This window comes from Leptodactylus fuscus, chromosome 6 (assembly GCF_031893055.1).
Source record: "Leptodactylus fuscus isolate aLepFus1 chromosome 6, aLepFus1.hap2, whole genome shotgun sequence".
Taxonomy (NCBI): domain Eukaryota; kingdom Metazoa; phylum Chordata; class Amphibia; order Anura; family Leptodactylidae; genus Leptodactylus; species Leptodactylus fuscus.
In genome coordinates, this window is record NC_134270.1 from 40352202 (window position 1) to 40461879 (window position 109678).

The 109678-nt window shown below is 43.8% G+C and overlaps 1 protein-coding gene across 2 annotated transcripts; it reads left to right on the plus strand.

Moving 5' to 3' along the window:
* Positions 1 to 2238: 2238 nt before the first annotated feature.
* Positions 2239 to 81587, plus strand: ALG9 (ALG9 alpha-1,2-mannosyltransferase). Of its 2 annotated transcripts, none has more exons than XM_075279790.1 (15): positions 2239 to 2347; positions 3626 to 3764; positions 5242 to 5376; positions 5653 to 5723; positions 6324 to 6412; positions 7162 to 7297; positions 8568 to 8655; positions 9871 to 9976; positions 37334 to 37456; positions 39495 to 39652; positions 43766 to 43895; positions 44947 to 45094; positions 45820 to 45949; positions 63343 to 63470; positions 80034 to 81587. In XM_075279790.1, the coding sequence occupies exons 1-15, from the start codon at positions 2241 to 2243 to the stop codon at positions 80155 to 80157; spliced, it is 1812 nt and encodes a 603-aa protein (XP_075135891.1). In that variant the 5' UTR covers positions 2239 to 2240; the 3' UTR covers positions 80158 to 81587. The 2 variants fall into 2 exon arrangements, with proteins under 2 accessions (XP_075135891.1, XP_075135892.1); XM_075279791.1 differs by having other exon boundaries at positions 39498 to 39652.
* Positions 81588 to 109678: the final 28091 nt, after the last annotated feature.

Here is a 109678-nt window from a genome sequence, read left to right on the forward strand (position 1 = left end):
TCTTACGTACAAGAATTAACATTATGGAGTAAGATTATATTCACATGGCTGTGCCTGCACTTGGCCATGAAAAAACTCCATCTGAGGTGACACTGAAGGTACAGTACAGGCCATAGATGTCTACTGGTGCCCAATTACCCCTCCATATTACTCGCCCATTATATGAAGCCATATTACAATGCTGTACAGACCCCTGTATACTGTTATCAGCCTACTATAGTATGACAGCAGCATTTTATTAGAAGTACTACCCTGTATCTAGAGGATTCACTTTGGCTTTTTATTACCTCTTTACTTGGCGTTCCCGCTCATGGATATTATATTGTCTGGTTTTGTGGTCTGAGCTGAGACTTTATTGTGGCCATCTTTTATCTCTTTTCTGTGTTTAGAATCTGATATTAAAGTGTTCAGGGAATATCACAAAGAACATAAGACACAGACAAAATGAATTGTATGAAAACCAATTTTATTAAATGAACGCCAATTAAAATCATCCAGTGGAAAATAATAAAATCTCGGCTGTGGTCACACACTGCAGTTTTTGCCAAAACTAGAACTGAATCCCAAAGAAATGCTTTATGTTTTTTTGGATTCATTCTCATTCCCAGAGTTGGCATGCATGGTATATACCACATATATACTCATATGTTGGCCTATGTGCCCTGTGTGTGTGTGTGTGTGTGTATATATATACAGTATATATACAGTATATATATATATATATATATATATATATATATATATATATATATATTATGTGTGTGACATGTTCTAGGAGTACCTTTTGCCTGGATGCCTTCACTTCCATACGACCATCCACAATTGCTGGATCACCTTCTGTAAGGCCTGGTTCACACGGGCTAGTGCCCGCGTATTTTGGTCCTGATTTTGGCGTGGGAAGCGCGTCAGAACCAGGACCAAAATGTGGCTAGTCGTGACTTCCTGCTCTGGGCCTAGTCCGGAGGGATTGTCTTGACGCAGACAATTTCTGCCGCAGCATCCGCCTCAAGAAAGGGCAGCTCGCTTCTTTTTTCCGCAAGCGGGAACAAACCGCTAGCGGTCTACGTAGACTTTTAGTGTGAGGGGGTGGATTTTGAGGTGGATTCCATGCCAAAATCCGCCCCCCTTCTTGCCCCATGTGAACTAGCCCTAAGGGCTCACAGTGCCACCTACTGCAAAAATGTGCCACTACATGTGTCCTTAACTTACGTTGCTGACTGAAATGAATCACAGCAATTCTATGCAGGGAGGATTCGACGGCATGCAGGATATTAGCTGGCTCTCCAGGGAGTCTGGGAGGTCACCCCTACTATGAGGAACCTCTTGTATGTTGCAGAAGAGTTGGCAAGTATAAGGCCGGGTTCACACGGGTTTTTTTTTTTAACCGGAACCTGAGGTGGAGGCCGCCTCAGAATCCGAACCAAAAAACGGGTAGCCGCGACTGACTGGCGGTGCACTGCACTGGCATCCAGTCACACACTCCGGTCTGGATTAGGCCCAATGAATGGGCCTAGTCGGGAGCGCTGGGGACCGCCCCCAGTGCTGCCAGAGAACTCATTTGCCTACCGACAAAAACTGGATTATATACCGAACGACGGCGCGGAGAAGTCATCTAAAGGTAGGAGAAGAATAGCCTTTCCTAAGGCTATTCCTACGTGGTAGGCATTAAAAAATGAGTTTTAATGATAGGATCCCATAAGTAGGGACTTGGAACGTAACGGATAGCGGCGTCACATGACCTTTGCTGAGGCTGCTGACTGGCCTCAGTGGTCACATGTGGCGGGGACTTCTGTCAGAAGACAATAATGGATCAGTAAGATCAGACCGTGTTGGGAGGCACCGGAGGACCAGGGACAGGTGAATATGATTTTTTTTTTTTTTTTAATATTAAATCACCTTCCCTCTGTTTAAGAAACTAATATTTTTGCTCAGACAACCCTTTTAACTCTGCTACATCTGTATACTGACTATAATATAAGATAAGATGAATCCAGTATGACATGAGTAGAGTGATACACCCTGTATACAGCCTCACAGCTGCCTGCAGGTATACACCTGTATAATACCGGGCCACTATCTCCCTATTCCACCTGTCACCTGGCCTGCTCCACGTCACTGTGCACATTGCCTGACGTACGCATGCGCAGTAGGAAGCTAAAGCGCCAGCAGTAAATATGGCGTCTGCCTGTTCCCCAATGATTACCCGTATGCGGAAGTGAGTTTTCTTGCCCTCAGTAGCAATGGCGTCCAAGGGGGCTCGACATCGGTGGAAAGGGACCGGTGGAGAGAGGGAAGAAAATAGCGGAAAGCAGAAGGAGGAGGGCCGGGGGACGGAGCACAGAGCCGAGTGAGGGCTGCCTCTCGTATAACTGCATGTGTGCTGTGGAGAGAGTGTGTGTGTCTGGCAGTGGACATGTGATGTGGTGTAGCAGTGCATATGTGTACAGTGGGGGGTGCTGGTATCCTGGTATATAGGTGTGTGTCCATTCATTATTTCACATGCATAGAGTATTATAGGGAATACCTGGCCCTCAGAGCCTGGACAGTAGTGAATGCCTCATTGCATATGGGGAAGATACTGCATGTACATGTGACCTTATATCTGTATTCACAGCCATCTGTAATGTGCGGTAAATCTACCCCCTCTGCAGACCGCCCCCAAGGGTCAGCGGCCTATTATTGCAGTCACTAATGGGGGCTATGTATGTGGGTCTCCATGCACCCCTGCAGCCAGAAGTTATAAGGTTGAAGAAGGCAGACTTGGCCAGGTCAGCCTATTATCCTGCAATGTTATTCCAGATGCTAAATAAAGTTATGCACAGAAATATTGTATATACATTGTAGTAATTTTACCGCAGTTCACATACCGTTAAATGGGATGTGCGGCATAAAACGTCCCTATAGAATATCAGCATTTTTGGCTTTGAAAGATTCCTGATAAAAGTACTTAAATACTACGTATGACCCTGGCCTTCTAGGAGATAGGCCTCATGTTTATCATGGCTAGCACACGGACCCATTCATTTCTGTGGCCCCATACACACAACCATGTATTTTCATCCGGTGTACAGGGCAATGAGCAAAACTCGGGACAGCTCATATTTCTGTCCATTATGCGGACTGTGTTCACTTGCCTCAATGAATGGGGCTGCAGAAGCACGGCCGCTACATGATGTCATCCGTGTGCGGTTCAATCACTGCCTGGCGATACGCACACAGTCGTGTGATTGTTGCCTTCATAGAGTTTTCTGGGACTTATGGTCTGTCCTTAGAATCATGTTTCATACTGCAAGCTACTGCATTGGATGGGGAGCAGAAGCCACATTGCTCTTATTCAAGTTTTAGGTGCCGTGCTGAAGTTTCCCTGGGGCCTCCGCTATACAGTAGATGAGACTGCACCTCCATTCCTATTACTTGAATAGGAGCAGACTGTTTCCACTCCCTGTCCACTGCTTTAGCTTCTGGTTGCCAGAACAGCTGATCTGTGCCGGATCTGGGTATCTGGACTCTGCTAGGAGCTGCACTTGCATAAGCTGAACAGATGTGAATGGAATCTGATTTATTATGTGATGTCTGACTTCGATTTGGTCACTAATGGTCCCATCCTCTCCTGCTTATCTTCTAGATCAACATGTAGCAAGGCTGGACAAGTGTGGGCACCTGAAGGGGCGACTGCATTTAAATGCCTGATATCTGCCAGGTTTTGTGCAGCGCTGCTCAGTAACATCTCTGACTGTGACGAAACCTTCAACTACTGGGAACCTGTAAGTACCACATCAGCGAGTGGGGATGTCAGTGTGCAGCACACACTATTACACTCCCTGTAGGTCTCAGCCTGCACATCATATTCAGTCTTCCTTTCCTTTTCTGCAATGATCATTGTTGGACAGAGAGAAGTTTATTTCAAGGGATTTTATCATTCAAAATATGCATTTTTAAATAAAACCATGTTGGAATAGACTTTAGAAAGGATATTCTAGCCCTAACTTTTTTCTTCTTCTTGCAGCCTCCTCTTCACGGTATCAGTAGCAGCAACTCTCTTGAGCGAGATTGAAATCCTGTGGATGCGCTCAGTCCTAACCCACAGTGGCCATGTTGGGCCAAGGCCACAGCACATGCGCAGGATTTCGATCTCGCTGAAGAGCGTTGCTGCTACTGATGCAGCGAAGAGGCGGCTGACCTCAAATGGTTCACAACAAAAGCAGGAAAGGTCTAGGAGGTGGAATGAAGGCCAGGATCGTTATGACTCCCCCTGTGCTTCATTAGCATAATAGCTAAAAACTATGTAATTCAAAAATGGCTGCGAGCAGAAGAACAGAAAAGGTAGGGTTTATTTAAAAATGTTGGTTTATTGAAAAACACATATTTTGAATGATAGACTCCCTTTCAGTGATCAGGCAGATTGTTTTATGAGTACTTTTCCTTATCATTTAGAAGTGGTTCTGCTGGATTTCCCTGACTGCTGCCTATAGAATACCGAGATTTATGTCTTGCCAAGAAATGTATTATGTTATATACTCTCCTTACCTCACAGTCTGTGGAATGTATGGGATGCACTAGACAGAAACGCTGTTCTGTCAACATGGCGGCATAAGGAACAAACTGTTTTCTTTAAGATAAGATAAGATAATCCTTTAATAGTCCCACAATGGGGAAATTTCAGTGATACAGTTTCATAGATGGTACAGTAGTATATAACAAGAGAGAAACACATACAAGCTCATGGCAGATAGAGAAATCCTAGGAATCATAGCAACTAAAACAGAAACACATACACACTGCAGGATCATTTAGTTCTCTGTGCAGAGTGATGTTAATAATATAGCCGACTGTGGTTGGAGGACATGAGGAGGGGTCACAGCATGTAGATATAACAGGCAGAAACGTTTTTTTTGCAGAGGTGGGGGACATATGCAGCTATCATGATAACATGTGGCAGTTCCTTCAATAATTGACATTGATTTTGGGGCAACACAGTGGCTCATTGGTTAGCACTGCAGCCTTGCGGCGCTGGAGTCCTGAGTTCGAATCCCACCAGGAGCTACCTCTGCAAGGAGCTTGTATGTTCTCCCCGTGTTTGCGTGGATTTCCTCCCATTTTAGAAAGACATGCTAATGGGATAAAAAAAAATGTACATTGTGATCTCTATATGGGGCTCACAATCTACATTAAAAAATAAATAAATTTGACATTGATTTTTTATTAAATTAAATATATTTTTATAACTTTATCTCCTTTTAGACTCACTACCTCGTATATGGCAAAGGATTCCAGACATGGGAATATTCTCCAGCCTATGCAATACGCTCCTATGCGTACCTCTGGCTGCATGCTCTTCCTGCATGGTTCCATGCAAATATCCTCCAGACAAACAAGGTAAGCCTAAAGGGATTATCTAGGGAGAGAATAAGAAATGGTGTAAGAAGAGGTTAAAAACTAAATGGAAGCCGTACTCGCTTCACTGATACCCCGCTGCTTCTGTTCTGGAACTGGGTCCCTGCTGGTCTCTGCTTCCAGGTCCTATCCTTACACAAGAAGCACCTGCAGTGGGTCGTAGCTTTAACCTGTGTCTCTAGCATTTCTTGTGTACTTATTTATTTACTCATACTATACCTTTTGATGAAGAATAAGATTTATTGTTTTGTCTTGTAGGTTCTGGTCTTTTACTTCATACGCTGCTTTTTGGCTTTCTGTAGCTGTTTATGTGAACTTTATTTCTACAAGTAAGTATCCGATTTTATACATCCCAAATAACTGTCTGAACCCCAATGATCATTAGAAAATGAGACTCAAGACTCCCAGCAGTGGCAGTGGGGTCTGTAACATTAGGTCACTGAATTTTTTTTTTTTTACTTTGGCATGTAACAAAAAATATTTATTTCCAATCCCGCTCCTGCCCATGTCCTTTTCCAATTCGACCTCCAGGGGGTTCCAAGTCCTGACTAGAGATGAGCGAGTACTATTTGAAACGGCAGTTTCGAATAGCACGCTGCCATAGGAATGAATGGACGCAGTCGGGGCCGGCGTCCTGCCGCTTAATCCCCTACGTAGCGGTCGCTCCCATTCATTCCTATGGGAGCGTGCTATTCGAAACTGCCGTTTCGAATAGTACTCGCTCATCTCTAGTCCTGACGTTTTTTAGTGTCCGGATTTAATATGCAGCAAATGGAGGAGGAGCAGTAAAGGGATTTAGACTGTGTGGGGTAATTGTAATGTGTGGGGGTCAGTAAAGGGGGCGATGGAGTCCTTTGATCTATGTTTGAGGCCATCACAAAGCACCTATTTAGTTTTGTCATTTTAATCTATTTTCCATCTCTTTTAAGAGCTGTATGCAAAAGATTTGGACTCCATGTTGGGCGGCTGATGTTGGCCTTTCTTGTCCTCAGCACAGGAATGTTTTGCTCAGCTGCTGGTAGGTGCTTTTGTTACGTGGGATGGTAATCCTCTTCTGGCACTATTAATTTCTTTTAGGTACTTTTTATATTACACGTATTCAGTATCTTCTGCTAAAAAATGAAATCACCTTAAAGAGACCACGGTCCAAAAGTCTTTTGCTGCTGGATGGTATGCATAAACTTAAAGGGGTTGACTTCTGCGACTGTTTGTTGCTTGCAGATTGCTCCATTGACTTCTAGTAGAGGCTAATGGACAAGGTGCAGTCTCTGAGCACTTCTGCAGGGAGAGGTGGAGCTCTATGATGTTTTGTAAGGAGTGGAAATACTCGGCTGATCTGTGATAAATGTCTAATAGCTGGGGGCACAGCTACTGAGATCTTCCCATTCCACTGCAAGGAATGGATTGTTTCCGTCCGCCACATAGACCTGGAATGAAGTGGCAGCATGTATACTCGTCCACCACTTACTATTGAGTTTGTGCTTACACGGAGCAGCTAGTCTGAACTGCAGTGTAAAGCATGGGAATGTGACAGAGCAAGAGCTAAGACAGAAGGTGGATTTCAGGTCTCTCTCATAATTTTGGTTCTTTGGTCACCCTTTGATCAATTTGCCATATTAGATTATTTCCACTATTCCTATTGTAGTCTGTTACTTGTATTCTGACTATAAACCTTTTGATTCCTTTTATCAATGCTATTAAAATTCTGATATTGTTGTACATTGTTTGTTTAATGTCTTCAGTTTCTTCCTTGATCTCTTCCTGCAGCGTATCTCCCTAGCAGTTTCTGCATGTACACCACGCTGATCGCCATGACGGGCTGGTACATGGAGAAGGTCTCTGTGGCTGTCCTGGGTGTTGCCGCTGGGGCTATTTGGGGCTGGCCTTTTAGTGTTGTGCTCGGGTAAGAAACGCTATTTGAGTTTTAACAACATAATTCCACGTTCCCTATTTTTGTAAGCAGGGCTTACTATATTCAGCACATGCTTTTAGCAATCTACTGATGAAATTTACACATGGACATCCATATGGTTAGTACTACATTAATGTACTTTGATGTCTACATCAAAGCCTGTGTGAACGCACAATGGCCTTGTAGATCTTGGCTCAGCACTGCATACATTAGCGCCTCAGAAACCAACGTACTGAATTAAAGGGGTTGTTCAACTGCATAACATGTTTGGGTTTTTTTTGTTTTGTTTTTTTTTAGAAAAGGCTAGCCTGGGTACAAATTTATAATTTTTTTTTTTTCTTTGCAATCCATATGCTAGGCATATATGGATATGCACAAATCGCGGAAGTTGTTTTCTGCTCCCCTTTAAAATGCAAGAAATCCTTTGCACTGAATTTTTATTTTTGTTTGCTTTCTAAATACAAAATGAAGGAGCTTTCTAATTTTAATTTTAACTTCCCTTCCATTTTGCTGATGTAGAGTCTGTACAGTTTCTTCATATAGCTGGTTTTTATGCTGAATATGACATAAGCTGTGTAAAGTCTCTCTGCTCACCCCTTTCCTTGTCTGAGTGCTGGGGATAGTAACAGTCAGAGAGCGGAAGACGTATATAAGAGATTACAGTGTGGAGAGGGGAAAGCATCCAGGATTTCAGGAAGGCAAGATCATAGAAGCTGTACTGTAATGGGGATGGATAGAAGAGCACACACATCAATGTGAAGAGGGACAGAGAATCACACAAACTATGTATCAGTGTACAGAGAGAGAGTAGTAAACCTGGCAGATTCTTCTTGGTAGATGGGGAATGGTGCCTGTTGCACACTCCCCAGCATAAGTGTCCGTCAGAAGAAGAGACCGCTTATGGACAGAAGAAGGAGAAAACAATCCAGGAGTGAAGATGTGAGTACTTTTACATGGGAGCAGGGCTGCTTCTAGTGCCCAAAGGCAGCAGGGTAACAGTGTCTGACCCCCACCGATCAGCTACAGATGACCCATCCTAGGGGCTGTAAAACCCCTTAAAGACAGCAGCATCCTGGACACACAGACTTTACATCCAACAGGTGTTAAGTCTGAAGCTAAGAGAAGGTTGTAAATGAATGCCAGGCTCTAGAAATAAATAAGTGAGCTATGATCGCAGCCTAAGTGCAACTAGATGACCTACTAATATAGGTACTGTGTCTTCAAACCTGTTGTCATAAGGTATCTCGTGTTTCATCTCCAGGGTGCCCATCGCCTTCGATTTACTGTTTCTGAAACGCAAATGGAAGAGTTTTATTAATTGGTGTCTGGTGGCGCTAATTTTATTTCTGGTAGGTATAAACACTATGTGAGTATTTAAAGAGGACCAGGCGCCTCTCTCTCGGTTTTTTTTCACATTAGATGTCTATGTAAACGAATGATGTTTATTTTGCATTCTTTAAAAGGATGGGCTTAATGGATGGAAAAAAAATGACTTTCTTGGAGTCTAGGGGTATGTTCACACGGAGAAAAGGGTCGTGGAAACCTTTTCCGCCATGTGAACATTCCACGCGGCGAACCATGACGGGATGTTGATGAAGCATTGGCATTCTGTTATGGCTTCCTACTCCTGATTAGGCCCGAATGAATGGCTGAATCAGCTTTGGAATCCGCGGCAAGGTAGGTCATCTCACTTCTTTTTTCTGCTACTAGCTAGCGGGAAAAAAAGTGAGCAGCTCCCATTGAAGTCAATGGGAGCCATTTTTGCAAGCGGATTTTGAGGTGGATTCCACGTCAAAATCCGTCTGCAAAAAAACTCTGTGTGAACATACCCTAATTCACCTGATTATCAATTTATTCATAAACTTATGGTAGGAATGGCATAAGAACAAATTGCTGCACAATTGATATATGTCCAGATATAGTGTTACTCCTCTTGTATACCCTGTTCTATTTTGTTTAAGGGCCCCAATTTGTCATAACACCAGTTCTATACATTATTGCAACGTGCTAGCAAGTCTTAAAAGGCTGCAATTCACATCACAGCCACCGGGTGGCCACATATAGAACAAATGGGGATTAGATCTCAATAGTTGCAACTCTGCCTTATACATTTGAACATGGGTGAATAAGATATAATCAGTGGTGTAACTAGGAATGGCGGGACTCCCTTGGCGATCCTGAAAAGACTCCCTAGTATAATAATGGGGTTTGTGGGGTCCGTGGCCTCACTAAGTGATCCCGGCTTCTTCTCACAGCGGCCTCCGCAGAAGGGGAAGTGACAGCGGCCGTGAGCAGAAGCCATGATCAGTAAGTAAATAGGGCCTGTTACCTGCTGCAGTAACTCCAGCAGGTAATGGCCTATAAAAAACGCAGCGTTAGCGACTGTCGCTGGGCCCCCTAATGTCCCGGGCCCTGTGGCTACCGCTGCTACCCTGGTAGTTACGCCCCCTGGATATAATAATGATAATAAGTTTACTGACCCTCTTCTTTTCCCCTCTGTAAAATACTTTGTATTTGATTATTCTTTGTATAATGACTCCTTTCTCATTTTTTGTGTGTCACAGGCTCCATTGGTGGCGATTGACAGTTATTATTATGGAAAGCTTGTTATAGCCCCTCTAAATATTGTCCTGTATAATGTCTTCACACCTCATGGACCTGATTTGTACGGTATGTACCGGATGCTCGCGTGTCTATATCAGACTAGTAAAGCTCTGCTTACATCTCGTTTTTACCTTATGTCCCATGCAAAATATTTCTGCCCATCGAGGACCTTTCTCAAATGTTGCACATGGGCTAATAGATGTTTCCTTTTTCCTCGCCTATATTAGGCCTATTTTTTTGATTGAAATGACAAAGCAGCTTGCATAGAATAATGGGAAGAAAATTGTTCCCTGAAAAAATTGACCTTAAAGAAGGAAGGGTCTTCTTAAAGGGGTGGTCTTCAGACAAGGTTTCATTGTGTTGAGGATCTTTCTTAAGGATAGATCATCAGTCCCGGAAAACCCCTTTAATTTTTGTCATAATCACAAGTTCCTTATGCATTATACAATAAGTACATTGCGATGCGTCGTATCACAAGTGGAGCCGGCTCCGTCAGCTGTAGTGCTGTGGCAGCAATAACTCTGATCCAGGTATCTAACCCCTTAAATGTTCTGTCAGTAGCAATCACAACGCTCAGTAAGGTAACAACGGTTGAGTAAATGTAAGAGTTATGGCACATGGTGAACAATGCAGAGTTTAAAATTCGTGAAAGCAGGTGGGTTTCACCAGAACGTGGTGGTAAAATTTAGTCACATTTTAGGCACTCCAGAATGGTACGATTGAAAAGTTACACTGCTAGAAAAATAACAACTTTACAGCTTCCAGACTAATATTAAGAATAAAAAAAATCCTGCACTTTAAATATATTATAGAAAGTTGCAGCTTGGCTTCTGTAGCCATGTCCGTCCTTCTACATTTCAGAATAACGCTTATTTTATCACTTGCTGAAACGTTTTATGGTAAAGTACTTGGAAGAGATTTAAGATGCGTGTGCTGTTTGCCACCAGCAGAGGTCGCCATAGTACTGTGCGAAATTCAGTCCTGGACCGCACGTATCTTGTGCAGCACTTTTGTGTTACATCTTTGCTAGCAGAAAACATATTGAGGGCAATTCATCAAATCCTGTACAGCAGAATTCACATTTGTATTTTCACACCACTTGTTTCCTAGGACTCCTAGGTTTACAATGAGCAGTGGTTTCTATAAGTTAAGTACATCCGCAGGCAGTCGTTCTTTCTTCTAGTAACGTTATTGATAAAGATTTATTGAGACTCATTTTCAATGCTGATTTGAAATTTTCTGGATGAGTCACATTTAGATAATTGGGCAGTTCTTGGACCAAACAAAACTTCTGACATATTAAAAGTTTTATGTAACAGCTAGCACCTCTATAATATGGCGCTGACAAGCCATCGATGATCCATCACGAGTTACACCGACTCTGACTCTTGACAACTCTGTTACTAGTAATTAAAAATGAATAGATTTATATATTACCAGCTGCTACCCGCGACTTCGTCTGCGGTGATTGTACAAGTGTGTAAATCGAGTCGCGGGTGAAATTTTACGATCGGGTTTACACGGCCGTAAACGCGCACCTTAAATAGCGCGGCGCAAACACTCCCATAACGCGGCACTCGGCGTAAAAATAAGCACCAATTGAGCGTCGCGTTACGCCATGTGAATGGACCCGTACACGTGTATTTTCAGCAAATACATGGGCGTTTAGTGGGTGTGAAGAGGAGCAGGCAGTGCGCTGAATAATGCAATGCATTGCAATAGTAATGTATTGCAATGCATTGCCTAATATTGTGAGTGTATGCAGGCATAATGTTTAGTTTAGTTAGTAGAGTGGGGGATTTCAGAGGCAGGGATAGGTAATGTGTGTGTTGCACAGTATTGTTTTTTTATTTTGTTTTTTTTTTTATTGTAATGCTAATGAGGTTTGCAGGCTGTATCCAGCAGCTTGCAAAACAATACCGTTGTACACCAGCAGGGGGTGTCCTGAACAATGCAATGTATTGCAATCGTAATGTATTGCTATGTATTGCATAATCGTGCCAGTGCTATTGCAGGCTACATAGCATAGCCTGCAGCAGCCTGGGCACACTGAGCTGTGTGGGAGAGCTAGCGGCTGCTATAGGAACCTTCGCGGCGGCAGCCTAGCCCAGTGTAGGTGGCGGAGATGAGCAGGAGGATGCTTCCGCGCAGAGAGGGACAGACGGGAGCCGCAGGACAGGTAAGAGAAGGCGGTGGAGGATGCAAAGTTGGCAGGAACCGGAGACATGACGGGGGTAGCGCAGTGTATGCGCGATTGTGTAAGGGAAGGGCTATGGCGTACGTGAACTTACCACTGTCGAGCTGGTGGATGGATCGTGCAGAGGAAACAGCAGGGAGGTGATAGCGGCGTCGGGTACTGTTGCGGGCTGGAGGCAGGATTTCGTGTGCTGCGGCCTAAGGTGGAGGCGCAAAATGGTGGCGTGCTAGTAAGACGTTGTTTATGTGTGCAAAGTGCGCATGCTCCTGTGAAGCTAGTGGAGTAGTGTGGTGGGCGGTGCCACGGATCCTCCCGGCGGTGGGGGTCGACAAACATGGCTGGTCCAGAGAGTGACAGAGGTAGGCTCCTGCAGTATGGTGAAGGTGAGGGTGAAAGTGGGAAAGTATACACTCACCGGCCACTTTATTAGGTACACCTGTCCAACTGCTCGTTAACACTTAATTTCTAATCAGCCAATCACATGGCGGCAACTCAGTGCATTTAGGCATGTAGACATGGTCAAGACAATCTCCTGCAGTTCAAACCGAGCATCAGTATGGGGAAGAAAGGTGATTTGAGTGCCTTTGAACGTGGCATGGTTGTTGGTGCCAGAAGGGCTGGTCTGAGTATTTCAGAAACTGCTGATCTACTGGGATTTTCACGCACAACCATCTCTAGGGTTTACAGAGAATGGTCCGAAAAAGAAAAAACATCCAGTGAGCGGCAGTTCTGTGGGCGGAAATGCGTTGTTGATGCCAGAGGTCAGAGGAGAATGGCCAGACTGGTTCGAGCTGATAGAAAGGCAACAGTGACTCAAATAGCCACCCGTTACAACCAAGGTAGCCAGAAGAGCATCTCTGAACGCACAGTACATCGAACTTTGAGGCAGATGGGCTACAGCAGCAGAAGACCACACCGGGTGCCACTCCTTTCAGCTAAGAACAGGAAACTGAGGCTACAATTTGCACAAGCTCATCGAAATTGGACAATTGAAGATTGGAAAAACGTTGCCTGGTCTGATGAGTCTCGATTTCTGCTGCGACATTCGGATGGTAGGGTCAGAATTTGGCGTCAACAACATGAAAGCATGGATCCATCCTGCCTTGTATCAACGGTTCAGGCTGGTGGTGGTGGTGTCATGGTGTGGGGAATATTTTCTTGGCACTCTTTGGGCCCCTTGGTACCAATTGAGCATCGTTGCAACGCCAAAGCCTACCTGAGTATTGTTGCTGACCATGTCCATCCCTTTATGACCACAATGTACCCAACATCTGATGGCTACTTTCAGCAGGATAATGCGCCATGTCATAAAGCTGGAATCATCTCAGACTGGTTTCTTGAACATGACAATGAGTTCACTGTACTCCAATGGCCTCCACAGTCACCAGATCTCAATCCAATAGAGCATCTTTGGGATGTGGTGGAACGGGAGATTCGCATCATGGATGTGCAGCCGACAAATCTGCGGCAACTGTGTGATGCCATCATGTCAATATGGACCAAAATCTCTGAGCAATGCTTCCAGCACCTTGTTGAATCTATGCCACGAAGAATTGAGGCAGTTCTGAAGGCAAAAGGGGGTCCAACCCGTTACTAGCATGGTGTACCTAATAAAGTGGCCGGTGAGTGTATGTGAGTGTGTGGGGTTAGAGGCTAGGCTGTAGGGGGTAATGTGAAGTTTAGGGGCTTGCTATGGTCCAAAGTGTGTGAGATTGAAGAGATGGTGATGTCAGTTTGTTTTTTGTGGGGTTCGTGTGGAAAACGTAGGTGGGTTATTGTGTGCAAAAGTAGCCTATTGCGCAATCGTGTGTATTAACTATGTTTGTGGAAAATTTCAGCCAAATAGGTGGAGCGGGTTTTGCGTGATTGACCGCCAAACATCCGAACATCCAAAGTCACAAATCATAAACTCACAAACATTTCACATTTAGGATAAATATATTAAAAACAATGGAGACATTAATTAAAGTGGGCAAGGATCACCATTTCCACCATCTTTATTTATAATCATTGTAGCAGTTGTTGAGCATGCCCCCTTACATGTCATTCAAGGTGTATGGGGGAAATTTATGAAGACGGATGTCTTCTCTGTGCCGCTGTTGGTTAGAAATCCTGGTTTTCTTCAATATGCAAATGAGTTTTCTTGCAGCACTGGGGGCGATACCCAGCGCTCAAACAGCACTGGGGGCGTCCCCAATGCTCAAGAGAACTCTCCAGCACTGCCTCCATCTTCTTCTGGAACACCCTCTCCCTGTGTCTTTTTCCGTCTTGGGTTTCAATCTTCTAGGGCCACAAGAAAACAGCTGCTTACACAAGCTTACTGTGTAAGGGCGTTCCAGAAGAAGATGGAGGCGGCGCTGGAGAGTTCTCTTGCAGCATTGGGGGCGCCCCCAGTGCTGTTTGAACCAGGATTTCTGCCGAATGGCGCTGCGGAGAAGACATGTAAAGGTAGGAGAAGAATAGCCTTTCTTAAGGCTATTCCTACGTGTTAGGGACAAAAAAATGTCATTTTAATGATAGGATATCTTTTAAACAACAGCTACCCGTGGACCCCATAGACTATAAAGGTTCTGCCGGGTTTCTGGCCAAAAAATGCAGGACTTTTCTCTCTACATTTTTTTTTTTTAATTTTAAATTTTTTTTTTTTTCCCATATCAGTATGTCTTTTTGGAATATGGGATGGAAAACCATGCAAACACGGGGAAAACATACAAACTCCTCACAAATGGTTTTTTGCCCTTGGCGGGATTTGAACACCAGGACACAGCGCTGCAGTGCTAACCCCTGAGCCACCGTGTGGCCCCCCTCTCTGCGTTTTTTAAGCAGATTCAGGAAAGGAATCCTCTAATGGAGTACGAACGCTGGTGTGAATCCAGCCTTAGTAGTGTCTTAAGGCCTGAAGGTCTCTGGGATGTGGACTATGCAGCTCTGAATCCCTGGGTTATGTTTGCAGCGTTGATGGGGAAAAAAGTATAATTGGCCAAAAAAGGGGGCCATTACCCGATAATCTGTGATGAAGTCATTGCTGCCAAGGTAAAATCTAATATGAGGACCAGGGACAAATACAGTCAGAATTTAGCTGTAGAACTACAGGTCCCAGAACGGAAAGCAAAAATAATTCAGTCTAAGGGTGCATTCACACGGAGTAACATGCCGCGTGACCTGGCACGTATAAGCCGTGTGAGATTTTGAGCGCCATATATGCTCCCATTGATTTCAATGGGAGCCTGGATCGTATACGCCGCGTTATTTTGCAAAATAACGTGGCGTATACGAGACTAACTCCCATTGAAATCAATGGGAGCATATATGGCGCTCAAAATCTCACACGGCTTATACGTGCCAGGTCACGCAACATGTTACTCCGTGTGAATGCACCCTAAGGTGAGAATCGCTATATCCGCAGGAGACGGGTAGTCACATTACAAAGTGATATCAGGAAATCACTAGGAAGCAGAATAACTGGCACGATGGAATAGCGCTCCGGGTATGTGGAGAGGTCCGCCGGCCAGGCTGTACATTTGGCTAGTCAGCTGGTTGAGCTCCTGTGCGCCCTCACCTGGGCAGATAGACATGAGCTCAGAGTACGTGAGTGATGAGGGGCAGCAGGGTGCCTTGTGGGAACATGGTAGACTACAGCGTTTGTCGTCTGTTACCATGGAAACATGAACACAGAAAACAGACGGAATGAAGTATAGTTGCTCCATTTTTCATTTGAGCTCCAAAGGAATGATGAAACGGACAACAACCTTATGAGACTGCACCATAGATATATAATACACAGGACGTAACGTGCGTGTTATAAAAGCCAAATAAACCTAACATTTTGGTTCTTTTCTCTCTTTTCCTGTCATCGTCCTCATTGTATATCATTACTAGTCCTCTATGCCGGGTGCACTACACGGACGTAATATAGGCCCTATTACTGACAATCTGTTGTAACGTGTCAATAACAGGGCTACATGCCTTTAACCGTGACTCACCGTGAACTTTTCTGCTCCTATTTTTTTCCTCCTCTGTACAGACACCTTGCGTCAGCAGCTGACTGATCTGGTCCCCGGTGACGCATTGTGTCCGTCCACTAGAGCTGTGACACACGTAGGGAATAGCTCCTGATTACAGCCCCGTGCACACATAAAGGCCGCTTCTGCTTTTTCTTAATGAGCACACTGGGGGAGTCGGGGAACGTGTTTATGCTGAAATGTAAAATCCTGTCCTCCGTACATTGCAGACCGTCATCTGAAAACAGCTTTTAGCCAGGGCTTTGTTCACACTAATTGCACATTTATTGAAATCTTTCACCGTAAAATATTGTGCGTCGTGTCCACTGGTTAAACATTCACATTAAAAATGTTGTGTAATGTAATTTATGGGATGTTATAAAAAAATGTACGTAATAAGCTCGAGAATACGTAGACTGAAAAGAACACCGTGTAGAGGTTTAGTGGCTTTTTTTTTTTTATAGTTTTCATGAAAGGAAATGTAAATCAATATAAGAATATATCACTGGGGTTATATAGTGGGATATATTATAGTCAGTCACAGTGGGGGAGAAATGATAATGGATAGCTTGTAATTTTCTTGCATATTTATGTTTGTACCTTATATACACTTCATGGCTTAATGTTTGTAGCTAATATTAGGCCTTTATATCACTTCCCGAACACTGCATAGTCTTTGATGTGCTTTACACCACCCACTTGGCATTGATCTTAATGATCTAGGCTTGTGTATTGTTGCTTTACCATGCAAATGAACTTATACCTGTCAAACCAGAGACACTCATTTGTAGACTGTGTAGGGGTTATTGTACCTGCTTAGTACAAAGCAGTTTGTCATTGAAGAGAGACTTATTTTTTAGGCTGTACTTTATGGGGAAAAACATTATTGCAAAGGAACTCATGTAAGAAGACCAGAGAAATCCAGGGGTGTAGTTAAAGGCTCATGGGGCCCGGGGCAAAAGTTTAAGGGTAAGTTCACACAGGGTTTTTTGGTCCGGAACCTGAAGAGGAGGCCGCCTCAGGTTCCAGAGCAAAATACGGGTAACTGCGACTGGATGCCGGTGCACCTGCATCCAGTCGTGCACTCCGCTCCGGATTAGGGTCTAGTCAACAGAGAGTGGCTTCAAGCCGAATTGCAAGGTGAATCCGCATGAAAGAATGAGCATATCGCTTCTTTTTCTGGGAGCCGTTTATTCCGGCCTCAAAATCCTGACCAAAAAACCCAGTGTGAACTTACCCTAACTTAAGTTTCTATCCCTCTTACGCTAGGTTCACACTAGCGTTCGGGTCTCCGTTCTCAGCTTTCCGTCACTCTGAAAGCTGTCACAGTGGGTCCACCGCGAAACCGTTTTTTTTAAAATCAGACACCGAGTAATGCGTGTCTGATTTTTTAAAAAAACGGTTTCGCGGTGGAGAGCATAAAACGCTCACGGCCGGACATCTTTCAAACCCATTCAAATGAATGAGTTTGAAAGAGTCCTGCAGGTTTCCATCTCCTGCCTCTGTTTTGTGCAGGAAACGGAAACCTGCAGAACGGAGACCGGGCGCAGATGTGAACAAGCCCTTATAATGTCTTACATGGCCACCATACCGGTCTGTAACTTTTGGCTGCATCACACATCCCATCCAGGTCCCTCTCACCACACAACCACTGCCTGCTGTTTTGAATCGTATACATTCCTACTTTCCAGACAGAAGTATGTTTGTCTTCTTTTCTTCTCTTGGCTGTCCTGTCTCCTACTTTATGGTGCCACAGGAGCCGGGAGGAGAATGGAAGACATACATTGTGCCTCATGCCTTGTCAGTGATGTGTAGGGAGTTCAATGCAACAGGCAATGATAGTGTAATGAGGGAAGCCTATGCCCCCCCCCCCCCCCCCCCCCCCCCCCAGCTTAGGGGCCTGGTCAAACGCTAATAGAACTCTGTAAAAACTCATCTGCAGACATCACTGTATTGGAGTTCAGAGCAGGGTTTTTGGAGAGGGATGGGGATGGTTCTGTTTCTCATTGTACTGACATAGCTATGTATGGAGACTTTTCAGACATGCTTATGGGAGGAAACATGTAAATGAACTCATACCAGTCACACTAGAGACAAACTAGAGGGGTTTTACACTGGAGTGGCTTTATTACTATTATATCAGCAGGTCCCCATGAGCCCCAATGATTATTTTTGCATAGTATGTTGGGTTGCTGGAAATTTGTGCATACTGCCTCTCCAACTTCTACTCCAGCTCTATGTGACATCACCGACTCCACTCTGTTCCGGCTGCAGAGTCTATAGAGTAGAGCGTGGTCAGTGATGTCACCAAGATTCGGAGCATCAGCAAAGGTAATAATGGGGGCAGTGGGAAACTTGATTATGTTTTTGTATGGGGTTGGGTTCACACTGCGCAGGCATCTCTCTTGTGTGTTAACAACCATGAAACCTCAGGTTTTCAGTTTAGTGATCATTGGTGTATTAATGAAATGACGTAGTAACATACTATTAATTCTTCCACAGTTCTTCATAAAAAAAAGCCGCATGTGAACCCAGCCTTAAAGGGGTTTTGCCATTAAGGACACTTTTTTCCCCTATCTGCAACACAGGGTTATTTTGTCCGAGCAATGGGATTCCCCTAAAAATGAGGACAACGGGTATCAACAGTCTACCTAAAGCCTCCATGTGAATGGAGCACTTGTGTGACCAACGCTCTATTCATTTCTATGGGGCTGCAGGAGATTAAAGTCCCAGCAGACCCATTACAGTGAATGATGCACAGGTCATGCCAGCACACTAGCAGACCATTTACATGGAAGCTTTAGGGGGAATTTTGGTCCCCCATTAAGCTTTACCGGTAAGCCTTTTCTCCCTACACCATCCCTTTTAATTTGCGTTGTCTGTAAGTCCCCATACACACACTCTTCAGTGAGAATCATTTACACCACTTGTAAGCACCCCACCAATTCTGTGCTTTATTCTTCACCAAGCTTTATATTAGCTTATGTTGGACTCCAGTACCTAACAGATCTTCTAATACTCATACACCATATTTTTCAGACCATTAGATCGTTACATTTACGCTTAGACAACGGAAAATTAGAAAATGAATTGAGCCTTCTCTAGGGTTTAAAATGTCCTGCTGATATCTAGTAGTACCCTCTTCCTTTATTGGTGTAGGGTAGTGGAGGGTCTCATATTTGATTCAATTATGGTTTGGGATCATAGCCCCTTTCCTTGGTGGTCTTTAGTCAAAGAGATAATCTATAATTCCACTCCTTACCTGGTGGCCGGATGAATTACCCCCATCCCTGGACTCCAGTTATGTGACCTGCTGCACAGTACTCTCTATGATCAGGCAGGTGATGAGCTTTCTGCCCGATCGGTAAAGAGGTATCCTGTAAAGTGATGACATTTCACTTGGATATGTCATTACTTGACTGGTGAGGGTTTGGCCCTTACAGATACTGAGAAAGAAGGGGGCCACAGCAGTGTTCTCCTTCACCGTTTTTTCTGCACAATGGTGTACCGATCACCATCTATGCAGGAAGTGCAATGCATCCCCATTCTAATGATAAGGGACGACGCCATCATTCTCATGATTGGTGAGGGTCCCGGAGGTTGCACCTCCACCGATTATAGGGTAATGACATATTCCACAGAAGTGGGCAAGATGGTCTGGCGCTTGGCCCTGCAGAGTCTAGAGCATAAGACACATACAATAGATGACATGAGGTGGCACTAGTGTAAGTGTCAGCTACTACTCAGCTTATTCAGTAGCGGAAGGAACTTCTCATCATGGTCTGATAATAAATGATACTATTAGGAGGGGTGGGACGCAATTGCTGAAAAAATGGCAATAGGAAAAAATAATTGCAGGGCACTTACCCAGAGCGTATATAAAAATCCACAAGACTTTATTGATTCTTCAAAGTAACATTAACACGACATGGAGGAGGTATGCCTGGAAACAATGCAGCGACGATCGTTCCGTACCTTTAAGGTACTTTTTCAAGCAAGCCGTGGGAAAAATTGCAGCGTTTTACAGTAATAACAAAGTGGATGGGATTCATGCTGCGATTTCCAAAGCAGGTCCGGTTTTGGAAATCGCAGCATGTTAATTAGATCTATGGAAACTCCGGTGGCTTTCCTGTAGATGTAATGGTAAAAGTAAGTCCGTGGAGAAAAACTCTGTGAACTTTCTGTTCAAAGCTGATCAGCAACATAGACACCGCAGATGCCCGTAAACTACCGCACTCGCCCATAGAGTTCTATGGGTCAGTCCATGTAGTGCCGCAATTCACGGCTATTACGGACATGTCCTTTAAATTGCGGACCATGGTTGCGGCCCGGCCACACCACGAATAAAATATCCAGTGGTGTAAGAGGTTGCATTGAATATAATGTGTCCGCAATTGAAAACCCTCAATTGTGGACTTACATCACAGCTGTGTAACACCAACCTTAGGTGTTAGCTATTGCACCTGGTGTAATTTTGTAGAAATGAAGGACTGAATTAATAAGTGGTTTGTAAAGTGTTGTGGAATATGTTGGCGCGATATAAATAAAATTATTTTTATTATTATAGGAGGTCATGTAGAGGAGGTGAAAGTTTTGTTTAATGCAATGAATGAGACTTGAGACACTTAGATGTAAGTACGGTATTCTTCTGTATCCCCCTCCTCAGTAGCTCTCCCCTCTGTTCTGCCTCGCTCCCCTTCCCCCACCACTTCTCCGCGCTGTACCCTTTTTAAGTGGCATTGATTGCAGCAAATTGCCGTAGCTGGTAGCAGCTGTCACAACAGTGCGGTGATTAAGAGCAGCGCTTGTGATTTCCCGGCTGATTGCATCGATCACATAGAAGGGGAGCAGGGGGAGCGGATGTATGAAGGAAGGTGAACTCCCGCAGCCAGCATCAGCATGGCGCTATGGTTTGTCTCCTTAACTCTGTTTATGCCAGTACTTCTCAAGTGGGCATGGTGCGGCAGCCTGTTGTTCTTATTTACAGCAGACATTCCTATACAGGTGAACTGGGCCCAGTAGACGGCATAGTAAAGGGCTTGCTTTGTGTTGCGCTCATTGCAGTATAAGTTACGCCAGGTTCACACTAGCGTCAGTTTTTCTATTGTTGTGGACCAGAAGAACGGATAGGCGGAGCACTACAATAGTGGTTAAATATGGAACTATATATGGGGACGTTCACATTTGCACCTGCAGCTTGCCCACCGTGATTCCGCCGAAATTGCACAAAAACAGATTGGGGTTGGCTTGTATGCGGTCAGTTTAAAAACACATTCATTTCAATGGGCTTGTAAAGCAAGCCACCGTTTGCACCTGGAAACCGCTTTTTTTTTTTTGCACGGATTCAAACTCGGACATGCAGGACAGTGATATTGAACGCACACTGCGAGAGAGTCTCCAAAACAGATGTGAACTTAGCCATGGATTTCATGTTTCTGGTGTCTGTCCAGCCTTAATATCCAAGCCATTACCCATAGGTGATGGTTACCTGCTATGTATTTTCCGCAGATCTTGCTGCTTGGATGCTCTTTAGCTGTGCTGCATTATGGTAGAGCTGTTATCTGTGACTACAGTTTAGCTACAGTACCTATTGGGAGTCTGAAGTAGCCTGTCTCACTCATCTGCAGCTCTGCCTGTTCAGGTTGACACAAGTCTATCTGGTTTACTAGGAAGGAAGACCCCATGCACATAGATCCGATATGGGGCCAAGTTTGCTGCGGAATGCACTTGGATGACACTTGAACTGACACCCAAGTACATTCTGTGATGCACTTAGCTCTATGGGAACTTCTGATCCATTCTGTTCTGGTGACATCGTGCAGGATAGGACCTGCTTTATTGTCATCGGGACGGATCAGACCATTGGCCGCCCCCTTGGAGGAGTATTAAATGTCGCAATAGAATACGTGCAGAGATGATTTCCATTACAGCAAATGACTATAATGTTCAGATTACTGAACCACTGTTGAGAATAACCATTGTCATCAGAGGGCAGCTTGAGAGACTCTCGCTCTTCTGCCTCCCCTGCAGCTGCTCCGACTCTCACTGACGTCATTGACTCCCCTCTATTCAGGCCACCGGTCTATTGAGTAAAATGGATTCGGAGTGTCCTCAGGCAATGCAAGGGATTGAGATTTCTGACCTTCCCTACTTCCTTCTGTACGGCTAATAAATGGGGCATCGGCATGTATATTAGTAATAATGGCTGACCAATGCAGGGAATTCACTGGTTTTACTCCCCAAGTAACCCCTTTATGTTGTGAATATGTATAAGGCTTGTGTCTCACATACACTCTGTTGCTTATTCATTGCTATGTGACTATCAAAGAGAAATCGATTGAGTCACATAGCAGTTTGTTACAATTGACTGGACTGGGAACACACATGCACAACCGGCAATCCATTCAAATTGGGGAACTCTGTACTGGGTAGTAACCTCTAAACTATCCCCATGTGTGGAAACAAGTCCGAAAGAAAGGGAGATGATATAAGTTGTAATGGAGGTAATTTTGTTACTAGTGACTGTATATGTCACCCACTGCCTTCTGGTCCTCAGTTGTGTCATGTGACTGATACTCTTACTCTACAACTTGCACGTGAAGAAATCAGTATCGGTTCATTTATATGAGACCCTTTATGTGAGTCTTGTTGGAATAAATGGAGGAGCGGTCCACACACAACACGCTGCGTCTATTGTAGAATGTTATTGCAAGTCATGTGACACAGCTGAGGAGCAGATGGCATAGAATAACTCACATATACAGCCACTGCTTGGGAGATTACCCAAGATGTCTTCTTAAGGCCCAAGAATAAAAAAATTTTATGGGCAAAGAACTTGCAGAAGTAACGCAGCGGCACTTGTCAATTATTAGTATAAGCGTGTCCTCTTTATTCCGTCTCTCTGCTAAAAATACAATGGCAGGGAGAGGCATTTCAGCACAATAAAACAAAACCGGGTGATATAGTGACAGCTGTTTCATATAACCACACGTTTCATCCATATATAGATGCCATTGAAGTCTTCACTACACATCAGCGCCTTATACCTCACTTCTGTGCGGTGTCATCCGGTAATGTCATCTCATGAAGATACCACTGAGCGCTGAACGATATAGAGTGACACAACTGCGTCACGGCACATGGAGAGATGCGATGTCGCTGTCTGACAACCGTGGAGGTCACATTTAGACTCCTCTTTATTCAGTATAATATTATTGCGGTATAATAGCGCAGTGCTCTGTAGTCCTAAGAATAAGGCACTTGCATATAAAACTCATCTATCTCATAAAAGTAGGAATTTTAGAAAAATACATATAGAAACATAACAGTTTTATATATAATGGGCACATAATTTCTTTCGTTTAACCATAAGGGACCCAGGGCGCTCAATCTTATTATCCACCTGGCTTCTTGTCGCAATGATAGTTTGTCACTTTTCCTACATTGACATGTTCCAAACCTGCAGAACTGGCACTTCCTGGATCTCTTTGATGTTCTTGTCTTATATCAATTTGTGCACGACTTCTCATGACTTTATAGATTGCACATTCTCTTTAAATCTCTCATACATTTATACTAAAAAAAATTCTGTTATATATTTTTACTTATATAAAAACACTTATTATAGATTATATATTATTATTACTATTATTATGCTTATGAACTAAGAGATGAATCACTTAACTTCAAGGGTAACAAAGCGTAATACCCTTGTTTAATTAAAAATAATAAAAATCCCTTTGAGAACCATGTTATTCAACTATGTTTAGTTGGGGCTTGAAAAAAAATATATAGTAGTACTACCATGTCATGTTGCTTTATTACATTGGGTCTTTGGCAGAAAGTCCTATGTAAGGAGACAAGGAGAAAACTTTAAAGGGGTTTTCCAGGCAATAAAAACTTAAAAAAAAAAGAAAAGAAGGTATTTTAGTGCTATTAATGGGTTAATAATTGCACCAAAATATCTTTAGCAGTGTTTTGGGTGATTTTTGAGTTTCTGTGAGAGCTCCTGGCATCCTCTGCATTTGTTTACATGGGTAGCTTCCTGCTGTCAGCCTACAACTCCTATGATCCCGCCCTCACTCCCTCCCCCTCCCTCTCTCACACCCCGTCCCTGTTTCCCTAGATAGCCCACGGACAACTAGCCCTACCTACCCATCTAACTAGCTGAACCCACCGCATCATACTTACCTGTTGTCTGTGTCATGGAGATCAGTTTCTTCTGTGCTGCCGCTGCCTCCTTCTTCTGTGGACTTCTTGCACATGCGTAGTCGGCACTCTTCACTTCTGCCGGCAATTGTACAATAGGGTTAGAATCTCTGGCTCTATCGTGTAGGCCCCGGCAGAAACGAAGGAAGTGACGTTTTGTGACAGAAGACTAAAGACAGGTAAATATGATGGGGTCGGGTGAGGGACTATTGGTTTCTGGAAATAGCAAAACGGAACGTCACCGGATTATCATAAAGTGTGCCTGTGTATTCTCAGGGATATGGGTAAATATAGATTTTTTTTATTTTTTTTAAGGCGGGGGGAGGGGGGTTAGTTTAGTATTTAATTTTTGTTTTTTTCCCAGATAACCTCTCTAATAACACAACATGAAAACATTGGCCACCCTCGATAGCAGGAAATGTGATATTTACAGTAGTAGTTTGTGTACTGTGCAGTTGGACATTTATTTCAAACCAACTACATATTCCGAAAGGTTATATAGTAATCCATTATTCTAAAACTAAAATGTACCCTTTGTGCTGGATCTTTGTGGAGATGACTTCCCTCTGTAGCAGGGTAATGATCCACTACACACCAAGTTTTTGTATGAAAAGCTAAATGTTCTAGCTGTCATTGACTGCCCTTTACAGCCACTTGACATCATATCCTTGACATATTTAGGGTGGATTGACACTTGGTGTAACTTACGCTATGGACAAATATAGTTGAATATACAGTGGGGCAAAAAAGTATTTAGTCAGTCACCAATAGTGCAAGTTCCACCACTTTAAAAGATGAGAGGCGTCTGTAATTTACATCATAGGTAGACCTCAACTATGAGAGACAAAATGAGAAAACAAATCCAGAAAATCACATTGTCTGATTTTGTAAGAATTTATTTGCAAATTATGGAGGAAAATAAGTATTTGGTCACCTACAAACAATCAAGATTTCTGGCTCTCACAGACCTGTAACATCTTCTTTAAGAGTCTCCTCTTTCCTCCACTCATTACCTGTAGTAATGGCACCTGTTTAAACTTGTTATCAGTATAAAAAAACACCTGTGCACACCCTCAAACAGCCAGACTCCAAACTCCACTATGGTGAAGACCAAAGAGCTGTCAAAGGACACCAGAAACAAAACTGTAGCCCTGCACCAGGCTGGGAAGACGGAATCTGCAATAGGCAACCAGCTTGGATTGAAGAAATCAACTGTGGGAGCAATAATTAGAAAATGGAAGACATACAAGACCACTGATAATCTCCCTCGATCTGGGGCTCCACGCAAAATCTCACCCCGTGGGGTCAAAATGATCACAAGAACGGTGAGCAAAAATCCCAGAACCACGCGGTGGGACCTAGTGAATGAACTGCAGAGAGCTGGGACCAATGTTACAAAGCCTACCATCAGTAACACACTACGCCGCCAGGGACTCAGATCCTGCAGTGCCAGACGTGTCCCACTGCTTAAGCCAGTACATGTCCGGGCCCGTCTGAAGTTTGCTAGAGAGCATTTGGATGATCCAGAAGAGTATTGGGATAATGTCCTATGATCTGATGAAACCAAACTGGAACTGTTTGGTAGAAACACAACTTTTCGTGTTTGGAGGAAAAAGAATACTGAGTTGCATCCATCAAACACCATACCTACTGTAAAGCATGGGGGTGGAAACATCATGCTTTGGGGCTGTTTCTCTGCAAAGGGGCCAGGATGACTGATCCAGGTACATGAAAGAATGAATGGGGCCATGTATTGTGAGATTTTGAGTGCAAACCTCCTTCCATCAGCAAGGGCATTGAAGATGAAACGTGGCTGGGTCTTTCAACATGACAATGATCCAAAGCACACCGCCAGGGCAACGAAGGAGTGGCTTTGTAAGAAGCATTTCAAGGTCCTGGAGTGGCCTAGCCAGTCTCCAGATCTCAACCCTATAGAAAACCTTTGGAGGGAGTTGAAAGTCCGTGTTGCCAAGCGACAGCCCCAAAACATCACTGCTCTAGAGGAGATCTGCATGGAGGAATGGGCCAACAAACCAACAACAGTGTGTGCCAACCTTGTGAAGACTTACAGAAAACGTTTGAACTCTGTCATTGCCAACAAAGGGTATATAACAAAGTATTGAGATGAAATTTTGTTACTGACCAAATACTTATTTTCCACCATAATTTGCAAATAAATTCTTACAAAATCAGACAATGTGATTTTCTGGATTTGTTTTCTCATTTTGTCTCTCATAGTTGAGGTCTACCTATGATGTAAATTACAGACGCCTCTCCTCTTTTTAAGTGGTGGAACTTGCACTATTGGTGACTGACTAAATACTTTTTTGCCCCACTGTATCTTAAAAAGGACATTACATTTCACCATTTCTAACCGTGTCCAGCTCTATGCATCATTTAATAGCTGCAGCTCCACTAATAACCGTACAAAATTTTTAGTCCCCACCATCCCTGAGCAATAAGTGTTAGTTTTGGTGCTTCATATGTTATATAGACTCCGATACTGTCCATCACTTCCCTTTGACTGCTTCTGACGGACACCATCCACATGACGGTTCAGGCATGAAAACTAACTGCACTGATTGCTCAGGAATGGTGGGGACTACAGAAAAAATTTCCGGTTGTGCTGGAATCAGTGAAGCAGCAGCTATTAACAAATGCTAAGAACTGGAGTTGATCGCAATGCTGAAAAGTTCTCTTTAAATGTGGATTTGCAGGTCCATTGCATTGCTATTCCTATGATCATGGCAGAATGACATGGATTGGTGATGACTGTGTGGACTAGCATACAGAATAGTCGGATACATTCGGCCACCACCACCGTTATGTGCTCACGTCTGGTAATCTGTTAAATCATTGACTTTTTATTCCTGTAATATCATACAAATAATTCCCCTTTCTTTCAAGTGTAAAGCCATTACTTCTGCTTGTCCCATTAAGCCGTCGTTCACATCATTCACACTGGATATGTGACAGGTTTATCGTCGGAGCGCTCTCATAAAGTGTTTGTTTACTGATGGAATGTTAAGTGACTTGTCCATGTCTGACGCGTATTGTCACTCGCACGTCACACCGTCCGCTATTCCAGCAGGGATCGCCGTCTGCCGCCTCTTGTTTAAACAGTGACCCATCCTTTGTTCTTTACTATAAGGAATTCTTATTCTTGATTTCGCAAACAGGTCATTGTACGTTTACCTGCAGCCTCCAAATCAATATCCTCCATAGATCAATTATAGTTTCCGACTGAACATATGGAAGTAAATGTATAGTAAACAGTAAGGGTTCATTCACATTACGTGATTTGGTTATTACAATATTTGCTATGTCCTACCTGTTTGGATCAAACACGTCGCAATTGGACTTGGTGACTGTTACTCACCTCTCCTGGGTTCCGGCAAGGCGCATAGATGCAAGCATGACCCATGTGACTACTGAGGCTCAATCACAAGCCTCACGGTCCCTAATGTCAGGCAGAAGTGCCAAAGAGAACAAAGAACTGTGCCGGAGCCCAGGAGAGGTGAGTAACACTGTGTTTTATGTTTGATAACTTTCCCTGGACCTCCACTTATTATACTCCAGGTTCTGAAGAGACCCCAAACTATAATAACCGTTTCAGTTGTGCCGTGTTCGTCAAGCCAAGCCACCAGGGATCCTCACAAGGTTCGCCCAACGCGTATTTGTACTGTAAAAATGCCGTAGTGTAAAGGGGCATGGCATAAATAATCGCCATTAATCGTAATCCAAGTAAAATACCTGATCGATTTTGATTTAGGTCATAATCGCCAAGCCCTAGGTACAACACTTCACTGGTGACACTCCTACAAGATGGCTGCCTCAGTTCTTCAGTCTGGGAGGTCTCTTGGGATACTCCTGGTGCACAGCAATGGATGATAGATGGCCAAGGTGAATGACACTAGATGGTAGATTACGTAAGTACTGGTAAATTAATTTTTATTTTCCATAGCTGGACAATACATCTTGAGCCCTGGTCTCTTTTTCAAGACTATGTAACTAAAATTTGTAAAATAAACATTAAAAAATGGATGTACAGCTGTTTTTTGAAAGGCAGCTGTTGGCTAACAAACTATGGAAGCCCATAGGACATCTGGGACATGTACTGTGTGGGTAGTGGAGTTCCCCTGCACAGGTGGCTTAATCCAGTCCCCATTCCCATTTCAGAATCATTGAGGACCTAGAGGTTGGACCCAACATCAATGTGATGGCATAGCCTAGCAATATATAAAGGGGGATACCCCATTAACACCATAACTGCCGATGAGGGGTATATCAGTCATGGCAGGATGCTAGTTCCTACATCATGATGCATATCCATGTATCTGTAATAGAAATCTCATGGACACTGCCCTATGTCCCCAGGAAATTTGCACAGGAGCAGGCCATATCTGGACTCTGCCTGCAACTGCTCAGGGCTAGTTGCAGTCTTGACAGTTTGACCCCTTAGTTAATATGGTCAGTAGCCACCTTTGCAGTTAAATTGGTACTGTCATTACATCAGACTTTGCATAAGTGAACAGTACAAGTGATTGTAAGAAGCTTTGTAATACGTCTTATCAAAGAGAAATGTCTTTTTCACCTCCTATCAGGCTATTTCTCTTGTCCTACCGTCTGAAAAATCAACTTTCACTCTGAAATTCCCTGTTGTATCTGTTTTGAGACAAAAGTCTGGTCACATGACTCAGATGACTCAAGTATTAGATAACACTAGCTGGTACCCGCGACTTCGTCTGCGGTGATTGTAGCAGTGGGTATATACAGACGTGGGTAAGGTTTTCGTACTGTGTATAAGGTATGGGATATGAAATGTAAGTTTGTATCTTGTTTTTGCTGTAATTCAGAGAATACGTGAGACTTTTGTGTTGAAGTTACTTTGTATTTGAGCTGCTATATATACGGTGTTGTGAGAAACTTTACATAGTGACTTTGGGACTGAGGTATTTGAAGTTAACCCTTTCCCGCCGATGGCATTTTTTTGATTTTCGTTTTTGACTCCCCTCCTTCTAAACCCCATAACTTTTTTATTTCTCCGCTCCCAGAGCCATATGAGGTCTTAATTTTTCCTGGGACAAATTTTTCTTCATGATGCCACCATTATTTATTCTATATAATGTACTGGGAAGCAGGGAAAAAATTCAGAATGTGGTGGATCTGAAGAAAAAATGCATTTCTGCGACTTTCTTACGGGCTTTGGTTTTACGGCGTTCACTGTGCAACCAAAATGACATGTCCCCTGTATTCTGTGTTTCGTTACGATTCTGGGGATACCAAATTTATATGGTTTTATTTACATTTTGACCCCTTAAAAAAAAATCCAAAACTGTGTTAAAAAATTATTTTTTGAAAAGTCGCCATAATCCGACAGCCGTAACTTTTTTTATACATGCGTGTACGGGGATGTATAGGGCGTCTTTTTTTGCGGGAACGGGTGTACTTTGTAGTTCTACCATTTTTGGGAAATGTTATTGCTTTGATCACTTTTTATTCAAATTTTTAGCAGAATCAAAACAGTGAAAAAATGGCAGTTTGGCACTTTTGACCATTTTTACCGAACAGGAAAAATATTTGTATAGCTTTGTAGAGTGGGCGATTTAGGACGCGCGGATACCTAACATGTATGTATTTCACAGTTTTTAACTACTTTTATATGTGTTCTAGGGAAAGGGGGGTGATTTGAATTTTTAATCCTTTTTATTTATTGTTTTTATATTTTTTTTACTTTTTTTAAACTTTTTTTTTTGCATTTATTAGACCGCCTAGGGGTATTGACATGGGTGGGCGGTGTCGCGGATTGTCAGAGTGGTGGGGGCAAACATGGCTGCTCCGGAGCGTTAAAGAGAGCCTCCTGGAGAATCGTTAAGGTGAGGGGCAAAGTGGTAAAGTCTATGTATATGTGATTGTGTGGGGTTAGGGGCGAGGCTGTAGAGGGCAATATGAATTTTGTGGCTTGCTATGGTCCAAAGTGTGTGAGATTGCAGAGATGGTGGTGTGAGTTTGGGTTTTGTGGGGGTCCTGGCACAAACGTATGTGTGCTATTGTGACGAAAAGTAGCCTATTGCGCAATCCAGTGTAATAACTATGTTTGTGGAAAATTTCAGCCAAATCGGTGGAGCGGTTTTTGCGTGATTGACCGCCAAACATCCGAACATCTAAAGGGTCCTGGGAAAAACGTATGTGCGCTATTGTGACGAAAAGTAGCCTATTGCGCAATCGAGTGTAGGGACTATGTTTGTGGAAAATTTTAGCCAAATCGGTGGAGCGGTTTTTGCGTGATTGACCGCCAAACATCCGAACATCCAAAGGGTCCTGGGAAAAACGTATGTGAGCTATTGTGACGAAAAGTAGCCTATTGCGCCATTGATTGTAGGGACTATGTTTGTGGAAAATTTCAGCCAAATCGGGGTCCAAAGTGTGTGAGATTGCAGAGATAGTGGTGTGAGTTTGGGTTTTGTGGGGGTCCTGGGAAAAACGTATGTGCGATATTGTGACAAAAAGTAGCCTATTGTTTAATCGGGTGTATTAACTATGTTTGTGGAAAATTTCAGCCAAATCGGTGGAGCGGTTTTTGCGTGATTGAGGAACAAACATCCAAACATGCAAACATCCAAACACACAAACCCACAAACTCACAAACTTTCACATTTATAATATTAATAGGATAAGGTCCCACCATGGTGAAATTCAGTATGTCTGGGGTGGGAGTGATCATAAAGTGCAGGAAATAAGAGAAGAAATCTTGGCTTACGCTAGATTTGCACTAGCATTCGGCCTTCCTCAACCGGACCTGAAAATTAGAAACCCTATTTGCTTAAAAAGCAGTTACCTGCGGACCCCATAGACTAGAATGCTTGCAGGACTTTTCTCTGCACATTTTAAGTGGAATGGGAGACAGAGTCCCCAAATGGTTACCCAATGCTGGTGTGTCCGCAGCCTTAGGCAGGGTTTACACTACCGTCGGTGTCCGATGCTAATGTCCGCGCAAAATCTTGCACAGACGTTAGCATTGGACACTAGTTGTGTCCGTTACATTTTGCATTGATTTTAATGGGACATCATGTGCGTTCTTTACGGTCCGTGTCTGTCCTTAATTGTCCGTTCACAAAAATGTCCGATTTTTCAAGCAGACAGCAAAAACCTGTATTTTCCACGGACATTAGCATCGGACACTGTCTGACGGACACCGACACTAGTGTAAACGCTCCTTTAGACTGATTATATTGCAGAATATAACTCCGAAAAGGAAGAGATAGAAAGTCACTCCTCGTGTGCACCCACATTGCATCTTATCCCGAAAAGTCAAATTAAATGACAGATATTGAGGGCAGGGGCTGCCTTTGTCTGTCCCTCTGCAAACCACTACTCAATTGCTTGGGTACTGATTGGTTGGGAAGTATTACAAGTACAGCATTGTTTTCTTATTACCTTCCTTCACCCCCAAAAATAGATTATAAAAACGAACAAATTTAATGTACTCAAAAACAAAAACCAGTGCCACTAAAAATACAACTGCAGATTTGTGTGTGCCTTTTGCTGGACCATTGTTGTTTTAGGGCCCGAGCCCTCCGGAGCCTCCTGTCTATCAATTCATCATATCCTTTGAATATGCCATAAATGTCCGTGATGGGAATACCCATTCATGTAACTCTAAAAATCCCCAATCATAAGAAAATTCTTCAAAACCACATAAATTATTGTAATTAACTGCTTAAATGTTAGAATTCTCCATCCAGCTCTGGACGTCTCTCCCAAAGAGTATGGAGTAGTAGACGTACTTGCTGTTGTGTGCATTGTACATCTAGCCCAAAGTGAAATCTCCGCTCCAAATCTGTTGCGAGCGAAATGATCAGGTTGCGTTTCTCCTGTCGCTTATTGTCTCTGAAGAGTTGAAGTGATAGTTGAGAACCCTCAGGCGCTAAACGGCAGCATTGAAGTTAATGAAAACCTGCAGGCGTATAAATGGTACGTAATCCTGATCTACTCGTAGCCTTAAACGCGCTGCTTACTGTCTAGCTGAAATAAGTACACTTGACGTGTTCCATCACACTTGGAGTGTTTAATCATTGTGGTACAGGAGAAGTGCACGCAACATGGTGTGATTGGAAGAGCTTTCCTGGCATAGAAATTTCTCCAGTGTTGTCCTGATACTTCACTTTAGTTATTTCGGAAAGGTAGACAATGGCAGCTATCTTGTTCTTCTACGGCAGTCGCTTCCGTTGAGGATCATCCTTTATGACTTGGGAAAATTCACAGAGGCTTCTATTTTTACTGTCCATTTGCAATGGCATCCTTGGGTTCACGTTAAATCGACAATATTCCTAATATCTTATATATACTTTAAAGGGGTTGTCTGGGCAAAAAGTGTATTTTTTTTTTACATAGGTCGGGGGAGGTGAAAAAAAAAAATCCTATTCTCCTGTCTCCAGTGCCTTCCAGTGCGGTCTGGTCCTGCCGATTCATTGTTGTCCAGTCAGCAGCCTCCGCAAAGTACACATGATGTCATTTCCTGTGGCGTCCAGGGTCCCTTACTGAGGCCTCATCAGTCACGTATAGGGATCATTGGGAGAGGATTTGGCCGGTGAGGAATTTCACTTCAAGAAGACAATGGAGCACCGAGGACAATGGATCGGACCGCGCTGGGAGGACACTGGAGCACCGAGGACAGGTGAGGTTTTGGGTTTTTTTCCTGGACAACCTCTTTACGACCAGGGCTACACTGTGTGACTTTTCGCAGCGCTACAGATTCGACTTTATCTATTGAGCTACACCTGTAGTCCAAAGGACTTCAGTTGAGTTGTATGTTATCCTTTGGGCTACTGCTGTAGCTCAAGGGTTAAAATCAATTAGCAGAGCTACAAAAAGTCAGAGTGTAGCCCCGGCCAAAAAAAACTCAAAAATATCCAAATAGAAGAGCAGCAAATCAACAATTCTTGCATAAAAATCTTGGTTTATGTTGGCTCGTAAAAACCATCTTCATGGTTTTTATGAGAGCAGTGATACAAAAATAAGTTACAGCTGGTACATGAGTTGAAATAAAAAACTTTATACAAGAATTTTTGAGTTTCCGCTCTTCTATTTCACCATTTTTGAGTTTTGGTTATGTATGTCTATTTTACAGTACATTTTGGGAGCTCAGCGCCGATGGGATTCTCAAAGCTACGGCGTCCTGTATTATGGAAATAGATCAGACTTGAGAGTAGTGCCGACTGATTTCTACATTTGTTGGATTACTTATAGTTTATCATATGGATTGTCCAAATCTCCAAGCCTGGTGCCATGATGCTCACATGTTATCTTGCAGCAGGAGGCGCACCAAGCTTGTTTGTATGTGTGTGGGGAGGGGGCAGTAAGCTGCTGTTGGATACCTTTTGTGGCAGCTTTTCTCCCTAAAACCAAAGGATCGGGCATTATAAAATTTGATATGCCCCATTCTTCTTTGTCCCAATATAATCTGTTGGGGGCAGGGGGGAGTCAGTAAGGACCTATATGCCTAAAATAGTCAGTTAATCCTACTGAAATTGTCATGTTTGGTCAAATTTTCTCTTACTTGTATAGAAGCCTTTGAATCTTTTGACCGTCTATAGTGGATCATGTTGACCTAAAATGAATGTATCGCCAATTTTTTTAAAAAATTTTTTTGTTAAAACCAGATAGTGAAATATATCACTTGTACTAATCTGTATTTTTATTTTTAGCTTGTGATTTATTCTACTTTCTGTACATGATTATGGTGCTGCCATCTCATGATATGCTTTATGCATAGTTATAGCCATAGGTAGCAATAGTCTGGAGCCAACTCAGTGATATCTGTGGGAGAGTCTTCTACACATACTGTGTACAGGCAGGGGGAAGAGATAAGCTGTGACATTATCTATTAGTAGTAGATGCAAAGATGGGTCACTATGGGTGCTACTTACATAGGTGTTATCTTCTATTGTTATACTGTCTATGACGTAAATGAGATGACTGAAATTCACAACTTTCCGCCTATTTTTAGGCTTAGTGGACAAAGCGGAAACTGCAGGATATACCGTATTTTTCGGACTATAAGACGCACTTTTTTTCCCCAAAATTTGGGGGGAAAAGAAGGGTGCGTCTTATAGTCCGAATGTGGCGCCTGGCACCCGCTGTGATAGAGAGGCGGGTGCCGACGAAGGATAGATGCAGGTGCCGGGGCCTGAGACATCGCTGCGCTCCTTTGCCCTGCATGAAGCCAGCAGCGGCAGGGGCGATGCTACGGTATTCCGCTCCTCCGTCCCCCCGCCGCTGGCTTCATGCAGGGCAGGGCAGCGATGTCTCAGGCCCCGGCGTCTATCCCTCCCCGGCATCCGCCTCTCTAGTACAGCGGATGCCGGGTCTTAGTCTGGATTGGCGGCCCCTTCTCCCCTGGGGCCGGTCCCCACCGGCCCTATACCTGTAAAGTTGCAGGCCGGCTCCTGTGCGGCGATATCGCAAGAGCCGACCTGTTCGGGTGACAGCCGGGAGCCTAATGAGGCTCCCAGGCCTGTCACTGCTATATTAGTATTGCGGCTGGGTCTATGACCAGCCGTAATACTAATATACAGAATGTCCCATAGACGGCAATACAGTTGTATTGCCGTCTATGGGACTTGCAATCAAGTGACCGCAGGTTCAAGCCCCCGGGGGGGAATAAAATAGTAAAAAAAAAAAAAAAAGCTATAAAAATATGAAATAAAAGTTCTAAATCACTCCTTTCCCTAGAATATATATAACAGTAGAAAAAACACTCTATGCGTCCCCGTACAGCTGCAGAGTCACCTGTCAATGTGGCCTTGCAGCTGTTGCAAAACTACAACTCCCATATTTTTTTTTAAAAAAAAATATAGATAGCGACATAGCAAATGAAAAATAAATTCTTAGAAATTCATTACAAATATGTTTCACATAAAGGCTTGGTATAATAAATGGGCCATCGACTTTTTCCACAGTTCAACTTCTTCATATATAGCTTCCCATTACTTGGTATGTAATATTAAACGGGGCTATTAGGAAACGGAGCTTAACCTGCAAAAAACAAGCCCCACACATGACTAGGAAAGTAATGGCTTTTGAAAGGCAGAATGTAAAAGAAGAAAGTGGAAAATGGTCATGTCAAGAGGGGTTAATACGCTGTATATTTGGGTCTGCTCCTTATTAAAATATGTTTCTCCAGATGATGCTTTTGCATATTTTTCAAGACAATGGGGCAGATTTACTATTGGAAAGGTGCCAGAATTCTTGCTCAATTTGTCCCAAAAAACTGGCATCGATACATGTATCCAATGTATTCAAGTATAAGTAAACTTTCGGATAACTTTTTATTATCTGGTAGTATTTGTGTCATAAATAAATTTTGCAGTATACTTGATTAACAAATTTTGCACACTTTTCCCTTGTTTCTGTATTGATCTCACTGAATGTTACTGTGCATGGAGTAGGGAGCTGTGTAACATAAGGGAAAATAAGGGGAGGGTCTCTTCAAACAGTCATATCTCAGACATTATAAATTGTACAAACTTGATTTTGGTGTCAAAAGAAAGAGGAGATTGTCTTTTGAAAACATTACTTGGATTAGGATATTTATATGAAACTTTATGTAATACATATGATATAAAAATCCCAAACTCGACTGTTTTCAACCAATGATCTCTTCGGAGAGTGTCTTGTTCAAGAACTCCTCTCTCATATGACACCAAAATCAAGTTTGTACGTTTTATAATGCCTGAGATAGAACTGTTTGTAGTGACCCTCCCCTCCTATATTACATAGGCCCGGACTCCATACACAGTAACATTCAGTGAGAGGCAGGAACAGCTCTCAATACAGAAACAATGGTAAGAATGGAGGATTTCACATAAAGGAGCCAAAATCTGTTCATAAAGTATATTACAAAATGTATGAATGACACAAAATGCTGTTCAAAAATTTAGTTACGCTCTAACTGTTTAAGACACTTTCTATATCTTGTTTGACAAGGGGGTGGGATTTAGTAGAAATGGACAGGACTTCAGAGGCAACACTGTGCACCGAAATGTAGGCGCATTTTATCTCTGAAGGTAAGCAGGATAATAGGTGGTGTAAACTTAGTCTAGCCAGTCTATATACGCACCAGATATGGCACAGTTTAAGACTGTCTAGTTTAAGCTTGCCCTGTCTATTAAAGAAGTTTAGTAACTCTGCCCCCATTGAATGAAGGTGAGTATATAACATCACCACGTCAAATTTACGTATATGGAATACAACAGCGTCAGGTGACCAAACTCTCAGGTTACTGCAGAAATCTATTTGGTGACTAAATACTTTATTACAGGTATGTGTGTTTTTGGTTTTTTTGTTTGTGTTTTTTTTATTACTAGCCCCATTAAATTATTGTTGGCTAAAACTGCTGATTTTGGCAGGCTGGCCGACTGTCTGATGTGTCCGGGGTCTTCAGCCTGATTTGCCTTCAGACAGAGGCTAAAATTGTCCTTGGTAACTAACTGGTCGGCTTTGGGTAACAATTCCAGAGGAGACTGTTTGTAGGGAAATCTGGCAAAGTAGACCTGCTCGAGGGCACTTAAAGATTGACTGGAATGTCCATAAAAAGATGATGATCTCTGCATTGCTTCATTGGATTGTGGACACAAGAGAATATCTCAGCTCCTATTTAAAGAGGACCTTTCATCAGATTGGGCACTGACTGTAAAGCACTACGGTACCGGGACCGATAGCGCTTTACCTGGGGTACAGAGTGGGAAAGCCAAAAGTGTGCTGAATTCAGCGAACTGTCAGCTTTCCAGCAGTATATAGAAGTGCCCGTGCCCAATCTAATGAAAGGTCCTCTTTAAGGCCTCTACACAAAACTGTGAGGCATTTTGGACCTGGTGGATGTCCTTGAAATGATCCAGCTGGCTCCTATGTCGTTCCCTGGTTTTTCAGGAGGTTCGGTCTATTTTTTTTTTTATTTATTTTATTTAATATCATTTGCTTTAGTGAGCTGACCAGAAATTGTTCTTTTCCATTCAGGCACAGAACCTTGGCCCTTCTACTTCATCAATGGCTTCCTCAACTTCAACGTTGTCTTCATTATGGCTCTGTTTGCTTTGCCCTTGACGTGGCTGATGGAGCATCTGCTGCAGAAAATTAATAGTAAGGATTTGTTGATTTATCTTTGTATAAGGCTTAAAAAGGTTTCCAGGCTAATTTTTACTTTATTATTTTATTAGGCTGGAAGAAGTGGAAAAAACAAAAAACCTTACTTCCCTGTTCCCGATGCTCCTCTGTCCTGCTGCTCGGCTGTCTTCTATTGCGGAAGTCCTCGCTGGCTGTGACATTCTGTGTTCTGCTGAGGCCAATCAGTTGCCTAAGAATAAGACCCGAGGATGTCACAGGTAGGGACGTCCCATGTCCTTTGCTAAGGCCGCTGATTGGGACATCCACCAGAAGAAGACAATGGTGCAGCAGGATTGGATCACACTGGGAGACACCAGAGCATCGGGGACAGGTGATTTTTTTTTTTTTCCCTTCCCTAACCTAATTAAAAAAAATAAAAAAGTCTCAACAACCCCTAATTTTTTTTTTTTTTTAATAAATGAAACCTTTTCATTACACGCTGTTGTCATACAGTCAAGTAGTTTGTACATCCAAAGAGCAGGGCAACTATTTCTCATATATATAAACAATTAAACAGCCCAGTTTAAGCTTCTGCACTCTGACCCTGTTCTTAGTTGGTACTTTGTGGAGATTTTCAGTTTAGACATCTGCAGTCTCCAGCTGTAGTAAAAACTTCAATTCTTAGCTGAGTTATTATAGGTATCTTACTTTTGAGAGATTTCCCTTCATGACAACGCAGTACAGTCTTGCAAGAGGCTACTGCAATAAGATTTCACCAGACACCTAACCACTTAAAGTGGTGCCCTGAAGGGTATTTTTACATGGCGTGTTTTGTTTTTTGGGGTTTTTTTAAATACACCTACACACTGGGAACCTCCAGTGCAGATGTGACTGTAGCCCAATGCTAGGCTCACACTAGAGTTCAGGTCTGAATGGGGACCCAAAAGATGGAGACCCTGTCCGCTTAAAGAGTGGTTACCTGCAGAAACCTGTGGACCCCATAGACTATAATTGGGTCGGCCTGGTTTCCACTTGTTTTATACTGAAACCAGCGGAGAGAAATGTCCTGTTTGCAGGAATTTTCTTTCCCCCAATTCTAAGCAGAATTTGCGTCGAAGTGTGTTCGAGAGACAATTTGTGCTATTACAAGATAACACAATTGTGCTGCAATTGTAGAGTAACAACTACCCATGGCCATGTTATTTAGTTTTTTAGCCGTCTGCAAATGAGTCTTCAGAAAGCACAGGGGGCATTTCCTTTTGCTCAAAAAAGCACAGGGGGCGTCGCCTGTGTTGTCCAAAATCTCTCCAGCAACGCCTCTGTCGTCTTCTCCCGACCACGTCTTCAGCAGGCAGAGCTGACTGTGCTTGTCAGTTTGGCCGAATGAACACTCGTGTAAGAGGCCACAGGAAAATGAGCAGTTGACTCTTTCAGCTGATGACGCGGCAAAGAGGCAGTCGGGAGAGAAAGACAGAAGTGTCACTGAAGAGTCTTCAGACAGAACGGGGGACCCCCCCCGTGCTTTTTGATCAAAACGGAACGCCCCCTGTTCTTTCGGAAGACTCAAAATAACAGTGGAGCGGATCAGAATAAAGGTAAGAGAAGAATAGCCTTTCTTAAGGCTATTCCGACATGGTCTTAGTTCACAAAGGAATTCTAATGATAGACTCCCTTTAATGTTGTTCAACCCACTGATTTCAGTAGGACTGGACATCATATGTTGACCTCCCAACTCTCTCCCAGCGGTGGGAAAGAGAACGATTGGGCTGCTGAATTTCAACATGCCCTATTCTTTTGTTCTCTGGGTAGAAAAGCCAGAAGAGCAGAAGTTTGAATGCAGCTCTGAGTGAAAGCGGTCTGAAAGATGAGATGTAACACTATTTGTGTAGAATATGGAGATTTATTTGTCAAATGTGAACTTTTCATTCCAATATTAAAGGGACGTGTCTATTTTATTTGCATTTTCTACAAAAAAAATGAATGTTCTCTTTTTGCTTTAAGTGACTTTTAATTGCCAGAAAATGATCTGCCCCCATGTTGTATCCTGCTAACCACATCATTATCTTTGCTCTAGCAGTTCAGAATCTTGGTAGACCCTATTGGCTTACGTTGGCTCCAATGTATATTTGGATTTTGATATTCTTCACACGGCCACATAAAGAGGAGAGGTTTCTCTTTCCGATCTACCCACTCATCTGCTTGTGCGGGGCCGTAGCCCTCTCTGCTCTGCAGGTAATGGATACTTTTCTTATGTTTAGATGGAAGATATTATTAATCCAGGTTTCAGATACTGATCAGATATAGATGGACGATCCTGTGGATAGGCGATCAGTGTCCAAAAATATTCCCTGAGGCTAGAAAACCCCTTTAAACGAGGAAGATGTCAATGACTGGACATACAGTCATGGCCAAAAGTTTTGAGAATGATGCAAATATTAATTTTTACAAAGTCTACTGCTTCAGTTTTTCTAATGGCAATTTGCATATACTCCAGAATGTTATAAAGAGTGATCAGCTTAACAGCAATTACTTGCAAAGTCAATATTTGCCTAGAAAATGAACTTTATCCCCCAAAACACATTTCAACATCATTGCAGCCCTGCCTTAAAAGGACCAGCTAACATCGTTTCAGTGATTGCTCCATTAACACAGGTGTGGGTGTTGATGAGGACAGGGCTGGAGATCAATCTGTCATGATTAAGTAAGAATGACCCCACTGGACACTTTAAAAGGAGGCTGTTGCTTGGCATCATTGTTTCTCTTCTGTTAACCATGGTTATCTCTAAAGAAACACGTGCAGTCATCATTGCACTGCACAAAAATGGCCTAACAGGGAAGAGTATCGGAGCTAGAAAGATTGCACCTCAGTCAACAATCTATCGCATCATCAAGAACTTCAAGGAAAGATGGTTCCATTGTTGGCAAAAAGGCTCCAGGGCGCCCAAGAAAGATCAGCAAGCGCCAGGACCATCTCTTAAAAGTATCTCAGCTGCGGGATCGGGCTACCAGCAGTGCAGAGCTTGCTCAGGAATGGCAGCAGGCAGGTGTGAGTGCATCTGCACGCACTGTGAGGCGGAGACTCTTGGAGCAAGGCCTGGTCTCAAGGAGAGCAGCAAAGAAGCCACTTCTCTCCAGAAAAACATCAGGGACAGACTGATATTCTGCAAAAGGTACAGGGAGTGGACTGCTGAGGACTGGGGGAAAGTCATGTTCTCTGATGAATCCCCTTTTCAATTGTTTGGGACATCTGGAAAACAGCTTATTAGGAGAAGATGAGGTGAGCGCTACCACCAGTCTTTGCTCGTGCCAACTGTAAAGCATCCTGAAACCATTCATGTGTGGGGTTGCTTCTCAGCCAAGGGAATCGGCTCTCGCACAGTCTTGCCTAAAAACACAGCCATGAATAAAGAATGGTACCAGAATGTCCTCCAAGATCAACTTCTCCCAACCGTCCAAGAGCAGTTTGGCGATCAACAATGCCTTTTCCAGCATGATGGAGCACCTTGCCATAAAGCAAAGGTGATAACTAAATGGCTCAGGGAACAAAACATAGAGATTTTGGGTCCATGGCCTGGAAACTCCCCAGATCTTAATCCCATTGAGAACTTGTGGTCAATCATCAAGAGACGGGTGGACAAACAAAAACCTACAAATTCTGACAAAATGCAAGCATTGATTGTTCAAGAATGGACTGCTATCAGTCAGGATTTGGTCCAGAAGTTGATTGAGAGCATGCCAGGGAGAATTGCAGAGGTCCTGAAGAAGAAGGGTCAACACTGCAAATATTGACTTGCTGCATTAACTCATTCTAACTGTCAATATAAGCTTTTGTTACTCATAATATGATTGCAATTCTATTTCTGTATGTGATAAAAACATCTGACAAACACACAGAAAAACCAGAGGGCAGCAGATCATGTGAAAATATAAATATTTGTGTCATTCTCAAAACTTTTGGCCATGACTATATACCGATACTTATCAAACAGTGAATCCTTCTTTTGTGTCCTGGATGTATTTCTCCTATTGCCCCCTTAGCCATGTAGATAATGATCCTAGCATGAAGAGTAGACACAGTGGTTGGCTGTGTTCTTAAGACTCTTCATCCTAGGATAGCTTACGGATTGAGACAAATACTTGTATGTAGTGTCTATATCTCTGTACATCAGAAGACTATCTTAAAATTGAAGTCATTGTGGCGAATATGAAATGTTAGACGTGTACAAGCGCTGGATCAAAGAGGTTTCCAGAACAATAACCTTCCAGAATGAAACGTAAGACAATATTCTGCCTCCATCTGTATATTGCTTGTTGCTATTTTCTATTTGCCCAATGAAATTGCTGTAAATTTTCTGAACAGAAGAAGCGCTGAGCGGAACAATACGATGTCGCCGTTTTACAATGGAAAATGTCTGGCAATAACAGACCATTTCAGATACTCAATCATCTGTTATATTGTCAGGCTTTTGAGAGTCATAAAGAACTTTCCGATTGCGGACACTGAACATATCACTCATTCTGTGCCAGAAAATATACAATTTACTCCTTAAGCTTGAGTTGTTTTTTCTTAAAGGGACCTGTCACCTGTCAGGTTGAACATGGTGTCTGGTCTGTGGGCAGGTTGTTATACAACAGAAGGAGCTGAGCAGATTGATACATAGTTTGTGGGAAAATTTTCAGTATAAAGGGTGTTTTATTCATTTTGTTTCTGTGCTTAAGAGTCCAGTGGGCGGTCCTACTCAGTGAGTGATAGATGATTTTGTGGGAGCACCCCGGTCAGACATCATGTTTAATACGACAGGTTCCCTTCAAATATTTAACATCAAATGGACAAGACCATTTCAGAATTGGCTGTATTCCCAAATACTGAAACACTGTATGTCCAGAGTGTAAGGATATAGTTGGGATTTTAACAACGAGATTAACAGAACTATGCCTATAAAGCTTATAATGTGCACGGGATCGGGAATAGGGATTGGCAATTAAAGTTATTCCCATTTTAAGGGGGCATTCCCTGTCTATACTGGTAGCTTATGTAAATTGAAGATTTTTCCTAAATATATTCCTTTAGCAAAGCTGCTTTGTTTGCCTGCTATGTGAACATATTCATTCCATTGTTTACACAATGTTGCCATAACGCCGGACCTGTGAGGTAGGACAAGTGACGTCACTCACTGCTCTGCCGGCAGGACAATCAGTTTAGCTTATTGCAGTTTGCTGATAAATCAGGGTCTGTTATCTCTCTATGTAAACACACAGATCACACAAGTTTGGCACAAGTGTGTGCATATTATCTGATCTGCATAAGTATTGAAATACAGGAAGTGAGAAGAAGAGACAACCGGAAAACTGCTGAAACAGGGAGATGGGAAAGCCGCTTTAATAATTCACCCTTAAGGAGTCTGTTTAACAGAATTGGCAAACCAATTCCTGACCTTTCTGGTGGGTCTTAGAGTATAGCACCTGCAGAGAGAGTGCCATAACTGCTGCATCTCCACTGTATTACATAGCAGAGATCTGGCGGTAATACCGCAATCAGAGAGCATTTTAAGTGCTTATATGGCCGCTGCTAACCCCCTGCCCACATCTCTAACCCTGTCTGTAATACAACTATTGAGACCTGCCTGGCAAGCCACAAGACAAGAATGCATAGACTGCAGTACAATTGTGTTGTAGTCTATGGTAGTGATCTTATGATCGCAGGTTCAAATCCCCTAGGGGAGCTAAATAAAATTAAAAAAAAATTAAGGTTTATTATTTACTTGCTATTGCTATATAATCATAAAATAAGAAACTTATTTAAAAGTGACATATTTATCCTGTATCCTAGAGGATACATTTCTGATAGACGGGGGGTGAGACCCCCGACCTATCTTGGAAGCTGGGAGTGTAGCTGCAGCGAACGCAAGTGCACAGTCAATTTTGCTTCTCTTACCAGCGGGGAGAGGATTTAGACTGTCATATGAAACACCAACCTTAATAAATTCCCCCACTGTTTTTACTGTAGTAGTGATTTTGTAGCTGATAGACTCCCTTCAATTTGCTATCTACTCACCATATTGGCTGTCTGGTAAATCACGTCCATCCCCTTGCACTTACATATCCATATTATCTATGCATGTTTTTCTGTTTGAGGCCAAAAATATATGTTTCGGCTCTTATAAAGTCCCCTACATGGCACTATCATTGATTTAGGGACTGATTGTTTCCTACTAGCAAATAAATGAAGCCTGTTCTTAAAGCCCGGTAAACCTAATTTAATGGGTCCTGGTTTCCAACAAATGTATATGTGCTCTTTTAAAAATGTATTTGGCTAAAAAAAATTTTTTGTCTTTTTTGTTCTAGAAATGTTACCATTTTTTATTCCAACGTTACCGTTTAGAGCATTATACAGTTTCTTCAAACTGGCTTGCCATTGGTACTGTCCTACTTTTCGGTCTCTTGTCCTTTTCTCGTTCCATCGCCCTGTTCAGAGGTGAGTTTATTGTTTAAGTGTACTCTGTTCTATGTTTGGGGGCTTTTTATCAAGGGTGTGACATGAATGGGGGCCAATTTAAAGGGATTCTATCATTAAAATTGTATTTTCTCTGCTTTCCACTTCGGAATAGCCTTAAGAAAGGCTATTCTTCTCCTACCTTTAGATGTCTTCTCCAGGCTGCCGTTCCGTAGAAATCCTGGTTTTCATCAGTATGCAAATGAGTTCTCTCACAGCACTGGGGGCGGGCCCCAGCGCTAAAACAGCACTGGGGGCGTCCCCAATGCTGCAAGAGAACTCTCCAGCGCCACCTTCATCTTTGTCTGGAACGGTCTCTCTTTGCGTCTACTTCCGGCGCTGGGTTCAAACTTCTAGGCCTCGGGCAAAGCCGACTGTGCATGCCCGCTGGCCACAAGAAAATGGACGCTTACACAGTAAGTGTAAGAGGCTGTTTCAGACGAAGATGAAGGCGATGTTGAAGAGTTCTCTCACAGCATTGGGGATGCTCCCAGTGCTGTTTGAGTGCTGGAGCCCGCCCCCAATGCTGTGAGAGAACTCATTTGCATACCGACAAAAACAGGGATTTCTACTGAACGGCGGCCCGGAGAACACCTCTAAAGGTAGGAGAAGAATAGCCTTTCTTAAAGCTATTCCGACGTGGTAGGGGGAAGAAATACAATTTTAATGATAGAATCCGTTTAAAGGGGTTTTCTCACCATAGAATATATAGTAACTTGCAGATCAACATTCCGTTTGGGATCCCAAACCTCTGTATCATACAGCCGATATCCTTAGGAATTAAAGCTTGAAGAAGCCCATTACCCTGTGAGGGTCAGTGAATCTGAGGTCAGTACAACTCACTTCACTGCACAGGCATCCATAGTGGCTTCAGTGAGTGCAATGCCCTTATGCCATGGACCCTCAGCAGAAATTGGGCATTTTCATGAATGGGACCCTAAACCCCAATTAATAGCATGCTGGTGGTTTATTGATCCCAAACATTGGCTTTTTCTGATATTATATTACCTTTACCAACCCTTCTGTTTTTCAGGCTACCATGCACCATTAGACTTGTACCCTGAATTTTACAGAATCGCCAAAGACCCCACTCTTCATAATGTACCGGACAGCAAGACTGTGAATGTCTGTGTGGGGAAAGAGTGGTATCGGTTTCCAAGTAGTTTTCTTCTTCCGGACAAGTGAGTTTGATCCTTTCTTCGTGTTGTACAGGATATCATGGGTTAAGAGAAGGACGTCTCTTAATATGGAATTTGTCCACTGGATACTTAACATGACAAAATATACCCCATCTGCAGGAAATGCATAGGGTTATTTTTTGGGTTCATGATCATGCCTAAAACCTCAAGGCGTTTCCCTATTCATTCTGATACGGTAGTGCCCAGTTGGTGCTGACTGTGCCAGACTGTGCAAAACCACACCCCTTTGACAAAGGGAATAGCAAAATTGGTTGTTAATATATTTGTAAGTTTTTGGGAGGAATAATAGAGGAATGACACAACACTATTATTAGGGTAAGTTCACACACGGCTTCAAAAACACCTCCCATCTCAGGAGCAGATTTTTTCCCATAGTTTTTTCTTCTGCTTCCCATTCATTTCAGTGGCATTTGGAATGCAGAAAGTCATGACTCTTTTCTTTCCTGTAGTTGACAAAATCAGCTAGATGGAGAAAATCTGCTTGACTCCCATTGCGGATTTGGAAGGTGTTTTTTTATGCAAATTCCGCATCGAAATCCACCTGCTAAAAACTCTGTGTGAACTTAGACTAAGAAGAGATGCTCCAGAAATGTTATTTCGTGGAACAAATAGATATTTACCAAAACAGACAGGTCGGGGAAGATGACCTCATATGATATGAGCTCATGTAATTTATTTATTTTTTATCTTGAATTTATCAATTATAGTTGGCAACTTCAGTTCATTGAATCAGAGTTCAGAGGGCAACTCCCCAAACCTTATGCCAAGGGACGGCAAGCTACAAGAATGATCCCAAAGGACATGAATGATCAGAATCGGGAAGAGACCTCTAGATATGTGAGTAAATATATATATATATATATATATATATATATATATATATATATATATATGCTTTTGTTTGATATCTATATGTGTTCATTGATATTGCACAGGAATCGTTAGAAAACATTTTAAAATGAGGCTTCACTGTTTTTTGTTAGCTATACGGTAGTCATTAAAGTAAGTTCAAAATCTGCTATAGCTCATGCTGTCACTCTTCCCCTAGCCGTGTGTGGTACCCCTAGCCGTGTGTGGTACCCCTAGCCGTGTGTGGTACCCCTAGCCGTGTGTGGTACCCCTAGCCGTGTGTGGTACCCCTTAGCCGTGTCCGGTACCCTTAGCCGTGTCCGGTACCCTTAGCCGTGTCCGGTACCCTTAGCCGTGTCTGGTACCCTTAGCTGTGTCCTGTACCCCTAACCATGTCCGATACCCCTAGCCATGTCCGGTACCCCTACCGAGGTGCAGCACCTCTGCCCAGGTCTATTTCCTGTTTCTGCAAATCACAGCAGAACTCATACCTTAAAAATGCCAGGACCTTACACTGTGAGGATAATGCCACCATAGGTTCTGAAAGCTGCACCAACTGCTGCTGATAACTGTGGAGGGGATTATGGGGGCATGGTCAACAGACTGCAAGAGAAAGGGGAGCTGTGTACAGTATGTGAGCAGATTATATCCGGTAAGTAACAAGGGTCGGGAGGCATTTTTCCAGAAGAACTGGGAGTGGGATTTTGATGACTCTCTGGTCACTTGGTAGTTCTCAATAGTATCTGCAGGCTGCAGAGAGAGACTTCCTGTTTGCACAGCAACCAATGCTCGAAAAAAAAATTATCAAAGTTGTGAAAGACACTGCGGAGAGACCAATATTACAATTAAGCGGATTTGACTTTGAGTCAAGGTAAAAAAAAAAAAAAAAATCTCCAGAACTTTATATAGAACATTATACATGAGGTGCTATATGCAGGCAGCACATTATAGAGCAGTAGAGGCTTAGTAGATTGATACACTGATCTGTGCTAACCGATTCATTATACATTGTTATTTATTGATTCAAATGCTTGCTCTTTCCGTGCTTAGGAGTCCAGTGGGCGGTACTACTTGGTGACTGACAGCCATCTCTGAGTGCATGGTCCTATGGTGAGATGCTAGTCATTAAATGAGACCGCCCACTGGACTCCTAAGCACAGAAAGAGCAGTTGTGTGTCAGGTTCTTTACCATAACACTTTGTCTCACATTTTGGGACTGACTGACAATGTCATTGGTGAGCAGCACACTGATCTCTGACCTGCAGCATCCATCACAGGACATGAGAATTGAACCGGTTGGCTTTCAGCCCATCCAATCCTATAATAACCTTCCCAACCTATTATAAACAGCACCATTTGTCTCCTGTGGCTGCTCCTCCTTCCTCTTGGCTAGGCAGACACATTATAGATCTGTACTGTATCGATTGATATTGTATCCCTGTGGTGACCCACTACAGCAATGATTGGAGACCGTCCATCTTAGGCTGTCACTGCTGGGCCAGGCAATGCGGAGACTGGTAGGGTGAATATGTCCTCTGTTATTGTTTTATAACACATTAAACTGTTTTCCAATACATTTTGGACTCAGTTTTCAAAAGATGTAGGTTATGTGCCATCCAAAAGTAAAATCTTGGGGCAACACGGTGGCTCAGTGGTTAGCACTGCAGCTTCGCAGCACTGGAGTCCTGGGCCCGAATCCCACCAGGAACAACATCTGCAAGGAGTTTGTATGTTCTCCCCGTGTTTACGTGTATTTCCTCCCATTCTACAAAGACATACTGATAGGGAAAAAATGTACATATATGAGGCTCACAATCTACATTAAAAAAATAAAATAAAAAAGTAAAATCTTTATGCTCTACCCCAGTCACACTTTTTTTTTTTTTTTAAAGAGGACCTTTCATGGTTTGGGGCACAGGCAGTTCTATATACTGCTGGAAAGCGACAGTGCGCTGAATTCAGTGCACGGTCGGCTTTCCCGATCTGTGCCCCGGGTGAAGAGCTATCGGTACCGTAGCTCTTTACAGTCAGTCAGGAACGTCCTTCTTCACAGAAGCACCTATCGCGCTGTACAGTGTGAGTGGGGAGGAACGCCCCCTCCCTCTGCTCACAGTGCTCATCCATAGATGCTGTATCGTGCTGTATCGTGCACACTGTACAGCACGATAGGCGCTGCTGTGGAGAAGGACGTACCTGACTGACTGTCAAGAACGCCATTCTGACTATGAAGAGCTATGGTACCGGGACAAAAAGCTCTTCGGGTAAAAGATCGGGAAAGCCGACAGTGTACTGAATTCAGCTCACTGTCGCTTTCCAGCAGTATATAGAACTGCCAGTACCCCAAACCATGAAAGGTCCTCTTTAAGATGTTAAATAGTACCCGGTATCTCTACGAAAATGTATTCCCCATGAAATAATGTCCCCCACCTCTGCAAAAATGTTTTTCTGCCTGTTATATCTACATGCTCTGCCCTCCTCCTCATGTCCTCCAACCACATTCGGCTGTATTATTAACATCACTCCACACAGAGAACTAAACGATCCTGCAGTGTGTCTGTGTTTCTTTCGTTTTAGTTGCTATGATTCCTAGGATTTCTCTATCTGCCATGAGCTTGTATGTGTTTCTCTCTCTGTACCATCTATGAAACTGTATCACTGAAATTTCCCCATTGTGGGACTACTAAAGGAATATCTTATCTTATCTTAATTCTGGAATGGCTTTTCTTCACCTGTGCATTGTGTCATTCCTCTGTTATACCTCCTGGAAATTCATGAATAAATGGACAACTGAATGCCACCATTCCCCTTGTCCATAGGGTGCGTCCCTACACAATGAGAGCCAGTCTGCTTGGACAGTGCCACAGTGTGTAGGGACCATTTCCCTTATAACAATGGGAATAGTAGCATCCATTTCTTCATCCATTTCCAGGAGGAATAACAGTGGACCGACACACCACAGTTTCTCCAGGATTGTTATTTCATGTAAGTATGTACTAAGATAGGCCTGTCAGGAGACATCCTAGTAATGTAAAGAATGGGGATTTATTCCAATTAATTTTCACCATTTATTCTCTTATATAATTTTGGGGGCAAATCTGTAATTTATATGGCCAGACTGACCCCATCACTGTGAATAGGAAAGCCTTATTCTGAGGTCGTATTAGCACAGTGTACAGTAATCCTCATGACTACATTGTTCTTGGCTTTGGCGCCTGCTGTTTCCTTCTATGTACTATACATTTTCTATGACTTTTATTCTGTATTTTTAGCAGCTTGATTATAGCGCAGCGTGGCGTCATTTTTTTCTGGCGCTCCAGCTAAGGTTTGTGCTTTGTAAATAAAGACCTAATGGGTCACCCCTTATGCAATAGAATACCTTTTATTATACCCTTCTGGTCGTGCTCACAATTGTCTTTGCAGATCGCAGTGTTAATTTGCGGTGACGTCAATAACTTTTTTAGCTTAAATGCCGCTGTGTTTCTCACATGCTGGGCTCGATTTCTTGGTAATCTGTCAGCCTTCAGTTAGAATAGGACCCAACATCCTGCACTTCTATTTGCAGACCTGACTCAGAACCATTTCTATTTCTGACTGCACACAGCAAGCAGTGATCAGCGGCCGACGTCATTGCACCGTGAACACCTTCTCTACTTGCGCATTGGTTATTAGGAGAAATAAGAAGGTCTACATTTAATTTTGGGATTTTTCAGATATAATATTTGGACATGTATTGAGCGCCAGCTTGCATTTCATAGAATCCTGGGTCTCTGTATTGAGTAAGTTAACATATTTGACTTCCTCTCTATAAGCGTGTACCGAGCATGCATGTGTTCTCAATAGAGAGAGGGGTGAGCTGCTGCCAGACCTGTGGCTCCAAGAACACAAGGATCTGGCATGCATAAATATCTTGACCCTGTTGTCGACACAACACCATACACATTGGATGAATGACTAGCTGATATTCATCTTATACATATGCTTACATATGCTCACCTGCTGTATACATGAGCTCTCCTCTATATCATAATTCATCCAGAAGTTGTGGTTCCTGACTCCACTATAAATGTGCATAGATGGCTCAGGTGACTGTGGTTTTTAGCAGGTCATATACCCCTGTCCATGTTTGTCAAAGAGCATGATCCCCCATTTAGAACCCCACTCTATAAACCTGGATGAAGATCTGTGAGAATGGCTCCAGATTCAGCAGATACGGGCGTCCATGTATTACATGGTTGGCCATTTGTTTGCATGGCTTTCACGCCTGCTTCCTTGGGCAAATAGAGCAAATTGCCAGTTGTTGTTTATGCCAAAGGGGTTATAGCTCCCAAATTGGGCAAGGTTAAAACTAGATCATGTTCTATTAAGTTAAAAGGGACGTCAGCACTTTGAGCATTCAGGAGAGCAGGAAGAGAACCCATAGAGAACTTTTACACTGAATGGCACTGAGTAGCCTGCAATGTAGGAGAAGACTTGCAGGCCGCAGAAGACAAACAGCTGAAATTTTATACTAAAACCCAATTGCAAAATGGATTTTTAGCCTAAACAAGACATTTTACCAAACATGCCATAGCATTTAGGTAGACTTGCCATTTGTTTTCTCCTTGTCTTTTTAGATTTTATGCATTTCCATTATGAGCACTTTTTAAAATTGACTCTCTTGAAAAGTTTTTTAACAGTTTGTCCACTGCAAGATTTTCCAAAAAAAGAAAAAAGAAATTGTCCATTTTATACCAATTTGTACAAATATGGTCAAAGTGAAACTTGGCTTGGCACATACACTCACCGGCCACTTTATTAGGTACACCTGTCCAACTGCTCGTTAACACTTAATTTCTAATCAACTAATCACATGGCGGCAACTCAGTGCATTTAGGCATGTAGACATGGTCAAGACAATCTCCTGCAGTTCAAACCGAGCATCAGTATGGGGAAGAAAGGTGATTTGAGTGCCTTTGAACGTGGCATGGTTGTTGGTGCCAGAAGGGCTGGTCTGAGTATTTCAGAAACTGCTGATCTACTGGGATTTTCACGCACAACCATCTCTAGGGTTTACAGAGAATGGTCCGAAAAAGAAAAAACATCCAGTGAGCGGCAGTTCTGTGGGCGGAAATGCGTTGTTGATGCCAGAGGTCAGAGGAGAATGGCCAGACTGGTTCGAGCTGACCCAAATAGCCTCAAATAGCCACCCGTTACAACCAAGGTAGCCAGAAGAGCATCTCTGAATGCACAGTACGTCGAACTTTGAGGCAGATGGGCTACAGCAGCAGAAGACCACACCGGGTGCCACTCCTTTCAGCTAAGAACAGGAAACTGAGGCTACAATTTGCACAAGCTCATCGAAATTGGACAATTGAAGATTGGAAAAACGTTGCCTGGTCTGATGAGTCTCGATTTCTGCTGCGACATTCGGATGGTAGGGTCAGAATTTGGCGTCAACAACATGAAAGCATGGATCCATCCTGCCTTGTATCAACGGTTCAGGCTGGTGGTGGTGGTGTCATGGTGTGGGGAATATTTTCTTGGCACTCTTTGGGCCCCTTGGTACCAATTGAGCATCGTTGCAACGCCAAAGCCTACCTGAGTATTGTTGCTGACCATGTCCATCCCTTTATGACCACAATGTACCCAACATCTAATGGCTACTTTCAGCAGGATAATGCGCCATGTCATAAAGCTGGAATCATCTCAGACTGGTTTCTTGAACATGACAATGAGTTCACTGTACTCCAATGGCCTCCACAGTCACCAGATCTCAATCCAATAGAGCATCTTTGGGATGTGGTGGAACGGGAGATTCGCATCATGGATGTGCAGCCGACAAATCTGTGGCAACTGTGTGATGCCATCATGTCAATATGGACCAAAATCTCTGAGGAATGCTTCCAGCACCTTGTTGAATCTATGCCACGAAGAATTGAGGCAGTTCTGAAGGCAAAAGGGGGTCCAACCCGTTACTAGCATGGTGTACCTAATAAAGTGGCCGGTGAGTGTATATGGTTAAATTTGCGTTAATGTATATATAGATAGATTTTACATCCTTAGTCTTTTCTTTTGCCAACCACTCACTTAGTTAATTGTAGTATGTTGTAACAAGAAGTACAGCTAATGAGACTTTAATAAGCTCGCTGGTGGGGACAAAAGAAGGGAAAAAAGGAGCAGTGTGATTTTTTGGCCAGCAGTCCCCGCTTATAAACTCGGCTTTGTGTTTCTTCAACTCGCTCTTCCATTGTCGTGTCCTATCTTCCAACAGCCCCATTTCCCAAAGGGTGGGTTGAACAGAGGGAAAAGCAGAGCTTGTTACCATCCTATTCAGGATCCGTCTTGTGAGTCGAGAACGGAGCTCCACACGTCGCCATCAGCAGCATATTCAGGCGAAATCAGCGCGAGCTGCGACTCTGAAAAGCTCGTCAGCTCTATTGTCAAAGGCTATTAGAGGAATGCTACAGATTGGATCAACAGGGAAGGAGAGAGGGGAGTAATAATAACGTGCGCTTTTGGCTTGAAGTCTGCTGCGTGAATGCTGCAGAACAAAAATTTTCAGCAGGTTGAAATTTCCGAAAGAGTTTAACTGTTTGTGGTCATTCCTTAAAATTATCTGGCACTCGGCTTCATTGTAGGGCACAAGACACAGAAGTGGATGTGTTTTGTAATAGGGAGATCCCCTGTAGGTTTTTAAGGAAAGTACAGTACTTGAGAGGTAGGAAAAATATGTTTCAGAAACTTGGTGGAATCAGACAACCCTTCTTATGTGTATGTGACTGTCCCCTGTTGACAGATGAAGGAAGGCTGGAGCATGTTGGTTTTGATCATGCCCAATGCTCTTTTCTCATTCCAACCCTTCCCTGTCCCCTGCTGGTCTCTGCACTTTTTGCTGTAACACAGTGATGTGTCCACTGCAGCCTATCATTGGCTATAACAACAACCTCATACAGTTAGTGATTGGTTGCATATGGTCACATGCTCGCATCAGGGTGTCCTCACCGATGCAGAAATTATGGAGACTTGCGGGGATCGGTCATGTTTTTTGTCTCTTTAGGCTACGCTGGCTGGCTTTACTATATATTGAGTTTAGTAACCCACAAGTTCAGATGGTCAAGTGCCTCTAGGTTTCAGGGCAGTTATCTAGGGAATAAGGGAAAAACACGAAACAGATTTATACAGGGCCTATGCTGCAAGCTGCCATATATCTGCAAACAGATTCCTTTAAAGACGACCTTACACCACCTCCAGCAACTCTAGCTCTTTGCTTATTGATTCTGGTGCAGCTGGAATTTTTTCTCTAGCCCCTTCCAATTCCGAGCAATCATTTCAGTTCAGCACAATTATGTTCCCTCATTGCACCTAATATGCTAATTAGGCTCTCTAGTGTCAAGTGGGCGGTCTTGGACACAGACGAGGACCGCCCATCTAACAGTAGGAAGCATAATTGTGCTAGAAATATCTGAAATGATTGCTCAGAAACGGTGAGGGCTAGAGAAGTAATTCCAACTGTGCCTGATTTATTGATGCAGCGCCTATTAAAGGATGCAAAGTGTTGGAAGTGTCATTTTTGTTAACATGTCTGATTTAGTCAATAGTTTATTCCCCAATAGCACAGAAACTTTTCTTACAATTCTGTGTGGTCGTTACTCTGTTATTCCTCCTGGGAATTAGTGAATAAGTTGACAAGTGGATGTTACCAGTTAGGGGCATGTAGCTATTGTCCAATCCCTGCTGTCCATCTTAGATTTGTAGGGCCCCAGAGATTTCACAAGTAGAATGGTAACATCCAGTTGTCAATTTGTTCATCCATTTCCTGGAAGAATAACAGAAGAACGACACTACACAGTTATTACAAGGGATGCTCCAGAATTGTTAGTTCAGCATAGTCACAAGTCGGGAGTGGTGACAGATCCGCTTGAAATAACTACTTGGATTGCAGTCTGGATCCTACATGTGTTGGTTTTGGACTGGATTTCGGCATGTATTCAGCCACCCTAGCCAGCCTCTTCCCAGTAATAATGGACTGCATATTTCCTCATTCGATCTGACAAATATTCCTAACTACAGCTAGAAATGTTCTGTATCCGCTCGATTGGATTATTTTTTATTTTCCTTCGGTCTGGCTGTTTAAAATTGCCAAAGCTATTAACAGAAGTCACCAGAAGCCAGAAAGCTTTAGAAGCCGCAAAATGGGCCGACGGCGCGGCCCCCAAATTGAATCTAATTGCTTCTTCACATCATGCAGGTTCTCCTTTTGTGCTGGCCTCAGCTCGGTACAGCGGAGTAATTCAGGCATGTGATTTATTTCTTCTGAGCTCTGTGTGAGACATATTTATAGGGAAGATAATATCCCTGGCTGGAAGTGGCCTCGGTGACGTCAATCCTCAGTTTGTTTAGTTGTCCCATGGAGAAGCGTCCTGTTTGCACACACTGCTTTGCTTTATGTCTCACTAGCCGGTATGTAGATGCTGTTCTGGACTTTGGGAGGTAGAACCGTCACTGACACAGCAAAGACAATGAGATTCTAGCCTATCAAAACAGCAAATCCTAAGCCGCGAAAACATGTCCTGCTTGAAAAAATATTTTTCCACTGGAAAGTGCTAGAGTGACATTTCCAGCGGGCGTACGGGTACAGCGTGGTCCTTATTGATGTGAATGTGCTATGCACTTAATGGTAGACTATATAAAAGGCCAGCAGAGTGTGGACCAGATATATGCTAGTGGAGGCAACAAAATTGCCTAGGAAACGGATAGGGTCATAACTTAAAGGGGTTGTCCAGGAGTTAAAGATTTTTGCCAGGAGGCCTGGGAAGGTCAAAAAAACAAACAAAAAATCCTTACTGACTTATCCCCGGGGCTCTGGTGTCCCCCACCGCTGTCCTTGCTGCATGTAACTGCAGAGGCCAAACAGTAGCCTAAGGAAAGGAACCGGGACATCAGGTGACCGATATGTGAGTGACGTCCGGAGTCCCTCCCTAAGGTCGCTGATTGACCTCAGCGGTCACATGCTACTAAGACTTCTACTGGAGCAAGCCCCTAGGCCCCATTGGACAGTGGCCTGGGACAGGTGAGTATATTTTTTTTCCCACCTTCTCCAGCCTGCTGGTAAAATCTGAAATTCCTGGATAACCTTTTTAAGGCTTGCGGCTCAGCTTGGGCCTTCACACGCAACTTCTCTGAACAACTATAAGCTGCGTCTCATCCGTACGTTTTAACAGTGTTTAGATTTCTCTTTACTTCTGTCTTTAGGCACACACTGCTGTGAAGAATGCCCCCTAGTACTAGTCTATGGACGACTACTGTCAGGAGGGAGGGGGGCGTACTTTACAGCTTAGTGTCATGGCTGGGTGGTAAGGAACACTCCCTCTGACAGTACAGGGCTATGCACAGTACTGTCAGGGTGCATAACTCACAGCCTGGTTAGACTGTCAGGAACACCCTTCTGACGGTGAAGAGATATCTTAGTAGTAAGTGGCCATTTTCTTGTGGCCTCTGGGCATGCGCAGTCGGCTCTGCCCGAGACCTAGAAGTTTGACCCCCAGCGCCAGAAGAAGACGCGTGAAGAGGCCGTTCCTGAAGAAGGTGGAGGCGGCGCTGGAGAGTTCTCTAGCAGCATTGGGGACGTGCTATTTGAGCGCTGGGGACTGTTGTGTTCACATGGTGGAAAATGAAGAGGAATTTGAGGTGACAACTGCCTCTGATTCCTCCTCTGCGACATACAGTGGATTGCCTGCCTGAGGAATATGTTCACACTGCAGACATCATGGAGAGTATCTGCATTGCTTTGCGGCTTTCTACCTCTCACTAGGCCCGGGTGTTTTAGTTTACTCAGCGCGGAGTCTCAAGCTGGGGGAATCCGCAGCAAGATAGAGCAAGAGGCTTATTTTGTCAGCGTCCTGCTGCGATCTTTGCCCTCCATTAAAGACAATGAGAGGTAGAATTAGGGCAGATACAATGCTGTGTTTGGTATTTAGTGATGCTCACTTGAATCCTGTGACCTCTTAAACCAGCTGGTCTGTAGGGGTCCCAGCTGTTTGCTAAGATAGGTTATTAGTATAGAAGTCCTGGAAAACTGCTTTTTTTTATGCAGATCTTGTTGCGTGTTGTTTTTTTGTTTTTTTTTTAAAGCCAAAGCCAGGTAAGAATAAGAAGACAGCAGAAGTATGCTTCCTTTATAGTTCCCATTTCTCTTGTAGCCACGTCTGGGTTTGGCAAAAAAAAAAAAATGCAGCAAAATCTGCTACAAAAAGAGTATCGTTTCCCGCAATGTGGGGCCTCAGTTGACATTGCATTACATTGCTGAATTTCCACATGATAATCTATGCATTGTCTGCAGCGTGTGCATGTAAGGTCGCCATATGAATGAGTGTTTCTTACGGACTTGGCTCTGCCAAGTATGTCTTCTCATTAGAGAGAGGAAAATAAAATTGCCAGACTACTTTGGTGGCAGCCGATCTCCTGGGAACTAAAGGTTGAGCTTTTTGAAATCCAAGATCTAGCATTGGAGGAAAGTCAGCATAGCACCAACATACAGTTGTCGGTTTCTACTAGAACAGCCAGGTTTGGCTAAAATTCATCTAATATGTTTGGCCACCATTTTACCCCTGTGGATGCAATGCCACTGCAACATCATGGCTGTACAGGAGGAATTTTAACATCTCCATATAAGAGGAAAGTAAATTCTGAGCCCTTTATAAATATAAGGTGCTGGTCTGGGTCACTTCTTAGGGGGAACCAACGCTAATGATTATAGATGAGCGAACACTGTTCGGATCAGCCGATCCGAACAGCACTCACCCATAGAAATGAATGGAAGCACCTGTGACGCTGACTTTGCCGGCGGCGTATGGGTGCGTGCTGTTCAGATCGGCTGATCCAAACAGTGTTCACTCATCTCTACTAATGATTAAGGCTTTTAGATGGTATGCAAGAACCCAAAAACAGATTCTGTATCGCAGCCATGGATCCTTTATGGATGAACACCATAATACTGTTGCAAGGTAATGTGTTGGATTCTGCAGCAGAATAAACTTAAGCTCCCTGCGGCAGATAATTTATCTGGGTTTAGCGGAGAACATCTTACACAGGATTGTTAATATTAACTATACTATCAGATCATGGCATATTGTGCCAGGGTTTGCCCACAGAGATTGCAAAGATATAACAAGGATTTTGTTTTAGGCAAAACTGTTTACTCTGGACCCCCATAATAACAGGAAGGATCATAAATTCTTCCATCTCGGTGACACTTTGTCTCCCATCTACCAGCAGGCCAATTATTTTGTGGTTTTGTGCCGGTTATCAGTAGTGCGCTGTTTTTCCCCAGAAGCTTCCTTGTAGGTTAAGATTTAACTGTTTGGTAGCGGCTCATGTTCCTTGCAATGTGCTTACAGTGTAAGCAGCACACAGCTTTTGATCATGAGATCACTTAGATTTGTAGCACATCTGTGCCCTGTGTTTCATGAATCTTGCAGTTCCTTTCTGCCTGGAATTGATGCTGTTCGGCTTCTTCCAGAGATGATGCCCAGGATGCTGCACAGACTTCTTTTGTAGAGTGGCAAGAAATCTACAGTAATGAGCTGATATAAGAGGCTATAGCTGCTTGTTTGTCTCCTAATAGCTAAACATACTGGCTTATACACAAATGTATACCGTTATTAAAGCGAGCCTGTCAGCTAAGTTCTGCTTCCATGTCTGAGAGCAAGATATACTAGGGAGGGAAGGAAAGAAGCTGAGCTCTGTGATATATACTGTGGGTTTATATGATAGAGGGTGAGAAGCTGAACTCTGTAATATATAGGTTTATATTACATGGTGAGAGAAGCTGAGCTCTGTGATATATACTGTGGGTTTATATGATAGAGGGTGAGAAGCTGAACTCTGTAATATATAGGTTTATATTATGTTGGGGACATCAAATGGTCCTCATAAGAGTATGTTGCAGAGCTCCAAATTAAATAATTAATTAACAGGCCTAGATGGACTGCAGCCATCTTCTTTAGGCCTGATTAAGACACAAGATGGTGGTGTATCAAAAGAGTTCTAATTTTATTGTAAGAAAAAGGTAGTTTAAATACATTACAGACAAAGAGCTGGCTTGGCTATTCTAATCAGTACAACATGATTGGTTATAGAGATATAAGACAAGCCTGGCACATGACTATTGGCTGAGGCCTGATATAATCTGCATCTCATTATAGCTTTCCAAACTGGGATGGACTTTCCCATGAAACAAAGAAGGATTCAAAATACTTATGTGTGAGCTACTATCCCAGACTATGTCTATATGTATATATCATGGCAAAAGAGATAAGATGACACGCTCCAACCTAATTAACAATAAGCTACATAGACTCTGTGTCTATACACACTCTAAGTGACCTTCATATACCATAAAATATGACAGAGTGCCCAGATACCATAAGATTAATACTTTTGTTGGTTATGTGTCCATACATCATGTAAAGGAGATAAGAGATATACAAAGTCAGCTGCATCTTCTCAAAATGAGGCCCTTGAGAGATAAGGATTAGCAACCTATGCATTAACGTTCATTATCACATTCCTTAAAGCCTAACAAGGGGCCTCCTTGACTTAAGCAGAAAAATACATACTTATACAGTTTATATGTGAAAGAGAATCAAGATGGCTCACAAAATACAAAGATGGAGGACTTAACTCTAACAATTACATGGTGAGAGAAGCTGAGCTCTGTTTATATATAGGTTTATATGATAGAAGAGAGAAGCTGAGCTCTGTGATATATAGGATTATATGATAGAGGAGAGAAGCTGAGCTCTGTGATATATAGGGTTATATATATGATAGAGGAGAGAAGCTGAGCTCTGTGATATATAGGGTTATATATATAATAGAGGAGAGAAGCTGAGCTCTGTGATATATAGGGGTATATGATAGAGGAGAGAAGCTGAGCTCTGTGATATATAGGGTTATATGATAGAGGAGAGAAGCTGAGCTCTGTGATATATAGGATTATATGATAGAGGAGAGAAGCTGAGCTCTGTGATATATAGGGTTATATGATAGAGGAGAGAAGCTGAGCTGTGTGATATATAGGGTTATATGATAGAGGAGAGAAGCTGAGCTCTGTGATATATAGGGTTATATGATAGAGGAGAGAAGCTGAGCTCTGTGATATATAGGGTTATATGATAGAGGAGAGAAGCTGAGCTCTGTGATATATAGGGTTATATGGTAGAGGAGAGAAGCTGAGCTGTGTGATATATCAGGTTATATTATATAGGAGAGAAGCTGAGCTGTGTGATATATAGGGTTATATGGTAGAGGAGAGAAGCTGAGCTGTGTGATATATCAGGTTATATTATATAGGAGAGAAGCTGAGCTGTGTGATAGGGTTATAGGATTTGGAGCAGAGTAAATCTTAACAGGACTCCTAGGAGAGCCAGTGAGAGTCCTGATTACTCCGCCCATACACTTTAATTGATAGCTTTCCCTGTGTCAGTGTGTACCGCTAAGTTCTCAGTCATCCTGTGTGGACCTCCTAGGGTTCCTAAACACACTGGAGCAGATTTACAATTAAAAATTGTCATAAATGCATTACAACATGTTTATTTACTGTGTCAACCTTTTCTCTGCCTTGTATGACAGGTGGGTGGAGCTTACAGACAAAAGCAGGGGTTTTCAAGAAAGGGGGTGTGACTAATGATGCAACACCACACCACAAAATTGCTCCCAACATTTTCATACGTTTTTAGTCTGAAACCTAAGCCAACTTATAGGTGGTATAAACTTAGACTAGGCAATCTAACAATGCCTCGTGCTTATCATCCAGCATCGGGCACTGTGATAAATCTGGCATATTTTAACTCTTTATAGTGTGAGATTACTTACAAATTTTACAAATGTTATTAAATCCGCCCCACTTTGTTACAAGTGCTAAGCAGCATAATTTGGCCTTATTGCCCATAGCAACCAGAGCTCAGCTTGAAAGTAAGAAGTCCTGTTTAATTGTGATTTGGGTCATAATAACTCGGCTGTAGGTTCTGGGTTTGTTTTAATATAGTTTTTATTACGGGCACCTCTTGACTTTTGCTGGACAGGCTGCTTTGCCTCGGGGCACTTGCTGATATTCGTGGTGCGCTCCAGTCTTGGCAGTATCAGTTCCTATATCTTAAGAGACTTGTCTTTATGTGAAATCTTTATACTGTAGGCCAAATCATTTTATCAGGGAAGAGCTGAGGTTCTGGCGCTTGCTGACGGAGGACTATGCTCCCCACATGAGCGTCGATTTTTTTTTTTTTTTTTTTTTTTTCTCTCCCCGCATACATTTGTCTGGAAAACAAACCTTAAGACAGAAATGGCGAGAGAGTGTTTATCTCCGTCACGCTTCATTTAGTGGATAATTTGTTGCTGCATCTTCTAGTTATTGTCTTCAGGTTTATAGACCTGGTACTCATCGTTTTGCAGAAGACGTTCTGATTAATTCCGGGAACTGATGATCATTTGTCATGTTCCTTAGAGATCCTATTACTCCGCTCCCACTAGATTCGTGTTTTCTAGGATTTACGATGACAGTGGAACAACCTCATTGTCTAAATTTCTATTACTTATTACTGTTTTATACATTATCAACACAGAATGAAATATCCGCGCCATCACCCAGGCAGTCATGAAAATTGCAATGTAGATTTATTGTATACACTTCAGCGGAACAGATGACGGTGGGCGCGGAGGCGCGCATGTTCGACTTGCCTATATACATCTTATTGTATAGTTTTTATAATCTTCAGTAATTTTTTTCCCATTTAATGATGTTTAATAAATGGCCCCATATTCCGTAGCACTGCTAACAGGGGGAATTCATCACTTTATATCAGAAACGTCATGTCTATATTATAGTGCAATAAGGATAAGCCATATTTATGACCTAAAGGGCAACGATTTTCTAAGATGGGAATAACTCTTTACTAACCCTTTAACTGCCTCTCATCCCGACCCCTTCGACTGAATCTCTACGTCATGGGTGGGCAATTAATTTTCCCATGGGGCCACATGAGAAATTGGATTTGTTTTAGAGTTAAAGACTAAGACTAAGTTAAAGTGATGCTGGTCAAAGACCAGCATCCCTTTAACTTAAAGGGATTCTATAATTAAAAAACATGCTTCAAACTACAAGCACATAGGAAAAGCGTTTATAAAGGCTATTCATCTCTTACCTTTATCTTGAAGGTCCGCGCCCCGTTTTTTAAATTATTCTTCATTTTGGTCAGAAAGCACAGGGGCATCCATCCAGCACCGCCATTCTCCTGCTCCATCAATCCCAGGTCTGCTCTACATTGTTGCAGTATCTCCCATAGTGGAGTATGGGAACTACAGATGCAGCACAGCAGAGCGACTTTTTTCTTTTTCTTTTTTTTTTTTGTATCCATACAGTTACGGAAACAGTGTAACTAGATGTGCTACTCTTTTTCTATACCTCCCATTCTCCTCTATCGGAGCACTGATCGGTTGTTCCTGTCCTACCCGAGTCCCACAGGACAATTTACCCCCTTCTTGACAGCGATTTGCTAAGGTGGGAATAACGCTTTAAAAATGCAATTTTTTTTTTCAATACTGTCTCCTTAGTTTTTGATTCCAGTGTAACAAGTAATTAAGTCGTACAGAAATACGACCGATTCAGTAACTGTGAAGACTGAAATAGTATCGGTTCTAGGCATAACTTCTCTCCACCCCGACCCTGCCGTTAGCTCCAAAGAACCTCAAACCCAGTTATTTGGTACCTAACATTTTCAACTCAGGGCGGGTTGACAGCTGCGCCCGCTCTCCGCTATGTGGGTTTCCGTCTTCTGCCGACAGGAGACGGAGACCCAGCAGTCAGTGTCCGCCCCTGAAGAGTATCTTCTGGTCTCCGTGGTGAAACCGTTTTTTTTCTTTGTTTTGTTTTTTAACCGGACACAAATTCCTGCATGTCCGACTTTGTGTCGGTTAAAAAAAAATGGTTTCGCCGCAGAGATCAGAAGACGCTCAAGGGCGGACTCTTTGCAAACCCATTCAAATGAATGCGTTTGAAAACTGACTGCCGGTTTCCGTCTCCTGTCCAGTTTCTTGCGTAGAAGACAGAAACCTGAAAGCGGAGACCGAGCGCAGGTGTGAAACTGCCCTCATCAGGAATTGCAACTCAGGGCTCGTTCACATCTGCACCCAGGAGTCCGCTCTGCAGGTTTCCGTTTCCTGCACAAAACTGGGCAGGAGACGGAAACCTGCCGGCATCTTTCCAAACCCATTCATTTGAATGGGATTGAAAAGTGTCCGGCCGTGAGCGGCGGTGAGTGTTTTATGCTCTCCGCGGTGAAACCGTTTTTTTTAAACCGGACACAGAGTCAGACATGCAGTACTCTGTGTCCAGTTTAAAAAAAAACGTTTTTGCCGCAGAGAGCATAAAACGCTCACCGGCGCTCACGGCTGGACTCGGCATGACAGGTTTCCATCTTCTGCATGCAGAAGGCAGAAACCTGAGAACAGAGACCAGAACGCTGGTGTGAACCCAGTGTAAATATCAAATGAATTAATAGTACATTACAGATATGGTCAAACCCGTGCTGTCTTGTCCTCTCTGAACACCTCACAACTAGTGTAATTGACAATTTTTATAAGTACACCAATTTTACTAAGTGACTTGTGACAATATAGAGAATTAGGATAGGATTTTCTAAGATGACTAGATGAAATTAAAATTACATGCAAATGATGAATTCCCCCCAATGTTTCAGTACATGCTTTTGTATGCTAAATCCAATAAACCCAAATATCCAAATTCATATAAATTGCTGTTGAAGAGCCATTTGTTTGTCAGAGCCACACAGTCCTTGTTGCAGTGTTGTCTCCCGCCGCCTCTGTACGTCTCCAGTGGCCTCCACCAAATCTCGGACACTATCTCAGATGTACAAAGTGCAGCAAATGTAGCGTGCCCAGCTTATCTGCGGCTTTATCCAGTAATATATAGTAGTTGAGGTGCCATTCTTTCCCTGTAAATCCAACTGTAGTACTCTTTAACAAATCTATAGGACTTAGTGTATCTGTTGGATTAATATTCCACCCTTTGTAAAGCAGGCCATATACACAAGATAGCTGTTGGTCAAGTAGTTGTTCATCTTGGCTTGCTTGGCCAGGCAGTGAACGTCCACTGAATTGGAATGAGGGAGAAAGTTGTCGCCAATAGCACATGGGCCAAAAATACATTCATCTAAATAAGTCCTTAGGATTGCACCATAAGGAATTAAGATACCTAAAGTACTTGAAGCATGAACTTTCCAAGAGATCACATAGCAGGAATATCTGAATAGTCTCTTTACAATGTCCCTGGAGGAAATAATGTATGTCCCTGCAGTGTAATGTATGTCACCCTTGTTTTCTTGTAGGTGGACATAGCCAAGTGTCACTATTTGGTTGATTTTGATACTGCCACTAAGACCGCACGGGAGCCACGGTACTCGTCTAAGGAGGAATGGACGGTTATAGCTTACAAACCATTCCTGGATGTCTCAAGGTAAGATCATTGGTATTGGACACCATGGATGAACCTGCAGAATTTATTAGACCACTTTAGATATCAACCATTAACCCAAAATATAGTATAATACTAGGGCCACTGTTTGTCATACTGTTGAACATGGCCATCGATATTGACATGTTATGGGTAGTGTTAAGCGAGTAGTATTCGATCGAATACCTCGCCGGCACAGGAATGCGTTTAATCTGCTGAACACCAAAGGGTTAAATGCTTCAAATGTTCGATGTGTTTAACCCCTTGGTGTTCGGCCGATTACACGCATTCCTATGCCGGCGAGGTATTCGATCGAATACTATTCGCTCATCACTAGTTATGGGCCATTATTGTAATGAAATAATTGTGTATAACAATGTTATAAGTGACCATCATCTTGACAACTGAGCCAATCTGATCCAATAAGTGAGAGCACGGACACTACGTGATCACCGTGGGTAGGTAAGTCTTCAGACACTGCACTGGCTCATCTTGTGTCCTTACCTTCAGAGATCTAGGTTTCTTATTGTACTATTCTATTCAGTAAGAAGTCTTTCTCGAGTCCCTCTAGCGCACTTTAACGCACTCTTAGCAATGGTGGCCATACATTTCAGATAAGTGTAGGTCACAATAGCTGATTTCTTTAGGACCTATCAACTATCTAATGGTTACTGGACTTTCTCCCAGTGAAGATGTCAGGGGAAAGCAGGATTAGGCTTTTGGATTTCAACATGTCTGATCCTTTTGTTGTTGTGGAAGTTTAGCCTTCATGGTATACAGTACTATCCTTTAGCTCTATGTCTATGCAGGGAATTTTGAGCTCTGTATTAGAAAAACAAAGCTCTGATCCCTATAAAGATATTGTGCATCACTGAATTTTAACCCTATTTAGACTACAATAAAATTCAGGGCTTCTCTCAAAGTAATATATTGCTACCCCTGCACCCCTTATATATGCCCTCGCTCACGCAACCATTATTGGGCCCTGCAGAGTGATGGTGCCCAAAGGCCTCAATGCAGCACATAAGTGGGGGCCGAGTTACAGATTTAGGACTCAGGAGCTTCTACTTGCGCCTCTGCACTTGGGGCTAGAAAGGTTGTGAGTATAATTTGATAGAAACTGTCGCTAAGAATCCTGTTATCCTCTATGCACTCCAGCGTCTGTATTGTAATGGCGTCATACAAGATATCGACAAAAGACGCTGCTGAAACTGATCTAGTGGTGTCTGCATGGCTGACCGCTCCTGACGTAGCCAAGCCTGTTTTCTCCATAAAGGGCACCTTAGCTTATCTCTGCGCTCCTGAAGTGTGCAGATAGCCGCAGAAAGTTATCATGCTTTACTGTCACGGTTACAGTATCTGTCCCCCCCCAAGGACGCCATTAAAAGCAAAGCCGTCATCTCCCCTCTATCTAAAAAAAATTTTTCTGTCTTCACATGCGTCATTAGCAGCCCCTCAGGTGGAGAGGACAGGATTCACAGTCCCAAGGTTAGGGCATTATCATTCATTACATGTGTGCGTCCCAGTACCCAGACAGCTCCACGCTCCCTCCAGAGATCAGACACTCGATTTTGCTTTCTAGTCCCAAGGGCTCATGGAAATAAAAAAACAGCTTGGCTCAGCACGGCCCTCATTGTTCTCTTGCCATTTGTCAGGTTAAGTCATACAGCATTGACGTAAATGCCCACGTCTCCACTTAGGCTAGAATGCAAGGCGGAAGGATTTTCAGCTGCAAGGATGCCATCAGTTCCCCTGCCTCAATCCATACACCCGCATGCCGAGCTAACTAGCCGGATTAATTCATTTTCTTTGCCTTGTTGCAGCCTTGGGCCTTTGTTACTACAATAGAAATAAGTTTATAACCGGAATAATGAGTGCCATATTTCTGGACGCCCTAGCGTGTGCTTTTCTGTATTGTACATATGTGTCTCATGCTGGATTTAATAAATTTATAGCTTTATGTAACCATCTCTAGTAACAGCGTGTGCAGCAGATAAAGATTTGTATTAGGTGAACGCAATATTATATTTTTCTTCATAGATTGTTTATTATATAAGGATTTAGTCTGGAAGTAAGAGCACCCATGTAACTTCCATTACTCTTAAGCTATTTCTCTTGACTCCATACATGTGTGCTTGATTCAGCCAAGTGTGCATGTGGTCTCAGTAAGTAAGGCCGTGTTCACACTTGTGCTGCGTAAGGGTAAGTTCACATGGGGTTTTCTGAACTGGAACCTGAGGCGGAGGTCGCCTCAGGTTCCGGTCCAAAATATGGGTAGCCACAACTGAATGCCAGTGCACTTCACCGGCGTCTAGTTGCGCAGTCCGCTCCGGATTAGGCCCAATGAATGGGCCTAGTCGGGAGGGGGGAGTGTCTTCAGGAAGAGTGAGCATGTCGCTTCTTTTTCCGGGAGCTGGAACAAATCGGCTCCTGGATAAAAGACCTGACCGGCTCCCATTGATTTCAATGGGAGCCGTCTTTTTGGTCAGGATTTTGATAGCTACAGCCTTAAAATCCTGACCAAAAAACCCATTTGAACTTACCCTAACCGTTTTGAGATTCCGTCCCCCATTCTGCTTGAAAAATGTGGAGAGAAAAGTCCTGCAAACGGGACTTTTTATTCCGCATTTTTCTGGTGGAGACCCAACAGACCACATTATAGTCTATGGAGTCCATGGGTTTCCACTGTGTTTTTAGGCGGATTGGGTTTCCCTTTTTCAGGTCCTGAAGAACGGCAGCCTAAGTGCAGGTGTGAGTCACTGCAACACTTCTAGCAATGGCTTATATCCAGGATCCGGTATGATCAGATTGCCCCGTATTTTTAGATCCTTTGTTGGGAGTCATTAATCTCCATACACATTGGCAACTTCTGCTGAAATTGGTGGCCTCATCTGACATTTCTCTTGTTTGTATGAGGGGGGCTTTGTATTTAAGAGGTTTAGAGACCCATCATGAAAAATATTTGTCCATTGGTTTCTTCTCTGTAAATTTACCCTATGACCTATCTATGTGTATACTTCAAAGCAAGGGTAACATGACAGAAAATCATTTGGCATACAACAAGCTGTTACATTACCACTTATAGCGCGAACATCTTTCTACGGGAGCACTTACCCTCACGTGTACAGATAATAAAGGTGCAGCCTATAAAAAACTATTTGTCACATACAGCCATCCATATTTGTGGGATTATGTAAGATAAGGTAGGGAATTATCTGGTGATTAAAAAAGACCCGTCATGTCCTGGTTTTGGGATCTTCATGTACCTGTAGACTGGCAGTGCTTGCTGATTCTGCTGGGATTTTTTTGTGTAGCATTCCCATTTCCAAAGATATCAGTACAGTTAGTTTTGGCAACCCATAGAAGTATACCATCAAGTGGGTGGTCCTCTACTACCAAATAATACAGTTTGGTCTGTGCTGTCAAGTCGGCAGTCCTCTACTGCCCAGTGATACAGATTGATGTACAGTATTGTGAGTGGTTCTCCATTGCCCAGTAATACAGATTGATGTACTGTCATGGGAGTGGTCCTCCACTGCCCAATAATACAGATTGGTGTACTGTCATGGGAGTGGTCCTCTACTCTCCAATAATACAGATTGATGTACTGTCATGGGAGTGGTCCTCCACTACCCAATAATACAGATTGATGTACAGTCATGGGAGTGGTCGTCTACTGCCCAATAATACAGATTGATGTACTGTCATGGGAGTGGTCCTCCACTGCCCAATAATACAGATTGATGTACTGTCATGGGAGTGGTCCTCCACTGCCCAATAATACAGATTGATGTACTGTCATGGGAGTGGTCCTCCACTACCCAATAATACAGATTGATGTACAGTCATGGGAGTGGTCGTCTACTGCCCAATAATACAGATTGATGTACTGTCATGGGAGTGGTCCTTCACTGCCCAATAATACAGATTGGTGTACTGTCATGTGAGTGGTCCTTCACTGCCCAATAATACAGATTGGTGTACTGTCATGGGAGTGGTCGTCCACTGCCCAATAATACAGATTGGTGTACTGTCATGGGAGTGGTCCTCTACTGTCCAATAATACAGATTGGTGTACTGTCATGGGAGTGGTCCTCCACTACCCAATAATACAGATTGATGTACTGTCATGGGAGTCGTCCTCCACTGCCCAATAATACAGAATGAAGTGTACTCTCATGTAGGTGGTCCTTCAAGCACTTGAGGACCACCCACTTGACAGTGTCTCTAGCTGAAAGTTATGACCCCACTCACTCTGGCCATACTTGTTAGCTAAATGTCACCTGAACACCCCGCTCTCGTTGCAGTCGTCCGACAGTCTGTTTATGGGGTGGCTGATCCTCTCCCTTTGTCTGCCAGCTCTCTATTAAAACTAACCTAAATTCCCAGCTCATTTGCACATCTTTGTGATTGAGGAAATGGGAAAGACTGTACAACCAGTATCAAACAGCTTGTGTATGTAGACTGAACCCAGAACCGGCGCAGTCCTCTGACCAGGGGTCCAGTGTGTATGTAATGTTCCCATACCGTATTAGTCGCTGCGAGCTGAGCGCTAAAGGGGAAAAAAGTAATTGAGGTTTCCCAGGTAACGGGGGATTAAAGATCCTGGCGTTCACCTTCCCAGCTGGCGCTGTCAGGGCATACACTACTGTTAATAGGATCATGTTGAAGACTTCGCTGCTCTGGTCAAAACACAAACCAGCCAATATTAATACGTGACAATGGGATTAGCGCACATTCTGGGGTCGGCATGGATTGTGGTAATGAGCGCTTCTGTGTCTGTGCCAGCTGATGCTATAATAAGGTGTTAATGTGGACGGGACTTTGCTATGGTCAACACATTTTCATGACCTTATTGTTCACTTACATTCTGAACGCCATAACTTTTTTTATTTTTCCATCTGTGAAGCCATATGCGAGCTTGTATTTTTTTTTTGCAGGTGTTGTCATTTTCATTGCCGCCATTTAGGGTACGTAGAATGTACGGAGTAACTTTTATTAACTCTTTGTGGAAGGAAATGGGGAGGGAAAAAAATAGCAGCAGTATAAAGGATTATTTTTATCCTACAGATCCGCATATTTGCAATGATACCAAATTCACATAGTTTTGTTGTGTTGTGTTTTTGGGGAAATGCTCCATAGCAAAGAAAAACTTATTTTTGTGATGCAAGAGCTTTGTTTTCTCCTCCATAAAACTGTATAAGGGCTTGTTTTTTGTGATAGGAGTCCACTTCTTTATTAGTTTTTGTTTAGAGATTAAACTGTGTAATAATATATGAATTACAATATACCGGCTATTTTTACTTAACATTTTTTACTTATCTACTTGTAAGAACTACAATGTAAAGCATAGGGGATTGACTGATTGACTGTACGGTAGCATGTATTCTATGGGATTTCAGGCTACGTCAAACAATGCAGCTAAGTTGCTTTTGCTGTGCACTACTGGAGCGGAAAGAAAATATGACAGGTAAACATATATAGCTTCAAAGAGTCAATTTACCTGGCAGTATTGCTCTGGTATGTGAGAAGAAACTGGTGTTCCTATAGGAAAGGCACCAATATTAGGGGTACTATGGGCCCCTTGCTGTTCAGTAAGCTCATGCCAAAGATCCCTGTGACCAAAGAATGTCCCATAGTGGCCCCTCCACACAGTATAATGTTTCACGGTGGCCCCTCCACACAGTATAATGTTTCACAGTGGCCCCTCCACACAGTATAATGTCCCACAGTGGCCCCTCCACACAGTATAATGTCCCACAGTGGCCCCTCCACACAGTATAATGTCCCACAGTGGCCCCTCCACACAGTATAATGTCCCACAGTGGCCCCTCCACACAGTATAATGTCCCACAGTGGCCCCTCCACAAAGTATAATGTTTTACAGTGGCCCCTCCACACAGTATAATGTCCCACAGTGGCCCCTCCACACAGTATAATGTCCCACAGTGGCCCCTCCACACAGTATAATGTCCCACAGTGGCCCCTTCACACAGTATAATGTCCCACAGTGGCCCCTCCACACAGTATAATGTTTCACAGTGGCCCCTCCACACAGTATAATATCCCACAGTGACCCCTCCACACAGTATAATGTTTCATAGTGACCCCTCCACACAGTATAATGTCCCACAGTGGCCCCTCCACACAGTATAATGTTTCACAGTGACCCCTCCACACAGTATAATGTCCCACAGTGACCCCTCCACACAGTATAATGTCCCACAGTGGCCCCTCCACACAGTATAATGTTTCACAGTGACCCCTCCACACAGTATAATGTCCCACAGTGACCCCTCCACACAGTATAATGTCCCACAGTGGCCCCTCCACACAGTATAATGTTTCACAGTGACCCCTCCACACAGTATAATGTCCCACAGTGGCCCCTCCACACAGTATAATGTTTCACAGTGGCCCATCCATACAGTATAATATTCCATAATGGCACATACATAGGCTGGACTGAAAATTTCGGGTTCTCACTGTTATACTTTATTGAGAGCCCAGAGTATAATAAGCTAAGGCACAGGGGAGGTAAGCAAATATAACAGGCAATGCTACTCATCTCCCCTACGCTCTGGTGTGTCCTCTTTGGGCCACGTCCATCCTCCTGAATGAATTGCATCTATGCATCATTACGCCGGCGTGACCACTGAAGCCAAATCGATGGCCTCAACGGTCGTCATTCGGGAGGCCCAAAGAGGACATGCCAAAGTCAATGGGAGGTGAGTAACACTTTTATGTTTATTCACTTTCCCTAGGCATCTGCGTATTGTATTCTGGGGTTAGACAGTTCCGGTTAGGTCCAGGTGAACCTTGGGAATATTCGTAATATGAATCTCACAAGGTTCGCCCAGCACATACTCTTCTCCAGTAGACTCCCTTGCCCCGCCATAGTAATAGACTGCATCAGCGGATGCTCAGTTATTGCTGCTGGGCCCCCTTACAGCCTTGGGTCCTGAGTAACCACACATTTCACCCTTATTATAATCCACCGCTGACCCAAATACAGTGCTGTGATCAGATTTGAGCCCTGGGTTATAAGACAATAGTGTCAACCACTGATCCACTGTGCAAATAACAGAGGGGAGGTGTATGCAGCCTGATATTTAGCAATCCAGTCTTGATAATATCTGTGCCATTGGTAGATAGAGCTCATGTATGATGAGGCCCACCCCTAAGTATAAATCATGTGCATCCTCCGGTGGGGCTCATAGCTCATCATTTATACTGTAAAACTGGTGTAAGTAATCATAAATCTGAAGGGGCTAGTGTGCCCCCTCTCCATGCTATCTTTCGGGAAAGTTTTAAGGTAAGTGTAAAAAAAAAAACTTGCATTTTTTTGTTCAAAACCCTGAAATACAGAAAACTGGCATATAAGGCACAGTAAATCGTCTCCAGTGTCTTTACCTGTATACAATGCTAGGATCAGGAGCGACTATGTTACTATTATTATACAAGATGCCATTGCGGTTTTCTTAGAAGATTTCTTGTAACGTCTCTTCCAACCTTAGGATATCCTCCGCACCTTCTACCATGTAACTATGTTCCAATACAGATGACATTACATTGGAATAATACTGAATCGTTCCACAATTACCACCATAGTGTAAAACAAACTGAAGCTGACACGTACGGCGGGCGCCGGCAGGTTTAATCAACCAGAGAGAACAGCTATCAGGGAAAATTGAGCTGTAGAAAGCGTGTGAAGTGCGTCCCGCGGCACTGCGCCCGAGTCATTAAGTGCACTTCAGCTCCACTTTGATGATGACTTTTATAGCAGCAGCTCAATGCTGGGGGATCATTGTCAATAAACTGAAAAGTTTAACACATGGAATTGAACCAGTCCTTCTCCCCGGAGACCCCTCCTGCAGATCCAACCAGTACAGTTATATCTTACCATCTTCCAATGAGTTAGGCCTGGGCGATTATTCCAATTCTTTCCATTACTTTACCATTCCGGTGTGCCATGATGCTGATTTTTATTGGAATCGCTTGTCATTATAAGAGGAACCAACTGAACAATGAGCGGCAGATTTGTTTCCTCTCTGGAAAGTTAGCCCCTACCCATTCCCAGTACCCATATATGTTCAAATCAAATCAAAAAAGCTTTATTGGCATGTCCGAATATACAGGTAGTCCTCGACTTACGATATTGATCCGTTCCTACGTGGTGTCGTAAACCGGTTTTCCACATAAGTCGGAAACATACGTAACTGTACCATATACAGTACAGTACAGTCTTCCTCGGTTCCGAGCCGCTGTACACTAAATCACGTACTGTACAGGGAGAGCTGGCAGCTTGCGTTTATGCGGGAGCTGACTTTTTCTCATAGGAATGCATTGACCAACGTTGACTGGCAAGTATACAAAATTCGGCCAATCAACGCTGGGGGTCTGTGAGGAGGCGGAGTCTAAGATCTGACCACAATGGAGACTGCTGTGGTCCGATCTTAGACTCCGCCTCCTTACAGATGAGCCTTTGGCAGAACCAGCGTTGATTGGCCAAATGCTATACACTGGCCAATCAACGCTGGTCAATGCATTCCTATGAGAAAAAGTCAGCTCCCGCATAAACGCAGGCTACCAGCTCTCCCGACCAGCAAGGACGAGCCTGTTGCAGAACCAGCGTTGATTTGCCGAATGCTATACACTGTATAGCATTCGGCCAATCAACACTGGCTCTGAATCAAATCTTTACTGCGAATAGCAATAGTAATCGAACGAGTACTCGATCGAATAGTACCCGCTCATCTCTAGTAGTAACCACGAAACGTCGTAACCTGAGACCTTCGTAACCCGAGGACTACCTGTACATTTGGCATTGCCAAAGCAAAGAGAGTGGTTGGGGCTGAGGGAGGGGGGGGGGGTGAGCAGGCGTGGAGTGGTTTGGAGGTACAGTAGTTCTTAGGGTCTCGTGGGTGGGTGATTAGGTGGCGTGATAATGGGGTATAATAGTCCTTGGGGTCTCATCTTCCCCTCACTTGGTGGCAGCTGGACACGTATTGGGCAGTGATTCTCAGAAGTAGATGCTGACAGTGGATGTATTGGCCGGCAGCAACATTTCCAGGCTGGTGCGAGGATACCCAGAGCCAAACCATCATTGCCTCTGATTCTGTGGATACTTGTACACTGTTGCTGTCATAATTATGTGTACCCCTATAACAGTGCCACCTCGAGTGTCTCTAACATTGTCAGCCCCAGTAACTATGACAGCCAAGGTTCCCCTATAACAGTGGCACCCATACAACTCCAATAATTGATAGCCACAGTGCCCCTATAACAATACCACACTTAGTGTTTCTCTAGTTATCTTATCCACTGTACCCCAGAAATGCAGCGTTCACACTTGCGCCCGTATCTGCCCATCCTAGTCCCCGGAGAAACCTCATAGGAGACGGCTTGCTGGAGGTCAGTTTTAAAAACCCATTAATTTGAATGGGTTTTACAGCAAATCATTGGTGTCCGTCTGCAGCCTCTCTGCGGGGAAATAGTTTTTTTGGGGGTTTTTTTGCACGGACACAAAGTCCTGCATGTTCGACTTTGTGTCCATGCTAAAAACAAAAACAAAAAACGGTTTCGAGGCGGAGAGGCTGTAGATGGACACCGGCAGTTTGCTGTAAAACCCATTCAAATGAACTGACCGCTGGCAAGCCATCCCCTATCAGTTTCTTTGGGACAGAAACACGGCAGACAGGGGTGTAAGTGTGAGCGCCCTAATGACAGCCAAGGTACCCCTATAATAGTGGCACTCATACTACTCCCATAATTCTGATAACCACAGCGCCCCCTATAACCATGACATAACACCACTATGATCTCATGGCAGACCAGGGGTGAACCTGGGCTTTCTGCCGCCTGAAGCTTCAGGCGGCAGAAAGCCCAGGTTCACCCTGGGGTCGCAAGAAAGGGGTGGGAATGAGCGGAAAGGGGGCGGGGCCAAGCGGAGTAAGCGGTGTTCGCAGGCAGAGAGCAGGCAGGGAGAGGACCTGCTCTCTGCCTGAGTGTGAGGGGCGGCCGCTGGAGTAGCGCTGCGTCCAGCAGGGCCGCCCCAATACACCGCTCGCTTCCCGTGTCGGGCTGCAGACACGGTGACGCTAAGCCAGTCCAGGACAGCTTGTCCTGGACTGGCTTAGGTCAGCGAAAATGCCGCCCTCCCGAGGCCCTGGCATAGCGCCGCCTGAAGCGGTCGCTTCAGGTCGCCTCATGGGAGGTGCGGCTCTGTGGCAGACCCATAGATATCATTAGAGCTGCAGTGGATATGCGCTATGGCCACTCGATTACAGTATTATTGGGGGACTCATTATTCCCATTCTTGTCATTGATAGAGGTCCCAGCAGTCAGACACCCACTTAACAGACCCTTTCAAGTTATTTTCTATGATTTGAACCTCTCCTTTTTTATTCTAGATTTTCTATCTGCGTGGGTTCTATGGAATTTAGATTGAGCCCAATGTAGGAGAGGTCTGCGAAATAAGTAAAAGAAATAGATAAATAATTTTTTGTAATACTGAATAATGTATTTACCAGCAGTCAGTAAGGTTTTTGTATTAAGGGAGCTCATACATGTAATATAAAGTAAGCGCCAGCGGGGTGCGTGAGCCTGATGGGTATTGTGCATTGATATCCATCTATGTGTTGTGTGTTGCTCATGGCCCCTTCAGCACTGCACCATAAGACACACGTCTGCAGGAAGCCTATGCTTCATTAATCACTTGTCACAGCCGGGCTCCCTCGTAGGCTTTGTGCTGCCGCACCACAAGATGCCCCAGTGTTCTCCAGCCTCTGCAGGCAGCTGCGCTTTCTAATCCCTTCTGACGCACTTGCTTACGTACACTATCTTTCCATGGAGCAGACATGCTCTTACTCTAGGCTGCTCTCAGCAGAAAAAGCAATCCTGACTTCAGACAGATTTAACCTCCAGTTCTGCTCCGCAGCGATATTTTTGTACCGGAATTTTGCATTAGTTTCCATAAACCGAAGAATACGACTGACAAGTGACCTCAGTTTTTAAACATTACCTTTCTATTTAAAGTGAACTCCAGTTTAGAGCCAAAGCTGTAGAAAGTGTCTTAAAGGCGTGGTTCGAGATATTTTAACAGAAGGCTATGAGCAAGAAATCTTAAAGAATGTAATAAGTTATAATCATCTTTATGTTTTGGCGCACTAGCGCCTCTTCAAGAAGTAGTAATGTTTGTCTTCATGGGACTGCTTTAAAGGGATTCTACCATTAAAATCGAATTTTTTTGTCATTGACATGTAGGAATAGCCTTAAGGAAGGCTATTCTTCTCTTACCTTTTAGATGTCTTCTCTGAGCCGGCATTCGGTAGAAATCCCGGTTTTCGTCGGTATGCAAATGAGTTCTCTTGCAGCACTGGGGGCAGGCCACAGCACTCAAACAGCGCCGCCTCTATCTTCTTCAGCAACTGCCTCTCCCTGCGTCGTCTTCCAGCACTGGGGGTAAAACTTCTAGGCCTCAGACAGAGCCGACTGCGTAAGCCTGTGGCCACAAGAAAAATGGCCGCTTACACAATAAGAAGTGGACATTTTCTTCTGGCCTGTGGGCATGCGCAGTCGGCTAGAAGTTTGACCGCCTGCATCGGAAGACGATGCAGGGAGAGGCCTGAAGAATATGGAGGCGTCGCTGGAGATTTCTCTCGCAGCATTGAGGACTCCCCCAATGCTGTTTGAGCGCTGGGGCCCGCCCCCAGTGCTGCAAGAGAACTCACTTGCATACCGACATAAACCGGGATTTCTACCGAACGGCGGTGTGGAGAAGGCATCTAAAGGTAGGAGAGGAATAGCCTTTCTTAAGGCTATTCCTACGTGCCAACGACAAAAATTGGATTTTAATGGTAGAATCCCTTTAAGCCAATTGCTGTCTTCAACTGTCACATGTGTATAAACAGCAATGATGGCCGCCATGGTCACCTGAAGACAAATGGGCCGTCATCACTTTTATATGGCGAGGGCTAGAGCTTCTAGCTTTTTTTTTTTTTTTTTGTATAAAGCAACCCCTTAAAATTGTAATTTCCTAACCTATAGACAGCATCAGATATGTTACTATCCTAATAATAACTTGTAAGACTGTGGAAGTCACCAGTGTCCGCCTGCCGTACCTTTAGGGTAATATAGCAGTATGTGTTATTATTGTGCTCTGCAGGCTTAATGACCGCTCATGTCAAAGACAGAATACAGACTGCTCTAAAAGTACCTGCATTTTGTCAATGGTCCTGCTAAACTAGTCACAAACCGGGAACCCATCACATTGAACATGGCCTCACGTGCAGGTAGCATGTTATAGCACAGGACCAGCGGAATATATTAAAGTATGGATTTTTGGACAATGTTCCGTCAAACTTATATTCTATTCCTTGAAATTTCTGCTCTTTCCATGTTAGGGTGTGTTCACACAGAGTAATATGCCGCGGATTTGGGATTTTCAATGGGAGGCAGAGATGGCATATCTATATTTTATATAGATGGATGTAGATAGATATATTTAGATATAGATAAGCAAAGTTTTTTAGCCACGTGAAACCTCGAAAATCAGAAAATGGTGTGAGATGATTGTGCGATGGCTCCTGTTTGTTGTTATGCCAGTTATTGCAAACTGAGAGGGACGGAATCATTCGACTGAGACATCTTGGTTTATCACGCCGGCAGATCGTTGCGCGCCTAGGGCGAGATGTCGGCTCTGTTCAACATTGTATGTCTCGGTGGTTGGGAAAGCAATGATGAACTGGAATGACAGCAAGAGGTGCGCGGAGGAGAACCTTTGCACCGTAGGAACGTTTGTTTGGAAGAATGGAGCAAAGTGATTAATTCTGTAGTGAAAGTGACAGTGAATGTCAAATCCCAAGCCTAGGGTGTCAAACAGTCTGGACACAAACCATTAGAAGGTGTTTGCACAAAACTGGGCTACGGCCAGACATATGGCTAAAGGTGTTCCGTTGACTTCATGCCACTTCTCTTATAGTCCAGCAAAATAATGGAGGTCTATCCTCTTCAGTCCAGCTTTTGTCTTAGACGCAACGATAGAGTGGTTGGTCTGAAGGCCGCAAGGACAGCGGTATGAAGAGGCACTGACAAGGGAACGTCACACCAGTCCACTCATGAGATTATGGTGTGGGGTGGCGTAATGTACAGTAGCCGGACCCCTGTAGTCTTCACATCAGGTGCACTAACAACTCGGTGTGTTACATTGATTTGTTTGAGAAACCAATATTATGGCTGTTCTGCGGAGTGAAAGTGGCAGGTATTGTATTTTTCAACAGGATAACACCAGGCTGCATGTTGCTTGCACTACTGTGACCTATATGTATGGCCCAAACACGTTACCATGACCTGCAGCGTCTCCGGTATCCTATCCAGTACATCGTCATTGGTTGGCAATTGCAAAAGTAATTACCAGTAGAGAATCTGGATGATTTGTGAGCCCCAGTTCATTCTGCATGGCACAGCCTCCCCCAGGCACCCATTAATAACCTGACTGATAGCACGCCGAGGCCTGTAAGTGCCTGTATTTCTGCACGTGCCAATTCTACTCCATACTAAATAAATCAAGATATTTTGTCTCCAGTTTTTATCATTTGCATATCATTAACCTATGTGTTGAACCTTCTTGGTGTTTATATATATATATATATATATATATATATATGTATGTATCTTCCATTTCCACCATGGGAACAGCCCCTAAGTAGCCACTAGGATTTGGTTTTCTGCTTGTTTCATCTTGATCTGTCCTCCATGATGATTCAGGGCTCAGAGGGCTCACTATCCATCCACATTTACCTGAATGGTGCTGGCTAACTTATGTATAATCTTTAGCCTTCCCTATATAGTATTAGTATTACTTTTTACATTTCTCCTACATAAACGATTTCTTTTAATGGAGAATTTGTCCAATTAGGTAAAAAATAGTGGTTTTAAATGTCATATATCGGCCTAAAACAGTCCAGCATAGAACATGTTAATGACGAAGGCGATTCAGCAGGCATGACAGCCCAACTTGATCCTCTGGGGGTTTCATAGAGCTCCATTGACGTCAGGTCCTGTACAGTCAGAGATGAGCTCCTGATACATGGAGATGGTAATTGAATTAGAGAGCAGCCACCTAATTACACCGAGCAGACACTTCATTGTCAGGAACCATTTCATTACAGATAAGGCGAGAGCTAGGATTTCAGCATATCATGGAGCAGACGTCTGTGCTCCCGGCTATGACACACACTTCCCTTGCGTAATTGGTCTCATGAGATGCAGCTACTCCAACCATCCCACTACCCAGGGTGGCTATAGACGTTACTAGAGATATATCAATTTTCACTTACCTTTTTGGCTGTGACAGTAGCACGCACTTTATGGGACATTTTGGAGATAAAATAAGTTTAATCACTCTATTTACTGCTTACAAATTAGAATTCATTGGAATGAAAGTGTTTCATATAGTCCGGGACTCACGCCGGCTATGGGAGGAGGGGTCTCTTGTACCCAGGTCGTGAAGGTATGTCCATAAAGGTTCAACATCCATGCCCACCTGCCACTTCAGTCACACAGGGGGGAAAGAAAACCCTGTTTTTGAGTTCCATTTTAGCTGGCCATTCACTTTAGAGAGCAGATCTATGTTCTTAATAGGAAGAGGTGTAAGCTGCTGTCTGACCTTATAATCGGCTTATCTTTCCTGAGGACAAGAGGGTTCAGACATCTTGAAATCCAACAGCCCAAACTTTCTTTCCCTCCAGTATCTGAAGTCGATTTATTTAATGTATATGGCCATCTTTAACTTCTCCTACCATTCTAAGCAGGGCTATGGAGTCAGTAGGCCAAAGCACTGACTCCGACTCCTTCATAAATGGCCGACAGCCACGGTCAGACAGCAGTAGGTTTTCTGGACTATATTCCCTTCTATATCACTGGCTCGCCTGTGCTGACTTTATGGAGTCACACGGTTTTCCAGCATCTCCTGGCTCTCCACGTAGTATTGTCGGATTGTACAGTGGGAAGCGTCCCAGCTGGGCAGCCCCTTCCCCTGAGCCTGCTGCCGCACAGATGGCAGAGGCTGGTCTGGTTGCTGAATTCACTTTATCACCTGGGGAAGATGCCCAATGCCAGGAGTACAGTGCGATTCAGAAAGCATGGTGCGAAAGCAGCGGCCTGTAGCTCTAGTAACATCAGTGGGAAATGGTAGGTGACTGGTGCATTGCCCATAACATCCAAGAGCCCAATATGAAATGTGCCTACATAGTGGGACCTAAGGAAGGAAGAGAACTCTTGTTATATTGGAATTGTAAAGAACGGGATTGGTTGTGGCAGCAAAATTTTCGGAATAATTTTGGTAAATGTGCTTCAGACAGAAACTGCATTTCGTGTTAGGTGAAACTGTTCAAAACCACAGGGTGTTTGTCATGGGAAAAGTCCGGGCTGACTAAAGACTTTGGAACAGGATTTGAGTCTTGTATAAGCGTAGGCTAGAAAGTCCATTAGGCTGACTACAGGTGTCCCAAAGCCTAGTATGACATAACTTGTGGAAACAACCAGTGGCGTAACTAGGAACGGCGGGGCCCGGTGGCAAACTTTTGACATGGCCCCCCCTGCCAAAGACCCCGACTGACACCCTCCCCCCCCCCCCACACACATTCCTGCGCTCTCTATTATGCCCCATAGTGGTCCCTACACACAGTAGTATGCCTCATAGTGGCTCCTGTACACAGTATTATGTCCCACTGTGAACACCCGTGAACAATTATTATACTCTGTGGTCTTTTCAGACCCCAGAGTATAATAATCGGAGACTGAAGGGGGATACCAATATAAAATAAACAATGTTACTTATCTAGCCCCGGGTCTGCTGCAGTCCTCGATGGTGTCGGCCATCTTTCATGACGTCCGGGACGTCACATGACCTGGGACGCAGGCCCTGGTCTTGTGATGTCAGGAGAGTCACAGAAGTAGGCCCGAACCTGCCCGGAGAGGTAAGTAACACTGTTTTTTATGTTGCCTTACCTCCCCTGGACCTCCGATCATTCAGGGGTCTGAAAAGACCCCTGAGTATAATAATGGCGTTTGTGGGGCCCGTGGCGTTACTTACCAATCCTGGCAGTGGCTCCAGCCGGTAACTGCCTATTAAGAAAAGAAAAAAAACGCAGCGGTGGCGGCTGTTGCCGGGCCCCTAATGTCCCGGGCCCTTTGGCAGCTGCTACCCCGGTAGGTATGCCACTGGAAACAACCATATAGTAAGCCATACAGATTAAATCATCTCTAGGAGCTGAAGCCAGGTGACAATCCGAAACACTGTGATGATTTATCATTAGAAGAGGTTGAATTCACTAACCGGCTGGTGTTCAGCCATGAGTCTACCTTTCACCTCAATGGTAAAGTCTATCGACCACAACATTAGAATTTTGTATGATCCGAAAAACCATGTGCCTTTACTGAATATATAAGAGACTCCCCTAAAATAAACCTGTCCCGTGTAATAAGCAAAGTCGCGGTCCCTTCTTTTTTGCTGAAGATATTGTCAATGGCCACCTGTATTAACCTTCTCCTTCTCCTTTTTAGGTCCTCCAAACTGTTCCGAGCATTTTATGTCCCATTTGTATCCAGCTGGCACACGACATACTCGAATTATACTATCCTGAAAGCCCGTCGACCTAAGCAGATTAGGAAGAAGAATTTAGGATAAGGAAGAACTTTCTACAAAGACAAGAAGCTAGTTGGTTTTGCTATGGCATCTCCTAACCTTGTCCTCTTCCAGTTAAAGGGACCTACCACAGAAGATCTGTTTTGTCAGTGTGTCAGAGCCCGGCTACATTCTGACTCTATGGAACGATTACAGTATGTTCTGCTTTACAGTGACCAATACAAACAAGTTACACCGAGTTGTGAATTTCAGTATCTTCACCGGGTATTAACGTTCTGAAGGCTGTTATAGGTGTTTCCATTTAGGATTCCGATATGTATGATAAATGACATGTTCTCCATAATGTGTCCATCTGTTCATGTGTATATATTGGCTGAAATCTGTCCAAGGAGACAGGAGAGCTTCTAGATTTAAGAGTGCGTTCCCATAGGTCTGACAATCCCATGTAGTTTCCCTTCAGTGTCATTGCACCAGATCAAAGTGTTGACTGGAATATTTTTCCTCTGGCATGTTGATACATCCCGCACCGTGCCCCATTTAAGGCTATGGAGTGCCACATAGCCAAATTGGCATGAATCGTGCCCTGCTCAGGCAAAGACAACAAGAAGCAACGGACATGTGAACCCAACTGGTAAAATAGGGAGCCCGAGCCATGGCACTGAAGCATGGTGTTTGGTAAGGCTCATAATATATACATATCTGTACACGATTGTCAATTCTCATCCTTTTAGGTGTAAAGTAGCGAGCTCAGTCTTATACCACATCATAATGTACAAGGAATATTTGCACAGAGGGCAGGGGTGTGATGGTGCTCTGTAAGATGTATATTTAATGTGTTTATATAGTGGATTATGTGGATCATTCCTTTAAGAGGGGGTATTCCCACTAATAACATCTATTCCCTGTCTATAGGATACAGTATTCATGGGAATGGGGGTGTAGACGTGCCCCATGTGCTTGGACTGAGCTGCGATCAAGCCACATGAACGATGAATTTGATACTGTCGCTTCTAACAGCTAATCTACGGGAGTTCTAGGTGTCAAACCCCCATGGATCTACAATTTATGACCTATCTAAGGATAGACTAGCTTCTTAGATAGGTCATCAATTTAAAATCTTAGAAAACCTTTTAAGGCTAAGGCCCCACTCGGCGGAAACGCAGCGTTAAAGCGGCGTGAATGCAATTCAACAGAAATTTCACAGAGTTTTCCGCGGACTTTGTTACAATTGTATCTATAGGAAAACCACCAGCGTTTCTGTAGATATGATTGACATGCTGCGTTTTTTGAGCCCTTTCTGTTTCCTCCCTCCTTTTGTTGGCAATATTATAGTCTGCCAGCCCCCCTAGGAACTGGTAATATCTGTGACTACTGGAGAGGAGGGAGGAGGTGGAGTGATCTGTTTGTTGGTTCTGATTATATGACGCAATAATATATATTATAATACTCAATATGGTCAAAACCAGTCTGGACACTCCAGGTCCGACATCAAAAAACCTGATGCATGGAAGTAAAATAAAACTCCCTGGGCCCCCCCTATAAAGATGTACAGATGTAGCAGCGTGGACCCAAGATTCTGCAATTGGCTAGATGCTGCCGTGTGATATCTTATCACAGAAGACAACAAAAATCTATAAAAAGTCATTTAAAAAAATTTCCATTGACTTTTCATTGGTTTTTGTTTTCTGCGATAAGATATGTTGTGGTTACCTCTGCTCCATCTGTATGAGGTCTTCTTTATGTAGACTTTATGGTGCTTCTCATGAGGATCCCAAATAATATACCTCTCATTAAACTCAACGGCCTAAATCTTGCAGTATTGAAGTAAATGTGATATATGATTGATATAATTTTATACGGTCGGGTCTTCAGAATTCTACAATTTGGTGCAATGAAATGACGTTGATCACACCTGACCCATCAACATGATGGACTTGGACAATTGTTACTTGAGTAACTGACTGGTTTACACTTTCAAGAACTGGAAGTATGTAGCGGGCGTTGTGTTCTGCAGAAGGGGTTGTCTGGTAATACATATTTGATTAATGGGGAGGGGGTCAATAGCCTACCCCACATCTCGCATGGATCAGCTATTCGGGGTTCTCTGGTCTTTGTACTTTACAATGCGTGGACCCAGAAGCAATGGGCTCCATCCCTTGTATAGTGGCCGTGCACTGGTACTGCAATCCACTTCATAGGGGTTGAACTGCATTACTGGCACCGCCCACTATACAGGGTATGAAACCAATGGCTTCTGGCTCTGTGCTCTGCATAGTACACAGAGTGGCGGCACCTCCAAACAACTGATCTGTGCGGAGGCTGGTTGTTGATCAATCAGAGATTTATGGCCTAGCCTAATGAGGTGCTAGAAATAATAATAATAAAAAAAAAGAACTATGGACAACCTGTTTAATACTTTATAAATAGGTAGTGATTTTCTCTACTCATTAGCTTCTTCCTCCTCTGTAAACTGGATTTCACTGTGACATTTCCTCTAAATCTGACTTGTTCTCTCCAGACTGACTGCAGCCCATAGCAATATCAAATCACACAGGGCATGGAGGAAGATAGAAAAGAAGCCAGTAAGAGAGGAGGGAGGCACACAGACTACAGCAGCTAATATGAAGTTACTTTCTCTTCCCAAGTGCTTTATGCACATCACTGCGAGTCAGTACTTTTCTATATATGATCTCCAGGATCCTTCAAAATTAGTGAAAGTTCGGAAAAAGGTTCAGCTATTCTTCCTGTGTGCAATGTATGACAGATATCACAGTATGAGGGGCCACACGGTGGCTCAGTGGTTAGCACTGCAGGCTGGGAGTGCTGGTGTTCAAATCCCGCCAAGGGCAAAAAACCATCTGTATGTTCTCCCCGTGTTTGCGTGGATTTCCATCCTATATTCCAAAGACATACTGATAGGGGGGAAAAAAAGATATCACAGCATGACAGGAAAAACTGAAGGTGAGAGGGGAAAATTGCTAAAAAATGCTAAATATAATGTGTGCGGAAACAGTGTTAATCCTCATATAAACACACTATGAAAGGTTAGTAACCATGTAAGTTTATATATAACAAACACACACATAACATTGATTATATATATATATATATATATATATATATATGAATGTGTGTATAGGCACCTTATGTGTTTGACAACCTGCTGATAATACCAGCTCTCTTCCCGTCTATGACCATCTTATATACTGAACTGAAGCACCAGATCCATCCTCGAGGTGTTCAGTCATTCCTATCATGTCTCCGTTTTTCCTTGTAATTTTTTTTTTAATAAATGCTACAATTGCACCTCTGTGATTCTGATGGATTCCTTAGTTGTCTTGACTTTGCACTTGGTTTAGACTTACCAGTACCAGGCATGCATGAATGATAATCTTCACGTATATGTTGTTGTCTTACTCACTCTTCACAGCCTATACACATTGCAAAAATAACTAATTCAAGAAAGTTGTGAAGTCAAATCGCTGCAGATCCCAAAGAGTCACATTACCATTGTACCTTTAATACTTATGTGTCACATCTAAGATTTGAGAGTCGTCTTGGGAGGCGCCTGGAGGTCAGTGGATACACGTCTTCCCCGTCCTCTTACACATCCAGCTGGCTCCTAGGTTTGCATTGTTTTGTCTGTTCCCGGATTTATTTTAAACAGTGGTTGATAAATAATGTGGACAAGGACAAAACTGCTAATTGTAATCAAATGTGCTTTCTTTTTCTACACTACAAAGACTATTAGAAGCCACCACCAGGATGACAGCCTGGTCTATCACAATGACTTATTCTCTGGTTTCCCACTTGCTATACAATAGGCTGATTTCAATGTACAAAGGCGAAGAGTGAAAATACTGGAGTTTATCTATAGTGTTAACCCGATGGCTAGTAACCATTCTGCTGATGGTTGGATGTATAGGAGACCATGGCTTCTACCAGCTTGTATCATGTTAGGTGCAGTATGAATATTTCCATATACACTGTGCACAGGTAAAGTAAAAGGAAATGCATCACTACCCTCAGGGGTGAACCATGGCTTTCTGCCGCCTGAAGCGGACGTCAGAAAGCCGCTCCCCCCCCCTGAGGAGGGGGCGGAGCAGAAGGGGTGGAGCCGAGCGGAGGGGGCGGGGCCGAGCGGAGCTTTAGCAGGCAGGGAGATGACAGTCAGGCCTCCCCAATCCACCGCTCAGTGACAGTGACCCTAAGCCAGTCCAGGGCAGCTTGTCCTGGACTGGCTTAGGTCAGCAAAAATGCCGCTCTCCCCGTGACCCTGGCATAGCGCCGCCTGAAGCGGTCGCTTCAGGTCGCCTCATGGGAGGTGCAGCACTGACTACCCTGCTACGGTCAGCGGATAACACTCCCCGGCTACGTTCACACTATTGTTGGAGCCTCTCAGTACCAGATTCTGATTAAAATTGGCAAAGAGAAAAAAAAAGTCTTGCAAGGCGGAAACCCGGCAGACACCATTATAGTCTGTGCAACCGTTTTTAAAAGTTGATAGGGATTCCGCTTTTGGGTCCCCAAGCAGACCTGAAGGACAGAAAGCTGAATGCTAGTTCATTCATAAAAAAAATAGTCAATGTACAGGGTAAAACAACAAGAAAGTCCCTTTGTATTAACAACATTTTGTCTACTATTTCCTTTAATTCCCCAGATGTACAGCCTAGTAAATGAATTTTATCCCCCAAAACACATTTCAACATCATTGCAGCCCTGCCTTAAAAGAACCAGCTAACATCATTTCAGTGATTGCTCCATTAACACAGGTGTGGGTGTTGATGAGGACAGGGCTGGAGATCAATCTGTCATGATTAAGTAAGAATGACACCACTGGACACTTTAAAAGGAGGCTGGTGCTTGGCATCATTGTTTCTCTTCTGTTAACCATGGTTATCTCTAAAGAAACATGTGCAGTCATCATTGCACTGCACAAAAATGGCCTAACAGAGAAGAGTATCACAGCTAGAAAGATTGCACCTCAGTCAACAATCTATTGCATCATCAAGAACTTCAAGGATAGAGGTTCCATTGTTGGCAAAAAGGCTCCAGGGCGCCCAAGAAAGACCAGCAAGTGCTAGTACCGTCTCTTAAAAGTGTTTCAGCTGCGGGATCGGGCTACCAGCAGTGCAGAGCTTGCTCAGGAATGGCAGCAGGCAGGTGTGAGTGCATCTGCACGCACTGTGAGGCTGAGACTCTTGGAGCAAGGCCTGGTCTCAAGGAGGGCAGCAAAGAAGCCACTTCTCTCCAGAAAAAACATCAGGGACAGACTGATATTCTGCAAAAGGTACAGCTAGTGGACTGAAAGCCATAAAGCAAAGGTGATAACTAAATGGCTCAGGGAACAAAACATAGAGATTTTGGGTCCATGGCCTGGAAACTCCCCAGATCTTAATCCCATTGAGAACTTGTGGTCAATCATCAAGAGACGGGTGGACAAACAAAAACCTACAAATTCTGACAAAATGCAAGCATTGATTGTGCAAGAATGGACTGCTATCAGTCAGGATTTGGTCCAGAAGTTGATTGAGAGCATGCCAGGGAGAATTGCAGAGGTCCTGAAGAAGAAGGGTCAACACTGCAAATATTGACTTGCTGCATTAACTCATTCTGTCAATATAAGCTTTTGTTACTCATAAAATGATTGCAATTCTATTTCTGTATGTGATAAAAACATCCGACAAACACACAGAAAAACCAGAGGGCAGCAGATCATGTGAAAATAGAAGATTTGTGTCATTCTCAAAACTTTTCGCCATGACTGTACATAGAAAGTCTAATATGGCTAAAGGTGTAGGAGGACAGATATTCTGCCCTAACTAATTAGTAGTTCACACCCGCACTTGGGTTTTGGAAACACATTCCGCTTAAAAAGCAGTTACCCACTGAAACCTGTGGACCCCTTAGACTATAATGTGTTCTTCCGGGTTTCTGCCCAAAAATGTGGAGAGAAAACTCCTGTTTCAAGGACTATTCTCATGCATTTTTCAAGTGGATTCAGCGACAGAGTCCCTGCACGGAGTTCGAACGCTGGTGTGAATCCAGCCATAGGGGGCATTCATACGGTGTAATTTGGCGCTGATTCTGATTGCGTCAAAACCCGCGCGGAAATAAAGCCTCCCATTGAATTCAACGCTGTCCTTTTTCCACGTGGAACCCATTGAAATCAATGGGAGACTTCTTTTTGCAAACGGATTCCGACACAAAACCGTGCCAATTTCCTCCGTGTGAATGGACCCGTAGTGTAAGTTCACGCAGTTTTTTTGCAGCCAGATTTTTGAGACCGGAAAACCTCCTCAAAAAATGCCTCTCAGCTCTCCCATTCACTTCAATGGTTTCTGTCTGAAAAATGTGGAGAGAAAAATCCTTCTTGTAGGACTTCTTTATGCATTTTTCAAGTGGATTCGGGGATGGAAGTCCTGAATGGTGTTCAAGCACAGATGTGAACCTAGCCTTAACAACTATTCTGCCAAACTCTGAATCCTCCATATTAGGAATCAGAACCCCCACATGCACAGCGAACCATTGGTATATGTAAAAGGTAGCAGTGCTATGTAAGATAAAAACAATGGGGATGGCTTGTCAGCACATATACCCCAGTACTAGCCCATATGTGATTAGAAGGGCCTGTGTAAGTTATAGTTCAAAGCCTGGTAGAGAGCTAAAGTTTCAGCCTGCTCCCACCCTTGGCACTAGTCTGTGGCTGTCTACGGTTGAGTGCACACAGGGTTTTTTGGTCCCGAAACTGAGGCAGCCTCTGGGTAGCTGTGACAAGGCGAATCCGACTGAAGAATAAGCATGTCCATTCTTTTTTCCGGAAGCCGTTTGTTCCAGCTGACCTGCTCCCATTGATTTCACTGGGAGTCGTCTTTTTGGTCAGGATTTTGAGGCAGATACGGCCTCGGAATTCTGACCAAAATACCCCGTGTGAACTCGAGAGGTGAAAATGGGCAGAAAAATAATTCCAGCTGTGCCAGAATCAGGGGCAGCCCCTACTAAATAATAGAAAGAGCTGGACTTGGGCTAGAGCCACGTCCAATAAAAAAAAGGGGAAAAAAAGTACATTTGGAGAAATAAATAACTATTTGCAGATCTTTTACTGTAATTCTACTAGTGCTATTGTATAACACCAATGACCTGGCACTGATGAAAGGTCTGGATACCTATTCAGTATTGTCAGTGTTCATGTTATATTGTATGGCCACAACTGAGGGTTATAATGGAGGTTGGGAGCCATATGAGCAATACAAAATACATATATGGCATTTTATAGCAGAACAAAGCAACGCATGATCAAAAGTTCAGAACGGGGACATCTGTGTATACAAAGAGAATATCTGTTCTACTATATAGGTCATGAGGGGGCTCCATGTTGATATTCTTGGGGTCTCAGTACCCACATGATCCCGCAGGGACATGACCTTTTTGGCATACGTATTCTTTGTATGTAGATACTGCAGGTCTCTGATCTGTAAAATCTTGGGGGGGGGGGGGGTTTCCATATTTGATACTACATTGTTCTGCAATGGCCAGAGTACGGAATTCGGCCAATCAGCGCTGGCTCTGCTGGAGGAGGCGGAGTCTAAGATCGCTCCACACCAGTCTCCATTCAGGTCCGACCTTAGACTCCGCCTCCTCCGGCAGAGCCAGCGCTGATTGGCCGAAGGCTGGCCAATGCATTCCTATGCGAATGCAGAGACTTAGCAGTGCTGAGCCAGTTCTGCTCAACTACACATCTGATGCACACTCGGCACTGCTACATCAGATGTAGCAATCTGATGTAGCAGAGCCGAGGGTGCACTAGCACCCCTGTGCAAACTCAGTTAACGCTAATAGAATGCATTGGCCAGCGCTGATTGGCCAATGCATTCTATTAGCCCGACTCAGCACTGCTAAGTCTCTGCATTCGCATAGGAATGCATTGGCCAGCCTTCGGCCAATCAGCGCTGGCTCTGCTGGAGGAGGCGGAGTCTAAGGTCGGACCTGAATGGAGACTGGTGTGGAGCGATCTTAGACTCCGCCTCCTCCAGCAGAGCCAGCGCTGATTGGTCGAGTTCCGTACTCTGGCCAATCAGCACTGGCCAATGCATTCTATTAGCGTGAACTAAGTTTGCACAGGGGTTCTAGTGCACCCTCGGCTCTGCTACATCAGATTGCTACATCTGATGTAGCAGTGCCGAGTGTGCATCAGATGTGTAGTTGAGCAGAACTGGCTCAGCACTGCTAAGTCTCTGCATTCGCATAGGAATGCATTGGCCAGCCTTTGGCCAATCAGCGCTGGCTCTGCCGGAGGAGGCGGAGTCTAAGGTCGGACCTGAATGGAGACTGGTGTGGAGCGATCTTAGACTCCGCCTCCTCCAGCAGAGCCAGCGCTGATTGGCCGAATTCCGTACTCTGGCCAATCAGCACTGGCTAATGCATTGTATTGGCGTGATGAAGCAGTGCTGAATGTGTGTGCTTAGCACACACATTCAACTCTACTTCATCGGGCTAATAGAATGCATTGGCCAATCAGCGCTGGCCAATGCATTCTATTGGCTTGATGAAGCAGAGTGTGCACAAGGGTTCAAGCGCACCCTCGGCTCTGCTACATCAGAGCCGAGGGTGCGCTTGAACCCTTGTGCAGCCTCGGCTCTGCTACATCAGAGCCGAGGGTGCGCTTGAACCCTTGTGCACACTCTGCTTCATCACGCCAATAGAATGCATTGGCCAGCACTGATTGGCCAGAGTACGAAATTCGGCCAATCAGCGCTGGCCAATGCATCCCTATGGGAAAAAGTTTATCTCACAAAAATCACAATTACACACCCGATAGAGCCCCAAAAAGTTATTTTTAATAACATTCCCCCCTAAATAAAGGTTATCCCTAGCTATCCCTGCCTGTACAGCTATCCCTGTCTCATAGTCACAAAGTTCACATTCTCATATGACCCGGATTTGAAATCCACTATTCGTCTAAAATGGAGGTCACCTGATTTCGGCAGCCAATGACTTTTTCCAATTTTTTTCAATGCCCCCGGTGTCGTAGTTCCTGTCCCACCTCCCCTGCGCTGTTATTGGTGCAACAAAGGCGCCAGGGAAGGTGGGAGGGGAATCGAATTTTGGCGCACTTTACCACGCGGTGTTCGATTTGATTCGAACATGGCGAACACCCTGATATCCGATCGAACATGTGTTCGATAGAACACTGTTCGCTCATCTCTAGTAATATTACATCCCTGTCCCGTGCGTCCATATCCCTTTTAATACATGAATTGTGCAATAGGGTTTCTTCCACCCTGCATAGACATGCCGATACTCAGGGGGTCGTTTATATATATTTATTGTGTTTCCGTTCCTGGAGAGCTTAACCAACACCATGTGGAACCCCTTGGCTTTATTGGAGCCATCTTTCTGCACTTTCTGAGTGGTTTGAATTACTTGTCTGTGTCGGGATGTGATATTTTTGTGGTTTCGCTGTAATAATGTTATTTTGGATACAATGAAGGTGCAATCTTAAACATGTGCTCTTAAACTGTTATTGACAGCACCAGCAACGGAGTGGTGAATAACCGCCATGATTTGCTTGGATTAATACTCTTTTTGTTAGAAGAGAGAGGACATTTTTGTACAAATGGCCATAGAAGCGTGCAAGAAGAACCAGATCTAGAAGATCACACATGGTGATGCTTCATCATCCACTGGAGCTAGAAACAATGTTATCAACTGTACGACCCAATAGACGTCCACAAGTGCCAATCACATCTCAGCTTACATTGAGATCGTGCTTTTGGGAAATGAAAGCTGAGCTATGATTGGCCGCTACGGGGCCAGAAAGTTTTTCTTTTGGACAGTTTTTTAAATCTGCCCCCTTGTTTGGATTGGACTTTTTTGGGGAATTCTTCACATGATGAAATTTTAATTGTTGAAAATTTCCAAAGGCCAGCGCACCTACCAAATGTATACCAGGGTGCCTAGGACCCACTGGAAAAAAAAAATGACCTGACACCAGCTGACAATGGGGCTGACAATCCTATCCTTAGAATAGGTCATAGATATCCGAACCCCCACCAATCAGATGTTTGTAGAGCTGACAGAATTGGCAAATATCACGCTATTTAGGTTAGTGGTCAGACTGAAAATTGCAGCTTATTGTACTTTTTTTTTTAAATTAATATATAGACAGTGACGTGGAAAATTAAATAGAATAAAAATATGTTTAGTATATAAAAAAATTGGTAATTTCCTTTCACGCTATACGCCGCCTCCCTGTATGTAATGTAGTGAGGGTACTGTACAGTGTGCCCCTCATACAAGGGTTGGGGTGCCAGGGACCGATCATGGCTCAGCGGGTTCCCCAGTTTGAGTGTGCATATGCATTTAATTTTTAATAAGTCGCTTTTTTATTTTTATTTTTTTTACTTTTTGCAAAACTCGTAAAAAATACATGATAAATTCGCCCATGTGTTGCTGATTGAATCCAGTAATGAAGCGGTTAATTATCTGCGCTTCCTCCAACCCTGGAGTTGCGAGAAGCCTCCATTGCGCATTCATCCAGGAAAAGCATGTAAAGCGTGTGTGTAATAATTAGATTCACACCTCAGACATCATCTTGCCCTTGTCATTGCCTTCGTATTTATTTCATTATTTATGTAGACAATTGCGCTGACGGTTTGTTCCCGCGATTGGACGGTAATGACTGCCATAAGCTCAATAATTAGAGCACAATGACAGCTAAACTAAATTATACACTTACAACAATAGGGTTACACAGGCTTTGCTGGAGGAAAAGGTTGTACAAGGACATCTGCGCTAACAATCTGGGCTTCTAAGCACAGGCTGCTACAATGACAGCTTTGTATCCAGTTTAATATAAAGCGGACGGAACTGGAAATAGTTTGCGTTGTGTGTGATAGATTAATACAAGATGTAGAACGCATATACACAATGGCGCCTTCTGTACATTGCTTTCTAAAAGCAAATTTCAGATGCTTTATTGTATCTTTAAGGTTCACTGTAAACCATCATTGCAGAATATACAGAAAAATTCCTTAAGGCTAAGACTGGATTCACAAATACGTTTAAAATTGGCGCAGGAGGACTTTTCCCTCTGCCAGCTTCACTATAAAACCGGTAGAATTCGGATGGACCCCATTATAGTCTAACGCATTTTAAGCAGACAGGTTTTTCCATTTTTCAGGTCCCGATGCGGCCCCGAACAATGGATATCTAAACACTAGTGTGATACTAGCTGAAGGCCCCACATTGTGGAAAAGCTGCTTTCTTTGTTGCAGATTTTGCTGCGGTTTTGTGATCCAAAGCCAGTAATGAATGTAGCAGAAAAGAGACACATACAGGTAAGTGCTTCCTATATACAGTATGTCCCATTCAGTGGCGTAACTAGGGGCCCCGTGGCGAACTTTTGACATGGGCCCCTCCCCCCTTCCTGACCGACACCGAAGACCTTGATCGACCGCCCCCCCCCCCCCACGCCGCATTCCTGCGCGCTCTATTATGTCCCTCAGTGGCCCCTGCACAATGTATTATACCCCATTGTGGCCCCTGCACAATGTATTATACCCCATTGTGGCCCCTGCACACGGGATTATGCCCCATAATGAACACCCATGAACAATTATTATATTCTGGGGTATTTTCAGACCCCAGAGTATAATAACCGGAGACCGAGGGGAGATACAGACATAAAAAAAAAAAGTTACTTACCTGTCTCCGGCTCCGCTACAGTCTTTGGTGGTGTTGGCCATCTTTAATAACGCACGGATGTCACATGACACAGCAATTGCAGGCAAGTCTGAATACAAACAATGTGTAGATTACTGATCCATCTACTGACAATGACCTCCTCCTCCTAATACACAGATATCAGGACACTGTCCTCTCCCCTCCTCCACACCACACATACAGACACACACACACTCTCCATTCTGCATCTCACATTAATCCCTCCCCTTCATTACCTAGCAGCAGTCTCTCCTTCTCTTCAGCTCTTCCAGGACTGACTGCACGGGCTATAAAGACACGCCCACCTAGTCATGTGACGGCTGATGTCACACAAGGTCCTACAAGCTTCCCCCCCACACACACACTCTTATCGCAGCTACAACACTTTGTCTGTGATAAGAGCAGGGGTAGCTGTCACCGGGCCCCTGATGTCCTGGGCCCTGTGGCAGCTGCCTCTGCTGCTATGGTGGTAGTTACACCACTGGTCCCATTCCTGCTCAAGCCACTCCTGGCTTTGTCTCAAAAAAACACAACAAAACAAGAAGCTTTTCTGAAACAGAAAAGCCTAAATAATTGCAAACAAGGTAATGAATGGGATCTCCCCAGGGCTGCTCTAACCCATTGGTGGGCCCAGTGCAAAGGTTTCATAAATCACTACCCCTATATAAGTACCTGACCTGACAAATTATAATGCTCTGTCACTGGCTTCTGCATGGTATAATGCCCCTTAGTGGTCCTCATACCGTATAATGCCCCTTAGTGGTCCTCATACAGTATAATGCCTACTTAGTGGTCCTATACAATTTAATGTCCCTAAGTGGCCCATCACACTGTTAAATATCCCTGCAGAGGCATCAGACATAAACAGATCCCCCAGTGGCCCCTCATACATTAACCTATCCCACCCTGGTGGCCCTGCAGGCATTATATTATAATATCCCCTTTTCAGGATGCCCCCACAGTATCATGGATATGGATAGAAGAGTGTGGGCTGTTTTATGGCAGACTGTAGGTATAACAATAACAGTAGTCTGTTGCTGCTGTGTTCTCTGGGCAGTTGTGACAAATTTGCACCACAAATGCCCAGAGAAACTAGGTGTAATTGGATTTCCGGGTCTTCTGACAGGTATATGTAACAGGGGGACATAATGTTTCATCCTGATATAGTGCACTGCAGTACTGGTAGAAAGCAGCACAATACATGTAGTAAAGGTAGAGAAGAGAGCAGTATGGTACATATAATACAGATAGAATAGCAGTACAGTATGTGTAAATACAGCTAGATAACGGAGAAGATCAGAACATGTAATATGGGTAGAAAACTAGAGTGCTTGTAACACAGATGGATAGCATAGCGCAACAGTGCGTGTAGCATAGGTAGAGAGGAGAGCAGTATGGTGCGTGTAGCACAGGTAGAGAGGAGAGCAGTATGGTGCGTGTAGCACAGGTAGAGAGGAGAGCAGTATGGTGCGTGTAGCACAGGCAGAGAGGAGAGCAGTATGGTGCGTGTAGCACAGGCAGAGAGGAGAGCAGTATGGTGCGTGTAGCACAGGCAGAGAGGAGAGCAGTATGGTGCGTGTAGCACAGGCAGAGAGGAGAGCAGTATGGTGCGTGTAGCACAGGTAGAGAGGAGAGCAGTATGGTGCATGTAGCACAGGTAGAGAGGAGAGCAGTATGCTGCATGTAGCACAGGTAGAGAGGAGAGCAGTATGGTGCATGTAGCACAGGCAGAGAGGAGAGCAGTATGGTGCATGTAGCACAGGTAGAGAGGAGAGCAGTAGGTGCATGTAGCACAGGTAGAGAGGAGAGCAGTATGGTGCATGTAGCACAGGTAGAGAGGAGAGCAGTATGGTGCGTGTAGCACAGGTAGAGAGGAGAGCAGTATGGTGCGTGTAGCACAGGTAGAGAGGAGAGCAGTATGGTGCGTGTAGCACAGGTAGAGAGGAGAGCAGTATGCTGCGTGTAGCACAGGTAGAGAGGAGAGCAGTATGCTGCATGTAGCACAGGTAGAGAGGAGAGCAGTATGGTACATGTAGAACAGGTAGAGGAGAGCCGTATGGTGCATGTAGCACAGGTAGAGAGGAGAGCAGTATGCTGCATGTAGCACAGGTAGAGAGGAGAGCAGTATGGTGCATGTAGCACAGGTAGAGAGGAGAGCAGTATGGTGCATGTAGCACAGGTAGAGAGGAGAGCAGTATGCTGCATGTAGCACAGGTAGAGAGGAGAGCAGTATGGTACATGTAGAACAGGTAGAGGAGAGCCGTATGATACATGTAGAACAGAGAGAGGAGAGCAGTATGATACATGTAGCACAGGTAGATAGGAGAGCAGTATGGTGCATGTAGCACAGGTAGAGAGGAGAGCAGTATGGTGCATGTAGCACAGGTAGAGAGGAGAGCAGTATGGTGCATGTAGCACAGGTAGAGAGGAGAGCAGTGTGGTGCATGTAGCACAGGTAGAGAGGAGAGCAGTATGGTGCATGTAGCACAGGTAGAGAGGAGAGCAGTATGGTGCATGTAGCACAGGTAGAGAGGAGAGCAGTATGGTGCATGTAGAACAGGTAGAGGAGAGCCGTATGATACATGTAGAACAGAGAGAGGAGAGCAGTATGATACATGTAGCACAGGTAGATAGGAGAGCAGTATGATGCATGTAGTAAAGGTAGAGAGGAGTATAATACATGTAATACATGTACACATCAGTACAGTACATGTAGTACAGGTAGAGAGGAGAGCAGTATGCTACATGTAGTACAGATAGAGACGAGTATAATACATGTATACATCAGTACAGTACATGTATTACAGGTAAAGAACAGTACAGGGCAAATACTACAGGTACATAGCAGAGCCAAACAGGATATGTAGTAGAAGTAGATAGCAGTGTAACATATATTACAGTTACAGTGCGATATACAATGCCACTGTATAAACATGTATAGTAGAGCATAAAATAAGAAGAAACTTAATACATTGCAGAAATGTTACTGATCGGAGCTGTACATTTATAGATAAGTCATGAGAATTTCTTCATATTTGTTAGTAATTAATAGGTTCAATATTTGTGGATTGTGCCGCCATACGGAATCACTACAAGACTTTTGTATTGTGAATGAGATGTATAACATTACATTGATAGACTCGATGTCAGTGTACAGACTATGGCATAAATAATAATATGACTTCAGTGCCCGGGTGCATTGGCCTGCGGAGCTGCTAATGGTAACTCATCTGTCACTGTCATCGGCCACAGCTGTGTCTTCAGTCTACAGTCCCCCGGATAGACACTGAATCACTGCAGAGAGATGTCTGCTGCCTGATGTCTACAGGCTACATCTTATATGTTTATAGACTCTGCAGGTTCATGAGATTACCCATTAACCAAATGGTCAACGTTACAGAAACAGGAACCTAACACCCATACGTCAGAGAATTTACGGTTTATATCCAGGTGTTGTCTACATGAAATGTTGAGTGATCCTGTAAATATATTACTAAGGGAGCCTTGGTATGGGGCCACTCGTCCACATTAGGGAGAGTGTGTGCCTACATAGGCAGTACAGAGACTTACAAGTCATTCCTGCTCCGCTAGGGATTCTGGGTAAAAAATATGCAAATTATTCTCCAGGATGGAATTAGGAGAACAGAGTGCACTCTGTACACCACCCTATAGAGGACAGCATCCTTAACATCATGAACGACTCGGTTATAAAGTCTTTTAATCATAATGTGGATTTAATTGCTAAATCAGTATTTCTGTCCCAAAAGGAACAGATTCCCAGCTATGGACAGCACTGTTTCGGCCTATTGGGCCATACTCAGCATAGCGTAGGGATACTGATTTAGCAGAGTGAGAGACTATAGACCAGGGTATGGGGACACTCGTCCACACTCTCCCTAATGTGGACGAGTGCCCCCATACCCTGGTCTACGTGTTACTCAGAAAAAAAGGGTTTGTATGATAGAATCCCTTTAAATATTGTTAAACACATACACCTTAAGTATCCCTGCGTGCGAAAAAACCCGGTCTATGGGCCTTCAGTTCTAGGAGCTCTGCTCTTGCTGCTCAGGTAGGATGGATGATGTTATAGCAGTGGAGGTATCAACTCTTGTCAACAAAAGATGGTAGGGGTCTGAGCAGCAAGAGCAGTGCCCCAGGGAGCTGAAGGCCCGCCCCCAGTGCACCTACTACCTCATTTGCATAGGACTTCAAAGTAGTTTTTCTTCATTATCTGTAAAAGTGACAAACATAACAAAGGTAAGGGCTCGTTCACATCTGCGTCGTCGGTCCTTATTGCAGGTTTCCGTTTCCTGCATAAAACAGATGCAGGAGACGGAAGCCTGCAGGAGACTTTCTCACCCATTCATTTGAATGGGTGAGAAAGCTGTCTGGCCGTGCGCGGCAGTGAGCGTTTTGCGCTCTCCGCCGCGAAACCGGGTTTTATAATCCGGACACAGAGTCGGACATGCAGTACTCTGTGTCCGGATAAAAAAAATCCGGTTTCGCGGCGGAGAGCCTAAAACGCTCACCGCCGCGCACGGCCGGACCCGATCTATGGTTTCCGTCTTCTGCCATGCAGAAGACGAAAACCATAGTACGGAGACCCCAGACGCAGGTGTGAACCCAGCGTAAGTTGCTTATCACTGTATTGTACCCATTAACACAGTGGTGACATACAATATGGAGGTGGTACTCTACCTTTACGTTTATTTAACCTGCCATTGCTTTTGAATACTTGTCTACGCTCTTTTATACTCTTGTGACAGTGCGCATAATCATGGGCTTTCACTTCATTTTCCATGACTTTTTGGGTATATATCGAACAAGCTATCCAAATATCAGCAAAGATGTAGCAAGCACAATGAAGTTCTCACGTCCTTTCCTTCATTCCTCTTCATACATATTGCATGGTAGGGGGCGCCAATGAACCAGAGTGTGAGAAAAGCTTCTTTCCAGGTATGATCAGTATAAAGTGTCATTTTATATGTTTCTCCCATCTCACTTAGCTGTGTTTGTCTTGCCATTGATATTCCATTAAATGTGACTGTAATTGGAGTAAAATGTGACCAGACTTTCCATTCATTTCAGTGATCTCCTGATAAGAAGACATTATCTCTCTGTCAGCAGAGTAACCGAGCCAAGTGGCCACATGTGCGGATGAATCACGAGCGGCAGCGACGAGGAGAGTTAATTCTGACAGTCATTGTCAGCCATTAACAGCTGCATATTGTGCTCATTTTGCACTTTCGCTAAAAACTGGTTGCATTGTCACATCTGAATTGGGTTCAATTTTGTAGTGAAGGAAAGCTTAATTGTCTTAGCCGTCTGACCGGGGAAAATTTCACACATCTGAAGTCTGTTTGCAAACAGGCTGTGCGGCTGGTGGATTGCAGAGCGCGAGGTTACCACATATACGCTTAGCAGGATCGGATCCTTCAATCCATTCGCCACACATTTATCTGGAAGCCTTGCTGATGTTTGTTTCCCCAGTGGTTGGTATTTCCTAGACCTTCTTGACTTCACCCCCACCTTTGGTTGTGTGATGGGGGCCCCCCAATTAGGACACCCACCATTGGCAGATCAAAAAAACAACTTATTTGGCCCCTCATTTCTTAGTCCATCACATTATCTATGACCCCCTTTTTCTGACCCCCCACATGGTATAGCACTCCCTTTTTCTGGCCCCCACACGGTATATGATCCCCTTTTTCTGGCCCACCACATGGTATATAACCCCTTTTTGGTCCCCTACATGTGCTTCATTCATTCCTATGGGGGGTTCTTTCCTGTTCTGCTCTGATCACAGTGTAGGACAGAACCTTATTGGATCGGAAGACAGTATCGGAGCCCACACTGGGTCGTGTGCATGAGGCTTTAGCCTACATTCTCCATGAAGTCTCTGATATTTCTGACACAAAGATAATGATAATACTTTGACAATTAAAGCCCCTTACACTTAGTTCAGGCAGTTTAATGTGACACATTATGCACGGATCAGTAGAAAGATTACTTTGTGTTTATACAATTAACCGGCGGCAATATTTCCCACAGAGCCGCAGACTGGGGGAGGAAATTACACAACAATTACTTGCAAAAATAATAGTTTAAGAGATGCCGAACTCCAAAAATTGCTCCTGGGACTCACAGAATTTCAGTAGAAAGATTGGAAATAGATATTACATAGAGATTCATACATAGATTTTAGATGCATAGATGGATGGATAGATAGATAGATAGATAGATAGATAGATAGATAGATAGATAGATAGATAGATAGATAGATAGATAGGGTATCATACTTTGAGGCGCTTTTCACAGAAAGTCCACAGAAGTTTCCGAATAATTGACATGTTGTGACTTCCAAAAATGCAACGGTTTTGAAAATCGCAGCATGTCAGCTGCACGCATTTTTCCATAATGTCTGGATTGGGTTCACTAGAATCCCATCCACTTTATAGGGACGGTAAAACATCACTTTATATTTCCATGGCATTTCCACCAGGGCCAAACCACACTGTTTATGTCACGTGGGGGGCCCCGGCCTAAAACGAGTTCTGTCACTGTCTGGCATTTGATGGAAAGGCTAAGGCTCCGTTCCCACGGAGTAATGCGCCGCACATTCAAACACATATACACGTGACAGAGTGTGAGCACTCATAACAGATCCCATTCACTTCAATGGGTGCCAGCTTTACGGGCGCTACACATTGAAATCAATAGGAGGCTTTTTAACCCATTGATTTCAACGTGTAGCGCGCGTGAGCTAGCACACATTGAAGTCAATGGGATCTGTTTTGAGCGCTTACACTCTGACATGTGAATACCTTAGAGTTGGTGTTGTTACTATTTTTGTAGATATACAGGTGAATCTCAATAAATTAGAATATTATCAAACAGTTTTTTTTTTTTTTAATAGTAATTCAATTGAAAAAGTGACCCCCATATATTATATTGAGTCATTACAAACAGAGAGAACTTTTCCAAGTGTTTCTTTCTGTTAATGTTGATGATTATGGCTTACAGCCAAGGAAAACCCAAAAGTCATTATCTCAGAAAATTAGAATATTATAAGACCAACTGTAATAAAAAAATATTTAACACAGAAATGTTGGCCAAATAAGACGTCTGTCCAATAAATGCCCTCAATACTGGGTGGGGGATCAATGAATGACAGCATCAATGTGGCCTGGAGGGATCAGCCTGTGGCACTGCAGAGGGGTTATGGAAGCCCAGGTTGTATGATAGCAGTCTTCAGCTCATCTGCATTGTTGGGTCTGGGGTCTCTTATCTTCCTCTTGATAATACCCCACAGATTCTCTATGGCGAGTTTGCTGGCCAATCAAGCACAGTAATACTGTGGTTAGTAAACCAGGTCTTGGCACTTTTGGCAGTGTGGACAGGGGCCAAGTCCTGTTGGAAAATGAAAATTCCATCTCCAAAAAGCTTGTGGGCAGAAGGAAGCATGAAGGGCTCTAGAATTCCCTGGTAAACGCTGCGCTGACTTTGGTCTTGATAAAACACAGTGGACCTACACCAGCAGATGACATGGCTCCCCAAACCATCAGTGATTGTGGAAACTTCCCACTAGACCTCAAGGAGCTTGGATTGTGTACAGCGGCCTCTCCACTCTCCCTCCACACTCTGGGACCTTCCAAATGGAATGCAAAATTTACTTTCATCTGAAAACACCAGTCCAGAGTAACAGTCCAGAACTTTCTGATGATATTCTAATTTACTGAGCTGCACTAATACATGGATCATTTGTCTTGGTTGCTGGCTCCCTCCAGGCATCACTGTTTTGAATTGGATGGATGGATGGATGGATGGATGGATGGATGGATGGATGGATGGATGGATAGATAGATAGAAGACAGATGTGAGATGGATAGTAATTCATAGATATTAGTTAGATATTTTATACACAGATATTAGATAGATAATACATAGGTATTTGATAAGTGGTTATTACAGATAGATACAAAAATAGATTTTGACAAATAGATATTGCATAGATATTCAATACATAGAGATTAGATAGATGTGAGACTGATAGAAAAACAGCAATTACTAACTAATGGTTCATAGTGTATTTGGAAGTAGGATCACTCCTGCCCCTCCATCATCCAACATTACAGTCTGTCTGCAGCCAGTATATTAGCACCTCCTTATTCTTAGACCACAGATTAACCTGAACTGCCTGTCTGCGACTAAACCCTGTCTGCGACTATACCCTGTCTGCGACTAAAGCCGGTCTGTGACTAAATGTTTCCTTGTTCCTCAGTATCAGTATGACCAGTGATCTTTAATATGTTGGCCACAGTCCTTGACAATGAGATGTGTTCTGTTTTAGGGAATTCCAATGTGAACCCATCAAATAGACGCCCATTAAAAGTCAAGGAAAGCATCTACTTTGGAAAGGCTGGAAATCAATGTACAGTGGTTATATATTATATCTATACACTCCAGACCTGTAGTAGAATATATTCTGTTGTATAGGCAGTCTGCATACTGTCAGTGAAATGATAGCACAGGATTTCATAATTTGGTATGAAATTCTTCTGACCACTATATAAAGATTCGCATAAAGGTACAAAGGATGCGACATATGAAGCCAAAACTTATTGTGATATGTTCCATCATGTGCCATAAGTACAGCACCATCAGAGCCTGCACGGACATAGCCTATGAGAAATGGAGGAGTATTGTACTCAGCTGTCTTATGTCAGTCTCAAAGACTTTGAAAGAAACAGCAGTGCACGTGCTCGACCACCACACCATTCATATGGGGACGAGGGAGCCCAGACACCAGCTATCTTGTGGATAGGTCATAACTGGTGATGCTGGGGAAAAAAAACAAAACCTTTAACATTGGCATGGCTTCTCAGAAGAGAGATGTGACCCAGTTTGCCAAAATTTTGGCAAATCACAAATCTCAAAGTCGCACTTTCAGTCTGCCTGTCTAAGGCGTTATTCACACATCTGTTTTTCCCCCATACATGTACTGTCAGTGTTTTCCACACCACACAGATGTATTGATTTTCTGGACATGTTGTGTTAGTGCTTCATCCATTTTTCATGCTGACTTTACTCAGTACATTCACACAACAGTGAATAATGGCATTGACATCTGTTTTTTTTTTTTTTTTAATGGACGTCACATGTCAGCATTACATTCAATGTTACTTAATAGGGGCTAATCATACGTCCATTAGTTTGACAGTCAGTTCTCACTGACTGTCAAAATATAGGTCATGTCCCACTTTTGGCTCTTGTCACAGATCCCTCCATATTCTCAAATGTATGGGGGGGGGGGGGTCCATAAAAACAGGCGCCTCTCAAGGGTAAGACATCTGTGAAAAATGGATGTTTTTAACATCCATTTTGCATCTTAGTCACCTGATTGTAGCCTAAGGGGTTCAGGCTATAAAGATGTTTGCTTGCAGTACCAGGAGTTACCACAGGGTGTCTCACATCATCTGTGAGAAAAGGGAAGAATACATTTCTCTACAGGTGTATTATCATATGTCATATACGTCAGGTGCATTCTGGGTAATGACAGACGTGATATCATTGTAATTTCACAAATCAGGTTATTGGCTTATTACCTAGCAGATTTATAATTATTGATGGATTATACCGGATTAACTAAGAAATGACCGACAATAATTCACGTACACATTTTGAGCACATGGGTTGCAGCGTAACCTAAATGCATTTAGGGTTGTATTGTATCCCGTGCAATATATATGCATTATTGGATAGAATCATAAATATATAACACACCTCTCTGGCCCTTGTACATATGACCTCTGGAGGTCCGGTGATCATTGCTCTTGGTGGAACGTGGGTTAGAAGTGTCCTTGGTAACATCTCCCTGCACAGTGACTGACAGCTCTGATTTTGCCAATTCTATCCGTTTTTCTCATAGATTCGCCTTCTCCCATAGCAATTTTCTATAAGCATCATATTTTATCAAGGAAAAAAAATCTACTTGTGGGTGATTATCTCCATTCATTACCACTCCTACAGACACAAGAGTGCTATGGATGGATTATGGCGGTTTCCCATGTCTGGGATTCGACAGTCAAGGCAATTTTCTAAGGGGGCGTTCACACTACCGTCGGTGTCCGACATGTAGTGTCCGCTCCTAGTGTCCGCTCAAAATCTGTCACGGACACTAGGAGCGGACACTAGATGTGTCCGTGACACCTGTCATTCACTTTAATGGGCATCGGGTGCGTTCTTTTGCACTCCGTGCCCGTCCTTTCCTGTCCGCAAGAGAAGATGTCCGACTTCTCAAGCGGACAGAAAAACCCTGCATGCAGGGTTCTTCTGTCCGCTTGAGAAGTCAGACATCTTTACAAGCGGACAGTGAAGGACGGGCACGGAGTGCAAAAGAACGCACCCGATGCCCATTAAAGTGAATGACAGGTGTCACGGACACATCTAGTGTCCGCTCCTAGTGTCCGTGACAGATTTTGAGCGGACACTAGGAGCGGACACTACATGTCGGTCACCGACGGTAGTGTGAACGCTCCCTAAGAAATATAAATGCTTGAAGTGTATTTTACGGTTGTTTTTTTTTTAGTTATGTCTTGCCCTTAGAATTGTCTTAAAGGAATTGCTTCCTTCTAAAAGCAATACCTAGAAATGTTTTTGTCTATGGAATTCCCTTCTGTGGAGCTGGTCTCCAGCTGTTGTGAGACTACAACTCCCAGCAAGCCCTGACAGCTGAAGGCTGCAATCTGGGAGTTGTAGTCTCACATCAGCATCATGTTAGGGCTAGTTCACACAGGGATTCCGTCGCGTGTGCATATTCCATCACGGCTGCCGCAAGGGGATGCTGGTGCAGTGCACGGCATCCCGTCGTGGCTTTCCACTCCGGATTAGGCCCAAATGAATGAGCCCAGTCCAGAGGGTGGTGTCGCGAGGCAGACGCCGAGGCTGGTCTAATAAATACTTGTTTTGCCTATAACGTAAAGCTATATTCACACAAACCGCATCCATGGCCGTCATACGGCTGCATCAGTGGGGCTATTCACATGACCAATATTATATTGGTCCATTGCAATCTATAAAAATGGGTGATCCTCAGATGCTAAACAACCATGAAAAAAAATTCCCTTTTCTCGGCTGTTAAGCCCACCAATTGTGTGAATGTAGCTTAACAATTCTGGAGCATCCCTAAGAACTGTACATGCTGTTCCTCTGTTATTCCTACAAGGAAGTTGGGGTGTAGGGGCAGGGGTATAACTACCGGGCTAGCAGCGGTAGTGGCTGCCACAGGGCTCGGGACATTAGGGGACGTGGATTTTTTTTCTTTTTTAATAGGCTGTTACCTGCTGGAGTAACTACAGCAAGTAATGTGCCCTATTTACTTACCTATCCTTACTTCCTTACTCCTGCTCATGGCCGCCGGCGCTTCCCCTTCTGCGGAGGTGGCTGTGATCAGGAGCCGGGATCGTTAAGTAAGTCTCTGGGGCCACGAACCCCACAAACACTACATTATACCTGGGAGAGGTCTTTTCAGGCCCCCCCCGAGTATAATGATCAGAGGGCTAGGAGATGTGAGAGATAATAATTGTTCATGGGTGGTCCACAATGGGGCATAATACTATGTGCAATTGGTCTAAAATATAGCGTAGAATACTGTGAGAGCTGCTTGGAACCGATCTATAAAACATAGTGAACACTGTCAGGGCTCCTAGGAACCTATCTATCCAATTTCTAGCTCTCTAAGGCAAACACAGCCAAAGTCATGTCAATGTGAAAGTGACATTATTATACTCGAGGGTTTCTTCAGACCTCAAAGTATAACAGATGTTAGCCCAGAGGAGCTGCAAAAAAACCCCCCCAAAAAAACAAACAAACAAAAAAACATTCATATTTTCCATTACTACTTTTGGGCCTCCTCAAGGCGTACAGAGCTCTGCCTCCTAATTGAAGTCATGTGCTGGGGGCAGCGCCGCACCTCCCATGAGGTGACCTGTGGCGACCACTTCAGGCGGCGCTATGCCAGGGCCCCAGGGAGCTGTCCTGGACTGGCTTAGCGTCACCGAGCGGTGGATTGGGGAGGCCACTGGAGCAGTGCTGCTCCAGTGGCCTCCCCTCACGCTCAGGCGGAGAGCAGGTCCTCTCCGTGCCTGCGAACACCGCTAAGCCCCGCCCCATTCGCTCCGCCCCGCCCGCTCTGCCACCTCCTCCGGTGGTGGTGGTGAGGGCTGTCGTTCGCCTCGGGTGGCGAAAGGGGCAGGTTCACCTCTGGCTGGGGGCCACCATAGACGCCTGTGGAGCTTAGCAGGGACATAGGCACCAAAAGTGTCCCAACTGCATGAGATCACAGGGGAGTGCCAGACGCCCTGCGGAGGCCCAAATAAGGTAACGGAAGGAGAGTATGAAAGTTTTTTTCTCATTTTGGTCACTACCCCTAACATGGCAGCCATTTCAATTTTTTTTTTTTTTTTTGCTTGACTCGAGTATAAGCCAAGGGGGGCTTTTTCAGCACAAAAACTGTGCTAAAAAATTCGGCTTATACTCGAGTATATACGGTACTAGCAGTGGTGTAGCAGTTACTACCAGGCCCTGGACTCAGAGAGGACACCCACGGTCCTTTTGTCATATAAAATATACCGCTATTCTAAATAGTACATGTATTGACCCCATTACAGATTTTGCATTGAGGTCCTGGAGCTTCAATGTATGCCTCTGCTAACTAGTATAACATGACAGTCCTTTACCTGATATAGTGAGCAAGCAGGTGATAGTATAGAGTCCCCTAAGGGAATACTGGTAAAGCAAGTCCTGTCCTGCAAATATGGTTAAAGAGGACCTTTCACCATATCCGGGCACATGCAGTGTTATATACTGCCAGAAAGCTGACAGTGCGCTGAATTCAGCGCACTGTCGGCTTTCCCGATCTGTGCCCGGCGTGAAGAGCTTACGGCCCGGTACCGTAGCTCTTCTATGGTCAGAAGGGCGTTTCTGACCATTAGCCAGAGACGTCCTTCTGCCTCGCGGCGCCAATCGCGCTGTACTGTGGAGCCGGGAGGAACGCCCCCTCCCTCTCCTGATAATACTCATCTATGGACGAGCGCTGTGAGCAGAGGGAGGGGGCGTTCCTCCCCGCTCCACAGCACAGCGCGATAGGCGCCGCGAGGCAGAAGGACATCTCTGGCTAATGGTCAGAAACTCCCTTCTGACCATAGAAGAGCTACGGTACCGGGCCGTAAGCTCTTCACACCGAGCACAGATCGGTAAAGCCGACAGTGTGCTGAATTCAGCGCACTGTCAGCTTTCTGGCAGTATACTGTATAACACTGCATGTGCCCGGATATGGTGAAAGGTCCTCTTTAAGTAAAACATTGGGATTTTCTATAGAAACCTAGTCTTTTTCTGCATTGCTACTACTTCTCTAAGGGTCCGTTCCCACGTTCCGTAACACATTGAAATCAATGGGAGGCTTTTTAACCCATTGATTTCAATGTGTTACGTGCGCTAAACGGAACCAATTGAAGTCTATGGGATTCTGTTTTGCAGCGCTGACTGACACGACTTTACGTGTCAGAATCAGCGCCGCGTTATATCGTGGGAACGGACCCCAAGACACATACTTTAGTCTGTACACTCCATTACTATGGAATAAGAGTAAGTGCTCATGGACTCTATTATATAATGGATCCATATAGTACCTATCCTAACATTGCACCAATTCTCTTTGTCTGTGCATTGCAGCGCACATGTAATACAAAGTTATTCTTAAAGGGAACCTGTCACATGGGAAATGCAGTGTAATATGTAGGCAGCATGGTATAGAGCAGGAAATGAGCAGACTGATATATAGGTTTGTGTAGAAAGATTCAGTATAGCCTGTCATTTATCCATTGACGGCGCTGCGGTTTCTATGTTGAGGCGTTCCTATCAGTGATTGACAACTCTCTCTGTATGTACAGGCATAGAAGGGGCTGTCAGTCACGGATCAGATCGCCCCCTTGACTTCTTAACATAAAACATGCAGAGATTTCAATGGATAAATGTCAGATTATATTGAATATTTTTTTCCAGAAATCTACCGTATATATCAATCTGCTCAGCGCTTCTTGCTCCCTGCTGCCTACAGATTACAGTATATTTTCCATGTGACAGGTTACCCCTTTAAGTATTGATTCTAGGCAAGATGGTAAAAACAAGACATTTGGGCAATTGCCAAAAATCCACAGCCAGACGGGACCCAAGGCCTCTTGGTCAATGGAATGGAATTGATGGCCGCCATGTTAGGGGAATTTCCCTTTAAGGTATTGGTCACTCTCAGTCTATCTTTATATTAAGAGAGAAGTTCAAAAATGGTGACCTGGCGCCCGTCTGGTGGAAATAATAGACTCCAGTCAGGAGCCCACCAGGCCAATTGCAGCTCTTACCCGGACACCGTCCCACATAGTGGGTGGTGATGCAAAATGTAAAGGAGATATAGAAAAAACGGGAACTGACAGCACTAATGGCAGCAAAATCCGTAATAAACTTGAAAATAAAAGTAACGATGTGCAAAGTTAAGAGGTTCTGTTTTTATTACTACTGGTCAACTCTCATGGAATGTCTTGGAGATAATGCAAAAATAAAAAATATGGCCTTTGAGAATCTCACTTATGTGTTATCCCAAAAACTGACAAACGTGAATAATATGTAAAGGGAAAAGGCACTTGTGTGCAAATTAGAAAAAAAATAAAAATCTAGAAACCTATGTCTGTATTATTTACTAGTTCCTGGAGTACCTGCACTTACCTGATTTATGTATTCCGCTTTATTTCCAGTTTTCAATCTCTTCTATGTTTGGACTTTTGGCTCAGAGTTGTTCCCTAGCACTGGTCACATGATCTCTTCTCTATTTCCATTTCACCTGTCCAGCTTCACCTCAACTCTCCCCCTTCCCTACTCTTTCACTGTAAATTACTTGGTAAGGTTTATAGTCTACAAGCGTTGCTGTGTAACCTGGGCGCTAATCTGCTAAATCCGTCTTGGCCTGCGACGGGCTCTGGTGAAAATCTCAGGGGTGCCTTAGATTCTACTAACCAGGTTTTTTTTTAGATTACATACAACCTAGCAGATTAAATACAAGAAGTAGACACACGTACACAGAAGACGTTTCTTACGTTATAAACTGAGATATTTGCAGAATCCTCATGACTAATTTCCAGGAGCAAATGCCAGCAAAAGCAGAATCTGGCTGATATCAGAGAGCAACAAAACAAGCTATTTATATCCAGTACTGTGCTGCAAAATAAGCCCAGACCCCAAAACACTTTTACAAGCACCAGCTGCAAGGCCTGATGGACTTTGCTGATTTTGGGGGGTCCAAGTTATCACCACCAGAAACCCTATAGGAAATAAACGCTCCACTATCGGAAAATGATCATGAGGGTGAATCAGGAAATGCCCCAGTAGTATCCTGTAGAATTAGGGTAAGTTCACACGATGTAACCTGCCGCGTGATGTGGCACGTATACGGCATGTGAGACTTTGCGCGCCGTAAAAGCTCCCATTGATTTCAGTGGGAGCCAGGATCGTATACGCCGTGTTATTTTGCGGCCGTGATTATGTCTGAACCAGCACATAACCGATATTCCTATAACAAACCAAAAAGTCGTTTTCCAAGAGATCACGTCAGGGTTAGAATCAGAAGACAAGTCGTTTCCAGGAACAAGGCCATAGGGTCAGTATACCAAGAGATAACGTCAGAGTTTGAATCAGTAATCAAGAGTATTGCAATCACAAGCCAAACTTTCTAGGAGACAATCTGAAGCAGTGATACTTAAGGAATCAGACCACAAAGCCAAAGAAGGTCACTGAGATAAGAAAGTTGGAATAGAATGTATCTAAGTATCTAAGGGCTAGTTCACACGGGGACATGGACGCTGATTTTGACAGCTGATTTCGCGGCCAAATCAGCCTCCATAAAATGGAGCCCTATGTGAATTGCTAGCTTTTTTTTTCTGCTAGCTTTTTTTATTGCTAGCTTTTTTTGCTAGCAGAAAAAGAAGCGACATGACCTTTCTTCAGGCGTTTTCCGCCTGAAAAAATGAATTGGAGTCTATTGGGCGCTGAAAAAACAGCTAGCTGTTTTTGGTCGCTTTTTTTTGCAGCTGTTTTGGCAAAAACAGCGACTGAAACAGCCAGCTGTTTTTTTATCACACTTTTGGAAGTGACATCCCAGAGGAGTGGCCATGGGTGTTGGCTGCTTCCTGCAGCCATTTTGTGACAGTACTCATCACAGCACAGCACATCTGGATACAGCAGCATTCATTGGGCTCCCTTCTCTCCAGAAAATTTTATTTTTTGATATCAAAGATAGCAGCTTGCTATGAAGTAGCAGTGAGCTCTGCTCAGTTGGAGATGTGTGCTAAAATGGCGCCTACAGACAAAAAGGGGTTGGTTTTGGCCATGCCCAGTGGGCTGGCTAGTTAAAAAATGGGCTGGGGAAAAAAAAAAGCTTAAAAAAAACAGCGACCGAAAAAGCGTCAAAAACAGCGTCAAAAACAGCGTCCAATGCAAAAAACAGCGTCCAAAAAAAGCGAGGCTTAAAAATCAGTGACAAAATCAGCTAGCTTTTTTCACGTGTGAACTTAGCCTAACAGCGGAACTCTAGCAAATTATCTAGAAGGGAGACACCTAGTGGCAGGAACATTAGAGAGGTTTTTCATACACAAGACAGTCACCTTTTATAATTAAAGTACATTACATATTGGTCTAGAACAGTGGTTCTCAATCTTTCTAATGCCGTGACCCCGCAATACAGTTCCTCATGTTGCAGTGACCCCATTCAGTTTGGAACACGCGTCCATAAAAGTGTGCGTTCCAGCTGAATAGCACTGCTGCAGACAGTAGCACGGCTTCTCAGTGGCTAAAGCCATCAGAAATATGTATTTTCTGATGGCTTTAGGCATACCTCGCAACTTTTGAAGATTAGAAACAGGGAGAAAATATGCGGCGTGCGCCGCAAATTTAGCTCTGCCCACTTTTATGTTGACTCCACCCATTCTCATTCATTTTTCATGTGCTCCCACACAGTATAATCCTCCTACAGTGACCCACACATTATATGTCTCCTCGCCATTTCTTCCCCCAGTTTCATGTCCCCCCCATCTCTGCCTTCAGTGTCAAGCCATACCCCCCTTCATCTGCCCACAGTTTCATGTCCCCCATCTCTTCCCCCAGTTTCATGTCCCCATCTGTTCCCCAGTTTCATGTTCCCCCATCTCTGCCCAGAGCTTCATGTCCCTCCATCTCTGCCCCCAGTGTCATGCCCCCCCCTTCATCTGCCCACAGTTTCATGTCCCTCCATCTCTGCCCCCAGTGTCATGCCCCCCCTTCATCTGCCCACAGTTCCATGTCCCTCCATCTCTGCCCCCGGTGTCATGCCCCCCCTTCATCTGCCCACAGTTTCATGTCCCTCCATCTCTGCCCCCAGTGTCATGCCCCCCCTTCATCTGCCCACAGTTTCCTGTCCCTTCATCTCTGCCCCCAGTGTCATGCCGTCCCCCCCTTCATCTGCCCAGAGCTTCATGTCCCTCCATCTCTGTCCCCAGTGTCATGCCGTCCACCCCCTTCATCTGCCCACAGTTTCATGTCCCTCCATCTCTGCCCCCAGTGTCATGCCGTCCCCCCCTTCATCTGCTGCTTCATTATGTTCCACCTTAATGTTTAAAACAAACAAAAAAAAAACACTTACACTCACCTTCCAACGCTCCCCCGCCGCTCTCTATGCAGTCTCGCTCACTTATACAGTTGTAGCCGCGTTGTGACGTCATCACATCGCGGCTACACATACAGAAGCCGCAGCACAGCGTTA

What these genes read in the sequence shown, in the direction of transcription:
- ALG9 (XM_075279790.1), top strand. Translation starts at nt 2,241, where the DNA reads ATGGCGTCCAAGGGGGCTCGACATCGGTGGAAAGGGACCGGTGGAGAG. An exon ending in GGGACGGAGCACAGAGCCGA is followed by an intron (nt 2,348 to 3,625) that starts GTGAGGGCTGCC and finishes CTTATCTTCTAG; the next exon opens with ATCAACATGTAGCAAGGCTG. An exon ending in TGTGAACTTTATTTCTACAA is followed by an intron (nt 5,724 to 6,323) that starts GTAAGTATCCGA and finishes ATCTCTTTTAAG; the next exon opens with AGCTGTATGCAAAAGATTTG.